Source organism: Sorghum bicolor, chromosome 4 (assembly GCF_000003195.3).
Source record: "Sorghum bicolor cultivar BTx623 chromosome 4, Sorghum_bicolor_NCBIv3, whole genome shotgun sequence".
Taxonomy (NCBI): Eukaryota; Viridiplantae; Streptophyta; class Magnoliopsida; order Poales; family Poaceae; genus Sorghum; species Sorghum bicolor.
In genome coordinates this window covers 56010491-56128484 of record NC_012873.2, presented here as the reverse complement: position 1 = coordinate 56128484, position 117994 = coordinate 56010491, and the positions used below count along the sequence as shown (strand labels likewise).

Genomic DNA, 117994 nt, shown 5'->3' with positions numbered 1-117994 from the left:
GAAAACGAACTTCAAAATAAAGGTACAGAATCTGAGCATGAAACTCAGGATCAAAAAATGAAACAAAGAAAAATCATGAGAACTAAACAAAGCCTTCTAGACATTGGTTTAATTAACTTGGGTTGATATTTGTTTCTAGCTCCTAGCTTAGCTAGAGCTAATTCTTTTCTGAAGCTAAATTTGCAAGAGCTTAGAGAGTGTTGGATGCCTCCGAAGATACTCTCATTCCTAGCGGGCCAGAAGCCCAACACATGCACACAATAATTTCCCTGAAGAAAGGCTACTAGAGATGATTCCTAAAAGCTGAAAGAGTTTCCAGTATGTAAATCATCTTGAATTAGGGGTGCTACGTCCATAGTTTTTCAGCAAGCTGAAAGAGTTTCCAGTATGTAAATCATCTTGAATTAGGGGTGCTACGTCCATAGTTTTTCAGCAACACATGGCAAAAGGACAATGGAAGAAAAGATGCAGCAGAGTTTCTTCAGTATCTAAATAGCAACGCACACAGTTGTAGTTATCCAATTCCATGTTTCTTCGTTTGAGGAGGCTGTGGTACTGAGACTATCTTTGAGTAAAAACCAGAAAAAGAATTTTTTTTGGTTGACAACAAGAATTCCATAACCACTTAAATGTCAAGTGAATTTGTCTTGTTCATGTGAGACATAAGTAAGCTTTACTTGAAGCAAACAAGTTAGAACCCCCAATGTATGACCAAGTAGCATTCCCTTCATGTAGAGGATTGTCAGCCGAGATGGAAGCCAACTGCTTAAATTGAGTATAGGCTTGGGTTGAAAGAGGCAAATGAAATAAATCTACCATTCCTGCCATGTCAACCATAGAGATGAATAATTGAACTGAAAAATGTTGATCCTTTGCAAAGGAGAACAACTCTAGGTATTGAGAACTAAGCAATCTAGCATTCCAAATGTCAACCCAAAATAGCAAGTAGATCCATCTTTAATTGTTGCTAAAGCCATACCTTTGAAAGATGTAAGGGATCTGAGAACATCCTTCCACCAACCATTCTAATAATGACAGTTCCAAACCAACTGTTCCCAAGGGACATCCAAATTATTGAAAAATTTATGAAGATGCTTCAAAAGCAAACTCTCATTTTGTGTGCAAATTCAAAGTTGCAAGGCCACCACATTCTTTTGGAACACATACTCGAGACCAGGTAGTGTTTGAAGGTTTCTTACAATTCAAATCAGATCCCCTCCATAAGTAGTGTTTCCTAAACTTATCAATCTGTTTGATTGTAGTTTTTGGTAGGAGGTATGTATGTGTAGGTTGGCAAAGCAGTAAGAACTACATTTGTAATTTGTAACCTACTAGCTTGGCTTAGATTGGATGAAATGCTTGAAAGTCTTCACATTTATTGACTAATGGCCAGATATCTGCCACCGTTGGCCTAAGCTTAGAGGTAAGCCAAGGTATGTGAAGGGCAGAGTACCTTTTGAACAGCCAAAGGTTTGAGCTAGTATATTGAATTATATCCTCATAGATATGCTATGTTTCTTCATCCGCATATAGAAAACAAATCCGTTGTTTGTTTTTGTTGTTTTATTTGAGTAGAACTCTTTGTTCTAGTATATATGGTATTGTAATCATAATAGTTCACACATTAAAAAATAACTACATAGAAACTTCTTTACTGGTGTTGTATAATTTCAAACCTCTCAAGAATGGATTTGATTGTTTTCTTGTAACTATCTTTTACTATGATAAAGATAAATACTCCATCTAGTCAACATTATTTGATGTTTAGTAAGCAAAAGCAAAAGGTTGATTCCTTTTTTTTGTATTATATAAATTTCAACTAATGTTGATTGGTTGAGGCCAAAAGGGCCATTCATGTCCTTTTACATTTTTCTTGTGGACTTGTGCATTATACTATTGATTTAGTCGATCTCACACTATTCACGTGCTCCGCCACAGGCAGGGGTATCTAGTTAGAGCATATCTTCTTAAACTTACTCTCTAAATCCTTATTTGTCATTTGAATAAAAAAACATTGTCTATTTCTTTTTATACCTTAGGACAGCCTCTTGTGTGCACTTTGGAGAGTCATCCTTACTTATTATTTTTGGCTAGTAAGAAATAAAAAACAATTCATAATAAATTTGAAGATCTAATTAAATAATTTGTTGAAGGATTTTTTTACTAATATCTCTATTCTTGTGAATACTGCTCCTCGAGCTTCAATGGGTAGCTTAATCAGATCTAAAACACCACCTGACTTCACAAAAAGTAAGTACTAAGATCAGTCTCAGTGTGAGTTTCATGTAAGTTTCATTCATATTAAATAGGTTGCCACATAAGTATTTTTATGACATGGTAGTGTATTTAAGAAGAAAGAGAAGAGATGGATTTCATCTAGTTAAAACTCTCTTGGCACGATTACCAACTCTTTACGAGTCTTGGAATTAAATGACTATAAAACCATAGAATGAAACTCTCTATTGAGAGCGGATGTTTTTCATTCAAGTTTTATTTCAATTTGCATGACATAGCCGTTTTAAAAACAACGCTATAAAACACTCCCTACTAAGACTGTCCTAAGAGCATCTCCAACCGTTTTGCATAATTGGTTTGGCAAATGAGGTAGTTTGCCAAGTCTCAAAAAAAATATGGCAAAGGTGAAAAGAGGCAGATCTCCAATGGTTTGGCATTAATCACTTGGCAAAAAAGAAAAGTATGGACCCACACAATTTTTTTGTCGAGCTTTTCTCCTCCCAGCGCGTCGGGTGAATGTTCGCGGCAAATTTATTTCCGCCGAGGCACTGAGGTCGCGTCATTTGTGCATGGCCGCTCAGAATTTGGCGGCTGGAGTCTTTGCTGGCAAAAACGATCCGAAGGGCATCGATGGAGCACGTGGCGTTGATGGAAGACCGATAGGCAAAAACACAAACAATTAGGATGGCATCGATGGAGTACCTGACGTTGATGGAAGACCGATGGGCAGTTCGCAGGAAAGTCTAGCGGCGAAATGTCGCCAAACTCGCGCAACCTCAACCCGTAGCCGCACACGGACTTCGCGCTAGTTTTCCAATGCCAAGTGCGAACAGGCTTAGTATATATGTCAATCCTTCCTTTTTTTAAGTTAACAAAATTGCAAAGTCCAAATGCCAGCGTCACACCTCACACGGCAGCAGCGCACGCTCCGTGAAATAAATTAGGGACGACAATGCTCTGGGCCTTTCCTTAAAAAACAAACAATACACTGGGCCGCCACGCCGCTTGGCTGGACGGGCTGGCCTGCGACGGAGGAAGGCGGCCGCCTACAGCTCGGGCCGATGGTACCATTGGGTCATCAGTGGAACCAAAAAATAAAAGAGAAAAAAAAACAAAGCGTTGCGACCTGCAAGGCTGTCCAAACATTTCCTTTTTGGCTTTTTATACTTTCCTCTCTGAATTTCTGTATACTGATTTCCCAAAAATAATTTACTATCAGCACTAGACGTCGATGCTACAGTGATTTTTTCAAGACGAAATCCATGACAGAAATAAACTAGCGCCTGGATAGATCATCCATCATACAGGCGGCGGGGGCAGGTCCAGCAGGAGCCAGAACCCCACGCAGCCGTCGGAGTTGAGGTTCTCCTGGATGGCCAGGAAGTGGAGGCCGCCGCTGGCCTTCTTGGCCGCCTCCCAGGCCTCCGCCTCCTGCGTCGCCGCGGGGGTCTTCTGGTACCCGGAGTAGATGTACCGCGTCGAGACCCCCGCCGACAGGATCAGGCTCGCCCTGCCGGTGTCCACCTCCATCGCGCTGATCTCCAGACCATTCATCCACGCTGAAATGGAGATAGAAAACACAAAGATCGATGATACCGTTGGTTTCTGATGATGAGTCATTACTCAACGAACATGCAACCTAAGCAGCGACAAAGCAAACTAGCTAACGCAGGAGGTGTAGTTGTTCGACATATATTGTCCCTCTTCAGCTTTACAGTATCCAGTTCAAGTGCTGTAACTTGTCCAACACCAAATGCATATCCGGTTATCATTTATTCTTATCGGGGTTGTCATTTCTTCTAGTCCATAATCAACTAGATGGTTGTTATTTGGCTGTCATTCCTTCTACATTCTCAAAGTACTAGTGATAAAATTCTGGAACGATAAACATGTGAGATCATCTCATATGACATGCCAGAACTTGCCTCAGTGAATGACGTTCACTCTATATTAAGTTGTATGCACCGATCGTTTTGCACAAAAAACTTAAGTTGATGGAGAGAGGCAATAGTTAATTACACTATTGCATTGCCTACTTCGATAAGATCATAGTTCATAGAGATCAAACTATCAAAGTAATAACTGATATGCAAGTACTATTCAATAACTTAGTGGTTCTTTTACCAACAAAAAAAGCATTTTGCACGGCTTGCGCCCCATAATCAGAACATATAGATAGATGCATTTGCAATCAAGCAAAATCTTTGTCAGTTTGCTACACACATTTTGAATGGCTTGGGTTCATATTGCTTTTTTTTAGAGTTTTGGCTGCTTGTTAATTTCAGTTATTCAGTACACCGAGACAGCACATTACTGTCATTCTTCTAGTATTTGGTACAAACTTACCGGCTAGAGGCTTGGCGCGAGATGATTCCACGGCGACGCCAGGGACTAGCGTGCTGTCATCAAGCTCGAACCCCAGCAGATCCAAGTCCAGCCCCGCACCGAACGCGTACCTCCTTCCCAGTGACTCCACCTCCTCTCTCACAGCTGCACACCAAAATGCCTCATCAATGGCTTAATAATCAAGGCTAATCGCTGAGAAAAAGGCAAATCTTACTGACCGGAGAACGGGAGCTGCACGAACGCCCACTTGTCGCCGAAGAGGTTCTCGGGGAGCGTGGTGGGGAACGGGTTGTCGAGCGCGAGCAGCGGGCGGGTGCCGGCCTGGAACCCCGGGTGGCGGCTGTACACCACCTCGTACCGCTCCTCCAGCCACAGCAGCAGCGAGACGCACCGCCGGCTCGGCACGGCCTTCACGCCCAGCTCGCCGCAGGCGCGGGTGATGATGGTCTGCATCTGGGACCGGAAGAAGCGGACGCGGTCGGGCATGGGCACCCCCAGCGCCTCCGACACGGAGGACAGCGCGTCGCGGAGCGTCACGCTGTTGATGGCGTTGTTGGGGAAGTAGCGCGTGAACTGGAGCGACAGCGTCGCGTCGCACACCACGAGCTCCCACACCTTCTTGCCACGCGCGTCCAGGATCGGCCGCGAGCAGAAGTCCAGCTCCCACTCCCGGATCGACTCCGGGTCCGCGTCGGGGTCCAGGTAGCACACCTCCGCCTGCGGGTCCACCACCTCCTCCTCCTCCTCCTCCTCCTCCTCGTCCACGGGATCCGCTTCTTCGTTGGCGATGTCAGCCGCGGCGGATGCGGCGGTGGAGCTCTCGGACGAGATGGACCGGCACCGGCGCGACCGCGGCGACGGGCTAGTAGGCGGAACAATCATGCAGCGGGCGGGAGTGACAGGGCGCGCGGAGAGGGAGACAGAGGTGGTGGCTCGCCCTGGAGGGTTAGGGAGGGGGAGGCTGCGGCGCAGGGCAAGGCCATGCCCGGCGACGATGGCGGTGGCGGTCGTCATGCCGCGACGCAAGCAGGCAGGCGCCCACGGCCACACGCAGAAGCTAACGCTAGTGATGGCGGTCGCGGGTGAACCAGTTCATCCACCACACCAAGCAGTGTGGTGATCTGAGTCTTATGCTTGGGCCGTGGGCCGGCCCAGGATCATGAAGAAGCCCACCTAACGGTGGTGAGGGAAGAGGATAAAGACGACCTGCTTTGGGAAAGAAAGAAAGAAAGAAAGAAAAACGAAAAACTAGAGGGTGGTAGACGACGGTGTCCAGCGTCCGTAGAAAAAGAGGAGAGGGGGGTAGGAGGCGGGGAGCAGCAAGAATGGCGTGCTCCACCGGTCTCTGCTTCTCGGCGTCGATTCTTCCTCTTCCAGCCTCTTGTGCTTCTGGCTCCTCCCGCTTCCTCACGATCGAGCGTGTGTCCTCTGCTCCGTCCTTGTCCAGGTATGTTCTTCTTGTTTCCTGTTGCCCTGCCTCCATCGATGCAGTATTGTTCTTGGCCGATTCAATAAAGCTTTGTGGAAATCCCAAATTAAGTTGCTCGATGATGTTAAATATTTTTTTTGTTAGACGAGAATTTTGCATTGTTTTTTTTTTCGCTGAAGCTAGCCAACACGAAAACCGTTTGGTGCTAGTAGTTTTTATTCTCTGCAATCTTGTGAATTTACCTTTAACTGCTATAAGTATTGAAGAATGTTTGGTGGAACTCCACGTTCTGGTGTATCCTGTTTCCATTCCTACCATATGTAGAGTAGTTACTAGTTACAAGTTCAAAACCTGTTATTCAGTTACAAACCTTTGGGAAAATTCACTTCGACTTTTTGTACAACTGTGAAACGGTTCAACTTCCTCATTTGGGTTGGCAAGCAGCCAGGAGACCAGTACATTTGAACTAATATCAGTTGATTTTACTTGGTTTACTAATAATAGCTAATTCTGGTTGTGGTTAGTGACATCGATAGTACTCGCATTACAACTTAACTGACCTCTGAGTTATATGTCTTTTCTCTCATAGATGGACAATTCAATACAAGCAATTGGGACATACCTTATACCGGAGAAGCCGCGTTCTGGCCTTTGCTAGTGCAGATGTATGCATCAGGCTTTTTGAGTAGGCCATCCTGTTTTTTAGGGTTGGTAGGACTATGGCATTAATAATGTTTGTTGAACATAACTTTCTGTGATTTTGTTTTTTTAGAAGTTGCTCAATTTCATTGGCCTATATCCCAAACAGGATACCATAATTCCTTAGTACTCTTTACTTTATGCGTTATACTAACCCAGGTCCTGGATAAAGTTATTCAACTTTCTTTGGTGCCAGTTGTTGCATTCTTATTCTAGATAATACATTCTCTCTTGGTAGCTAAACTGTTTTTTTTTTCAAATGGATCAGGCACCACAAGGCAAAAGAAGCTCAGGTGAGAATGTTGTGATGGTTGATCCACTGGAAGCTAAGCGCCTAGCTGCTAAACAAATGCAAGAAATTAGGGCCAAAGAAAAGCTGAAGGTGCATTGTTGCTGGGAGTATATCATTCCTTAGATTAAATCAATCATATATACTAAAGGAAGGAATCTTCATAATAAAGAAAAGTGGAAGACATCTTTGTTTGGACCAATAGTTGGTGATGAATCATTGTTTCAGATAACTGGAAACAGAACTAGGCTTTTCCCTGTTCATGTTGTCCTGCAAGGTTCCCATTTCTAATTTTTTTCCTGTGGGTGAAAAATTTATTGCATGTTCTTCAGTTGAGGCATCTAACCTAACTGCAAATGGACATTCTACTTAATATTACCTAGTCGATTGTACATTGCAGTAATGTTCACATGGACATGTATCATTAATTTTTTTAAAAAAAATCTACCTGAAGGGGGGATTATAACTTATAAGAGAGATGCTGAAATTCCTTTGGTGATTCAAGAAACATATATGTTTATTATTTTACTAATATATTACTTCCACTTTCTGTTAACAAATAGTTATTTCATCATCCATTAATTGGTGTCTGTTTGTCTTGGAAAACTCATCTGCTGCACTCACCTCTGAATCCCAACATCAGTCTATATTCTATATTGATGCTTCATTTTTTTTTCTTACTCTTCAAATTTGATCCAAATCACTATGGTCTGTTTTCCAGAGGCGCCGTCAAGCAGAAGCGATCAACGGGGCATTGGCAATGATAGGACTGACTGCTGGATTGGTAGTGGAAGCTCAGACAGGAAAGGGCATCTTAGGGCAGGTACGTAAACTGAATGTAGAAGAAATTCGGTTTTTAGTATATATAAACTTTCTTTTGACAGAGATATACAAACTTTTATCATAACCAAGACTCGGGAAATGTTATAACGGACACAGTGATTTCTGTTGCTAGACAATTATTTACTTAGAAACCAGAATGTTAATTACAGTTTTTTTATGGTGTTAATTACAGTTTTGCGCTTCTAATATGTGATCGTGTGCTCATCCATTTCTGCAGCTAGCTGGATATCTCACGGCTATTTCTAGTTTATTTGGGCAATAATACTGGACCATGATTGGAGATTTCTTTTTCACGTTCCTTGGTCAGGATAACTCTTATCTGAATCTTATTTGTTGAATCCACACAATTTTTTTGGGAGTTAAATCCCAGATGGCTGTGCAATAGCGCACCCAGACTTTTATGTTTATCAAGCACGATAGCATGGGCTGAACATTAATATACATGTAACAGAGTCGTCCCAACAATTTCTGATGATAGCACCTGCTAAAGATCAGTTCTTCATACTTAAATGTGAAATGTTGAAGTCTTTGAGAACTCTTTTCTTTCTTTTACGAAACCCTTTGTAATAGTTGTGTTTGTAACTGCAAGCTAAAAAACAATCTGTTGAGCATGTACTACATGTCACTAGCGTGGATCCATTTAGGGTCCATGCACAACTTCAAGCTCAACTTGGAAAACTTCAGGAGCATATCATTAGGAATTTGTTGAAGGATCTATATTTATGGCAAAGGAGCTGAGCATAGCATGCGTGGTATAGATTCACAACATTGGGTGCTTTAGAAGGCTTAGCTGAGCATGTACAGTCTGAATTCCTATTTCCTAACGTTGTGCTCGCTCTTTCACTCCGCAACGAGCATGCTAGTTTTTGCCTGTTTGGACCAAGATGATTTCATTAGAATTTCAGAAGCGCTACGTTAATAAAAAAAAAACAATTTCAGAAGCGCAAGTCATCCTGACTTAGGAAAAAAAATGGTCATGAGGTTTTTATCATCGGTAAGGTTTCCACCATCTCAGGAAAGTTCGATAATGTATGACTGGATAGCAGTACGTACACGGTTCGTTGTTCTAGAGCCACTACAAAAACTTTGATTCCCTCTTTTTTCCCCCTCATATAAAGAAAAACCCAATTCTGGTTTGAAGCTCTGACGAAACATCGTCCACATGAATTTTGGATTTTAAGAGCAACCTCAAACCATTCACACCCACAAATCCCGTGAAACATCAAGTCCTTGTGAGCCTTTTGTTTTCAACGAAGGGGGCTGGAGTCCTAAATTATATAGTTTTTTTAAAAAAAAATAAAGGCACTCAAAAGAGTGCATCATATCTGATATTCATCAAGAAAAATGATTGATAATGCAAAAGATAGACCGCTTGACACAAAGGGAAAATAAATCAAAGGTAGTAGGACTTTTTTCTTCGTTTCTTTTGCCTTAAACCATCGTTAGATCAATGCTGCTAGAATCATAGATCGTATGTAGAAGGCTCCAAGACGTGCTAACCCGCGAGGCAGCAACCTATCTATATCTGACTACAATGGCACGAGCTGAGCTTGCCACAGGAGATGTGAGCACACAGGCACGGCCAACAAACAATTGTTTGGACCCACACAGAAGTATGTGAGTGCAAAATGCAATTGTCTACACCATTATGAAAGGCAAATAGAAATGCATAGTTGTTTGCAACCATCCAAACAACAACCTAAATTAGAGACTGGTTGCTTCTATTTCTGCTAGGTGCTACAATATCGTCGTGAGCTATTAATCACCCTTGGAATCCTAGCTCAAGTGGAAAGTAGCTCGAGGATGTCCAAGACGCCCCCCTCCTTAGCCACCACTTAGGGCACTCACAATGCAAGACTCTATCATAGAGTCCAAAACAATTAATTACATATTATTTATGGTATTTTTCTGATGTGGCAGCATATTTATTGAAGAAATAGGTAGAAAAAACAAGACTCCAAGTCTTATTTAGACTCTAAGTCCACATTGTTCGAGGTAATAAATAACTTTAGACTCTATGATAGAGTCTGTATTGTGAGTGCCATAAGGCCAGTGTGGGCGCCAAAGCTAAGATGGAGGTCCAATCAAATGTCAGTTTCAAGACCATCTTGAATTGTCGGAGCAACTGACCCTAAAAATGATGTCAAGGTCACATATGTGTGTCACTCTCTGCCCATACATCCACCTAATGGAACCATGCAACAGCATATAGACCTAGATGTGGCAATAGGTACACAAAACGCAAAACCCGACAAGTTTTGCCTTATTCAGGTAAGGACATGGATCAATTTCTCTACTCATTGTTAATGTCAACAAACAAGACCTAACAGGCTTTATGGGCATGGGTCGGGGTGGGGTGGGGGGTATAAATACCCAAATCCAAAATCCATGGGTTTTATAAAACCATCCATCATAGAAGAGTAGCTAATATCAACTCACAATACCTCAATTTTCTCAACTAGATTTGTCCATTTAGAGACATATATAAGACAAACTTTCTATCCTTGACCCTAGCCTAGCTCACTCCTTCCCTCATCACGCACATGGCATGTTACGGCTACGATGGCACGCATGTGGATTGCGCATTCACACTCAAGCTTTGTGAGCACAATGCATTTGAGAGCTAAGATACTGGTTTATATATGTATATTATTGGTATTGTTAGTTATCCATTGAGTATTGTAGCGCCATTGTAGTGGTGAAGCTAGTGAAAACCAATTCCACCATCTCCTCCATTCAATAGTTTATTTTTGGGTTCACGATGAAAGAGCAACTCCTTTGCTAGTGTTAAATAGTGGCAAAATATCAATACGGATGGAGCGAAAAGCCCATAGGAGCAGGAGCAACACAAAGGGAACCTATATAGTGCAGCCGCTTATTCTTGTAGCCCATGAGCACCGTACGAAAGGGCCATAAGGGCACGTACAATGGTCACCGGAGTGCCGTCTACATAGATATATATTTGCAAAAAAATCCGTTCCGATGGTATTGAATGAAGTGAGAGAGGGAAGCCGACGTCTCATGAGTCGACAGCAGCAGCACGTGCTCCAAAAGACGTCTTCAACCAGGCGGCGTGAGTGGGGATTAGCTGTGGCCAACGCCCTCCAGTGTTACCTTGTCATTTTTCTATATAGAAGAATAAAAGAAGAAATACATCTAAAATACAATTATACCAAGGCAACGAGCATGAACCGCACATCTCTTGATGCTTTGATAGTGCTAGTTCTCTAAGTAATTTTGCTTGTGACCTAAACCAATTAAACATGCCATATATGTAACCTGCAATTCTAGTTATTGAATATTTTCGGTTAATGATATCTGATTCAATATTTGATTTATGAGAAAGAAGATTTATGTTATATTTGATTTATGAAATATATATTACATATACTTTGAAGAAATTGTTTTGTATGAATTAGCAACATAATGGTATATAAAAATAATATTCATAATTGATCATGGCTACATGTAAGTGTTAATCAATTTATGGAGAACCAAATAGACAGCAATTGTCTATGGATTGTACGAGCTGTCTGTTAAGCCGTTTATGTTATAAATTTCAAAAACTTATAGACAATAGTTGTCTCTTTGTAGTACATGCCCTAAGTGGTTGCAACGCACTCTCTCTGTCCACAAAAGAATGTAATTCTTGTTTTTTGAGAAGTCAAATAGTTTAAATTTTTACTAAATTTATATTAAAACTAGTAATATTAATGTTACAAAATAAGTCTCATTCGATTAGTTATATGATATATTAGCATAATATATTTATTTAGAGACATATATGATAATACTATTCATTAACTAAAAACTTGATCAAAATTGAGCTATTTGACTTAATACGAATCTTATAATTACATTTTTTTTATTTATGGATGGAGGTAGCCGAATAGGCCTATAGGCCTTTCCCACCTAACATGGATTTCCGAAAATACCCATGACAGTCGGGACAGTCAATGCTAGACTCGTCAACTCCTTTACGCCCAAAACACTTCCCTGCCCTCCACCCGCTCCCTCCCTCTTCTACTCTGGCCGCGGCTCGAACTTAAACCCTAGAGCCGCAGCCCAGGTCGCTCCAGCGACCCCAAATCTCAAATCACCCGGAGCTCGCTCGCTCGTGAAGGCAAGTAAGCTTTAGATCCCCCATTGCTTCTGGTTCCTAGGCCAGCGCGCCTCGATTTTCTTCTCCGTTTTGGTCTAATTCGTGAGGAATTTGGGTTTCCTCGGTGGAGCTTGGTTCCCCTCCGCCTTGGAGTGGATTTCAGTGATTTTTTTTTTGTTCAGATTGTTGTGCTGTTGCAGGCTGAACTTATGGCTCGCGTCTACGTTGGGAATCTGGATCCGCGTGTGACGGCGCGGGAGATCGAGGACGAGTTCCGCACGTTTGGGGTTCTGAGGAGGTGAGATGCGGTGCCTTTGCTCGAAAGTGCTAAGCTTCGTTTTTTTTTTGTTTACTGATAGCGGAAGCGCTAAGGTAGTCTTTTTGCGGGTATGATTTCCCCCGACTTGCCTCTATCGTACTGTTTATAGCATATATACGACTTTACGCTGTTGCTTGCTACTTCATATACATGCATGCTAAACAATTTATGTTTCGAGTATGATAGTTTCGTGTTGAGCATAGTGCGTACCAATTGTAAAACAGCAATACAGAAGCCTTTGCTCCACTTAGTGGTCATGTGATATGATATGTATAAAAATCAATAAGGAAACTGTGGCACAGTGACTCAATGCCAATGCATTTGTGTATGCTTTGTTTGTTTGTTGAGTAGAGCAAGTTTTAGTAGAGTTGTGCCTATTTCTTGACAATATCAGAGTTTTTTGGTGATGCATATGCTGCTTGAGAAATAGAAGGGAAAACAGCAGTACTACGCTCATGTTAAATTACAAGTACCTGAGGCCTAGTTCGGTAGGGCTTGGGCTTCTTCATGATAAGTTGGCAAGTGCGTTTTGCACTTACTAGTACATATGATGCTCAATCTTATCTAGTTATCCTCACTAATAGACAATCACATCTTGTTAGTAGTATCAAGCTCAAGACAACTAACGTGTCTAGCTTTTAAATTTTCACTTTATGTGTTGGCTGCTTCCTTAGTTTCTTGCAGACTAATTTGAGCTTCTTTGTTTTAAAGGCTTGTGAGTTGTTATTATCCTTTGTTTTTTTAGAAGAAAGGTAGGAACTCTTTCTAAAGATTAGAGGGTGTCTTTCTGAACACTTGTGATTTAATCCAGACATCTAGCACACTTGCAATTGTGCAATTATTTTTATGCTTCATGTTGATGATGAATTGACGATAACACAGTAAAAAAATACTGGGTGAACATGATGACGAATAAGAAACAACCAGTGAGATATGTAGAGTAGATTGAAGTTGAAGTTACTCTGATAGATTGAAAGATGGATCATGCCAGTAATTCTGAAATGCATCGAACATAATAATGCTACCTTCTGACATGGAATTTTTATTGTTTGAGTATAAGTGAATTGCCCACCTCTCCCCATCAGCTTAAGCTTTTGGGTTGAACTGGTCAAGTGCATGCAACTCAATATGGTATCATTCGCCTAGTTTATATTCTAACCCTAGCTGTCGCTGCTTCCGCACTGCGTGTCCCCGGGAAGAGGTCGATCTCCGTCGAGGGCAGCGCCCCTCTTTAGGCGCCCGATCCTATTGATCTGGCTGCCATCGTCGTCGTCGCACAGCAGATCGGGATCTCCCCTACATCATCGCCAGGTTGCCGTCGCCGCCTCATCCCCGGGCTCGCCGCCGGCTGTCGCCATCAACACCTGATCTTCATCGCATGGAGGCAGATGGATCTCGCCCTGTCCCGTGCTGCCGTGGTGGCGGCCAGGGCCGGCCACACGCCTCGACCCTACGCTGCCATGGAGGCAGCCAGATCTAGCGTGTCGCTGTTGTCGGGTGGATCTGCCCATCTCCACTTCGTCAATCTGCGTCGGCACCTTCGACCCCGCGTGTTTGTGACCCGCCGTGCGCCTTGCGCCGCCCGATTGGGACGCACCGCCGCCGTCGTGTCGTCTTGCTGGGTACACCCGATCTGCTGCTGCTGTATTTTTTTTGGTTTGCCCGATCGCTGAAGGATTGAGTCGCCCACCGCCCGTCGACCTCGCGTGTTCTACTCCAACATCGGCATCGACTTCATCGACACCGTCTCCGAGTATTACGTGCATTTTCTCTGAGCAACAGGGCTGCTGTTGTGTCGCCTCATCAGGCCACAACACCGCTGTCCGTGTGTACGCGTCGCTGTTGCATCTCCATCGCCGTCATCCGTGCATCGACGACTGTGCTGTCCAATCCCTGCTGCGCCATCCGTCTGCACAAGGTCTTCGTCCTGCTGATTGGGTCTTCGTCATCGAGCTGCCACTACCCGTGTCGTTGCTGTTGCTTGCCGACGCGTCTTCTCCTGCACTGCTTCTTCTTCGTCCAGCACAACCACACGGTCGGGGCCCTCGCTCTTGTACGCTTGGTATTGGCAACACCAACGCATGCTTTCGTCCCCGACGCGTTGCTGGATCTGGCAAATCCAGCTGCGCCTCGGTGCCCTGTCTGCCTCGATTGCGTCGTCGCCCTTCTACAACGGTCCTGATTGCATCGACTTCGGCATCGCCCCCTCCCACGACGCTGCCTCGACGCGTCTCCGTCATTACCATGGTGCCCCTTGTGTGCCTGCAGCTCCATCGACACGCAACCCAACCACAACTACGTTGACCTTGGCCATTTTCAGCACGACTTCTTCGACCACGGCTATTGTGCCCTTGCGCTCGGCTACCTCGACATTGGCAGAAAGGGCTACCGTCTTGCATTAGGACTCATCGGCTTCTTCTCCAGCCACAGCATACGTGGCACATCGACTGTTATGACTGCGGGGGGATGTTACTTATCAGCTTCTTCTCCATTCTTACCGTCTGTAGCGCTCCCGCTATGACTGCGGGGGGATGTTAGAGTAAATAGGAATAGTACCACATTGTGTATCTACATAAGGTGTTAGTCCTATGTACCCTATATAATCAGCCCATGAGGCCCAATGCAATACATCAAATATTCCACCAATTATATTCTCCTTCATTTATGTCTATGATCTATAAATAAAGGTTCTTGTCTGGTGATGTCAGAATTGAGAAAATTAACTCGGAATCATATTTCCTCAATACTATGGATATATTAAGACTGGATGAAATACTTCAACCTTTTTCTTTAGTTGGTTGATGCCAATATATTTAGCTGTTAACCTGTACAAAAGTGCCATCTTTTTTACTTTGGTTTCTCAAAAAAGTATCCTAGCCATCCTTCTATGTAGGTTTGATTGAATTTGTTTCTGTATTTGCATGCTGAGTTGTTTATCACTTTATCTTCTGTTAGCTGTTGATTAAGATGATACTAAGTTAAACATGTTCATAACAAAATTGCGCTCAAGGCCGTATTAAAATGTTTACAATAGATTATTATAGTTTATATGCATTCACTTGGACTGATTTGTTCTTTCCATGCAGTGTATGGGTTGCTAGGAAACCACCAGGGTTTGCCTTCATTGACTTTGATGACCGCAGGGATGCACAAGATGCCATTCGTGAATTGGATGGTACTTAATAACTATGGATGCCTATTTATTACTTTGTAGTGTAGAGGCCTTTTCCTGTAAGACTTTGTACAAGTAATTTATGCAGGTTTCTGATATTAGGTTGTTCCTTTGTAAAGAATGTAGATGTGGTCCTATTAAATTACTATATGTAAAAAAACTATCTTTTTTTTTCTTTTTAGTTACTTATTTGTAGATTTGAAAAGGCTTATAAACTTCAGATAATAGAATAAAAGCTTTTGATTCACAGCAATTATCACCCTGCAGCAGGAAGTTGTGCCTCAAATGAAGTGGTAGCTTATGTGATGTCAAGATGTGAAAGATTTTTGTGCTGCCTGATTTCTAAGTTTTCATTGTTGTTCACTTCCCAATAAGTTTGCTTGTCTAAACTTTATTATATCCATCAGTGAGTTTTGAGTTCTTTGTCTTACAGCTGGCAAGTAATAGCCATATAGTTTAGTAAGGTATCAAATGTCTCTGTGCTTTTATTGTGTTCTGTGAGTTGAGTTCATGAAATGGGTGAAAACTGAAAAGCTGTCTTTGGATACATAGCAGTTGCCCTTTTACCAGGAATAGAAATTAGTATCCATTATATCAACTGACATATGAATACTAAGTCATGTCTATAGTTATAGCAATGCTGGGGTGCTGGATATCTTGGCACTGCTGTACATTGTCAAATGCATAAGCAATATCTTACTGGCAATGGAGCAGGTACTCAAGTCCTTGTCCTACAATTGCATACAACCCCAATACATTAATACAAGGCTTGTTTTGCAAGAAAGGCAATGATTTTGTTTCAAACTGCTAACATGATCCGACCTTGCTTGATAATGAATCTTTCACTGATTTTTTTTATCTTTTTATTTTTATTTTGCACTAGTAATTGAATGAAGTTTTGCACTTAGCTATTGTGAATACATATATTTCAGCAATTTGTGAATGTATGCTTATGCTTATCTTGTTGATTTGTGTTTGATAGGTAAGAATGGTTGGAAGGTTGAGCTGTCAACCAAAGCTGGTGGTGGCCGTGGCCGAGACCGTAACGGTTCTGATATGAAGTGCTATGAGTGTGGTGAATCTGGCCACTTTGCACGTGAGTGTCGCTTACGGATTGGTTCGGGAGGCCTGGGTAGTGGAAGGCGTCGCAGCCGAAGTCCTAGATATCGTAGCCGAAGTCGCAGCCGCAGTCCAAGATATCGAAGGAGCCCAAGCTATGGCAGAAGGTAATTTGCTAATGACACCAATCCACCACATGCATTCATCCAGTAGTTTTAGTAAGGGTTGGGAAACACCACCTAGAAATCCTAAAACTTCTAAGAACGAAACAAAATTTCGAAGACAACTCATTCTTTATAACCAAGGGAGTATCCAGTAATGGTCTCAAAAGCACTGTTTACAGATAAAAACAAAGATTTTCTGAACATCTCCAGCTTTGTGTTTGAGCCTAGTCATTGCCACATTTCCCCTTTTTCAGTTTTGCTTTCTGATTAAAAGTAGCCCCTTTACACTAATATAAATACATGCAGCAAAAATTAAGATGGCATGTTGAAAAAAGAAGAGTGATGGCAAGAAGTCACACCTAGAGATGTTATTTGTAGTTAATGTCTACATGACTAGATGTGTTCCTTATTTGATGGATAGTATTTAATCAAACATTCAACTATGCTATGCATTCTAACTTCGAGTGTAGTTGTTTATCTTGCATTGGTATGATCCAATGCATTCTTTATCCCCCTCTCCCACCCACCTGGCTTCGTTAGCATTGTGAATCCAAACCTGATATTTGAGGGGAACATTTTGAGAGACTGCATAAAATACAGATCCATGTATTCTTTCCTTGCTAGCAGCCTTTTCAATGGATTATTTTTGTGTTAAACCTGAAAACAAATGTTGGGTTTTTTCAGGAGCTACAGCCCACGAGATCGTTCTCCTAGGAGGCGAAGTTACAGCAGGTCACCACCAGGATCTCGTGCACGGAGTCTCAGCAGGTCACCGCCGCTGCCGCCGCCTCCTCCCAGAAATAACAGCAGGTCACCACGGGGAGCCCGAGAAATGAGCAGGTCACCACCACCACCTCCTCCCAGAAATAACAGCAGGTCACCACCGGGAGCCCGAGACGTGAGCAGGTCGCCGCCACCACCTCCTGATGCTAGAAGAAGCTATAGCAGATCCCCAGGACAGCAGCCCCAGCGCGATGAGTCCCCATATGCCAATGACGCCTGAGATTCTTATCTGCCCCAAGATGCTGGAAAACGCAAGGGGGCCCAGCATGTTTTGCCTGAGTGCATCGATACAACTGTAATTCTATAGGATGATCCAGTCTGAGATTTTGTTCCAGTGTTTTGGGTTTCCCTTGGACACACCGCTGCTGATACAATTGTGGAGGCAAACGTTTCTGTTTTTATGTATTGACTGGATGACTTTGGGCGCTTGTAGTTGTCAAGACAAGACCTGGTTCGTGTTACACTTGTATTACTGGTTTGTATTCGAATTTGGACAATGTATTTGTCGTGTGCTATGGGCCTGTTTAGATCTTAAATCTTTACATCCCAAAACTTTTGGCTGTAAACTTTACATTCAAATAGGTATTTAGATGCTTCTCAAATTTTTTGGTCAACAAGACACATGACACAGGTCCCTAAGTAAGTTTACACAGTTTTGGGGCTCTAAGGTCCTAAATTCCAAATCTTTACAGCTAAGTTTTACAAGCTCTTGTTTAGATTCATTCTTCTAAAAAGTGCTTATTTCTCTAAAAGTTTTGGCTGCATCTAAACAGGCCCCTCCCTAGGTTTTCATAGGATGTTTCCGAAGAGACATCTTCCTACTCGCTTTTGGTCGGTGATGCATTCAGGGGGTGTGATAGCAATATCAGGCCTTAATTAGTTCCTTGGAGAAAAGTTTTTGGGCACTTTTGTTTTACAATTATTGTTTAATTATAGACTAATTAAACTTAAAAATTCGTCTTGTTAATTACAGTCAAACTATATAATTAATTATTTTTTATTTATATTTAATGTTATATGCATGTGTCATAAAATTCGATGCAATGGAGAATCTTGAAAAGTTTTTGGATTTCAGATCTAACTGAACAAGGCCTGAATCTGCGAGAGGGGATGGAGGTTGCCGCTGACAGTAGAGCATCACCTCCCATTAAGCTGTAGCCACTCGCAACTATTTCATATAGGTAAACCAATGTTTCATCGTTTCAAACAGGGTGGGAGATGGAACTCCAATATACCATCTGCCGCGTCTAGCAGGGCACTTCAAAAGGAGAGAAAAATTCCTAGTTGACATTACAAACTTTTTTGCTTTTCTATTTGACACTAACATTACTTTAGAGTGGTGGTAACAGAAGCAAAAAAAAAAACGGAAACATAACCGTTGAAAATAAAAACGCTAAAAAATGATAGCAATAGAGAGCAAAAGGAAACGTCACGATTTAAACAAAACAAAGGGCGAAATGGTCTTTTCGTTTGGGACCTAATACTGTTAATAAATAGATAAAAAAAGGTGACAAATAGAAAAGAATTTAAATTTGGGTGCTAAATAAGAGATTTTTAAACTTGGTTGTCATCTCCTACATACAACTAAAAAGACTAAAAGATGGACACCGTTTTGGTGCAACATTTAACCTATCGTTTTTCGTCCTGCCTACTGCGACGCCTCCCTCCGCATCCCGCCCGACTCTCTCTCTTGCAACGAAAAAAAGGAAACAAACTCGCTCAAGGAAAGAAACCACCGTCGTGGTCACCTGCCACCCCTCCCAGATCCGCCTGCGTCTTCCTCCTGATCCGCCTCCTGATCCGCATCCCGCTCGGCACCTGCTGGGATCGCCGTCGTGCGGATCGCCGCCCCGCCTGCGCCTGCGTCTTGCTCCTGATCCGCATCCCGCTCGGCACCTTCGCCTGCGCCTGCGCCTGCGTCTTGCTGGGATCGCCGCCGTGTGGATCGCCGTCGTGCGCCGTCGGTTCGCTCCCCCGGCTGCGCTCAGCCGGCAGCTGGCTTGCGGGCGTGCGCACGACCTTGCGGTAGGTCCCGTGGCTCCCGGCCTCGGCGAACGACGTGGAGGGCGCGCGCGGCCCGCCCAGTGGAGGCACACGGTGTCGTCGCAACGCGGAGGCCTGGCCCCGACGTGCGAGAGGCTCGGCCCCGATTGGAGCTTCGCGGGCTCGCAGTCCGTGCGCGCAGAGGAGCAGCGAGCGGGTGAATCGCGCGACCGCGAGGACGCGCCCGGCTTGGAGCATTCCGACCCCGCGCAGATCCTGGTGCGGCTCGGCTCCGAGTCCTCTGGTGGCGACCCGGCCAAGGTCCGATACGAGCTGCTCTCTCCTGGATCTAATTGGATTTGGAGAAATTTTTTGGGCACAGTTTGCATTTGGGGAATTTGGGGAATTATTGAAGAACAGGAACTTATAAATCAATTTGGGTCGCTGCAGGTCCCTAAGGCGCCTCCTGGGCCACCAAGCCAGCCCCACCGGCAACTCACGCCGCCACGCATGGCCACTGTCGTCGGTCGTCCGTGCCACCGTAGGCCTGCCCTTGTGGAGGAGTACGGCCTTCGGCGACGATGAGGCAAAGAACGGGTTGCAGCAGAGCGATGCCGACGAGCCCGAGGCCAAGCGCTGGTACGTAAGCCTCAGATTTGCTACTCATTCGATCACAAGTTGAGCCGTATTTTCTTGTTTCTAGAACTCATATACATGTATTTGCCTGATCTGGAAGGAGGATGTTGCATCTGTGCCCAGATGGATAGCGATGCACGCTCTCCTTCGATTTGGCGCCTGTGCAGAACTGCAGATGAGATACTGCTATTTGTCTCTTTACGAGTTGATTGTCAATATATGTTTGCACTTACGTCTGCACTAACTACTTAAAAATGCTCAATCTCTGTTAATTGACATCAATGTGTTTTTAACTGAAGTAATTTTTTATTAATTTGATGAATTTGGGTTTAAATTTACACTGCATGATAATTGAGTTTATGCAAAGTTAACATATTCTCTTTAGCATGTTTCAGAGTAAAACGATGACCATAAGACATGATATTCATTGATTGGCCATGAAATTTGACATGACTGGAAAATTAAAAAATCTAGCTGGTCCATAGATTTGAGAAAATGATATAAATAGATACTTTCCTGCAACATATATAGATGATCTCTTTGTGTTCATCTTCATGCCCTGGGCATTGAGATATGGAAGGTATGACTGGCAGCTTGCTTATTCTCCCTATGAATACATACATCAGTTTTTTTTCAACTATGTCAATAAGGGTGTCATTCTGCTTTTAATTTTCCATGAGTGTCATTCAGCTTCTAATTTTCCATGAAATTAGCTTTTAGCGCTATGCCGCTATGGTCGTTTTAATTCATGCTATATATATATATATATATATATATATCTTATACGTCTATATCTTTAGCATGTTTTTATGCATGGTTATGAGATGAACTTGTCCTGATTTCACATTGGACATGGGGTGCTCAATTATGTTAGTGCCAATGCCAGCTTTGTCTTAGAAGCATTCATTTTTTTTCTAATTACTGTTCAGTATTCTTCCTAGCTTACGTGTTCCAAATAGATCACCTATTCTGCTGTGAATTTATCCTTTTTAAATTTTGCACCAAAAATTAGAGGATGATGGCTTAGAGAAAAATGATTGCCTTCTGTTTAAATGATGCACAGCTTGACCAGTATTGTTGAGTCCATAGTATGGCCACACGACAGATTGATGGCGATGGAGGGACCTGTTTCATTTTGCCATGGACGCCTGCAATTGCCTTCCAAACTCTATCCTGCTGGCTTTTGGAAGAGCAGAGATCTTGGAGTTGTTTTGCAGAAGTATGAATCCTCACTATGCAGCAAAGTGTCGTGTTGCAGCCGCAGCCTACTCGATCCACTCTCTCGGGTGAGTCCCAAACCATTAATGCTTATGGGTTGGATTTGAGATATTATTATGTGCCTGAACTATTATTCAAACTCAGAGATTCCCAAACCATCGATGCTTATGGGTTGAGAGTTGGGATATTAGGCGTCTGGACTATTGTTCGATGCATGTTGTCTATTACCTGATCATATAGCTTTTAGATTTTCAATCACGCCAGATATAAAAATATTGAAGATTCAGCAAATATCCAAGTTGTGTTTAGGTATAACTTGAGCTCTCCAAATATATAAATATTCAAGTTTCAACAAATTTTATGCCATGAATTGAGAATCATGTGTGATCTTCTTTCTGGAAATTCACTTATTAGCAGTGGATTTAGAACTTCAATTGGTGTAGGTGTAATAATAATAGATACTATGTACTGAGGTCACCAATCAAAACCAACATTTTGCATCAAGCTTCAGATTCACACATGTACAGTCATGTTTTATTTTCTTTCTTCCTTAGCTGAAATTGAACCCTACTTTTGATAGGCATATGAGAAGAGCCAGCAAACTTGTGTGCTACTGCATTATATGTGGTCATTACTTCGATGGTGGTATGATCCCACATTTTGCAAGTGATATATTAATTTATATTGCTTCTAAATTTTAATTTCAGGAAAACAAAAATTTATCACATTTAAAGAATTAACCGGAATTCGAGTAGAAGCCTGGCAATAACGGCAAGCAGGAGATGGTCACACTCTAGACCAAGCCAGTGTTGAAGATGCAATCCTTCCTCTTCCAAATCTCCAAACACATGAAAATAAAAGGAAACATGGTACAGCACACTCAATGGTGTCATTGACCTTGCGATTCATAGGGACCTCACCACTATAAGGCTATTAATAAAAGAGGTGAAATAATATGTCAGCAGTTCATTGTTCATTTTTCGTATTGTATAAGTAATGAAACACAATAACTTGTGTTTGTGGGTATGCCTTACATAAGCAGTTGTTTTCCAATAATTTCCAATAAGTAATAGAAAACTAGAAGATGACAAGATTGACAACACATGCATCAAAGATATGATGAGAAATCTTCTCTGCAAACATGAAAACAACTTAAGTATGAAGTAAAATATATTTTTATATGTGTTTCATCGTATGTCAACTAAAGGTCAAATAATAATTTATCATTAGTTGCTGATAAGCTTTTAACACTCTGACCATTCGGGATCTATTAGCATTTTTAATAAACTATTTCACTTTCGATACTTTATTTGGCTCTTTTCAGATGGTGCTCCGCATGAATTTTTGAAGCTCCATGGTCATCATGGCTTATTTCAGATTGAATGAGGATGGCGACAACTTGGTAATCTTGTTAAAAACTAGCTCTGATTCTGAAAGCAAACATATGAAATTATGTTGGCTCATATTGTAGAGTGGCCAGTTTTCAAAATCAGAATTAGTAATGACACTCCAATTTGACATTTGCACTGCATTCTGTTTTCAGTCTGGTGTAAGGCCTGCTGGACAAACTTCTTTTCATGCTAGAAGAGCGGTTGCTAAGGGACTACCATTCCTAGAACTGCAATTATCACGTTTGTTTTTTTGTTGTTTCCGTTTCAACGGACGGGTATAATCCTAGGCAGTGCTGATGGAGTTGATTGTATTGTCAAAATAGAGCTAAGAGAGTGTGTGCATCTGACAAACCACTTTGGGCTATTTATTGTTGCTCTATCTTAATTTGTAAGTTTGGTTAACCGTGAGAATTTAATTATTTTTTACAATATCAGCCATGAGCCTAAAGTTTTAGAGATATTTTCAATGACTACTTGATGATTCTTTTTCTTTTCCTATTCATGGTTTCATTTTTTTTATTTCTGTATATTTAGATTGCAATATGAACAAGGGAATTATGTCATATATGGAGGAACTCGAATTATGAACTTATGTCATGTGATTCCTGTTCATTGTTCCAGAGTAGAGAGCTAGGATCAGCACCCTTGTAGTTGTATATGTTTATGCCTTTCTTCTATTCTTTTCCTCACATTTACTAAATACTATTGTTCTTCCCACATTTTCTTGACCTTTTAGGATTATTTATTTATTTATTTATTTATTTATTAGTATTCAGTAACATGACCCCCTTGCAATTTAGCTGTGATAATGAACCTTTAACTTTTATTGGATTACATGTTCAAGAAATTGAAAAATATTACAAAATTATCAAGTTAATTTCATGTTCACCCGTCACCACCTATCCAGTTCATGCCTTCTATTTAGATCTTTTATTAGGTTTGTTGTTATTTTTTTGTTATGTCATGTATGCAATGGAATTGCTGAAAATTCCTTGACATAGCACTGTTCTACAGGATGCCCTTGCTATATAATCTCATGTTTGTTTCTTTGTGATTGTTGATGGCAGAAGATAAGAAGCACTCAGATCATGCTTTTTATTTTCCTATACAATAGTTGAAACTAATTTTGTTTAATATTTCTCTATTATATGTTATGGAGCTATCATTTGTATTTAAGAAAACAAAAATACCAGTATATTGGTGTATATTCTCTCTTATGTTCCTGTTAGTTGTATAGAATGTGAACTGTAAAATAGAGACAAGGAATCCTCAACATACTCAGGTAAAAATCTATTTATGGGATGATAGTATGTGTGAAGTCATTTGTATTCAAACAACATTGGAATTCGAATTTATAGTCATCAGAGCTTTGAATTTGATTTTACGAACTTTGTCTTTTGGATTAAATGTCACTTTAACATCGATATTTAATTTCGTAGTATTGTTATTTTATCGTGTGATCCGTGTGTCTTTTGCTTAAAATTTTAGTTATCCCGTAGCAACGTACGGGCATACTACCCAGTCATCAAATAGAAAAGCAAAAGTTTATGTCAAATAAGAAATTTTCTTATGAGAGGCGGCCATCGACGAACCCCACAGTCTGCTTGACGGTGCACCCTTGAGATCTGTTGGTATCAAATTGACCCCACCAAAATCTATCGGAGATGGCTCAAGTTCGCTTCTGTACTATTTTAATAAATAAATAATACTTTTTTAACAATAAATTAATAAATAATACTTTTAATTATGACTTTTCAACCAAGCGCTTACCTGACCTGTTAGAGTTTCGCTGCCCTTGTCTCTTCCACCGTTGAGAAAGAAATCCAGCACCCCAGGCAAGGGATACGGGAGAAACTAGGAAATATAGAAAACTAAATAAATTTTGTTGACCTATAATTATTATATAGAGAGGGGAGATTAACAGATCAGTAGATCACCCGATCTGTTAAAATCTGTACAGTCGTTCATGGGTGTCGCGCCATCATCGTTCGTGCTGTTGAGCGAGCGGGGGCCTCCCTCTTGCAGGAAAAGATCGCCGCATTTAGGAATTTTTTCGATGTGCGCCGGCGTCGTGCGTTGCGTGCCACTTGTCGGGAAAAAGTCGTGCACAGTGGGGGCACTGTGGGTACACTTGAGTCACGTGGTGGTGGTACGTACTGTACTAGCCCGGTTCGGCGTCTAGCTGCAACTTCACCAGCAGCCACCAACTGCTGAAAAGGCTTCATTGATTCAACCCAATTCCATGGCTCAAATCAGAAATTTACCTGCAACCCCGTTTCGGTAACTGCTGAGCAGCTCACAGTTTTCATTTCGCTTTCACGTGCTCTGGTGTTCGAATCGATGCTCTACCAACCACAAGGCCTTGTTTAGTTCCAAAAGATTTCGGATTTCGGTACTGTAGCACTTTCGTTTGTTTGTGACAAATATTATTCAATTATGGACTAACTAGGATCAAAAGATTCGTCTTATGATTTCCAGCTAAACTGTGTAATTAGTTTTTGCTTTCATTTATATTTAATGCTTCATGCATGTGCTGCAAAATTCGATATGACGGGGAATCTTGAAAACTTTTTGCTTTTTGGGGTGAACTAAACAAACCACCTTCTTGTTGTTCGCAAGTAGGAAAAGAGGCCTTGTTTAGTTCCGAAAAAATTTCGGATTTCGCTACTATAACACTTTCGTTTTTATTTGACAAATATTATCCAATCATGAACTAACTAGGATGAAAAGATTCGTCTCGCGATTTACAGACAAACTATGTAATTAGTTTTTGTTTTCGTTTATATTTAATGCTTCATGCATATGCCGTAAGATTCGATGTGACAAGGAATCTTGAAAACTTTTTGGATTTCGGGGTGAACTAAGGCCTTGTTTAGATTGGATATGGAAAATTTTTTGTCGTCACATCGGATATGTCGGAAGAATGTCGGGAGGAGTTTTTAAAAACTAATAAAGAAACAAATTACATAGCTCATCTGGAAACTACAAGACAAATCTATTAAGCATAATTAATCTGTCATTAGCACATGTGTGTTACTGTAGCACTTAAGGCTAATCATAGACTAACTAGGCTTAAAAGATTCATCTCGCGATTTTCAACCAAACTGTGTAATTAGTTTAATTTTTTTATCTATATTTAATATGTCATGCATGTGTCTAAAGATCCGATTGGATGGATGAAAATTTTTTTGGATGGGGAACTAAACAGAGCCTAAACAAGGTATTAACAGATCAGTAGTTGGATATGAACAGCGAGTGCTGCACTGTGGCAGTGATGATGCACATGAACAGCAAATTTTTCAGGTAGCAGATGCATCCATGGAAAAGAAACAACTCTAGATGGTCATATACAAGGGTGGATTACAGTGACGGTGAGGACCGAGAGGATTACAAGAGGAGAATTCCATGCGAACGCCATTGATTCGTCCATCGAACAACTACACAGTTATTCATGCTACACGGAGCTCGCGTCCCATGCATTCGGAGTTTCAGATCCAGAGCTAGCAACCCCTCGATCAAAAGAGAGAGGGAGGAGAGACCAAAAAAAAAAAGGTTCAGAGTCGACAGAGTTGGCAAAACTAAGGAGCCGTCGTCGCCGCCGGGCAGGCAGGCGGGGAAGGCCGCCGTCTGCCGGGGTTCGCCGTCTTCTTTCCTCCTCAACAGAAGGACGGGACGACGCCGTCCGACGCCGCGTGCGCCGACCCCGCGGGCGAGAAGCACGCGCCTTCGTCGTGCTCCAGCGCGTCGTCGTCGGCCTCCGCGGAGCAGCGCTTGGCGAAGCGGCCCTTGATGCGCGGCCGCGTCTCGGCGTACGCCTTGCGGGACGCGTAGCGGATGGTCTTGTCGAACCGGCGGTTCTTGCGCTTCTCACGGTACCGCATCAGCCGCGCCTCCCGCTCCTTCCCCCTGCTCACCACCGCCGGCACGCCGGCCGCCTGCGCGTCCGGCACCACCGCCACCTCCGACGACGACAACTGTAATAATAAAGGCGTCTACATTATCACCACCGTCCACAAAATTAAAAAGGGAGCATATTTTTTTTTGAGAAATCTGAAAGAAACCATGGGTGTGAGGATCCAGGTTGTGTAGAAGTGTGAGGCTTACACTGTGGTTCATGGAGTGTTCGGGGTAGAAAAAGCTGCCGGCAGCGATGTCCAGCTCGGGCGGCGCGACCGGCACGCCGATGGCCTTGACGCCGTCCATGCACCGGGCGAAGTCCAGGTCGACGCCGAGGTACGCGTCCGATTCCGCGAACAACGTGTCGGCGGCGGTGGCGGCGGCGCTGTCCTCGTGGCTGTTGTCGGGCTCGGCGAGCAGCCACGACGCCGCCTCGGCCTCGTTGCTCCCGTCGTCGTCGTCGTTGTCCGCCGCCGCGGCTTCCCCCTGAGCCTGGCCCCCCGCTGCGGCAGCGGCGGCGAAGGCCGGGGACGGGAAGGGCTGGGGCGCGTCAGCGAGCGCGCCGAAGAAGGGCGCGACGGGGAGGCGCTCGTGGCGGCGCGCGAGCGGGTTGGCCGAGTGGATGTCGGCGTCGCAGGCGGCGCAGAGCGCGGCGGCGTCGGCGCGGCAGGTGACGGCGGCGGGGGCGTGCTCGCAGACCTCGCACAGCCAGACGCGCGCGTGGCGGGACCCGGCGCCGTGCGCCCGGGCGTCGCAGCCGGGGCACAGGAACGCGCCGTCCTCGCGGCAGTGCAGCCGCGCCGGCTCCGCGGCGCACGCGTCGCAGGGCCGGGCGCCCACCACGCTCCAGTAACCCACCGCCGGCTTCTGCTCCAGCTCCAGCTCCACCGCGGTGTCCATGCCTCTGCTGTCTGCTCCGGGCGTCACGAGACGAGAGAGATGCTGCTGCCTGCTGGATGCTGGTGTCACGGACGGGCTCTGGAAATGGCTGCTCTCGGGGTGTTTGTTGGTGCGTGCCCGCCGCAGCGGGCGTTTTGAGGGGTCGGCCAGCACGTGGAGGGGCTGGCGGCCACGAGACGGGCGGCCAGTGGACCGGCGTCCCGTCGCTGTCTCGGGGTTGCTCCTTTGTTCGCTTGTCCGACGATGCTAGATGCCAACTTTGCTAGCAACTAGAGTTGCTAATCGTCACTGGAAAAAGGACTTTGAGACTCGATGCCAACGTAAGATGTCTTTGATCAAAGGGGAAACAACGGAACCTAGTAAAGATTTTCTCTTAAAGTCTGTTGTTTTTGCGTTGGTTAAACAGTATCACCTTGCATCGTCAATGCATAGTAAAAGCATAATCCAAAAGGTCTTGGAGGCTCTGAGTTACTCTTGCAATATGCAACTTTTGCATGTTACATATGTATATACTTTCACCTCTCCTATATTTCATGTGCCTAGTTTTTTTGTTGTTATATTCAAGCAACATGTGATTTCGTCATTGATTAATTATAAAAAATCCGAATGATATCTTATTATGCTGGCGTTTGGATATAGGCAACAGGATAGGGAAATGGACAAACGGCTAGGATTAAATTAGACGTAAAGAATAGATAGATAGGATACAACACTGCTAACTGAAATTACTCTTGGCTGATTTATAGTGATAGAAAAACACTGTTAACTGGCAGAAAAAAATATGGCTGAAAAGAAAAACGAACAGGCTATGCTCTTTGGAGGGTGGGATATCTCTGTCCCTATCCCTATTCTAATCTCCATCCAAACGCCACAAGAGTTATCTTTTTAATTATCGTAGTTGGTTGTCTAAAAATTCAAGCAAACTACCATGTACTTTGATTAATTATTTGTCAAAAGTTACAAATTTGATTTTTTCTTTTCAAAAGTTACAATTTTGATTTTGGTCATGTTTAGTTTCGGGAGGAAAAAATTTCACGACACTGTAGCACTTTTGTTTGTTTGTGGTAATTATTGTCCAACAATAGATTAACTAGGCTCAAAAGATTCATCTTGTAAATTTCGACCAAACTATGCAATTAGTTTTTATTTTCGTCTATATTTAACATTCCATGCATGTGTCTAAAGATTCGATGTGACGGGGAATCTTGAAAAATTTTGTGTTTAGGGGTGTAAGTAAACAAGGCCTTTTTTTCGAAAGTTACAAATTTGATTTTTTTTCAAGATAAAAATGTGTGCCACCTTTATGGACCATAACTTACTTGACTATTTTAAGGAACTCCTAGGGTTCATCTATGGGCGCTTGAGTGTGTTTTCTTGGGTGCCTAGTGCTCAAAATTCCTTGGTACACCCCATGCCAACTTGTTGGGGTGGGCATTTGGCCAGACTAAAAAAATCGGTTTAGTCTTTTGTCCATTGAAGAACTTGGTAAACTAAAAGTAAGATGAACTTTCCCTACATAATTCTCAGTACTGGTAGATTCAGTCTCGATTTAGATTGGTCTTGGATTTTGAATGATCTTACATAGCTAAAGATCATAAATGCAGGGCATGTAATTGTCCATAGAGTTTAAGGAAAAGTAGGGGTCAAGACGAAGAGCTCTTGACTACGGTTGAATAGTACGTTGAGTGTCCTTTGGAGGTGTGAGCCATTGGCGGTGCAAATATGATCAATGGAGAGGGGGCATCGACGACAAAGTCAAGCATGTTCGCAAGGCGTGTGACATGGTGGACAATAGAAAATTCCAGACAACAATGCTATAGGCGTAGAGCCATGAGGCCAGTCTCAATGGAAGTTTCATATGAGTTTCATTTGCATTAAATAGGTTGCCACATAGGCTTTTTTGATGACATGACAGTGTATTTAAGAAGAGAGAAAAGAAATGAGTTTCATCTAGATGAAACTCTCCTAAGGTTTAGGGGTAGGGCTAATTAATCTTAACTCCAATGAATTTTGTGCCTTCGTTACATCCTTCCTTAGACCCATGAGTCTATGACTTCACCTTTGAACCTTTGTTGTTTGTTTCTTCAGCCATGGCAATATCTCCTTGACACCCTCATGCTTCATGTTATCATTCTTCCCTGCCTCTATCATCTTCTCACTCTTAGATCTATTGCCACCCTAACCCATCCATAATGTAGTTAATTAAATGGTCATAAATGAAAATGATGAACACATAATGTAGTTAACACATGCCAAGTGATCCACATAGGGTATTTAAAGGCCATTTGATCGGTAGAACATGCCACCTAGTGTTACTGTTGTGGAAGCTATGAAATTTACTCATATGTCCTAAGAACTATTTCAACACTCAAGTTTAATGTGAGAGCTCTATCAATTAGTTAAGCGAGGAAACGAGATTACATATGTCTTTCATTTGTTATGCATGTACTCCCTCTAATCAAAATTATAAGTTATTCTAATTTTTTTGGGAGTCAAAGCATTTTGAATCTGAAACCATATGGCTACGCCTATTTGCTCTTAGTATTTAGGTTGACACAACTTCCAACAAATCAATAGTTGAGCACCTTAAAAATTTAGAAGTAACAGAATGGGTCCGATGTGTTTTTAGTAATTTAACGTCATTTCTCAGACTAATTTACGTTTCTAGAATGAAGTCTGTAATTTCCCCCATCTATATACTTCCTCCTTCATGTAATACACAACATTCTAGTATTTAAAAATTATCCTCAAATATAATGCATTCTAGAGGATAAAAACTAATTTTACATTAAATATTTTCTATTTATCAACCAATCATTATTGATCATGTTGATGATAACGTCTGATTAGAAAATAAAATGAGAATACATACGTCTTTTATGTTCTCTTAATTTGTTTCAAAATTCTTAGAATGCACTGTACTACAAAACAAAGGGAATACACATTAGTGCTACCGCATTTGCTCTAAAAAAATGGATGAAAACCCACGGGAGAATGGTTCCCGTAAGAACAGTGACTCCCACATGTAAAAGAACCAGTAAACTTGAAGAAACAGCAGCGCGATACAAGTTTTGCTCCGTTGGATGTTGACAATTTCTGCGCCTACACGCTGCAAGCGCGCGCAGATACCCTTCACACTTTGACGCCCTTTTCCTCTCTGATTTTTTTTTTAAAAAAAGCCTTTTCGTGTTATTTGCACGGGAAAAAGCCGCGGTTGGTATCGCTCGTCGTTACTGTACGCCGCTGTGCCGTGCCTGTGCGACACGAGACGGAGGTCGGATCGGATCGGATCGGCGGGACGCGCCGGATGCTGCGACCGGTGACAGCGTCCGGGGCCCAAAGCGTCTCTGCTTACCCCCAATCACCCGTGGGGCGGTCGCGCCCGCGCCAGCTGCCGCGTCCCGGTTGGTCGCCCGGGCGATCGCGCTTATCCCCTGCGGATACGGGGGTGACAGGTCAGCCGGTGGCCCCCGCCCGGCGAATCACAGGCGAGATCTGGATCCTTCGGCTCCCTGCTTGGGGGTGTGGTGGCCCGCTGCGCCTGTGTGCGCGCTCGCGACGCTGCCGGGAGCGACTGCCGACTAGCGATCCATCACTGTCTGTCCGTCTCTATCTCTTTTGTTTTTCTTTTACGACGATACAAAAAGGTGCTTTAAAAATGGTCGCATGAACCGCAATTATGCGTGCGTCTGTGTGCCACTAGCACAAATGCAAACACGTAAAATAAGTTTGCACGAGACCGACGCAAAGCGTGCCATTAATAGCAACTTGTACAAGCATGCCTTTTGTGCTCTAGGAGCACACGAGGCCAATCTTGGCAAGTATAGAAAACTAAGCTACTGCAAATTCTGGTATCATGTCAACAAAAGGGACAGTTAGGCAGCCGATAACGACCGTTGAGTGATGATAGAGAATCGAGTGACTAATCCCGGAAGCCAATAAACAAAAGCTGAAATCAACGGAGCATGCATGACAGCTCCTCGGCTCCGGTCGAGCACGCAGCAGGCTGCATGGACCAGTCTCAATGAGGCCCTATTTAGTTCTCAAAGAATGTCTTTTTATCTCATCATATCGAATCTTTAGATGCATATATTAAGTATTAATTAGTTTATATGTAATTTACGAGATAATTTTTTAACCTAATTAGTCTATTATTGAATATTAATTGTTAAATAAAATAAAAAATACTATGGTAGACAAATCTAAGTTTTTATACGAACTAAACAAGGCCTGAGAGATGGGGACTATGGCCTTGTTTAGTTCACCCAAAAACAAAAAAAATTTCAAGATTTCTCGTCACATCGAATGTTGCAACACATGTATAGAATATTAAATATAGATAAAAATAAAAACTAATTACATAGTTTGTCTATAAATTATAAGACGAATATTTTAAGTCTGGTTACTTTATAATTAGATAATATTTATTAAATAAAAATAAATATGTTATAGTGTTAAAATCCAAAAACTTTTCGATATAAACAAGAAGCAGAGAGAACATGCTTGCTTATCTCGAAAGGCGAAAGCTATCCGGTTTCTGTCTGAGCGCCCCCACACACGGTTCCTATCAGAAATCAAGATAACTGGGGATGAGATAGGACTACTACTGGTACTGGCTGTGGCTGGGATAGAGAGGCAGAGCGAGCATGCATGCGTGCGCAGTTTTCGGTTTTGTAGCACTTTCGTTTTTATTTGATAAATATTATGCGATTATGGAGTAACTAGACTTAAACGATTCATCTCGTGATTTACAGGTAAACTGTGCAATTAGTTTTTATTTTCGTCTATATTTAATACTTCATGCATGTGCCGCAAGATTCGATGTGATGGGGAATCTTGAAAAGATTTTGGTTTTTGGGGTGAACTAAACAAGGTCCCAGTGTCTGGACGGACCCTTGGTCAGAATCGCACGGATACGCGGGCAGGATAAAACGCACACGGGTCAGGCCGATTTGGCACGTCCACGTCGGCGAATGCGACTGCTTCAGTTGTTCAATGCAGGCACGGCTCTGCTCTGCTGACTTGATTTGAAAACAAAAAGACATTATTATTTGCGTGAAGGCCTCTCGCAGCCCAAGTGCCTCCGAGACCGGCCCCATAGAAAACGGGCCGTTCTGGAAGGAAGCTATCGTGTTGGAGTTATGGGCCGGGCCGGTAGAGGCTTACATGGAGAGAACATCCGCCGCCGCAAGCTACTCGCCGGACGCTCCACCCGCGCCGGCGCTGCTCCTAAAACCGCCCGGATTAAACCCTAGCAGCGATTCCTCTCCAGTCTCGTCTCCAGCAGTCCAGCTCGATCGCGATCGGCGACCAGCAGTAATCCATGGCCGCCCCCACTGCCGCGCCGCTCGACGAGGGCAAGGCGAAGAAAGTCCTTCGCCAGGTTCGCGACCCCGCCTTGTTTCCCCAGCTGCACAACTTTTTTTTTTCTTCCTCGTTTTCCCGTGCGATTCTTCTGAAAAGTACTGTGTCTGATATCGGATGCTCCAGGTGGAGTTCTACTTCAGCGACAGCAACCTCCCCCGCGACAAGTTCCTGCGGGAGACGGTCGAGCAGAGCGACGACGGATGTAACGCCCGCTTGCTCCATGTCCCTACTGTTTGGTTTTGTGGGCGAGCTGAGGCTGAATTTTCTGTTTTTTTTTGGCCAACTGTGCAGTGGTGAGCTTGCCCTTGATATGCTCCTTCTCGCGGATGAAGTCCCACCTGGGGCTGGATGCAGATGTGAAGGCCGAGACTCTCCCAGAGGAGACCGTGCTTGCGGTTGCTGAGGTGCTCCGCCGTTCTCCGGTCCTCCGTGTATCGGAGGATGGTAAGCCAATTCCTGCCCTTCCCTCACTTTCTTTCAGGAACTTTGGTTTAGTTCTGTCACATGCTAAACACCTGAGCTTTGTAGCAGAGATTTAATGTAAATCTTGCATTTCTCAATTTAGTTGATATTTTAGATTCCATTAAAAATTAAAAATATCGACAAATGTAGATCCCTTGAGCTTGAATTATGAACAAGTTGTGGCTAGCACTTGTATACATGGCTAACAGCCTTAAGATGATGCCTTGCCTTTGCTTGCACTTGATTGTGATCTCTGCTTTACGGATATTTTACGGGAAAGTGGATCTTAGTATGAGCTTTTATTATTGTAAGTCAAGGGACATGACGAATAGTTGATTTTAGAGGTGGATTGGAATGAATCTGAGTCGGTTCATTTCTACTGTACTTTAATTGCAGGAAAGAAGATTGGTAGAGCTAGTGAACTCTTGAAGCCAGATGAGATCATAGAACAAGTAGACTCTAGGACCATTGCTGTATCTCCACTTCCTTACAATGTAAAGCTGGAAGACGTCCAATCTTTTTTCACAAATTATGCAAAGGTGTGTTTTATCTATTTTCGTTCAAGTACTGCAGTTAATGTGCTACTGGTTGGTTAGGAAATGGATTGAATTAAATAGAAATACGATGTATAATAACCAACTGCATATGTTTCATTCAATTTGTTCAATATGGCAGATCAAGATTTTGAACTTGTAATAAAAAAGCAGCATGGTGAACTGCCTAAGCATAGGTCAATATAATTATCTGTTTTGCTTTGCCATGTCCCCTGTTCAGGTCCTTGACTGCATATTTCTGTTCTATTAGTATTCTTTTGCAGTATGGTTTGCTTCTGATGTGAAAGATATCTGGAGACTTTAAGAGTTATGATGCCCTTTTCAAGTTATATACTGTTAATCTGCAATGGAAGTAGAGGAATTGTGCATTTGTGTTGTGTAAATAACATAACATTTTTATGTGCCTCTGTATAAATTCATAGGTAAACAGCGTGAGACTTCCACGCAATATTGTCAACAAAAAACACTTCTGCGGGACAGCTTTGGTTGAGTTTTCTGAAGAAGAGGAAGCAAAAAGTATTATGGACAGTTCTTTAGTATTTGCAGGGGCAAATCTGGAAATAAGGCCAAAGTAAGGCACTTCTCTATTTGTACAAATAAAACATATGCTCATTAATGCCTTCATAAAATGATCTAGCTTCCTGCCTTTGGGAACTTCCTTTCCTTTCTCTTCATTGCCATTGGAATGTATTATGATAGGCTAACCATTTTCTAACTATTTTGAATCTAAGTGAACATTTTTATTCACACAGATTTTCTGTCCTGACTTCTTACGTTGTTGGTATTCTAACTCAGTGACATCTTTGATATTTTGACTGTTACTTGCCTGAATTATGAAGGAAGGAGTTTGATGCCGAACAGGAGTCCAAAAAAGAAGCATATGAAAAGGAACGCCCTAGAAAGGACAACCAGGATGAAGGGTGAGTATCTGTATCTTACAGCCTATTTGGTCAATTGTTATTATTTTTTTGTCTCTTATAGTCCTTGAAATTTGGTTGCAGCTATCCAAAAGGTCTAATTGTGGCCTTCAAATTGAAGAAGACCACGGTTGATTCTGTGGTGCAGCAAGATAACATAGATGAACGGAATGACTCTGCCACGAAATTAGAAGATTCCAGTTCCATGGAAAAACTCTCTGGCCAGGTGCCAGAGTCCACCCTTGAGAGCGATGGTACTAAGCAAGGGAAGTCCTCAGATGAAATTACCAAAGAGAAAGAACTAAACACTGCAGAAGCTACAGAATCTGAGAAGTGTATTGGTGATGCCCCGGTAGAAAGTGAGAAACATGGTGATAGTGAATCATTGAGCAGGGATGGCAAAAGCATTTCTGGCAATGTGAATGCGAAGAACCAAATATCAAGGGAGGATCTAAAAGAAGCATTCAAAAAATTTGGAACTGTTCGGGTAATGATAATTCATGCCACTTTCTGGATTTTGCTTCTGTTGGTTTAACAGTAATACTTCCATGTTATTGTCTTGAAGTGAAATGGTATGGGTTTCTTTTCACTTTTCTGGCCTATCAAAGTATACCGCTTTTTATAAATTCACCTATGCTCAACAAGTGTCGCTGAGGACTCAAATTTCAGTTCATGGAATACATGGATAAATTATGTGTTTGCCTTATCTTTTCTTTCCGTCTCGAATATGCAGGATAGCTGCATATCATTATATAAGGAATGAAAAGGTGTCTAGACGACTTATACAACCCCTAGTGGGTGAAATTTATTGTTTGCCAGAATAACTTGCACTTATGTGCTCTGCCTCTAATTAAGGCCTTGTTTAGTTCCCAAAAATTTTCAAGATTCCCTGTCACATTGAATCTTTGTACGCATGCATGGAGTATTAAATATAGACGAAAACAAAAAGTAATTACACAGTTTGCCTGTAATTTGAGAGACGGATCTTTTGAGCCTAGTTACTCCATAATTGGACAATAATTGTCACATACAAACGAAAGTGCTACAGTAGCCAAAAACAAAATTTTTCGCGCACTGAACAAGGCCTACTCCCTCCGTCCCAAAAAGAGTGTCGTTTTAGGTTTTCGTGCCACAAGTTTGACTCGATTTGTAGAAAATATGTGCAATATTTGTGTCTCTAAATAAATTTGTTAAAAAACTAGACTTAAAGATCTTTCCAATGATATTAATTATGTACTATAAATATTAATATTTTTTACTATATATTTAGTTAAAGTTATTTCTTGGGAAGCGCAAACGACACTTATTTTGGGACGGAGGGAGTAAGTGTTTTCTCCTATGCCATACATTTTCAAAACATTTTTAACCATGTGCCATCGAAGTCAGCCACCTTGCCAATAGCTTGCCTTTAAGTATATACAAAGACCATTTTTCTACCCTGCAAGTCTTGGGGCTTAACTGCGGTGCCCCTACTTGCCATTCTTTCATTTCTGTTCTCTCTATGCCTTTGGGTATTCTGCAAGTAACAATTATATAGACAGACTACCTGGCTGTATTTGTCCTGTCTTCTAGTTTGGTGCTGCTTGAAACTCCTCCCTCTCTCTTTTGTCCTTCCTGAATTCCTTCTCTTCTGTGTCTGACATCCTCAGGCTGCTAGATGGTAGCTCCTGATGATTAGCACGAGATGTGCTACCTGCTGCGGTGCTGTCTCACTGTTGCCCTTGCTGCTATAGTGCTATGCTTTACTGATCATGGTAGTGGCTGGAGGCCATTTAGGGAGTTGGATGCTTGTTTTTCTCGAAAATTCTGACATGCTTAATGGCTGTGCGGATGCAAAATTATGACTCTTCTGGCATGGAGAACATGTTTGAAAGAAAGATGGGGTGGTAGTAGTAGGCACGTTTTCACTGGCAGGCATGTCAGGGAACTGAGTTATTTGGTGCTAGTTGATGATGAATCACCTCCCTGCCACACCAGTTACCAAAACTCTCCTGGTTGTTCCAGAAAAAAGTATTGGTGCCGGTTAAGAACTTTCTTTAATGATACATATACTTTCCTTTGCCTTTCAAAATGCTGTAACTTTAGGATCAATTGGTTATTTACTGGCAAATGTTCTGAAATTTCGTTAACGGAAACCTCACAATTTACGGCCACGATTCTACTCAATGGAACTTCATATTTGAATACCAATTACCGAGTAATGACTTGTATTCTTCGTCTTCTTTATCTTCAGCACTTGTTGATATGATATATTTTGTTTAAATATGTTTCTTCGTGAAGTATGTGGACTTCAGCATCGGGGATGATTCAGGATACCTTCGCTTTGAAGATTCTAAGGCAGCTGAAAAGGCCCGCATGTCTGCTGTACTTGCTGATGAAGGTGGCTTCATAATTAAAGACCACATTGTTACTTTGGAGCCCGTGACTGGTAAGAGCAGCAGCTGTTCTTTATAGGCTTTGACTTTTTGAATCTTGAATTTAATTTATTCTGTTACAAGTTGTTGATCTAGTAACATATTAGGGTCCTTGTAGTCATTTAGGAGCTCAAAGAGCAAAATTTTGTCCACCAGTTTCTGTTCTGTTGTTTTTGTAAGTCGAATAAAATTTTGATGCTATGGAATTATTTTTTTTTTCAGACAAATCAGAATCATTTTCTTGCCTTCATATTTATAAAGATATTATTGACAGAGTTAATTTGGCTTTATCCATTCTAGGAACACACTTTTATTTTACCAGAAGGGGGGGGATAGTTACTAGCACAGATAAAGTTTTTCTTTTCTTTGCATGTGGTTTTCTTCTCATAGCTTATTAATAAATATATTGAATAACATCCTGGCTGTAGAAGTTGTTATCCTCTTTATGCTGGTATACTTGGTGGGATCAGTTTTCATCGATGTTTGGCAATGATAACTGAATGCACCGGATATGAATTATATTTTCAGATCTTAGGTAGTACCTTTCTGTTTTGGCAGGTGAAGCTGAGAAGGATTATTGGAACAGAATTCGCGGTATTCAAGGAAAGTACAAGGATAGTAGAAGCTACAAGGGAAGGTATTAGTGTGTTCTCGGTCAACTCTGTTTGGTTTTATCTCTGTCTTGTTTGCGCTGTATTATGTCAGGAAGTTCACAAAAGAACCTTCCATGGGCTTCATGATATGTTTAACCAATTCTCCTCATGGAAGCTGACACCTTGTTTACTTAATATAATTACCTGGGATAACTGTTGAAGTTGACACCACAGACACCTTATTTACTCAGTATAATCGATTTAGAGTACATTGCAGTTTTTGTCCCTTTATTACACTCTTAAACTAGACCTTTGAGGAACTAGGTGGCTTTATGTTAAAAAGATGCACCCAAATTTGCCTCGATGAGGACTTGTAATTGAACATTGTTTTGGTGTACATCTATACACCTTCAGTCCTCAGCCAGCTGAGGCTCAACTTCCTTAAAATTACAGTTTTGTTTGTTAAAATTACAGGTATGTTCATATAAAACTAGGGGCACCACTTTCAAGTGAAAGCCCTTGGGTTTCTGCTCTTAAATTTTGCAGACCCAACAAGGTCTTCAAAATCCAAACTTCACTTCCGTTTCTATACTAGAAAGTGTTGTGATCTGGCAGTTTTGCACAAGGGGCCTTGCTGCAATTTCTTATTTAGTTGTGTGAATAGTCTTACTTATATAGGGCCGACACCATCTTCAACAAGAGCTGTCTTTACCTTTCTTTGGAAGATAACGGGGCTTAAATATTCTTTTTCTTGGTAATTTCTAGGGCTTTAAAGAACCAGAGAGGAGGAAAGCATTTCAATGGGAAGCGAGATAGAAACCCCGATTCGGAGAAGAATTCTAACAAGGCCCAGAAGGTTGAAGCTGCTGCGTGAAGTTAACTTAGGTACCTTAGCTCGACTTGAGAAGTAACATGTTATGCCAGCATGATCGACTTCACTAGTCTCTAAGTTTGGCTATCATTTTTATTTTGGTCGTTTTGCCACCTTACTCGATGTTTATCTCTATGCTATAATCCTTTTGTAATGGCTTTACTGTGTTATGGGGTCACCCAATGGCGTGTAAATTGAACGCACCAAGTTTAGGCTTCCCTTACGAAACTGTATAGCCTTTCTATTCTTCCACTAGCAAATTTGCCCACTTGTCTCGATTATGTGATGTCTCTTGATCAGAGGGTCTCTACCTGTGTTTTCATATCTATAGATAAGTATGACTCCGAGTCAGCTTTGAAGACCATATCGCGAATGATGCACATAGAAGTAGTATAGAACAGGAGGTCTAGGCCTGACACCCACATGTGGATCACGTATTTTCGTATTGAGCACTCGAGCAATTCTCACAAATGAATACATTCTTGAAGATTCTTTTGAAATAGTATCATCTTATATAGATGATTGTGCAAATGTAGGTGCTAGTTACAGAAAATTGCAAAAATAACATATTACCAGCTCTTACGAAGCCGGTATTGGATTAATCGGCAAATGGGGAGCCGATATGTACTCAGGCAGCCTAAGAGCCGATAAGTTATGCCACGTAAGTCAATTGTTGTTCACATATGACTACTTTGCGACATACCTATTGGTTTTCCAATTGCCGACATGCCTATTAACAATCAATTGTAAAACTAATAGTCCTATCGGTATTCCAATTGGCGATAAATCTATTAGGTTATGAATCGCATATCAGTCTTCCAATATGAATCGCCCATCGGTCTTTCAATTGGTGATAAGCCTTATTTGGTTATGAATCTCCCTCCACTAAGGTGTGATTCCCTCCTTTATAAAAAAAATTGTGATTAATACATAGCCCACTTGTCTCTCTCACAAACTTTTCTGGTTCTTGTGTCTGAGCCGGTTGTAAGCTTAGAGTCTGCTTCTACAACTCTGGTCGGCAGCTCCCTTTAAGACTAAACTGGTTTTAGACTTGTGCTTTGGCGTGAGGTAGACGAGAGGATTTTTTTAATGCTTTGGCGTGAGGCAGACGAGAGGATTTTTTTCAACGCTTAGACAAACTGCACCTCCTCGGGTCAACAAATCCGCCCCTCGTGCGGGTTTGAACTTGCACTATGTAAAACCAAAGATAATCTGCATTGCTCATCAGTGTTGCAACAACCGGCAATAGAATCAAGAACCAGAACAAAGCCTGTAACAAAAGCTTTTGTATATGTACAGTAAGGTAAACAAAGCCTGCAACAATACAGTATATACAAAAGCTTGTAACAGTATATGGTCACTGCATTATGATTTAGGCCTACATATGTAGATATCTGGAGGACTCGCAGGTGCAGCGACTGTTCGTACCAGACTACCAGCTGACGCGAGCGGTGAGAGGAGCAGAAGCATTAGGAGGCGAGTGAAACCAGTCGTCCTCCGCGGTGGCGTGAAGCAGCCTGCCCGCCGGCCGGCCGGCGGCGTGCGGTGGCGAATCGATGCGCCTCCCGCCCGGCGTCTGCGACTGCGAGTGACTCTGGACCATACAAGTCAACAGGCTCCCAATGGGCCGGACGCACGTGACTGGAAGCCCATTAGTAGAACACGGCCTAGTTCCGCTTTCTTGGCTACGGCTCAAGTTGCCCGCCCCCAACCGCAGCCGTTTAGTTGCGTTTGCTGCAGTCTTTGTCTTGCTGAGGCGCGTTTTGTACCACATCACCTAGCCAGGGCGGAGCGTGGAGGGACGGAGCTATAGAAGATGGGTCAGGGCGCCCTTTGAACTCATACCTTTCTCGGCCTTTTGGCTAAGGCCTTGTTTAGTTTGGGAAAAGTTTTGGATTTTGCCACTGTAGCATTTTCGTTTGTTTGTGGCAAATATTATCCAATCATAGACTAATTAGGATCAAAAGATTCGTCTCGTAATTTACAGGTAAACTGTGTAATTAGTTTTTGTTTTCGTCTATATTTAATGCTTCATGCATGTGCCGAAAGATTCGATGTGATGGGGAATCTTGAAAAATTTCGGGAACTAAACAAGGCCTAAGATCAAGTGTAGTATTTGTTCTTATCAGTTTGATATCTGATATGTGGGTCATGTGCCTACTTTGATATTAAATTTATTTTTTGTGGGGGAGGGCCCAACACAGTGGCTCCCTCGCGCGTCGCGCACCCCAACCAAAGCCAAAAATGCAAAATTTTAGCTGGACCCGCCCCTGTTGTTTGGCCTGACTGTTGCCCCTCCTTTTGGGCCATCGTCTACGGCGAAACTGTGCCTTTTGACCCGTCCATTGTTTTGAGCGGTTTTCTTCATCAATACAAAAAGAACCGATGATGAAGAAAGCATTTCCCCTCCAGGATCAACTCATGATGAATCTTGAACAGCGCACACTCGTGTTCTGTGACCCGCTGTCGACCGGAGTCAGCTTTCCGTGTGCGTGTTAAAATTAAAAACCACAGCTGAGCTAGCTGGCTCGGCACGTTAGTGTCACGTTCACTAACAAACAGCAATTTAAAGCGGCAAGTGGGACGACTTCGAGTCGTTGTCGCCCCCGGTGAACGGCCGCACCAATCGTTTGACCACTTCAGCCTTCATGTAACTTTTTGATCAACGGGGCGTGCAGCATTTGACCTGCTACATGCACACTAGCTAAGCTAGCATCGAACTCCAACTCTCCAAGCAAGAAGAGACACAGCGACGACGCAAGGATGAGCTCGGTGGCAATGGCAATACTCATCGGCACGCACCTCCTGCTACGGCTAACGTGCTTACTGGGAAGCAGTGTGCCGCGAGTGTCCGGGAGGGATTCTGGATTCGCCGGCGCCGGCGCCGGCGGCGCCCCCGGAGGCGGAGGGATCTTGTCTGTCCCTTCAGCTGATTCCCTTGCTCACTGCCCCACCCGCTGCGGCGACGCCGAGTTCCTCTACCCGTTCGGCACCGAGCCCGGCTGCTTCCGCCAGGGCTTCGAGCTCACCTGCGACAACACCACGCAGCCTCCCAAGCTCTTCTGGGCCAACAGCAGCAGCACCCAGATGCTTGGCACGGACAGGACAGACCACTACTTCGCCTACGCCTCGATCGGCTTCAGTATCGCCGTCACGCCAGGTACGACGAGCACCTACACCAGGTCCTGGGAGTCGCCGGCCAAGGGCTTCGCCATAGACTCTGACACCCGCATGTACCTCGTTGGTTGCGACGTCGAGGTCGTCCTGTTCGACGCCGGGACGAACCTGACCATTGGTTCTTGCTCGAGTTCCTGCCCGGCCGACAGGGCGACCATGGCCATGGGTATGGCCCCTATGGAGCCCGAGAACAATTGCAATGGGTTCGGCTGCTGCAGCATCGCCTTGCCAGAGTACCTCCAAGGCTTTCGGTTCACGCTGTCGAGTAGGGATGCTGCTGGTTCTTCGTCTTCCTCCAGTACTGCAAAGGTTTTCTTGACTGAAGATTATGGATTCAACACGAGCGACCTTTACTCGAGCTGGATAGACCAAAGCAGCAGTGTGCAAACAAGCTTGGAGATTTTCGCAACGGACCAACCAAGTTGTGAAATCGCGTCTGCGAATAAGGAAACCTTTGCATGTAGCGCCGGCAGCTTATGCCAGACGGGAGAGTGGGGCGGTTACTTCTGTTACTGCAATCCTCGTGTAAGTGGCAATCCCTACATTTTGGATGGCTGCATCGAAGGTTCGTGACACTGCCCAAATCTTAATTAATTACTTCAATGAAACAACTAGAACCTCGTAATAATATTATAGTTGCACATAATAATTTGGAAAATCTTAGGTCCCAGTTGGTACAGCTTCAAGCGGCTTCAGCTCTAGCTTCAAGCCACTATTTTTATCTTCAATAGTTTTGGCTCCTCCACGCACTATGCAGCAAGGAGTGAGTCACAACCATTTGAAGCTATGCCGAACAGGGCCTTAATGTTTGAAACATGTCTCCTCTCGTTTATCCCCAATAACCATCTATCTATGGTGTATAACTTCTTTCTTCTTTATTTTTGGAGCAGGTTATGATCCCATTCCTAAAGAAAACTGTAAGAGGTCATGTGGAAACATGTCCATCCCTTTCCCTTTTGGATTAGAAGAACGTTGCACTGCACAACAGAAATTTCGACTTAGCTGTGTGTCGAATAAGTTTGTTGTTCTTGACCGAGGAGACGGGACAAATTATATGGTGACCAAATTGTCAGTCAATGATGGATACCTGAGTGTAACCAGCATGCTGAATGATTCAAGCAGCAACAATGACCAGGTGGTGGTAGTTCATACCTCCGATGGCGACTTCGATTACAGGTTACCAAACGAAGCCATGAGGGGTTTTATTGAATTCTCCCAAGAATTTGATATCAGGATGAGCTGGGCTGTTTCCAACTTAACCTGTGCAACAGCCTCACAGAGGAATAACACTTATGCTTGTGTCAGCGCCCACAGCGAATGTGTTAATGTCACCCATGGGACGCTATACCTAGGGTATCGTTGCAAGTGCTCGCGAGGCTTTGATGGGAATCCATATGTCAAGGGCCTAGATGGTTGTACAGGTATGGTCTCTCTCTCTCTCTCTCTAAAAAAAAGAATACTTTGGAACACTTGAACTTCATAGGAATTTCAAACAAGAGTCATGATGAACAACGTTTCACCAGGGTGTGAACCTTAGTATATATATTCACTCATAAATTAAGATGCAGGGAAGAATAAAATTGACTTCACTATTTAAAATTTTAAATTGACAATGACTTAAGGCTAAATATTATGCTACTAATAAACAGTGCTCCACTAGCAATGATAATTACCTCTGATAAGGAGTGAATTTATAGATTTTGAGCCTATGAAAGGGTTTTTTTTGTTATTGTTTTGTTTTCATACAAATAAAGATCAATTTAACTAGAATTCTGAACCTTCCTGACAGATTGAGTTCCTAGCTTTTTTCATACATACACACTCCATAAGTAAATGCTAGATCCTGGAGCAATCAGAAAAATCAAAATAAAAAAACGTTCCTCGAGCATATACACATGCATCTCTAAACAAAGATTTGTGCAGCCCCAGCACATTGATGTCAAAGAACCTGATGATGGCTCACTTGATTCCAATTTATTTGCAGACATTGATGAGTGCTTAGAGCCAAATGATTGCAATGGGGTGTGCCATAATACTCTTGGAGGATATTATTGCACTAGTTGTCCTCATGGTAAAGTGTTTGAACCAACAAAAAGGAACTGTGTCACGACAGCTAAGCAGCACAGTCTTCTTTTAGGTGAGTTCCATATATCAACATCTCAATTACCAAAATGCATTTGTTCAAAGAAGTTGGTAAATATAGGATGGTCTTGTTGTGGAATTAATGGCATTGGATATATGCAACAAAATCTTGTATGTAGGTGTTACAATTGGAATTGGTTCTGGTCTTGGCTCCATAATTTTTGTACTCTGTGCAATTGTAATTGCTAGAAAATGGAAGCAAGGCTTGCAGAAGAGAATCCGAAGAGCATACTTCAAGAAAAATCAAGGTCTATTGTTGGAGCAACTAGTATCTGACAAAAGCACCACAAACAAAACAAAGATATTCTCCTTAGAGGAACTAGAGAAAGCCACCAATAACTTTGATGCTACTCGTGTCCTTGGCCGTGGAGGACATGGAACTGTCTATAAAGGTATTCTGTCTGATCAGAATGTGGTAGCCATTAAAAGGTCCAAAATTATGGAGCAAACCGAGATAGATCAATTTATCAATGAGGTTGCCATCTTGTCTCAAATCATCCATCGGAATGTGGTGAAACTTTTTGGTTGCTGCTTGGAAACTGAGGTGCCCTTGCTCGTATATGAGTTCATATCTAATGGCACATTATACAGCCTTCTTCACACTAATGTTGGTGATAAATGCTTGCTGTCATGGGATGATCGCACTAGGATTGCGGTTGAATCATCAGGGGCTCTTGCTTATTTGCACTCTGCTGCTACAATCCCAATTTTCCATAGAGATGTGAAATCATCCAATATTCTCTTGGATGCCGCCTTAACCACAAAGGTTTCTGATTTTGGTGCTTCAAGATCTATCTCACTCGACGAGACTCATGTGGTAACAATTGTCCAAGGCACATTCGGTTACCTAGATCCAGAATATTACAATACTGGCCGGCTAACTGAGAAGAGTGACGTATATAGTTTCGGAGTGATTATTGTGGAGCTCCTAACAAGGAAGAAACCAGTTTTTATTGACGACGCCGGTATGAAACAAAGCTTGGCTCATTACTTCATCGAAGGACTTCAAGAAGGAGCCCTTATGGAAATAATAGATCAACAGATTTTGGAAGAGGCTGACCAAGGAGAAATCGATGATATCGCCTTACTCGCACAAGCATGCTTGAGGACGAAAGGAGTAGAGAGGCCAACTATGAAAGAAGTAGAGATGAAATTGCAGCTCCTAAGGACAGGGAGGCTAAAAAAAAGATACCATTCACTGGTAAATAATGGTGAGCCTGAGCATTTGCTGTGCCCATCACATGCTAGAAACTCCCATGCACGGCTCGATCTTGCCAATGCTACTCGTTTGCCTTATGAAGAGACCTCTCGCGGCTACAGCCTAGAGAAAGAGTTTGCATCCTCAATCAGTTTGCCACGCTAGCTATGAGATACATGTATATATATATGTATGGTCAAAACAATAGAATCCAAACAAGTACTTGCTATGCACCCGAGCTGTTTCACATTTTCAGTCTGCTCCCATTAGATAAGATCGAGTATGCAGTATACCATCTGGTTGTAATATAGTGTACTTTTGGCCCAAGTTTAGAATTGGTGATGAATATATTTGCATGGCAGAGCATCTCAGTTGTGTTTGTGTGTGCTTGATTAATGATTATATATCTTTGTGATGGGTGTGCACAGTATCTTTTCATCTCATGAGCATTCAGCCTCCGGTTCCGGTTGCGTGATGCATGGGAGCATGAGAGCTATATATCTTTCTGTTAGAGGATCATTAGAATATACTTATATCATAATGTCATCTTAGCTGCTACTCTGAGTACTTGCAAGCCCAGGTCCCTGGAAAATGTACACGGACCGCACGCTGCCGCCAAAATGTTGATCAGACTAGGGCCTCAGCTGGTTTGCCAGGCCGACAACCCAAAGCGCTCGGCCCGAGCCTAGTGGATCACGCCAGACGCAGCCCAAATGGAACCGTCGCTCTCGGGCACAGGTGATGTTTCCGGTGGCCGGGTGGGCTAGTTGGTTCTTCCCCCCGATCCGTCGCGTCGCTCTCGGGCTGTCACTCGTGACACGCCGGCGGTCTCAGACTCTCAGGCAGCCAAGCCACCTAACCACCTTTGTATTTGCAGGTAACAAGCTTGATTGGGCAGCCATGGCGGCTAAGTTAGCAAAGAAAGCGACAATGTCAAAAGTAGTATTAATGTGAGTTGATCTAGGTGGAAGGTTTCTTATCCCCTCCATCCAAATTTCTCAACCCCTGGAGGTCTTGTTTGTTTCATCCTTAGACCAAGAGAATCAGGGGGGATTGAGAGGATTAAATTCACTGCAAATCAAAATCCTTCTCAATCATATGTCATTTTTTGAGCCTTAATCTCCATGGTTTAGGGATCAAACAAAAAAGGTGTTCTGGGTAGAATATCCCAAAGTTATTGCATTAATAAAAATACACTATGGGTCAAAAAGAATATTCCGGACTGTGGGTCCTTTTTTATGAGCTAGAATTCAAGCCTTGAATTTTGAACAATAGTTAAATTCTCCTTGCATTTGAACGGGTAAGGCTGTGCTCGTTGTTATGGATTAGTGCCCTAGAATCATACTAACCAAAATTGCTAGTGTAAATTCGAGCCTTGAATTTTTAGTAGTTAAATTTTCCCTGCATTTGAACTGGTTCGGTTATGAATTGGTGCCCTGAAATCATTCGAACCAAAATTCTTAGTGTAATTTATATAGCCAGTGTTTATTATGAACAATTCCTACCTAGATTTACCTCTAACCAAACAAGCTCTATTCAATTCATAGTCTATTTATTTAAGTTTATCTCCTAAATCTTTAAAAACATTTAATAATATTTTTCTTTTATAATAAATCAACAAACAAAGCGAGACAAACCACCTGTCAATTTGCGCTCCCCAACTCTAAGATCCAAGATCCAACCGTCGCCAAATCATGTTGGCAAAGTAACATGGCATCACCGATCTGGTCCTGATCAAGACCACATGCGGATGCTGTTGTCCCCATCAGAGCCCTCGAATTCACGTGCCTTCGAGAGGAAAATAAAAAAAATCGTCAGACCACATCACACACCTCTCTGCCTGGGCCCCTTCCTGTTGGGCCCCATGCCCTTGTCTCGATCTCGACAAGTTTATCACAATGCCACGCGGAAACGCCAAGTCTCTTCTGTAAATCTGGATTCCTTTCACGCCGCCACTCTCCCCTCTTCTGTGAATTCCTTCTCTCTTCGCCGTTGTCGCTCCTGCCTGCCTCGGCGCATCGCGTCGCTGGAGAGGGATAGCACAGCGCCTCCCCCCATCCCTCCTGAGCCTCCTCCATTCCCAGATGTAAGTATTGCCGTGAATCTTGCAAAGGGTTGGTTCCGTTGCGGCCATCTTTTTGCTGTTTCTGATTTTCTTCCTGATCGGTTGCCTGAATCTTCGCCAAGACCTGAAATTCGAGAGTTGTAGGAAGTTTAGAACACGAGTCGAGTATCAAGCACTACTTTGCAAGATCCGCGCTGCATAATACAATTTCGTAGTTTTTCCTCCGTTGCTGAATCTTCCCCATTGATTTGCTATGCAGAAATATCATCCTTTTGCATCTGATTGAGCTGTTTCTGTGGCTGTGCAAGAGAACATTATTTAGTTGTACACACAAACAAAAAGTGGGAGTATTTTCCAGAGTTTAGAAGAGGGCTGTTTGTGAGCACTGAAGGCAGAGAAAGGCAAAAAGCTTTAGCAGCGGCAATGCTCTGGTCAATGGACCCGCAGGTGACCGTCCATGGGGACTGGGTGTCAGCCGTGGTGCCGCTGATGAAGCTGCTGTGCCTGGCGGTCATCGGCCTGCTCCTCGCCAACCCTCGGGTTCAGGTCGTGCCCAGGGCCACCTTCAAGCTGCTGAGCAAGCTCGTCTTCGCGCTCTTCCTCCCCTGCCTCATCTTCGTCCACCTCGGCAAGTCGGTCACCATAGACAACGTCCTGCACTGGTGGTTCATCCCTGTCAACGTGCTCATCAGCACTGCCATCGGGTGCGTTCTTGGGTACATCGTGGCCCTGATCTGCCGCCCGCCGCCGCACCTGTTCCGGTTCACGGTGATCATGACCGGTTTTGGCAACACGGGGAACCTCCCGATTGCGATCATCGGGTCGGTCTGCCATACCAATGATCATCCCTTCGGTCCTGGATGTGACACCATGGGTATCGCTTATGTCTCGTTCGCACAGTGGGTTGCAGTTATTCTTGTGTACACTTTGGTCTACCACATGATGGAGCCACCGATGCAGTTCTATGAGATTGTTGGTGAGGGGAATGAGATACAGCAAGAACCTGAACAGATCAGCAGCAACTACAGTAGATCTCTGCTTCATGAGGCGGAGTGGCCAGGGATGGTTGACAAAGTAACTGAGCATTCAAAGACACCATTCATTGCAAGAGTTTTCATGAGCATTTCAGGTTCCTCACAGAATACATTTCCTGAAATTGATTTTACTGAAGAAGGAACTTCTGGTGCTGGACCTAGCAGCCCTAAGTCGCTCAGATGTTTGGCAGAGCCAAGAGTGGTCAGGAGGATCAGGGTTGTAGCTGAGAAGACTCCAATTCAGCACGTCCTTCAGCCACCGACAATCGCCTCTTTACTTGCCATTATCATTGGCATGGTTCCTGTCTTGAAAGATTTTGTGTTTGGGGCTGATGCACCGCTCTCATTCTTCACTGACAGTTTGGAAATCCTAGCTGCTGCTGTGGTTCCATCAGTGATGTTAATTCTAGGAGGCATGCTTGCGGAAGGCCCAAAAGATAATGCCTTGGGCATGAGGACTATCATCGGTATAATTGTGGCCAGGCTTTTGGTTCTCCCATGCATTGGCATTGGTGTTGTGACCCTAGCAGACAAGTTGCATCTACTCGTTGAGCAAAACCATATGTACCGCTTTGTGCTTTCCCTCCAGTACTCCACACCAAGTGCTATCCTGCTTGGAGCAATTGCCAGTCTCAGAGGCTATGGTGTTAAGGAAGCATCCGCCCTTCTATTCTGGCAGCATATTTGTGCAGTGTTCTCTCTTTCCCTCTACCTGATTGTATACTTCAAGTTGTTTTCTTTCATTTGAAGACAGCGCCCATCCATCCAATTCTGGCATATATACATAGCAATCATTTCGGGACGGCGGTGGCTCAGAAATAGGATACTAGAAGAATGGGTTTTTGGTCATGTCCCCTATCAGTCAGAAGTGTTTATAATTTGGTAGTTATTTAAATTTCAGTTGCCTATATTGTTTGCGAACAAGAGATACAGTTATTTTTTCTGTTCATTTCAGTCAATATATTGATGTGCATTTCATGATACTATTGTTGTATGCAAATCATTACCTGGATAAAATTAGTAGAACAAGATAGTAGTGAATAACATTGTTGTCTGATGCTTAATACTATATCAAGATGATTACTGTTCAGTCTTCTCGTGGAGGACCCAAACCAGCAGGCGACCTTGCTATCTGACATCAAGGATGTGATTCATTTGTGTGTCAATTGACTTTGCATTCCTCATTCTTTCTCATGGTACATTGTCCAGAAAAGCAGTCATGTTCTCTGGACAAAATACTCTTTCCTTTTCTTTTTTTTTTCCTTTTTTGAATCGTGCATTCAGGTAATAAGCTTGAAATTTCCATCCATCCATAAGATCAAGTGTCAAACAATAATTTCTGGTGAGCCATCCTCCTAAACTGTACCCCTTTTGCCCCCCAAGGAGCAAACAGCCCTTTGTTGTGGCATGTGAAATTTCTCTATATGTTCTTTTGATTAAAGCAAAATCAGCCGAATCTAGCAGTTATTCAGCAGTGTTTTTCTCTCACAACAAATCAGTCAGCAGTACTTTGTACCATGACTTATTAGCCAAACGAACAAGGCTGTGCTTTGGAGCATTTACAGTGCTCCACGTTCCCTGCCGCACTCCTTTTATTTTCTCTGTGAATAGTATTTCTTTTTTTTTCGCGAACGGGATTTTGGTCCGTGTTTCATTAAGACGAAATGAGGTTTTTTGTTACAACCGGCTGTTGGGCATGCCGCATGCTACATTAACTCGGTTGCGAGAGGCAAGCGAGTATTTTAGCAATACTAACAACCAACTGAAAAAAGGAATCAGAACTGGAACTTAAAAGAAACTAAACAGCGATAGAATGCGCGAAAACTGCGTTGGCGAAGAATGCCTGCACTGAAGCTAGCGGGGTGAAGCCGGCATCAATCCACAAACCCCCTTTGTCGTGGATTTGCTTTGCGACGGCCGCCGCATTGGAAACCTCATTTTTGAAAACCCTTGTACGCTCCTTCCAAACCTCCCAAAAGACTAGCAAAACTAGAAAAAGTAGTATTTCTCAGTCCTTACCATCGTGGACCTCCGCTAGTTGCTCAGGTCTTAGACCACTTCCAACAATTGAGACGGCTGCAAAGCTCAAACATTGAGGCCGGAGAGAGTGTTTGAGGAAAGGTTGTTCCCTAAGCGAAGTCAGTACTCAGGTTGCCAATGGAGGCGGAGATGGAGCCTGACAAGCCGTGTCCGCCAAGGTCTAGCGCCGTGACACGCCACGGCACAATAGAAACCGTAGTAACAGGAAAAACGGTAATATCGCAAGCATGCCGAGTTTCATTGACTTGGGCACGCTTTGGGAGCTCGATAACTGCAAGACGCAGCCATGGCACGAAGTACTTTTGACTGATTTGCTGTGATAGAAAAACACTTGTTGAATGGCTTTAAGACAATATTTTTGGGCGAGTAAATTTTGCTCCATGAAAACATAGAAGGAAGACAGGAGAGAGATATTTGTCAGATACAAAAAGTTGGCATGGTGAAAGACGGTCGATCTGTGTGGATGAGCACACGAACGGTTAATCTTTGCATTGCACGAATACAAGCTCTTTTATCCCGTTGAATCATTCTGTGCTAATATGATCTTGTAAAGCTGCCTCTAATTCTATAGCTTTTTTCTTACATTTGGTACATACAGCTGATTTTAACACATTTGATTTACCATGACAGTTGTTCTTGCTTCTATTGTCTTGTACATGCCTTATCCCATCGGAACATCTGATACTTGATACTTCCCACTACTGCCTCGAGTGATTTAGCCGGACAAAAGTACCATTAAAGTTAAAGCTGAGGTTGGCCTTGTTTAGTTCCAAAAAAATTTGCAAAATTTTTCAAATTCCCCGTCACATCGAATCTTTAGACACATACATGGAGAATTAAATATAGACGAAAATAAAAACTAATTGCACAGTTTGGTCGAAATTGACGAGACGAATCTTTTAAGCCTAGTTAGTCTATGATTGAACAATATTTGTCAAATACAAACGAAAGTGCTACAGTATCGATTTCCCAAAAAATTTTGGAACTAAACAAGGCCTTCTAGCACTCCCAAGTCGAGAAAATGGGCATATGATAATCACCGAATTCTCGAACTAGCATACAACCGCCAAGCTGTTTCAAACTTTCAAGGGCCTGAGTATACGCCACGTCATTAACTGATACAACAAGCTGCTTTGCAGCTAATAAGGCCAGGGGTAACAATGGTACAATTGTACAAATGCTGATTCCAGATGAAACCCGAGCAGTTGCAGGTCAGACAAAAGCCTTTTGGCGCATCATCCGTGTAATGAAATAACATACATAGACCTGGCGAATAGCCTGCCTTCCATAAATTAGTAATAACCCATAATGATGCAGATGCTGACTTCAATTAGTTCCAGGTGTCGACAGGCGATGCAACTTCGGTATGAGCGTCCAGTGCACGGCGCAACTCTTCAAGGAAGTTCATCTATAATCCCAGTAAGACTCAGAAAGCAATTAGGATACAGCAATTAGCAAAACGAGACGTAGGAGGAAATCACAGCAACAATTTTACTCCAAGTCATACCTGATGAGGAAGCTTCAGGTGACCCCATGATGAGCTGCTAGATCCAGAATACATTACTGGTTTCTCTGGGAAAACATCAAGATAACAGCATATCAAGATAGCAAACATCCAGAATACATTACATGCTTCCCTTTTTTCATGTTTCACACTGGCACCACTGAGAGATATCTATCTGAGGTGTCAGGTGATACAATAAGTTCACCAGAATATAATATTTATAACATGCTATTGAAATTCCCATTTGATCAAGAGACACCTTTGCAAGTAGCATGCCCTAAGAAAACCCATTCCCAACTTTGTTTGTCTACTGTTATTTAATGTTGCAGAGCATGATATTATATATAACACTGCAGCATCTCTAGTTCTCTACCCAATACTATGAACATATTAGTTCATAAGTTGCAGCAGAGTATATGCACATAACCCTCTACCCAGTATGAGTGTATGACATTCTCAATTCTTAAGAGCTGCTGCAATAGATGGAGCAAAGCACAAGAATATAATGTCAGCTTTCAAGTTGTCATGCATGTAATACCATACAAGAAAGTAACTAGTAAGGTCCAGTTTTTCTCCTCACTGCCAGAGTGGTTCTCACTTCTCCATTAAAGACTGGAATATTTGTTTTATCAGTAACTATGGAGAAATGTAGAGTTTAGACTTTAGAGTACTATGTGGACTCACCGGATGGGTCAATTGTTTGGTCATTGTACAAGTTCATTGCAGCAGTCCAACCTACATTGTCAGAATAAAGGCTTATTATAAGTGAACAATAACTAAGTTAATGAAAGAAATAGTAATGGACTAAATGAGCACTCAACTTGATATTCTAAAATGTAGAACACACAACCAGAAAACCACGAATGAAATGAAAGGTTACAGGTGTTCCATAAGTTGCCTTGCATATCGCAAATTTGAGTATGTGGACACTGGGAAGGCAACCCCCTAAGGTTATCACAGAAGTGACTCTCCAACCCTATTACAATGTAAGAGTACTACACAGTAGTACCATGCAACACCTCTGAGTGTTCAAAAAGTTAGAACTTCTGGCACATACATTTTAAAATAAGAGTGTGCAGTTTTGCAGAGATACATACGGTCACTGAGAAGCTGTGAGGCCTCACTGGCAGAACATCCCTCCAAAGGCACTAATCCTGTTTGATTGTAGTCATTCTGAACATTGCTGAAGAATGTTTCATGATGAACAATTGGAGGAAGGTTCTTTAATGAAGGAACATGACTCTTCTCCCCATCATTGTTGTAGGAGTAATTAGCCCTATCGGCCCTATCTGTTTGGTGGAATAACAATTACAAGTGTCATAAGCAAGATGAACAGGAATGCCTAACAACTTAATATATAGCAGTGGCATATTATGGGACGTGGTAACCATTAAAAAATACAGTAAACAGAAAATTCTAAAAAGCCACCAGTGATGATCATTCAAGTACAGCACAAATAACAACTTTTCCTCTTAAAATGGTTAATTATAGATATTGTGGTTGCGAGTGTCTTCAGTTTTACATATATTTTTTTTACAGTTGTAATTAAATGTATTGAGTAACTTTTTTTTGTTGTGTGTGGGTTCACACAAGAATGTGTCATGGGCATAAAGAGGGGTGCCGTAGGGCGCAAGTGTCCTAGTTGGGCCTTAAGCCCATTAGTGTTAATTAGTGTCTCTCTTAGTTATTTGTCTATAGGAATAGTACCATATTGTCTAGGCATAAGAGGTGTTAGTCCTATGTACCTTTTATATTCAGCCCATGGGGCACAATGGAAAGCAAGCAATGAATTATGAAGAAACAATTCTAGTCTCCCTCAATCTCTCAAGCTCTTGGCAAAGCATAAGGCTTAGTTATCCCAAAGCTCTTGGAAAAGCATAAGGCCTAGTTATCTCCCAAATACACCTCGTCCATAACATATGGTATCTAGAGTCCAGCGATCCTCTCCATCCAAAAAAAACATCGATTCAGATCCCGATCCCCACCACCATCCGCCGCCGCCGCCGCCACAACTCCAACACCGGCAGCCGCCACCACAACCACCAGGCCGCCGTCCGCCTCCCCCTGCACCAACGACCTCGAAGCTTCCCTGGCGACCATCACAGCCGCCATGAGGGCCAACGCCGCCGCCATCAAGGCCCTGTCCGCTGAGTGCTCGGCGTCCAGCAACAGCTCGGCTGCCGGGAAACACCACAACAATCGTCCGCCGCGGTTCCAGAAGCTGGGTTTTCCACGTTACGACGGTAATTCCGACCCCCTCATCTTCATCAACAGCTGCGACACATACTTTCGTCGAGAGCGCATCATGGAGGAAGAAAAGGTATGGATGGCTTCCTGTCATCTGGACGATGGCGCTTGTACGTGGTTCCTCCAAGTCCAGGAGGAGGGCACCCCGACATGGCGTCGCTTCACCGAGCTCCTGCAGCGGCGCTTCAAACCAACTCCGCGCCCCAATCCGCTCCACCGGCTGTCCCTTGGTATCGACAACTGCCTGTGTAGCCTTGCGGAGATGACCGCACAGCTGGATCGCCTCCGGGTGCGTCTCGAGAAGGAGGATCGTGAACGCCGGGCAGTTGTACGCCTCCAGGCAGCAGCACAGGGACTCCTGGCACGTCGCCGAGCGCAGGCTCTTCGTGCCACAAAAGCATCGAAGGAGCAAGCAACGGTGCGCCTCCAGGCAGCAGTGCGAGGAATGCTTGTCCGTCGCATGGTGCGGCAGATACGCATGCTCCTCAGCTCGACGTTGTCGTACGTGTTCATCCACTCGGACTCGCCGATACGGCCTGCGGCTCCAATTGCAGTGGAGGTCCAAGTATGGGCGTTTTCAGTGCAGCGACCTCGCATCAGCATCCAGCATCAGGCATCAAAGGCTATCTCATTCATCCTTGTGCCTGCCGTGGTGCTAGACACTTTCAGCATAAGAGCCAGCTGCTTCACACTCCACCCTTCAGCCTACATGAAGCCAGCAGAGGCGCTCTTCCCATGGGATCCAGGTGGATATCTTTGTATTTTAGTATTCAATAAAAAGGGAAAGCCGAGATGTAAAAGGCTTAACCCTATTTCGCGTCAGCTCTCCAGCTCGAGGACGAGCTGGGTCTCCAAGGGCGGGGGAGATGTCATGGGCATAAAGAGGGGCGCCGTAGGGCGCAAGTGTCCTAGTTGGGCCTTAAGCCCATTAGTGTTAATTAGTGTCTCTCTTAGTTATTTGTCTATAGGAATAGTACCATATTGTCTAGGCATAAGAGGTGTTAGTCCTATGTACCTTTTATATTCAGCCCATGGGGCACAATGGAAAGCAAGCAATGAATTATGAAGAAACAATTCTAGTCTCCCTCAATCTCTCAAGCTCTTGGCAAAGCATAAGGCCTAGTTATCCCAAAGCTCTTGGCAAAGCATAAGGCCTAGTTATCTCCCAAATACACCTCGTCCATAACAGAATGTTAGTTTGTTATTAAAGGATCCTTCTGTTCCTACGAATTTGGAAGCTGAAACTAATCGTCTGTCCATTAGAGCAACCACAATGATTGAACTAAGGAGATTTCTAAACATATTCACAGACTAATTTAGAAAAACAGTATTTGACATCAGAACACCCAGATACTGGATCAGATCATCTTGACCAAATTGGTGAACAGTAGGACCCCTTACGCGTCAACCCAACAAACCACAAAGGAAAAAAAATAGCATGTAACTAAAAGCATAATGAAATACATTTTGTTGCCTCTAAAGAAATGCATAATAAAATCCAGTAAATGAATGAGACCATATCAACTACAAAATCAGTGGGACATTATGCTTTATATGAACTCCACAAACAAGCTGAAGGAAAACATATCAAGTGCCTAAAAAGCCTATCCAAACGTATCTAATTCATTGCAAGAGATGTACCTCCAGACTTGCGCCGATTGTTTGCACGATTCCTGAACAATATTGAGAATATAAAGAAAGATATAAGCAAATGATCATAAGCAGATACATGTAGCAAGATACAAAGCTAACAAAATGTCAACCTATACAACAAGACAAGGGAGGCATTAATTAATGGTTTAACATTCAAACAACTCTAAATGGTGAGAAGCAATACAGAAATTGCAGTATTAGATCAGAAATCCTCCGAAAAGAAGCGGCTTATCAACTGATGAGATCAACAGAGCGACCAGCAAACGCACAAGAATGCTACAGAGAATCGATTTACTGTTCACACTGAACTCCACATTTCTAACTGTGACTACGAGAGATCACATGGACCCAATTGACATGGGTGCTAAAACAAAATTCGAAGATAGTAGGCATAATACATGTACACACTTGTTATTGGATCAGATCCGAATACAAATAGCCAAATAGCTCATGTTAGGGTTCAGGTGCTCAAATATGCACAGCAGGAAGGGAAGAGAAGGGGCGGGCCGCGGCATACCTGGTGTGGTGGGTTCCCGCCGCCGGCAAAGGGCCCGAAGAAGACATGGGCAGCTGGGCGTAGGGCGGCGGCGGTCGCCCTAGCCGTCGCTCAAGCCAAGCGAACGGGAGGAGGAAAAACAGCAAACAAGTGTGAACGCCGGAGAGTAGTTCTTCGGAAGCAGATCCCAGTGACTTTCTTTCGTCTTCAGTGTCGTACAGCGTGTAGGGCGTACTTGATCCATTAGCACTAAATGAAGCTAAGCTATTTTGAAAAAAATATTTAGTAAAATTAACTTCACCAACTACTTTTTGCACGGATGGGAAAAAAATAAGAGAGAGAACTACAATAAGCTACTTTTTTCAGTTTTATCTCACTCATATTTTTGTGAGAGAAAAAAACAGCATCACCCATAAAGCTATTTTGGAAACAAGTGTTTGGCAAAAAAAAACTTACAACAGCTCATGAGCTATACCAAACAGGGCCTTAATACAGTGTTAAGCTAACTATTAGCTAGAGGACGGCACAATGTTAGGAGTGTCTTGGTATTTGAAAACTCTTCTCTTAGTCTCCAACAGTTCCGATCCAAAAAGAAGAGGCATTTCATGTTATAGGTCGCCCACAGTTAAAGGGTCACGGATCCAAAACAGCACTTCTCCAACAAGGGACGCAAATGAGCAGCCGAGCGTCGTCCACCTCGCCGGACGTGGTGGGCCCGACGTCTCTGCGTGGAGACGCAAAAGGACCGAGCGAAGACGCATTTTTAGGTTCTACCTCAGCCTAGACGCAAAATGGGTTGCAGATTTGCCTCCTCCGTTGGAGCACGTTTTGACTGATAAAAACACTATGTGCAGCGCATTTTGAGTTTGGGTCACGTTATGCGTCCGCCGTTGGAGTCAGTCTTATGCCAAATAAAAGAGAATAGAGGGAGTATTATCTGATTTGGTCTAACTAGTGATATAGTTATTATTCCAGCTAACAATTAGTTATTTTATTAGTTATACCTATTTGAATCCAAAAGAGATTAGTATTAGCAGATAGCTATTACTTTAGGGATGTAAACATGGCCTTAGCTAATATAGTTGATGTTTTTTAGCTAGGAAATTTTTAGTAAGGGGCGATTGGATCCACCTGCTAATAGCTTCTAATAGGTGAGTGATTGGACAGTGAGTTGAAGGTACATATAAACTATTAGCATTTACTAGGTTAATATCCGTGCGTTGTTATGGGTTTTAAAATTCATATACTCTATATTTTTTTTATTGTTATTTTATTTTTTCTATATATATTCTTCCTTTTTCATTTCTTTTCAGTTTTTATTTTTCGATTTTATTTTATTTTCTGTCCTTTCCTTATTCTTTTCTTGTTTTAATTTTACTTTTTATTTTCTTTTTCTTTTGGTTTTAGTTTTATTGTTCTTCCTTACTTCTATTTGTTTTTCTTTTTTCTTTTCAGGTTTTCTATGTTTCTTCATTCTTATTTTATATTTTAATTTCTTTTAATCTTCTTTTTATCCTTATTTAAATTATCCATTTATTTTATTTGCTCTATGCACTTTTTATCATTTGTTAATCATGTTTGTTTTTATATTTTTCTTCTTAGTAATTTTATTTTTTTATTTTTATTTTCTATATATATGCGATGTTTATGTAGTATATATTTAGTGTTTTGTGTTGTGTTATGTCATGTTTACGTAGTATACATGTGATGTTCTATGATGTTTTTTATGATGTTCACTTAGTATACATGTAATCTATAATAGATGTGATGTTCTATAATATATTTAATGATGTTTTATGAAGTATTTAGTGATGTTAATGTTCTATAAATATATTTACGATATTTGAAAAGTAACCATTTGACATTATTTGAATTTTTTCTCTATTTTGTGTTTTTATTTTTTTTCTTATGCTTTTACTCTAGATTTTATTATTATTTTTATCTATGTCATGTATTTATGTATTTTTATGTATATTGTAATATCAGTTTCATAAACCTAAAATCAAAATACTATTCTTTTAAATTAATAATATTTTTTTACAAAGACAGAACATTGTCTGTTGAACCTAGAATATTGTCTCTACTTAATAAAAGAAAATATTTTATCTTTATAAGATAAGTATTCATTAATAAAATTTTATCTAAATATATCCATATGTGATCTTGTTTTGAAGGATTTGTTATAAGAAATTTAATGGTGCAATCAGAATTTAATTTATATCTTTGGTTTATGAGTTATGACTTTTTTGTTTTGCTAAAATAATTTTGTATGCATAGGTGATTGGGGTCTAGGTTCATGGGATAGCGTGTCATCGCAGTAAAAAAGACCACCAGAGGGATGGAAGTTGTGGACATGTCCTCTCCATAATTTTTAGTTATATTGATAAATATTTATTAATAAAATTTTATCTAAATATATCCATGTGTGTTCTTGTTTTAAAGGATTTGTTATAAGAAATTTAATGGTGCAATCAAAATTTAATTTATATCTTCGGTTCAAGAGTTATGACTTTTTTAATTCGCTAAAATAATTTTGTATGCATGGGTGAGTGGGGCCTCAGTTGATGGGATAGTCTATCATGACACAGTAAAAGGAGAGTTGTGGCTTCACTATGGATGTGGTAGATGAGTCATCTCCATAATTTTTAGTTGTAGAGATATGTAAAGTTGTTCGCTTGTTTTTTAAGTCGTACATTTTTTGCCATCCCACAATATTTTTCTCTCACAATAAATCAACGAACAATACTTTCAGCTATGACTTTTTAGACAGACAAACAAACCCGGAAATAATAGTTAGCTTTGCGAGACCCTCCTGCTAATAATTAGCAGGCTTATTAGGAGATCTGTTTAGATCCACTAGTACTAATTTTAGTTGTTAATTTTTAGTGCTAATAGATCCAACTAGGCTCTAATTACGATCCAACAGTTCCCACCAATTTAAAGGTAAACTTGCAAGAATCAACAATTCAACATAGTTGGAAATGGCCCTCTAAGTTTAAATCAGATAAAGTTGAGTTCTGAGTAGATCTACATGCATCTCAATCAAAAGTTAGTGAAGATCCTTTAGACAAGTCGAATGTATTCTCTATAGTAGTGCAGAGGAATTAAGAGGCTGGTAGATGTAGATCAGCTTATGCCACGATTTTGTCGTCCACTGTGGTACGATTTTAGAGAAGGGTCTTGGGCTTAGCAGCTAGAAACGTGAAACATAGCCATATTCCTCATTCCATGGACGATGTTATGAGAATGTCCATATTCCAAAGTTGAAAAGAAATGTATAGATACTACTATTCGGTGGTATCTGATATGTTTTATGTTGAATAATAGGTAGATATTAGCTTACAAAACAATAATAACAACTCAATAACAAAACAAAGTGATCCAATCCATTTGACTCCGTACCAAACAAAGCTAAGGAATTCGATGGATCCCTCCTATTGACAGAATTGAATCGCCCCTTTCGACATTCTGACCTCTTTCTCAAAATAGCACACAGGCGAATGACTGAATGAGCAAAGCCGTATTGAGTTTTTATGGAATTCACTTGTCTTATAAATTATACTTTTTTAGTTAGCTAACAGTGTTTTTCTCTTATAGTAAATTAATGAAAAATATTTTCAACCATAACTTTTCAGCGAACACGTTCAATATTCGGAACAGAATCCGTATCGCATGGATATTGGCTAGCATCGTCACACAACTGCGTGTAGTGTGAGTACCTAAAAACACAAAACCTGCGTGGTCATAAAATACATTCTGTTTTGAATCGGAGCAAGACGAGATGCAGATCGACAGGTAGCACGCGCGCAGTTCATTCAGACGACTTGACGATGAAGTTGTGGCGCCTGATGGGGTTCATGGCGACGGGCGGTCCGGCGGTGCGAGGCCACGCCTGGAACTTCCTGTCCGTCTCCTGCCACCACTCGTTCGTCGCCACCGTCCGTGGTGTCGTGCCTGCAGACAACGCAAACGCAGCAGTGAGGTCTGGAGATCCACTGATGGGAAAGAGATTGATGGCAATGGCACCTCACCTCCGAGCACCTTCCTGTCGGCGACGTAGACGCCGCAGACGTAGGCGAAGGCGAAAGACGCCGCCACCGACCCGACGATGTACTTGGTGGCCATGAATGATTGAATGCTACTAGTAATAAGGTGCTGACGAGCTGCCAAATTAAATGCATCGCGTTTTCAATTTTCATGACACGAGAAAAGTATCAGAAAACTAATGACAGTATTGCGAAAAACAAAATTAGAAGTAGGTACTGTGCATGGTAACTTGCATATGGTGCACACACAAAAAGGTTGAATCAAAATGACCGGTAATTAATAACTAATTAAGCAGTTGAGAATTCACCGTGTGGGCAACCAAGTGCGGAGTGCAGAGATGCTTTGCCTTGGTAGCAATAGCTGTAGAGCAAGTAGATGTAGTAGGTCTGCAACCTTGCTTCCAGCTTCTGACGGGCAGACGTCTTTTATAGCTAGCTAGCAAGACAAGTTGCCGTTATCATATTTTGGTTCTGAATTTTTGACATTTTGGTTCTGATTGAAAGCGATTTGCTGGATCGCCTCAGTATAATAGCACAGTATATACTACCTGGTATGAATATGCAATTGATGGCAATCTGTCGACAATGTTGCTTTTGAACTGTCTTATGAACGAAACCGGGGGGCGCCCGCTGTATCGAGGATAAACAAAGTATTTACCAGCGTCCATCGATTGCTTATTAGTTGTCAATCATCCTCGGTCGACCACTCTTTTGTAGTTTTGTTACGGCGCACAGTTGTTCGTACGTTACACGCGGCTCCTCAGCTCGGTGAAAATCATGCGCTTAGCTACCTCTGCCGGTTCCTGCTCGGCTATGATCCGCCCTTTGACTCTCTCTCCATAATGGTTATGGCTTACGACTATGGATCGGACGACGAGTGCACGTGCACTGTGCACGGATCGAGGTGTACGCAGTTATACGCACCCGGACCAGGCGTGACCCAGACCCAATTTTTTATAATTTAGTTTTTTTTTTGAAAAAATTATACATTTGGCCTCCTAGGAAATTTAAATTGATTTATGGACCCAGGGGGTCGGCGCCAAGAGTCCTGGCTCCGAGGGCAGACGTCTCGACGCCACAGATCCGGGCGCTGACCTCGGCGCCATAGATCTTGGCGCCGAGCTCGGCGCCACAGATCTGGACGCCGAGCTTCACCTAAAACCGGCGCGGACGCGACTTCCTCCACCGGCGGCTTCTCCTCTCTGTCTCCAGGCGCCTCCGAGACCGCGCGGACGCGGCTTGCTCCACCGGCGGCCGCTACTTCCTCCACCGGCGGCCGCGACCTTCTCCACCAGCGGCCGCGACTTCGTCCACCGGCCGGTGGGCGCCCTTGCCCACGCGCGGGCCTGCTCCACGACGCGGCCAAGCACGAGCCCGCGTGCCCGCACGCGCCGTGCCTCTGCTCGGAGCCGGCTGCGGGTTGGCGGGCACCCCGGCGCCGCTCCCCGACCACCTCTGCGCTCGGCCACCTCTCCGCGGTCGGCTACCTCTGCTCGGCTGCGTGCTCGGCCACGTGCTCAGGTAATTTTTCTTTAATAGTTTACTTATTTTAGATCCAGATAATATATGTAATATGTTTTGCTAGTTTAGTTGTATAGCTGATTTAGTTCTAGTTATTTAATTCTACCATTATCTTGGATTAGTAGTTAATTAGATAGGCAATGTAGTTAGCAAATGTAGTTTATATAGGTAGTTAGCAAATTTAGATGGTTATTTAGTTATGTTATTATTTAGTTATGTTTGTAGGTTATTTAGCTAGGTAGACAAGCCCAATTATTCGGCCCGTCAACTTATAAATGTTGCTATATTAGACATCATAGTTGTTTAATTAGATAGTTATGCTTTAGTAAATTATATCTTAGTGTATTATACCCGTAATAACTTTGGTGTTTTGCATACCACCTAGATGGACAACGTAGTCAATATTTTTTACGGCGGTAGTGTGGAGGAAGATGAGTTTTGGAACGTTAGTTTTGTTGGAATGCAAAGAGTGGCTCTCATGTTTGATGATCGGCCGTTGTTTTCTGAGTTGGTTGGAAGTGCTCGTAACGAGCTTCAGTGCAATCAGGATGACATCTCAGTGGATGGGGTACTGCACTATGGTAAACCAGGCCGTATTTTTAGACGGTTGGTACCAATTTCATCAGAGGCTGATTGAGAAAAATATATGAGAATTGTAATGAAGAATGAGTTTCAATGTTTGGATTTGGTTGTTCGGAACTTGTCCAATAATCCGGCCCCTCATGTGCATCCACCCCACTAAGCCACATTTAGCCCCACATGGGTTTCTTCCTCTTCCTTGTGCTCCTTCTGTAGAGCCTTCTCTTTGCGTCTGATCTCGAATATCTTTGCACGCTTGAAAGGTCCTAATATGGCTAGAGGGAGGGTGAATAGCCTATTTAAAAATTCTACAAAAACACTAGAGCAAGAGGTTAGTAAATAACAAAGCTAAGCTTTTTGCTCTAGCTCTAAAGGGGTGTTTATAAGCCACCTATCCAACAATTCTAGTTGCTATGATCACTATGCACACAAGAACTAAGTCTCTACTTACACTAGAGAGCTACCTAAAGTTTTTATACAAGAAGTAAGCTACTCTAGTTTGCAAGAAAGTAAGAGAGAGTGTTTGATCTTTATACCACCACGTAGAGGGATGAACCAATCACAATATTATGAAGTCCAATCACCGGAAGAAATCCAATCAATAAACACAATGGAGACACAATATTTTTCTCTCGAGGTTCACGTGCTTGCCGACACGCTACGTCCCCGTTGTGTCGACCAACACTTGGTGGTTCGGTGGCTAAGAGGTGTAGCACGAACCTCGTCCTCACTAGGACACCACAAGAACCCACCCACAAGTGAGGTAGCTCAATGACACGAGCAATCCACTAATGTTGCCTTTGGCTCTCCGCCGAGGTAGGCACAAACCTCTCACAATCATCGGGAGATGGCCACGAACAATCACCAACTCGTGCCAATCCTCCTCCGCTGCTCCAAGCCGTCTAGGTGGCGGCAACCACCAAGAGTAACAAGAAAACCGTAGCTAGAACGATCCCCAAGTGTCACTAGATGCAATCACTCAAGCAAATGCACTTGGAATCACTCCCAATCTCACAAAGATGTATAATCTATGAAGGAGACAAGTGGGAGGTGTTTGCTTAGGCTCACAAGGATGTCAAGTATGTTAGAATGCCAAGAGGGTGAGCCCTAAGCCGGCCAACACGTATTTATAAGCCCCTTAAACAAATAGAGCCATTGGCTCTTTCAATGGGCAAAACTCGGGGTCACCGGACGCTACCAAGTGATCACCGGACGCTCGACCCCCAGCGTCCGGTGCTCAGGGGTTGGCCACGTGTCCTTCCTCGATTTCGCGTGTCAGTCTCTAATGGCTACCTGCAACACACCGGACGCTCTGCAAGTCCACACCGGACGCGTCCGGTGCTCACCGGACTCATGCGCAGAGAGGGTTGCAAAACCTCCTCACACCAGACGCAACCCACCGGACGCACTCAGAGAGCGTCCGGTGCTCAGCCCTAGCAGGGTCAAGCACACCGGACTCTGAGGCCAGCGTCCGGTGCCTCCGCACTTAGCGTCCGGTGAGTGTTTCTCAGTGAGAAAACACTCCCGCGACTTCTCCAAATTTCCCACCGGCGCAATAGAAAATATGCACTTCATTTTCTCGAAAACCGCCGAATCCCAGGAACCCATCCTCTCTCTACTCTTCAAACTCCACCTCCTTCTCAAAGTGTGCCAACACCACAACGTGTAAACCAACATGTGCACGTGTGTTAGCATTTTCACAATCATTTTCTTCGAAGGAGTTAAGTTAGCTCACTAGGTTCTAAATGCATGCACATGAACAATAACACCTAGTGGAACTCGATAACCGCTTAGCCAAAGAATTCCCCTCTTTATAGTACGACTATCTATCCTAAATGTGATTACACCCTCTATGGTGTCTTGATCACCAAAACCAAAACCCTAAGCAATACATTTGCCTTGATCTCCATAGGGTTTTGTTTTTCTCTTTCTTCTTTTTCAAGTTCAGCACTTGATCATCTTGTGGTCATCACCATCATCACCATGATCATCTATTGCTCCATCACTTGGCTTGTACCAACCTCATTAAGTCTACACACACTTGGTATAGAGGTTAGTACTAGGGTTTCATCAATTATCCAAAACCAAACTAGGGTTTTCAACGCTATGCATCCCACTCCTTCAGGTTTTCTAGAAGCCGCTTGTCTGACTCCTTGATCTCAGTGTCGATCCACTGCTCAAAATCACACAACGGTGGAGGGTTCTGCAACAAAAAAATTGTTAAAAAAAATAATGCTTCATATGACATAAACTAAGCAATGCACAATATAATTTTCTCACAATAAATTTGCTGCGGCGTTGTTGCGGCGTAGGCTCCCATGCAAAATTGGAACACATCCAATATCTCTGCTTGTAGGTTTCCTCATCTTCAGAAATATCTACCTTATAAGGATCACCACAAAAATACATAGGTCTTGGAACACCACTAGGGAGAGGCTTAAGGTCGTACGGACTACCAGTCGTTCGTCCATAACTACAATTTCAACATTTTACGTTGTAATAAGCAAAAAATAAAAATTATAAACCCTAAACTTAGGTTATTCATCTGTTGGAAAATAATGATAACTTAATCTAAAATTGGTGATTTAGAGATTACCTAGGCTTACTAGCTTTACCACGCCTTGGCATCCTACCATTATACAAAAAATAAATTAATAATTACTTCCAACATTAAGTAAAAAATAGATGTAATATATACCAAATCACAACATAAAAAATGAGGTGGGGCGAGAGATTACCTTGCTAGTGAAAATCTACAGATCAAATCCAAATTTTAACGGTCAAAATGAAATATTTTAAGAGATTGAGAGGATAGGGGAGAGTAACCCGAGAATGAAGAAATGAGAGCACTCTCTCTCGAGCAGGGAAGACTCGGGCAGGGAAGATGGCGTGTGAGCTTTAAATGAAAGCTCGGCGCCAAGATCTGTGGCTCCGAGCTCGGTGCCAAGGCTCACGGCGCCGAGGTCAGTGTCTAGATCTGTGGCGCCGAGACGTCTGCCTTCGGAGCCAGGACGCTTGACGCCGACCCCTTGGGTCCATAAATCGATTTAAACTTCCTATGGAGCCAAATATATAATCTCTACAACTAAAAAGACCCGAAGGTCATCGTCTCCAGCGGTTATCGCCCCCCCCCCCCCCCCCCCCCCCGGCCCCCTCCCTTGGTTTCGCCTACGACCCCCGCACACCTCGGTCGCGCCCCCCTCCCCCTCTACCGCGGTTATCGCACTCCCATGAGCGCCGGATTCCTCTTGCTACCGCAATCCTTTTGTCGACAAACGCAATCCGCGAAGCCTCCGCCAAGCACGCCCGCCGCACTTCCCCTCGAACTCCCCGTAGCCGCCGCCAGCCCTCTCCGCCGGACGTCCTCCCTCTCCACGGCGGGATGCGCTGCCTGTAGCCTAGGCGAGGTCACGATGGGGCGCGCGGTGTGCGTGGCGCCGCCGCCTATCCGCCACCAAGGGTGCTTCGTCTCATGGGTACAACTTCGAGGGCCGAGCTCCTCACGTTGGTGCGGGGCGGATGGCGGATGCACGGGGATGGCGAGAAGCGTCACGGCACCACGCGGCCCGCTGATCTGGAACCCCGACCTGGCCTACGACGCTCGCTAGGACTACCGCGGCGTCTTCTACCACGGTAAGCTCCGCATCCTGCTTATGTGCTTGCGCCTGCAATCGAATTTTGAGCCGCTGCCATGTGTTGTATGCAGGTCAGTATCTGGGATGATGGCGATGAGGGCGGCCGTTGAGAACAGAAGTCCGATGGCGTGGAAGCCCACGGGCGTCCGAGGTGGGTGCGAGCGGCCTGACTGATTTCCTCTTGGATGATTTAGATGTTTGCTGCTGCGTCGAAAATCCGTGGCTTAGGCGGCGCGCGAGAAGCTGGCCTGCCTCTGCACGACGATCATGACGAGGATGTACGCGGCGAGCGCGACGGAGATATAGAGCAAGCAGAGGAACACGTCGCCGTCACCGTCGCCGCCTCCGCTCCGCCACGGCTGCCCGTGCTCCTCTTCGGCTGCCGGTCGTTATCCCCCCGAGGCATGACGTGGACGGTGCCAAGGAACACGACGGAGACGGCGGTGTGGAGCCAGGCGATGAGGAGGACGAGCGAGCGGGCGTCGCCGCCGCCGTAGAGGGCGAGGTAGATCTGCGCGAGGATGGCGCTGCTAAGGCCGACGTAGCCCTTGAGCAGGCCGAGCACGGCGCCACGGGCGTCGGGGAAGTTCCGGACGCACGTGACCATCGTGCCGGTGCCGGCGAACGCCTGCGAGTTGGCGCCCGCGCAGACGTAGGCGGACATGAGCCAGAGCGGCGGCGGAGCAGGGACCCGGCCAGCAAGGGGAGAGGTAGACCATGAGGTAGCCCGCGAGGTTCATGGCGGCGTCGACGGCGAGCACGGCCCCTGAGCAGCCCTGCCGGGACGCCGACGTTGCTGCCCAGGTCCTTGAAGAAGGCGAGCGTGGCGACGGCGCGCTGGTCGTAGCCGAGCGACGACTTGAGCGCCCGCGAGTAGATGCAGAATGCGTACGTCGCGCTCGACGCTGACAGGATCAGCAGGCACGCCAGCAGCCCCGGTGAGCACCTGATGGGCAAACCGCGCCGTCGTCCGCCGCCGCCACACTGCCGCTGCCGGCCACAAACGCCAACACATGCCGGCTGGTCGGTGGGCGTGAACGAAGGAAGTGCAAAGCTGCTGCAGAATGTTGTGTCAAGTCTCAAGTGCATAGAAAGAGTAATTTGACTGTCAGTTGCTGTTATTGGCCGTATCATTCCATATTATGCATGCATGGTGGTGTCTATATATATATGGTATATTATATTCATGATGGGCCGTATTATTCCATATTCTAATCTCCTCATTTATGTAGACATGGAGAGCCAGCATCACACGTTCTTTTCTTCTCTTCAGGAAAGATGTTTGCTGTTGTGTTGCAAGATCCTTTCTTTCTTCAGGGAAGAATTGAAGGGACGAAAAGAAGACAACATTGCCAAGTAGCTGGCCCATGACAAGTTTAGGACGTGTGCTGCTAGCTGTTCTTGCGCTCTGGCATTTCTTGGAAACTTTGATTGAATCTAGGCATTGCTTTTGGTTGTTCAGGAAATTTGCCACTTCCATGGTGAGCAAAGGGCAACCTGATTGTTAGCCAATTATAACTGATCCAGCACTCGGAGTTGATAAGTAGAATGAATCAATTGGCAATGGCACCGTTGATATTGATGCCGGTCCATGGCAGTGATAATGACATTGACACAGTATTTGCACTTGTGATTTGTGCATTTACTCAGAAAGGGATGGGTTTCGGGCATCTTTGTGTCATGGCTCTGGCTTACTGTTATGTTTGGCATTACAGGGTGTGGTAGACAACAAGGACATTATGAGCCTAGATGAATCGCTCGTGGATATTGATAGTGCAGACTCGGAGAACCTGTTTCCAGCAGAGAATTTGTTGAAGAGTTTTACAAGTTTTAAGAGAAAATGAGGTGGTTTACTATCAGACGATACTTATCTTGTTTCTTTTTTTTTTGATAGATATATTGATATAATTTAAATCAAGAATTTTGATTTTTTGCATGAATATCTTGAATACACAGATGTTTTATCTTAAACATATTACACAAAAACATGCTAGAATAGATGGTCTTAACGATTGTGTTCCTACCGTATCAATTAATATTATTTCAAATTCACGTTAAAGATTGAATTATTATGTCAATAGGCTTACAACTTAGCTTACATCATATGTGTTGATCTTAGTATTTCAATCATTGGCTTACAAGGGGTTACTCAGCTAAATTAAACTACAAACTTTGTTTGCGATATATTTGATCATACAAGGTGTTTTGATGTTTGAACTTAAATCAAAACCATGGTTCTGCGCTCTCTGTAACTAGGTTACTTTCACAAACTTTGTCTTTTGAATTAAATATTATTTTAACAGTTGGTATTTAATTTCATAATATTATTATTTTATCTATGTGTTTTTAGTAAAAAAAATAGCTATCCCGTAGCAACGCACGGGCATACTACCTAGTTTTTTTAAAAAAAAACTAAATTATAAAAAATTGGGTGACCGAGAGTCCGAGACCAGTCACCCAGCACATATGTGCGGCAGCGGCACGCCCAGATCCATTTTGTACTGGGCGAACGATACAACATGCGAGGACAAGCCTGGCAAGTGTGCCGCTAGACGTCATTCTGAAAAAATCAAGCTATTTATTTTCAAATGTTACAACTTCTAAATAGTATATTTATTTTAAATTTTATTTGTATCATTTTCTACACGACGAGATGAATAAAGCTAAAATCCACTTACATATATTTTGAACGTCTTTACCGAGGTGGTGCAGTGGCAACGATGAAAACCGATAGAGGCGGCTTCCCGTCACTTAGCTGCGCCCCTACTTAAGATCAGGTTTAGGATTGTGTTAGTAGGTCTGGTGGCTCATGGTAAACCTCATACTAAGAGTCGTCAGCCACCACCACTATTTATAACGTAGGGTGACAGGGCCTGCAGCCATAGATGGGTTGGGTGTTCTGATCAGGACGTGAGTCAAAGCCTAAGAAGACCGTTGGGCCTTCTATGGTTATGAGATCAATTAACACTTTAGTTCTATTGAGCTAAAATTTCAAAGATAAATTTTAGCCGGCTAAAAATCACTACAATTTTAAAGAGGCATTTTAAAACGGGAGTTGGAGGTGGTTGGGTCGGCAGCCCGCCTCAGTTAATTGAGGCTGGACCGTCGGCTCAGCAACTGCCTTCGTTAATAGATTAACCAAGGTGGACCACATAAGATAGATTAACTATGATCTTTCGTCTGAGGCGGTTAAAAATAGTATAGTAGTGAATTCTTCCAACTAAACCTTAGCTTCGATGTTTGGATCCTCCAACTAATAATAAACTGTGGGTTGAAGTAGCTAACTTAGGCCTCGTTTAGTTCGTAAAAATTTTCAAGATTCCCCGTCACATCGAATCTTTGGTCGTATGCATGAAGCATTAAATATAGACAAAAATAAAAACTAACTGCACAGTTTACCTGTAATTTGTGAGATGAATCTTTTGAGCCTAGTTACTCTGTGATTGGACAATGTTTGTCAAATAAAAACGAAATGCTACAGTACCAAAAACAAAAAAATTTGCGAACTAAACAAGGCCTTAACTAAAGTTTAGTTGGTCTTTAGTTGGACCGTTTGAATTCCTAGCATAGACGGACCAACGGTTGTGCCCGGGTATTCCCGGGCATACCCTACATTTTTGGAAAAAAATTAATAGGTATTTGAGGTATATACATGTATAATATACATAAGGTGTTAAAACTACGTTTCTCTGCGTTTCTGGGTCATTTTATTTAGCAATTCACCTCTAACTCGAAAGCAGCCCATACGCCACGCAAATCCAGACGGCCCATGGCGCATCTAACCTTCTGAAAGGTCCTAATATGGCTAGAGGGGGGTGAATAGCCTATTTAAAAATTCTACAAACTTACTAGAGCAAAAGGTTAGTAAATAACAAAGCGAAGCTTTTTGCTCTAGCTCTAAAGGGTGTTTGCAAGCCACCTACCCAACAATTCTAGTTGCTAATATCTCTATGCACACAAGAACTAAGTCTCTACAAGTTACACTAGAGAACTAAGCTACACAAGTCAAAGTAAGCAACTAAAGTAATTACACTAGTTTGCAGTAAGTAAAGATAAGATAAGATATTTATACCGCCGTGTAGGGATGAACCAATCACCAATATAAACAATCAAGCACCGGGAGAATGCCAATCAAACACAATTGAGACACCGATTTTTCTCTCGAGGTTCACGTGCTTGCCGGCACGCTACGTCCCCGTTGTGTCGACCAACACTTGGTGGTTCGGTGGCTAAGAGGTGTAGCACGAACCTCGTCCTCACTAGGACACCACAAGAACCTACCCACAAGTGAGGTAGCTCAATGACACGAGCAATCCACTAGAGTTACCTTTCGGCTCTCCGCCGGGGAAGGTACAAGACCCCTCACAATCACCGGGAGATGGCCACGAACAATCACCAACTCGTGCCAAAGCTCCTCCGCTGCTCCAAGCCGTCTAGGTGGCGGCAACCACCAAGAGTAACAAGAAAACCGCAGCCAAATCGATCCCCAAGTGCCACTAGATGCAATCACTTAAGCAAATGCACTTGGAATCACTCCCAATCTCACAAAGATGTATAATCTATGAAGGAGATGAGTGGGAGGTGTTTGCTTAGGCTCACAAAGATGTCAAGTATGTTAGAATGCCAAGAGTGTAAGCCCCAAGCCGGCCAAACACGTATTTATAGACCCCTCAAACAAATAGAGCCGTTGGCTCTTTCACTGGGTCTAACTCGGGGTCACCGGACGCTCTTAAAGGGGCACCGGACGCTCAACACCAGCGTCCGGTGCTCCAACGTCAGCCGCGTGTCAGAGTCTAACGGTAACCTGCAGAGCACCGGACGCTTGAGCAAGTTAGCACCGGACGCGTCTGGTGCACACCGGACTCATGCGCAGAGAGTTCCGCAAACTCGCAGGATCACCGGACGCAAGCCACCGGACGCACCCTCAGCGTCCGGTGCTCACCGGACCCATGCGCAGAGAGGGTCGCAAAACACACGCACACCGGACGCTAACCACCGGACGCTCAAGCCAGCGTCCGGTGCCTATCGTCCGGTGCCTTACCCTAGCTGGGCCAGGCACTGTCTGCACCGGACGCTCAGACATAGCGTCCGGTGCCTCAGTGGCCAGCGTCCGGTGAGTGTTTTCTCAGCGAGAAACACTCCCACGACTTCTCCAAAACTCCCACCGGCGCAATAGAAAATATGCACTTTATTTTATCGAAAAGCGCCGAATCCGAGAGAGGAACCCATCCTCTCTCTACCTTTCAAACTCCACCTCCTTCTCAAAGTGTGCCAACACCACAATGTGTAAACCAACATGTGCACGTGTGTTAGCATTTTCAAAAACATTTTCTTCGAAGGAGTTAAGTTAGCTCACTAGGTTCTAAATGTATGCACATGAACAATGACACCTAGTGGCACTTGATAACCGCTTAGCCAAAGAATTCCCCTCTTTATAGTACGGCTATCTATCCTAAATGTGATCACACCCTCTATGGTGTCTTGATCACCAAAACCAAAAACCTAAGCAATACCTTTGCCTTGATCTCCATAGGGTTTTTGTTTTTCTCTTTCTTCTTTTCCAAGTTGAGCATTTGATCATCTTGTGGTCATCACCATCATCACCATGATCATCACTCGCTCCAACACATGGCATGTACCAACCTCATTAAGGCTACACACACTTAGTATAGAGGTTAGTACTATAGGGTTTCATCAACTATCCAAAACCAAACTAGGGCTTTCACCTTCCCACTCACTTCTCCACTCCCCCAAAATCTCAAACCCATCAAGCCTGGTCCGTAGGGGTAGGGCAGCCGCACACTGACGCGCAGGCAGGCGCTTCCGCGACTCTCGACCGCTCGCCGCCGCTTCACCGCGCGCCGCCGCTCGTGACTCGCCACTAAGGCAGGCGCTGCGGCCTGTGTGGACGCTCGCGTCGCCAGCGTCCCCGCGCTGCCGCTTCCGCGGCTCCGCTCCTCGGCGTCCGCTTCGCTCCCCGGCATCGGGCGTCCCCACGCCGCCGCACGGCCAGTCGGCCACGACGCCCCCTTTGCTTGGACTTAGAGGTAATAAAACTCAAATCCCTTTCCTTTTTTCTTTGTTGGTTCTATTAAATGTCATTTTCAATTGCAAAATAAAATTTATAGATGTGCAATGCATTTGAGCTATATGTATCTTTTATCTAAGCAGATCTGAACATTTTGTGTTGTTTATCCAAATTTTTTATACCATGGGCATACTCTACTCCCAATTCCTGGGTCCGCCACTAATCCCTAGCAACCATGGAAAAAAATAGCCCGCTATTTTTGCCGCTATAGCTCGAAATAGCTTGAAAAAATCATACCGCTATTTGCGTTCATGCACAATTTTACCGCTATTTTAAAAAAAATCATACTCTAATTATGGTTTATAAAACGCTAAACAACTTGGCCTTAGCTCGCTATTTAAAACATGGTAGCAACTAAATTTATAGCTAAGGCCTTGTTTAGATGCGAAAAGATTTTGGATTTCGCTACTGTAGCACTTTTGTTTGTTTGTGGTAAATATTGTCTAATTATGGACTAACTAGGATCAAAAGATTCGTCTCATGATTTACAGGTAAACTGTGCAATTAGTTTTTATTTTCGTCGATATTTAATGCTTCATGCATGTGCCGAAAGATTCGATGTGACGGAGAATCTTGAAAACTTTTTGATTTTCGGGGTAAACTAAACAAGGCCTAACTAAAATTTAGTTAGTGGATCTAATAAGCTCATAGGTGCAAGCATGTATGCTGAGGCAAGTGCGGTGAGATACGGTGTCCAAACGACCCTAAATGACCATTAATTTGAACATTATTAGATACTTTAAGGACTACAATGCCATATTTTATATTTAAGGAGTTATGTAGCCAATCCTTGATATATTACGAGGTTAAATAGATTTTTTAATATACCGCATCATCGAAACTATTTTCAAAACCGTTTATAATAATTATTTAGTCAGTTCTCAATAGTTTTAAAGTTAGAATATCTTGTTTTATAGATGAAAGGGTGAAGTATATTACCATTAATAGTTGATAATAGTTGAAGGGGTTAAGTATACTTTTTGTTTATTCACAAGGTGCAACTAGCACACGTCATGAAGGGCCATACGGTAATTTACTTATAGTGTAGCAAGCAGTGCACTAGCCGGAATAAGCAATAGATCCGGGTCCTAAATAAAAAAACTACCGGACGCAGGATTCCTAGGCCTCCCGAATCCCACGCAGGTATTTTTCCCACTTCCCTTCCCTCGTCCTCCATTTGATTCTTCCGACTCCGCCGCTTCGCCTCGCTTCCTCCGCCGCCACCATGGCGTCCGCCGCCGCCACGACCACCTCCGCAGCTGCCCAGAACCCCAATCCCCTTAATCTCAACATCAAGCTTCCCCCATGGCTCAGCGAGCTGCGCTCCCCCTTCACCTTCCTCTCCCCGCCCCCGCCGCCACCGCCTCCTCCTCCCCCGCTGCCACCTCCGGAGCCTGTGGTCCCACGGTCGCGGAGGCTGCCGAGCCTGCGCGTGACCACGGAGTACGATAGCGAGGAGGGCGTGTTCGTGAACAAGGTGTCGTGCAAGCTCGCGGGGGACCTCGCCAAGCTGCGGCTCTCCTTCCAGAGCGACCCGCAGGGGCAGTGGCAAGGGGACGGGGAGGAAGGGGACCCGCTTCAGCAGCTCTTCGCCGCGCCGTTGGTGGGGCTCATCACCAAGCACTTCTCCGTGTTCTACGACGTCGAGGCACGCAACGCGCTGCTCCGCGGAGACTGCTCGCTTCCCGGAGGCGCCGTCCAGCTCCGTGCCTCGCACGATGTCAAGGTATTGCGCCGTAAATTTGAGTCAAGGAATGGCTTTACAAGTGGTCAACAAATAAAATTTGCATATTAGTTGCACTTAAACTTCATACATTACTCTGTTTAGGGAGTATTTTTTTTCTTTCATTCACTAGGTCATTTTATATTCAGGGGGTGTTTAGTTTTCCTCCTGTTCCAAAAAATTTTGGGTTTGGTTCATTATTTTACAAAATGGAACTAAAACAAAAATTTTGGCAAAAAGGTGGTTATTCTCCATTTTGGATTTTAGAGGCCAAAAAAAAAAAACCCCAAAAGAACCGGCCTCATGAGGGCAATAAATTCTGTATTTTGAATGGAACTAAACATGACCCTCAAAATTTTGGCATTTTGCATTCCATCGTTCCAAAGTAATTGGTATTTTGTATTTTGCATTTTTTTTGGAACTAAACACCCTGTCAAATTTGCTAAGTTGAAGTGCCAATGTAATATTGGGTTGCTCTAAAAAAATATATATTTTGGGTTTAATGCGCCTTTCCTTGGTTTCTCAGGCACAACAAGGAGAAGTTTCGGTGATCACTAGTTTGGGTGATCCGTTATATAAACTGGAGTTATCATCTTTGGTGCCTTACAGTGGTTTGGTGAGTATCTAGGTTCCTTTACTGGTGAAATTTTTTAATCCTTTATCAAATAGTTTAGGTATTCTAACAAGGTTCAGATGTCCTATTAGGCTGTGATCATTGTTATGCGTTCAGATAAATCTTGATTTTTCATTGTCATGGAATTAAACTAGGGAGTTAATCCATGCTCTGGTATCACTTTTACCCTTGGGAAGTACTAGAAACACTACTCCTAATAGAATAAAGAGGTTTGTAATATTAAAATACTGACCATTTGAATACTATTTTGACTGTGTTATACTGTTATCTGAAATATTCTTGTACATTTTGACCTCTATATTTTCTATTTTTAGTTGCATCATGAAATGAACCATATATCTTAAAGTTGCATTTCAGAGATTTTGCGAATACTATACACATTTATGTTAAAAGGACATTTCATCGGTTTCTCTTTTGGCTAATAGTATATGCGATCTAAACACTGTTAATAAATGTAAAAGGTTTCTCCTTTTTAATTTTATTTGGCAGCCAAGGGCAACGTTCCACTTTCCTATTGGTCAAGTTTCAGTAGAAGAGAGGAGAAATGAAGATGATGAGAAGGTGCTGTCTGTATATGGGATTGGAAAATCTGATTTCTTGGACGGTGTTCTTACTGCTCAGTACGATGAAAATGATCTTAATCTAAGATATTGTTATAAGGTGAGCTATCTAATGCTTTTCTTTGTTATGTTTTTTGGACTTCCTGTTAAGTTTGATTCTGTTGATACGTTTTCTGTGGCAGGACAAAGAATTAACTTTAGTTCCAAGTGTCTCATTGCCTTCTAATGCAGTATCCATAGGCTTCAAAAGGCGTATTGGTCCTTCTGATAAGTTGAGGTGAGTCTATGATCATTGTTCTGTGAACATTATCTTGTGCCCATTTATAAATGCATCCACAAACTTTTTTTTTCGTCACAAGGTCTCTGCACTGTTAATGCTTCAGGTCTTTAATTTCTCAAGTTACTTCCAGTAACTATTATGTGAATTGCACTTGTGTTCTATCTGTTTTGCTACAAATTAGCAAAGCTTTCTTGATGATGTGTTCATTAGAGAAAAAACAAGCCACCTTCAGCAATGAAAAGAATATTCAAAGAACTCCATTTTAGTCCCCCTGAAGTATCATTGGAGTCCACTTAACCTGCTAAAGTGCGATTTAGTTAACACCCTCTTTTTCTTAATCCAGATCACTATTCGTCTTTTGCTTTTTTTGATCCTGATTTCGTCTGCATGGAGAGAGGGTTGAGCTGTTTTGCCGGTCAAGAATGCTAGCTTGGCCGGCTTTTGACATGGAGACTGGTTTTTGACATACATATTGCCGCCTGAAACTCTTTGTTTCTCCTTGGCATTTTCTCCTTTCTCTCGTCTCTCTGTTTCTCTCCTACAGAGTACAGACATCAGAACTAGTTTCACGAAGCTTGTCTTGTTACCTTCATTAGTTGACGTGCCCAGCCCTGAATATTCTTGCTTCAAACAACACATCGATCACACAAACTCATGTAACAGATTCAAACCAGATACAAGTTTACTACCTTCTTCCTGTATTGGAATAGTTGCAGTACCATCTTGCTGAATTGCAATGGAGAGGGGGACTTGTACGCGAAGATTCTCTATCTCCACGGTGCTTGTAACTGTGACGCCCCTATAGAGATTGTGCAGATCAAGTACCAAACTGATCTCACTCAAACAAACCCAGACTCTCTAACTAGCCGCCAGCCCGCCACTATAGTGCTATTGGGGCTTTTGTTTTTTACTGGTTCCACAATGGTTGCTACCCAGCAGTAGGAGTGCATTTATTGTCTATTGCCTGCTTTTGGAGCACATTGTGACTGCCGTAAGAGCAAAAGGTGAATAATGAATCGTTTTAAGAAAGAGAGGGGGTTAAGCAAGCCAAATCATAGTTTAGCGGTGTAAATGGACTTGGGCTGTACTTAAGGGGAGTAAAATGGACTTCTTACAATATTTAATTACTTTATCTGCACAAGAAGTTTGCTTCACAAAATCTGAAGGGTTTAAACTATTGATAAAAGCACTCTTACATTTTGCAACTTTTGATCATACTATATTCTTAATTAATGTTCGCTCAAGATTTTGCCATACATTGTAAGTTTATCTTCAGATTCTAAAAAGTCAGCAACATGCTCTGCCTGTATGTTGGTGGTATTCAGGATCTTAACACTGTACTGCAGTGTTCTGCCTGCTAAATATTTTGTTACAAAGCATAATTAAATAACTACAAACGAAAATTGGCTTATCTTTAGCAGTTCAATGTCTTTCCTCCTATTTTGTTGGTTATTTTCGTATGATCTTTTATCGAACACTACTATCTATGCAGTTGCTACTTGCTAGAACTTATGGTCACCATATTCCCATGATTAAAGTTGAAAGAAGTTACTTGCAATTGTTTTGAAGGATTACTGCATGTTTCATGCATCATCCTCTTTCTGCAGTAGATTCGTTTTTCTGGTGGTAACATTGACTTCCCCTCCTTTCAGCTATCATTACAGCTTCGACACTGATGACTGGAATGCTGTTTATAAGCATACAGTGGGTAAAAATTTCAAAGTGAAAGCTGGTTATGATTCTGAGGTGCGAGTTGGATGGGCTTCTCTTTGGGTATGGTACAGCAGCATCTCTTACTTTGGTTATAAGATATAGAGCAGATGAGTTTGAAAATAAGCAAAACTTGCATTTCACACTTCTTATTGCTGGTGTTTGCAACCTTGCAATGTATTCAAGGCGACACTATGTTGGGAAAAATGAATAAAACCAAAATACAATGTCCATAAGGAGGTGCAGTAATTGTGGTTTGGTTTTGCTATATAAAGATTGTATTTGTTGGGGGGTGGGGATTCCATAGGTTATCAGGTTTCAGTTATGCATGTCCTTTATTGTATTTATAGAGAACCTTATACTAGTAGAGTAGGGACCAAGTTATTTTCTTGTTTGAACCCTGAAATAAGGATACTTGCTAAGGTATTAGATTGCTGTTCAGTAGTCCAAAGCCCTGAGGCCTTAAGTATGATATTGTTGTTTCTCAATTTATTGTGGAATGCACTTATAATAATGAGTACATTGAACATAAGATATGGGCCATATTTTGCACTGAATATTTAAATCTTAGGGACTATAATTGTTCTTATTGGCGCCTTTGGTAAAATGGTTGTTTGAGGATACCAAAGCAACGATTGTCATGGATCAACCTTTATATCCTACGTCACATTGACAATTACCATTATTGAGATTGAAACTAGCATGGCCTTCTGATGGTTTCAAACTTTGAATTGCATATGACATGAGTAGAGTAATATATTAATTTTATGGAATGCTTTTTTATGTTAGGTTGGAGAAGAAGGGGGCAAAGCGAAGACTGCGCCAATGAAAACAAAACTTCAGCTTATGCTTCAAGTACCCCAGGATAATCTCAGAAATCCTGTCTTCCTCTTCAATGTGAAGAAACGATGGGATCTGTAACCTGATGTAAGTTATCCATTTATGTGGAGACTCCAAAGGCTTGGGCGAAGTTGCAGTCTGCGTAGGTCAACAACGAACACAATTCATGAGCTCTTCCTATTTATCATGTACTTTCAACTATTGTACATAGTATGCAGCTCCAGAAGCAATCCAAAATTTATGTGAAGCCTACTGAAGATCAGGGTTAACCCAAGTTCGCTGCTTGTGTACTATCTTTTCATGTGGGAACATAGAGGCTTGCCCTTAGGGCGATTGTACTTATTCTTTAATGGCTTAATGGGTAGAGCTTAGAGTACGGGGCTCCTTTCAGATTTTAGACTAGGGATTTGGGATTTATGTAAGAGACACCGGGTGATTATTGATTTATTCATATATCCAACAAATATCACATGATCGTACATTAAACATAATTCAATGTCCAATTGCCAAGAACCCATTGGAGTGCAAGAATTTCAAAAGAATTTGGAGGAAAATGAGCATGTAGTTTTATTTCTTAATAAAATGACATGCAGATTTCCTTCCAACAAAAAAGAGGAGCATAGCATGCCCTCTCCCTAATGATGAAAACGTTCGAAAACAGTAAAAAACACTTAAATTGTTTTCTACTTATATATTTGAAATATGAAAATAAAAAAACCGGTAAAGTCACACGGAAATATGAACAACTTACAAAATATTAAGAATTTTAAAAACAAACTAATTCGAGTAGATTTATACCGAACACAGTGATTAAGTACATGCATAATAATCAAGTTCAAGTGTATATAATAATTAAAAAGTGCATTATCCTTCGTTTTAGGTATTTAACACAATAACCCACATAAGTCTAGAATAAGCAATTAATAGCGAGATATGATTAGGTGTCGTCCATATAAGAGAGGGCACCTCACTACCAATAGAAAAAACATAGCTTTGTGGTGAGTAGCCTATACTGTGTGACCTGTGCGGCTGTGCAGTTGTCAAATTCGATTTAAACCGAATTTTGAAGTTGGAATATTTTAAACTAAAAGTAGAAAAAGATCGAAAAAAATGTCTAAACCGTTTTCTACTACGAAACGAAAACGGTAAAGTCGGATAAGAAAATACGAATTCGATCAGATTAAATATAAAAAACGATGTGGTTCAGGCCTTGTTTAGTTCCTTTTTTTTGCAAATGAATACTGTAACATTTTCGTTTATATTTGATAAATATTGTCCAGTTATGAACTAACTAGGCTCAAAAGATTCGTCTCATAAATTACAGATAGACTATATAATTAGTTATTTTTTATTTATATTTAATGTTCTATGTGTGTACATAAAATTTAATATGACAGAGAATGTGAAAAAAATTTGTAAAATTTTTTAGAACTAAACCAAGCGTCAGTTTGGAATATTTCTGTTCCGTCGTTGCCTCTACCATGTTCTGTCGTCCTCCGCAAACGAGCTTAATGAACTAAAAAATGTTTAAACATTTTCTTATCATAACTCATACGAGGAGCATAGCATATCATGCTCTCTCCCATGTCCCTACTAATGCAATTCCGCTCATTTACGGGCTGATTAAGTATTTCTTCCTCAGGGCACAAGATTGACGTAATTTACATAGTAATAGTAATACTTCTCGTAAGTTTCAAAAAAAAAACTTCTCGTAGGTTTTTATTTTTAAGGCGCGGCAGCTGCGTATTGTCCAAATAATCAGATAAATAAATAAATTAGGGTCCAAGAAGTCCGCCTTCCTGCCGCGGATTCCCTGGAGTAATCGCCAGCTTCGATTATATATACAGGAAAAAATTACCAAGCTCATCCCGTTTTTGTTTTTCTTGCAGATCTCGGAGATGGCCCAAGACAATGCAAGTCCAATAGGTGATGGCAAAATTATAGAAATTTTTTATGCCCCTCCCGTGCTCTTCCCCCTCCCCCTCGGCTCCCGACCTTTTTTTAACGACCGTTTTTTGGTTGTTTAATTTAATTCCTTAGATGCACTCTGGAGCAATGCTTTTTTTGGGGATCTAAAAGGCGATTCGGATATGGAGGCTGAAGAGGATGATCCTAGCGATCCAGAGGGTTTCACCCAAGAAGCCCTGAATGCAAAGCAAGTGGTGTTATGCCTGTCCAAATCCATCGTCTCACTTGTCTCTCCTGTTGGTACTTTCACTGCTCTCCACCTGTACCGCATCCGCATTGGCTCTGTGTTTTCCATCATCAAGTTTTACAGATGTTTCTCGTTCATCAAGCTAAGCTTGTGAGTGAAACTTCGATCCTGTTCTGCTACACAATTGTGCAGATGGGAAGCCTCTGTTTGGTTGCACAGGCACAGTGGTCAATCATGTGGGTTCGGAGACATGGATACTCACCTCAGCTACGCTGGTTAGGAAACCTGACACCGACCATGATGCTTACAAAGCGGATGAAGTTAAGGTCAGCGTAACAGCAGATTTGATGGATGTACTCACTTCCTTCTTCATTGATGTGGGGAATCCTGGATAAATAGGCTTTGATTTAATGATCACAGATTGAAGTGCTTCTGCACGACAAAAGGACTATCAATGGGTGCATCTCAATGTGCAATTTGCACTATAATATTGCTGTTGTCGCTGTTGAGATACAGTTTGATCTTCCCATGGTGGCGCTTAATGACCTTCCTGAATGTTACTCCTTGCTGGGTCGGCCTGTGATAGCTGTAGCTCGGGACTCCAAGTCACGAGCTTTACTGGTGAGACAGGGGAACATGATTCGTAAAAGAAGCAAGTTGGACTGCAGTGAGCTTTTGCTCTGTACCTGTCCTGTTAATAAGGTAAGAAATAATACAATATTTAAATATTAATTGTGAGTCGAGGCGGGAGCGCGCCACCTAGGAGAATTAGTCCGCAAGTAATCGCCATGTGTAATCAGGCTAGGGAGGCTGCCTTTTGTATACTTTATCATCCCTAGCGCGCCCGTGTGCGTTGTAAAAACATCTTCTTCTTAAATACAAAGACATGCAAATCTTTGCATATTCGAGAAAAAAATTAATTGTGAGTAAAAGAGATGTGAATATGAATGAATATTCATTATAGGAATTAAAGAAAGGCTGCATGTCAAATTAGTTTTGCAAGCTGGTAAGGCACCATATATAGTTTGCTGAATATTTTAGTTACTCTTGAATGGTTACAAGGCTTGTGAAAGAACATATAACTTCAATTAGAAGTCATACTCTTTTTATTATGGTGCGCATATCGTGTAACCTTAGTTACTCATTATAGATCATGATGATATAAATTTAACCTCTTCTTTTATGCACTAATCATTCCAATGATTTCTGAAATTCAAATGCTTCATGGGAGATGTTTTCAATAATTTGAAACGGTATATGCATATCCTGCCAATATTCAGGATGATGTGAAGACTTACATTAGTATTATTTTTGGGTTTGTCGTATTGTACCAGATTTTTATCGGGGGGCTAGTCGTAGACTTTGAAAGAAGAATCATTGGCATCACTTTTTTTGGCAAGGACACCACTCATATCGTGCCAACCGAGATTATGGCAAGATGTGTGAAACACTTCAAGGAGTTCAGGTGCTATTTATTCTCTTTGGGCCTTGGTTATGTCATATACATTGTATTGTTTAGCTTTGTGTGTGTACCCTTGCACAGATGTATTTTAACATGTGCATGCCTAAGTAAGTTGGATGCATGTGAAGTAGTTTTTAATAGTTTAACTTTGTATAGAGGTCCTTTAGCAGCAAGGATATGGTTTCTTTTGGTTTGAAACGATATTACTGTTGTTTTTTATGCAAGGGTTATGCAAGAAGCTATTTCTATTAGCTTACTTGTTAGCTTAGAATCCTTAAATCTATTCTGCGATAACAGCGCTCATTGAGTTTTAGTTGCTCTTTTTCTTTCTTAACTGTCATATCTTCATTGTTTGTAGCATCACTTGCTCTCGATATTATTCCATGGTGACTACTTTGTATTTCTTATTCTTCTTCATGTTATGATTTTGAATCACCATCTATAATCTACATTCACCATGCTAGTTTAAGCATTAAAAAATGGTCGGCACCTCTGTGGTTTATAAATTACTGGAGCTAGTCCCTAGTAATGTGAACCGGAACAAAGTAGGGTAGGCATTATTGTAGTAATGTAATAAGGACTCACTGCAAGCATTTGTCTACCACTGCACTTATCGTTTACTATTGAGAAGGTTGCAAATCTTATGCTGAATGCAGGACACTCAAGCAGCCTTGTGTCTGCATAAGGGGACATGCTCTTCACAGTTTGGAACTAAGCAATCTGGAAATTTTATGCCTCAAGTTCCCCAACCTATCTTGTGGAGTTGGAGTTGTGGTAGACCAGGTAGTCATAAATGTAGATCCCCCCCACAGGACAGGACGGAATAAATAAATCTGATGAGCCATCCCTATTCTCGCTCGCAAAAAGAAAACTATTCTCACTCGCAAATACATTTAGTAACTGCATTAGCGATTATTTGTTTAGTACCATGGTGATCCTTCAGCATTATAGTTATATATCTATTTATTATGAATCGCATAAGTTTATTTTCTCATATCTGGAATTCTGGATACGAAGGGATATCAAATTCAGTATGAAGAAGTATGGTTCAGTTGTGCACCGTTCTTGATATTAAGTTCAGTTCACTGTTTTCGAAACTGAATCAGACTGAATGTGATATTCATTAGTCAAAACCCAAAACAAGTGGGGACAAATCTGGGTGCAATACCTTTTCATTTCCTTAAACTTTCTTTACGGGGTGGACTGATTGGAAACTTCCTTTTGTTGCTAGTTTGTTACTGAAAAAGTAATTTGCCTGATTGCACTGACCTTTAGAGTTACATTAGCCCTAAAATGCAAAAACTAAACTAGAGCAATAGCATACTGTATATTTTCTTTATACTCGTATTATTCTAGACATTCATTCTTTTGAACTCGTTGAGTGCAACTTGAGCTTCAACGATTTACTGATATGTCGATCCTTTTTGCTATAGGAACAGGGGTAAAAAAAATAGTTGCCATTACTTTTTCTTTTTTTTTGGGGGGGGGGGGGGGGGAGGGGGAGGGAGCTGTAGTCCTAGTTGGCTGGAAGCATGTATGAAGGATTGGGATTCTGAGTTAGGGAGTTAATAGAGGAAGGATAAGAAAATCCTGGCCAATAGGAAAGAGTTCCACTATCAGCTGAGTGGTGATGCTATTGATGGGAGGACTGAAGCAGATATGGTGGAGGTGGAAGATGATGAAGGACTGGTAACGATTTTGCAAGATGGATCAGATGCGAAAGATTGAAAGATGTAACATTAGGTCCACTATATGGTGAATGTTAACAGAGTTATGTATTTAAAGTTAAAAAAAATGTTAACAGAGAGAGGGAGGAGGAGGAATATACTTTCAAAATTATAAACTTAGCGATTAGCAATTAAATGATATATATATATATATATACACAATGGCGTCGAGGCCTGATGGGACAAACCAAGTATGGCCTAAATTAATATCCTGTTACTATCGTACCCATAACTTCTAAACCATTAACTTTATGATTTGTATATATGCGTAATTGTTGGCAACACTATGTATTGTGTGCAGTTACAGATAACCTCTCTTTTAACACAAAATCCCCTAGATAGTTATTTACATTTTTTGAGAAGTACAACAAATATAAAATTAAGGTAGGGATTGCAGTTTGTGGAAATTGTCGCTGAGTGTACTTTTCTTCTTTAGAACATTATTAGCTAATAGTAGCATGTTTTGTTTACATGATTTTCTTTTAACTTTTCCATTTTCATTGGCTGAATCACATATAATTTGTGTAGATATCTGGAATATCATCAGCAAATTTTGGAGGCATCGAGGCTGGTGATATCATCTGCAGTATCGATGGGGTTGTTCTGTATTCTGTAGCTCAGGTTTGTCATTTTGTGGGTGCAAATCCTTAATACTGTCTACATGACAACTTGCAAATTTAGATCGCTTGTTTTACATTATAACACCATGAATGTTTGTTTCAAAAGATATGGTTGTTATCATTGAAGTTGCGGAATTGTCTGTTTAAGCATATGCATATCGAAATGTTTTGAGTTCCAGACAATGTTAGTTAACAAAAATACCTTCATTTTCCTGACACTGCACTTTCTAGTATTTCATAACATGGTGAAAATTACTCTTTCCATAGTGAAAATTGGTTATAATTCACGTCATTAATAGCAATCTACTAATTCGCAACAACTCACTTCACATCTATCTTCACCCTACTTTGGATGGAGAATTTAGACACTCCTGTCATACTATTTGAAAGCCTTATCATACTTTGTGTAGTTCATGCAATGTTTTCTTTCCTATTCACAGCTTACTGCGATTCTTCTTGATACGGTGGTTGCTATGAAATCCCAGAAGGCAACGATCCTCCAGGTTAGTTTGGATAACTATATTAATTTCCACAGTTTCTTCCTGTTGATACTTCTCCTCTGTATGGGAAATCAGGCAGTGATACAAAGACCAAGAGATAACACCAAATTTATTGCGATGCTGAATATATGGGAAAATGGTTCTGTCGAATATGGCAATTCCTTTTGTAACAGGTTATTTCTCGAACACAATAGAAGTTTTCGTGTCTCACTGTTGATTAATGTTATGATGTAGTTTTTATTACAATTTAAAATTTTGAGAGCCTTTGTTTATTTCAATTGCAGATGGCCATTGCTGTGAAAGAAACGAGATTGTGGTGTTCAAATATGAAGTTATTGCACTTGAATGATTGAAGTAATTCTTAGGCACTGGATACGCTCCTCATGACCTAGGTGCGGCGTTTGGTTCACTGTCCACATTTTGCCAGCCAAAATCAGATTACAAGTGCTCTAGCTTTCTCACGAGAATCTGTGCTCTCATTCAGTTCCTTGCTCAAATCTTCAAGAATGGAATGAGGGAGGAAGAGAGAGTAGCTTTGGAGCACTTGTTAGGGTTCCTGGCGCATAACCAGCCCCCAAAACTGGTCGTTATTCTGTGAAGTTAGTGAAAGTTCTTATTTTTGGAACTTCCGACATCCAAGGTACTTCCGATATATGCTCGCGAAACCCTGTGGAGTTGGAGCTTCTGATCCAAGTTGGAACTTTCCGACCCTACAGAGCCTGAGAAGGTGACGTGGCTTGCGCTGTGCTCTCAGAGCAAGTCAAACTTCCGACCTCCAGAGTGCAGAAAAACCTTCTACAAGCTCAGCATGATCCATTATATCACCTAGATTGATTTTAGTTTATTATTATTGAGCATCTGGGTTCATCCAAGTGTCAGATTCACATCCCTCTTGATAGAACAACATGCCTAAACTCAAATTTCAAAATAAAACGAATTTAAACCTTGAAAATTATCCATGAGCCGTCATTTGCCTTGAATGTCATTGAGGGCTCTCTAAACCCATTTATAAACATCTTTCAACTAAACTCATTAGTTTCTTAATTGTTTTGTCGTCAATACACCAAGACCTACTTAGTGGGCCAAATGCACTTTCAGGGAAATCATGATATGCATGACATTTGATTCGTAATTATGTTTCACATGTTGCGTAATACCTTTACAAGGTTGGTCAAGCCTAACTACATAAAGACCGCAACAATTCCTTGATGTTCTTATAAAGTCTATACATTAACTAAAAACAACGACATATCTATCATGATTCCCAAATTATCTTCTTTATAATCTACACAGAATCAACATTGAGTTTTTCCTAGCACTTCTGTTACATGCAGTAAATGATACCATGTAGCCCAGGGCACTCGCCATCTACTTACGACAAACGACACATTCCTTTCGCAGCCAATGGTATGTAAGGTAATGGTTTTGGTTTTTCCACGGTTCTATAACGGTAGGTTTCGGCTCGTTGTTATACACATCCTTGATCCTACTAAGGACGCTGCTGATCCGACAGGAGATTTGCTGAGCAAACACGATTGCCTGTGTGACACTGTGCTGTCACACATCACCATTTATCAAACAAAGCGATCAGACTGTTGCCATTAAGGCAATGAAATTGATGAGGAAGAGTAAGGAGTTTGGAATGACAACTAGTCACTTTCGCTAAAGATCTGTTAGGATAATTAACTGAATTAATCGCAAAATATGCTGATACATTCGAATAATTAAATGTTTCACGAGTATTATACTATATTTCTTGTTGTTACAACAAAAAAATTCCACAGGTTCAAAACTATTTAATCCATAATCATGAGCAAATGCATAAATATATTAGAAAAATGGGTAGACGAAGTAGTTTTTTTGACGAGATTTTTATTTTTCTGAATACCCTTCAATTTTTTTCCATTTGTATTTCTACTTGAATCAGAGAAAAAGAAAGCATTTTTCAGTTTATCAAATAATGATATATAGTGTAATATGGTCCGAACAAGGTGTTGCATAATACGAACCTAAAAAAAAGAAGTGTATCCATAGAAGTTTTTCTGCTCCTTTTCTATCATAAACATTAATGTTTGTTCTAACTACAAAACAAACAAGAATAAATCTTTTACTTTTGCAGGCCAATCGCTCTTTACAGTCTCCCATGATGGACGACATGACACCACGCATCGAGAGCAAAGCAGAGGGCGGCGATCAGGCGTCCCGCGTTCGATGGCCTCCGTCGCGCATTGGAACGCTGCGCGGGAAAAGCACCTCTCCTCTACCTCTACTCCCACTTTGCTTTCCCATGATCGGAACGTTGTCCTTGTTCGGAGTTCAATAAAACGCTAGGCACACCGCGCTCCCCAACAGCGACGCCGGTCGGGCGATCCCCTTCTCCACCAAGGCCACACCGGGGCGTGCAACCAGGCAAAGATCAATGGTCCTAATCAGGGGTTTGGTAAAGGAACCCTAATTTGACGAGAGATTTGCATACTTAGGAATCAAACTCTAACTTGATGAGAGATTTTACTAGAAATATTGCATGATTCTCTTTTCGCCTGGGTTTGATTGAACAGTCAAGTTCACATCTTGGATTGTTGTGTTGCATGTTAGGTCACTTGTTTCAGTTAGTGGCGGAGCCAAAAGTTTTATGAAGCCTGGGTGTAATGTCATACTAATATTAACTAGCAAACGTGCCCGTGCGTTGCTACGGGAGAAAAAAGTCATTAAGAATGTTATATATCTATTTATGTTTTACACTTCCTAAAGAGAAGCTATAATTTATTTTGTAACGACCAAAGCATCTATAATATATATTGGCAATATATTGTACAAATTATTAAAACAGAAGAAAAATATCGTTGAATGGCTAGTATATTCGGCAGATAAGCTCAAACGATCAGGCTGAAGAAGTCCAGGTACTACAACATGAGCACACCTCGTCAATATGTAGTTCTCCCTACCGTTGACGACGAATTCACCGATGCAATACATGTACGAGGAGGCACGGGCCCTGTCTGAGCGTGGATGATGTTGAACTCCTCAATGTAATCACCTCGGTGAAAGGTCCAAATGGCTAGAGGGGGGTGAATAGCCTATTTAGAATTTCTGCAAACTTCAACTAGACAAGTTGATTAGTAAAACAAAAGGCGAAGCTATTCTAGCACTAGCACAACTAAGCTATGCAAGCCACCTACACAAGTCTAGCAAGAAAGCTAAACACAAGTTACAACAAGAAAGCACAGCTACAAACTTGCTACACTCCTAAACAAGAAGACTAAACTAAACAAGCTAAACAACTAGCAAGATAAACAAGTAAGTAAAGGAGTGGAGAGTGATTGTTATACCAACGTTGTAGAGTAGAGATATATCCAACCAATCACTCACAATCATAAGAAAGACCTCGGCAAGAGATGACACAAGATTTTTGCCGAGGTTCACTTGCTTCCCGGCAAGCTACTCCTCGTTGTGGCGATACACCCACTTGATGGATCACGAGCTAATTGGCAATCCAAAGCCAAACCCTTAGCGGGTGCCGCACATCCACTCACAAGATGGGGATCCTCCAAGCCACGAGCAATCCACTAGAGTAACCAATTTGCGATCTCCCGCGGGGAAGGCTCAAGAACCCCTCACAAATCACTTGGTGAGGCTCGAAACAATCTCCAATCACGAGCTCAACACCACCGCTGCTCCAAGCCGTCTAGGGCGTCGGGAAACACCCAAGAGTAACAAGAAATCCGCAGCAAACTCAAGAATCAAGTGCCACTAAATGCAATTCTCAAAGCAATGCACTTGAATCTCACTCAATCTCACTAGGATTAGCAATCAAGCAAGGAGATGAGTGGAAGGAGTGTTCTCTAGCTCAATATATGCCTCAAGTATTCAAATGTGCAAGAGAGAACCTCCCAAAGCCGGCCACCAACTATTTATAAGCCCCTCAAAGAAACTAGTCGTTGGCCACTTTTACTGGGCTGAAAACGGAGGCACCAGACGCTACTAAGTGAGCACCGGACGCTCGACCTCCTGCGTCCGGTGCACTAGAGTTGGCCACGTGTCGATCTTGAATCTCGCACGTCAGTTTCTAACGGCTACCTGCAACACACCGGACGCTCTGCAAGTCCACACCGGACGTGTCCGGTGCACACCGGACTCATGCGCAGAGAGTTTGTCAAACTCGCGACCTCACCTGACGCTGGGCACCGGACGGTCCGGTGCTCACCGGACTCGTGCGCAGAGAGGGTTGCAAAAACCCCTCACACCGGACGCTAACCACCGGATGCTACCAGAGTGCGTCCGGTGCTCAACCCTAGCAGAGTCAAGCTCTGACAGCACACCGGACTCTGAGGCCAGCGTCCGGTGCCTCCGCACCCAGCGTCCGGTGAGTGTTTCTCAGTGAGAAAACACTCCCGCGACTTCACCAAATTTCCCATCGGCGCAATAGAAAATATACTCTTATTTTTCTCAAAAGCGCCGAATCCCGCCTCGCAAGCTCGGTGGGAGGGAGGGAGGAACCCACACCCCTCTCAACCCTAGGAACTCCACCTCCTTTGCAAATGTGCTAACACCAACAAGTGTCCACCACCAAAGTGCAAGTGTGTTAGCTTTTCTCAAACATTTTCACCAAAGAAGTTAAGTTAGCACTTTACTAGATCCTAAAGCATATGCTCAAGATATGGACCTAGTAGCACTTGATTCGAGAGATGACCGTGATTTCCCCTCTTGATAGTCGGCTATCTATTCTAAACCCGGTCAATCACTTCTCTACTCATCTTAGACCGGCAAAAGTAAAACCCTATGTTTATACCTTTGCCTTGATAACTTTGCTCCTCGTCTATCACCATGATCTCCACTTCATGCTTCATCCCTTTGTGATCGTGTGGCCACCTTTCCATGCCACCATGCACCTTCATCACATGTGTTGCTATGCCTAACTCAAATCACTTAAACACAAGGCATTAGCAACTTGGTGTCATTAATTACCAAAACCAAACTTGGGCTTTCACTCGGCCTGTGCGGTGTCCGTGTTCACGAAGGCCGTGGACGTGCTCTTCTTGAACGTACCTTGCATAGCAAGCCGACGTAGTGCGACACCTACTTGCCCCCAGCCATAACACTCGTCGTCGTTGGTGAGCAGAAGCAGCTTGTGCTCGCCGGACGGCCGATGGACGTACAGGGCGCAAGGCTGTGTCATCCTTTTGTTGTGCAGCGACACGATGACCAAGTGCCGGCTCACCGGCCGGGTTAATTGCACACCAGCAGGTAGAGTGAAATATCGGCATCTTGAATAGCAGTAGCCCCAACAGTAGTAGCCCGCCGTCGACGTATGCAAGCTATAGCCGCTCTTAAAAAGACCAGGCACAATCTTGCACTTGAGACTGGGGTTGGTACCCTAGGTGGAGGCACTGGCGGGCCTTCTCGTCGCCCAACGCCAACGGGATGGTGTCCAACACGTCGTTGGCACATGATGAGCTCCATGGGCCACCATCGGGCATATATAGGCCGCCACGAACACCGGAGCACGGATGTCGATGGTAGGGGGAGCAGGACGATCTCGGCCACCACGTCATCGTTCAGGGGTGCTGCAGGGCCTGCAGGGACTTCATCGTCGCTTTAGCCATGCCGGCGCCTTGATCCATTGTCGTTTGCATTGTTTTCTTCCGATCGATCGATCCCTTCCTCTCTTTATTTTCTTCAGATCAGTTTGAGACATACTGGTTTTGGTTGGAGAGGACACCTTGTTTATTTCTGTTGTACGTAATAGGATTAAATTCGTAATGTGCACGTTTATTATACGGAATGAAATAAAAATATTTTTTATATAAATACTGTAGATCTTGATGAGGCCAAGGCCGAGTCAATTTATGATTATAGGTTTGACGAAAATATAAGGTGAAGTGAAATTTATCTCTTTATTATATTATATTAATTATTATTGGGTATAGATTGTCAAAACATGTAAAGGATTAAAGCTCATTACCAGTGGTGTTAGTTGCATACTTTGCACATGTGGGGCCATTGCCCCACACGCTGGACCCATCCACAGTTGTGTTTCAGCAGGACCAAACAACCTTTTCAGAGCATGTGGGGTCATTTATTTCCTCTCGCTCTCACTTCCATGTGGGGCCTATTGGTCTATGGCCTTATCTAACCAAAAGTTCACAACAATCCTCATCCTCATCCTCATCCACTCCTACCTTCTCTTCATCTAGTTCTCCTCCAAGTCTCTCTCTCTTGGCCGCACGCCCTGGGCCGTCGCTCGCGCAGACACCGCCCGGCCAGTCCCTCGCTTCAGCCCTCGCCACCCATCCTTTTCTATCGCTCCGAGGCCTGAGTCGACTCCTCCCCTCTTCTCCCTCACTCCTCGCAGCCACCACTTCTAGAAGCTTCAAAGCTGCTGCTACGCCCATGGCCGTTGAGGTACGCAGCACCCGGACCCATCATCGTCGGGTGCTCACACCTCCCGATCTAGACTTCACGACACCGTTGGGACAGATCTAGCGGGTGCTCCCCAGATATGCGCTTCTCTGATGGCACCATGCGGGATCGGGTTATGCTAGGCGTTCGGATTGGCTTAACGGCCATTGAAAATAAATCCTCGTCGAGGACTCCGTCGATTTGTTGTACTCGATCTGAAAAAAAGTTATATATAGAAATTTATGAATCCGTATTGTTTGTGTGCCTCTAATTTTAGATGTATGTTTGGAACTTGTTCTGACTTTGGTTTTGGAATTTGTTTTGGATGCGAATTCTATGTTTGGAATTGATTTCGAACGTGACGATCCGAGCTGTGATTAGTGTGGAGGGCAGAGATATCTATATTTACAGAGGAAATTTAATATCTTGTGACCTTGGAGATTTTGGAGAGATCGTGTCTGAGTTCATCACGAAGGCAGACGTCACCGGAAAAGAAGTGGATCAGAGACGGATAAAAAGCCAATAAATAGCCAGACCAAAAAACACCCGGACCAAAAAAAAGAGACTGAAATTTTACCTCTTTATTATTAGGTATAGACAAGATAAATATAATGCAAGATTATAAGAGGGATTAAGTGCTAAGAGCAACTCCAACCCACCTCCTAAACAAGTCCCTATTCTAAATCTAGGGACTTGATCTAAAAAAATCAACTCCAACCCACCTCCTACTTGGGCTCCCATTTTCCATGCCCTCCTAAATTATAGTTTTAGTCCCTCACATCCAGAACCCCATATCCTACTTAGAGGTGGGTTGGAGTTGGGTCTTAATTTGAGCCCCTACTTTTTTTATCATAGCATGTAAATAAAAATTTAAGGACTTAATTTAGGAACTTGGGCTGGAGTTGCTCTAAGCGAGCAGTGATTCGCTGGCTAAGTTTAGGCATGCTTAAGCGTTCCTAATCCTGAAGAGTTTTGTGATGTAGTAAACATTAAAATTTTGATCTTAAACCGGATAAAGAGAGAAGAAAATGGAGAACAATTGAGAAAGAGCAAATGAGTATATAAGTCCTGGTCTATCTCCCCTCTTTCCTTTTTATAGGAAATGTGTTAGAGAAAATTTTCATAATTTCCTCTAATAAAGTTTGTATTTTTTAAAAAATATTTTGAAAGAAATCATTATGTCACAATGTTACGTGATTGGGCCCTGGAGGCACTATTACTGTTCCTAACATATATTATTCTAAATATATAGGTGCTAATTTGTCAAAAGATGGCCTGCGATAGCCTGCGATACCCCTACTTTTGTGGAACACTAGGGCCACAAAACCAGCCACCTTTTTTCCTAGAATAATGTGGGTTGAAAATACAGAATGCATGGTTCAAATGATAAATCCAAACATGGTATTTGCTTGGATTGTCCATAAGCACCATATCATTCCATACCTTATATCCACATCAGATTTGAGATAAGATGTAAAAGGGTGGAGTTTTGTGAAACTCTAGTATAGTAAAACCTGGGTGCAAGTGGCACGTGCCATATAACCTAAGGTTCTTGACACCCCCAAAAAAGCCTGGGTTTATTAAGTTTACCCTTGTTTTATACTTTCTCAAAAAAAATGATGGCTCATCTTAACTCTCAAGTGTAGAGAACCTTTTTTTCTTTGAACCTTGTCCGGTCATACAAGCATATACCCTTTCCTAACGAATAAGCATATACTCAGAACTCAAAATTGTGGGACATACGCAGTAAAAAATAATATTTCAACCTGTAATTATTGTTCATTGTTTTGCAAGTTAATTATTCAGTGATAAGCTCCTATCCCACCATCAGAATGAAAAGATATATGTCCCCATTAAAAAATCCAGCTGCCCTTACGCATTATTTCTATAACACGAAAAGGTATGTGTTCCTACACGTGAAAGCATGTGCAAACACGATAACTTTGAAAATAACAGAGGTCAGCATTAGATCCTTTGCCTGGATGAAATATTGAAATGTCATGGTAGAGCTCCAATCGAAATGAGTGCTTGATTTTGCAGGATAAACATGAGAAAACTAAATTTCTTTGAAAACAAACTTCATAAAATATATAGAACCTCTTGTGCATTGGACAAAGCAACTCCATCAAGCGTTGAAATAAGATCACCACCTTTGATTCCAGAAAGTGCCGCTGGGGATCCATCAAGAACCTATCAAAACATTATCAGGATAAGTGCGAACACAAACAATAGTTACTTAGTGTTTAAACTTAAAACGATCACTCATTTTTCACAAATAGCTACAACTATCCTTTTTGTGTTTGCACTCAAGAAATAATAACATATTTTCTGGCTATGTATCAAACCTAACATGAATACCTGGTTTTGTTGTCCAAAAAAATCTAGAAGTTAAAATGAACTTATCTAAACTTTAAATGATTCATTAAGTATAATTGGGCAATTAAAATACAAAGGATTTGGGAAAAAACCGCCATGCTTTACATGGAAACCAAAATAAGGTTAAATGCTTCTCCACTGTCATACTCAGATGTAACAAATGATACCAGTGCATTTTACCACAAATTATTTTTCAACAAATGGGGGTAGTATGCCCTCCCCCTCCCCAACACACAGTCATGAAAGCTATGAAATCGAATAAAAGCAACCCTAACAAAATACCAAGGCTATTTATCTGAAATAAAATGAAATTTTCGATTTGATAATCATAACAATTCAGTTTCTACCAAGTTTATTGCCAAATTCATGGTGATTGCCTGGTTACTCCTGACGCATTGTCTCGTCACTTTCTCTAAAGCTCTCATGTAATAGAAACATAAGTATGATCCTACTCTCCCAATGCATAGTGTATTGGTGTTTGTTTCTTAATATTCCCAAAGCAGTGAACTATTGTATGATGTTGTGGTTGACCCAAAACAAGTATCGTGTGAAATAATACCATCCCAATGCTATTGTGTATTTTTCATTGGTCAGATGTCATAGGCAAGCTATATCTCCATGAAGATGCAGCTTTCCTCTCATTAGTTTACTGCTAACTCAGGAAAAAAATTATGTGGTACCTAATCAATGTACATGATACTTCCCACTGGGAGAAACCATATAAATCCATATCAGACCAATTACAAACCTTCTATATCTATGATGGTAAGAGCTGATGATGGGCAATAAAAGTCCAAGCATTCACAAGACTGGTTCATCTAATGCTACACATGCATTACCGGATGGCGGTTAACACCAGAATAAGAAAGCCATGAACAGCTGCCCCGAGAATATAGTTTCTTAATTACTTCTCCCCTATTTATTTATTTCAGTTGAGAGATACTTAGCAACCATGGCAAAAACTATATTTTCCTTTATCTCTAACACCAGCACAAAATAAATTGCAACAGAAATTGAGAATCAGTGATCTAAAAATAAATAAGGGTGCAAATCAGCCTTCCTCAGGCCTGAATGCAGGTGTGCCTACTCTGCTTCCCAAAGTCATGGTCATCAAGATTTGGATAATGAAAGAAGAAACAATGTGAAATGCAGTAACTTAGACATGTTATGTTTAGATAAACCTATTGTTCCAAATTTCTGATGGTAATTTAGCAGTTCTAGTTTCACCCATAATGTTTTACCTAGCGAGATGAGTTTAGATTTAAGAACTATAAAAAAACAAAACAGTACCCAACCAATTTGGTTGAGCACTAGGGTAACCTGTAACCGTTCCTGCCTCAGAATTTGCTCAACAATCATCATATATTCACAAAACAATCACATCTAAATAGAAGAAGAATAGCAACAGAAATACAGAGAACACTGGGGGGGGGGGGGGGGACAAATCTATTGCAACAAAATTCACCATCTCCACATAAATGCCATGTGCATGTGGAAAGCTCCTATGTATTTCTTCACAGATACTCAATTTTTGAGCGCCAAGTGATCCAACCCTCAGGCCTAGGGATGGTTTTACAACTCTCCTGCATATAACACACAAATTTGACATACGATTAAAATGCGAGCTACATTTATTAATAAGTAGTAACAAAACTACTAAGCCAAATAAAACAATGGAAAATTGTACTTGGGCCAGCTTGCTACTTGATGGAATTGAACCCAGAAAAAAAGGCTAACCAAGCCTCAGAAAGTACCTCCCAAAGAGCAGTGAACCAGCTTAGGACAAAATGGGGAACTGAAGCTATGCTTGCTGGCAGCTTAGTTCAAGGGGGATCATAAAAATAGGATGTCACTAAAGTCATTGTGCCTACTGCCAGCCCTATTGCTGATAGTTGGAAGCTTGATGAACCCAATTGTGCCACCATTGTGGTTGTTGTTTTGCTGAACAGCTTGGGAGGTGGAAACTTGCCACATTGCTTCTTCTTACGGACATATATATGACCATAGATTTGCAGGGAGAACAAACTATAGCAGGTATTTTTTTTTTATATATGCACAGCAGCTCAGGTTGGGCATCATGAATCCATCCCAATCTAGATTGAAAGTGATCGGTTAATTTAAGAACTTACTATGTGTTTTCACTCCTTTTGCCTTGTTTTGCACTAATTACTGTAGTGTTCAGTTACATGATAACACTAAGAAGTTTGGTAGTTCGAAATTTTTTGTTCGTATATATCCAATCCAATAGGTGGGCCTGGCGGTAGAGTCTCCACCTGTGTTCGAACATGCCTCCTTGCAGAATTTTTCAAAGGTAGAAAATCCCCTCCCCAGACCCTAACTTGTGTGGGAACTTTCAGCATTATTTTGAATCTAATAATTCATCCTCAAGTAAATTTAATATTTAGTGATCCATCTTGTGGAATCAGAATGCATATATGTTACGGCGTCGGGTCTTGCTGCGAAGGGCGTACGGTGGTGAGTGCAGAAGGAGCTGGCAATTACGGCAAGTGGGCGCCGTGATCAATCTGATCTGGGCGTGAGGAACAGGAAAGCAATGTAAACGACGCTGGGCGCCCTAGGGTGTCTATCTGACACAAATCCTAGGCTGCCTGTTTCATTAACTTGACCGGACTTATATAGTCCTTTACAATCGAGGTAACAAACTCCGACTCTAACTCTAACTCTTAGCCAATCTGACTCTAACTCAAACTCTATCAAATCTTACAGACCTCAAACTCTAACCAACTAACCAACGTTCCTGGAACTAAGTCCTGGGCGCTGGGGATCAGCCACCTTGCTGATGCCGGCGTTGATAGGTTTTGCCCACCATAACATCTCTCCCCCCCACGGGAAACAGCTCGTCTGTGAGCTGGAAGGAGGGGTAGGCTTCTCTGAAAACTGGAACAGGCTCCCAAGTAGCTTCTGATGCTGGCATACCAGTCCACTCAACAAGCACATGCCAAACACCACGACGAAGCTCTGCGCGCAGCACCCGTTCCGGATGAAGAAGAGGCCGACCATGTCGAAGCGGAGGTAAAGCCGGCTGCGACGTCGGTGGTGCGCCCCGAAACGGTTTCAGGACCCCGACATGGAAGACATCATGTATACTCTTCCAGCAGTTGCAGGCGGTAGGCAACCTCGCCAATGCGTTCAAGCACCTGAAAAGGCCGGCATACTTAGGCCCCAATTTGCTGCGCCCGCCGGGCACCAGGGACTGCGTGTGGCGATGGAGCAAACGCAGCAGAACCCAGTCCCCAATGGCGAACTCCAGAGCACGGTGATGAGCATCATAGAAGCGCCGAGCGTATTGCTGTGCTTGAAGGAGCCGACCGCGGACCTCCTCCAAAAACTCGTCGCGGCTGACCAGAAGTGCGTCGACCACATCTGTGCGGGCCTGCCCAGGGGCGTAGGGCAACAAGTCTGGTGGTGGCCGCCCATAAACCACCTGGAACGGCGATGTCTGCAGCGTCGTGTGGTACGCCGAGTTGTAGCAGAATTCAGCCCACGGCAGCAAGTCAAGCCAATCACGGGGACGGTCACCAGTCAAACAACGGAGATACATGGTGATCGTCTTGTTCACGGCCTCCAACTGCCCATCCGTCTGAGGGTGGAAGGCGATACTCATGCGCGTTTCACGCCTACGTGGCGAAACAAGTCGCGCCACACGTGGCCGTAAACACCGGGCCGCAGTCGCTGACGATGGACTCCGGAATGCCATGGAGACGCACAATCTCCTGGAAGAAGGCGCGCGCCACCGAGGAAGCCGTGTAGGGGTGGCCCAAAGGGATAAAATGGGCGAACTTGGAGAACCTGTCAACCACAGTGAGCAGAACACTTTTGCCATGTACCTTCGGCAGCGCTTCAATAAAATCAAGAGAGATATATGCCCAAATGCGCGACGGCACCTGAAGAGGTTGCAGCAGTTCGACCGGATGGAATGTCTCGGTTTTGTTCCGCTGGCACACTGAGCAGGACCGCACATAGTCCCCAACGACGTTGCGGTCATGCTCAATGAAGAACTCCGAGCGAAGCCGGAGCAGAGTCTTCTGGATGCCCTCATGGCCTCCTGTGTGGGCGAGCTGGAGGACGTCGTCGAGCAGGGCCGAAGAGCGGGGCACGAAGACGCGCCCTTTGTGGGGCATGAGCCTGTCTCGGACGGTCCAGGCATCACCATGCGCCCCGGACGCCACCGCATCGCGACAGGCTCGTAGTGTAGCATCGGCCTCCACCTCCCAACGGAGCTCGTCGAACAGTCGGAATGTAGGGACCGAGACGGCCGCGTAGCAGACAACCTCCATGTCTGCGAACACCGCTAGCAGCGGCTCCTCACCATCCCTCCTGGAGAGAGCGTCGGCAACTACGTTAGACCGGCCTGGACGAAATTAGACGCTGAAATCATAGCCAAATAGTTTGCTAATCCAATGATGTTGAGGGCATACCGCACATTGACATTCCAATTCGTCTTTGTGCAGGACTGGGTAGCGATACGGTCGGACGGCCACCGGGGGTAGCCCCTGAGGCTCGTCGAAGACGTCGGAGAACGCGCCGAGAAGCTCCTCCAGCAGTGAGCTGCTAGCTGTGGTGACACTGACCGCAGCTACTGCGGGTCCCGCGATTCCCTGCCAGCGCAGCGGCCGGCTCAGGTGGGTGAAGGACAGGGTCCTGGTGCCGAAGTCCCACGTTATCGGCCCTAGCGCCGCGAGCCACTAAGTGCCCAAGACGATGTCGTAGACCGCGAGCGGCATGACGAAGAGGTTGGCCGGAAACGAGTCGCCGCCCACGGACAGCGGCGCGCCGCGGATGACGCCAACGCACGCGACGCGCTCGTCGTTGGCGACCATGGCGGTGAAGCAGGGCTAGCGCTGGACGGGCAGCCCGGATCGGTGTGTGGTCGCCTCCGAGATGAAACTGTGGGTGCTGCCGGAGTCCAGCAAGGCGACCAGGGAGGTGGTGCCCAGCGTGACGGGGATCTGCATCGTGTCGGCGAAGGTGACATCAGCAAGGGCCTGCAGCGAGAACACGGGCGACTCCTCGGCCTCCCCGTCCTCCGGCACCTCGGCAGCGGACACGCTGTCGTCCTCCTCAATGCCCTCCGGAAGGAAGAGCCGCTTGCAGATGCGGTTGTGGCCTTGAGTGAACTTCTCGTCACAGTTGTAGCACAATCCGAGACGACGGCGCTCCTCCTGTTCGGCCTGGGTGAGGCGCTTGATGGTGCGGCCTTCCACCGTGATGGTGGTCGGCGCGGTCGCCTTGGGGGGTGCTGCTACTTCCTCTGCAGCCTTCAAGCACGCGGCCCGGCCGAAGGAGTCGCCCAGCTCTCCATCGCCGGTTCCCTTGGCCTTGAGCCTGGCAACGCGCTCAGCAGAGGTCGACATGGGGTGGAGGAGGTGAGGAGTTGGCCTCGTGGCTCTGTGGTGTCTAACCTAGCTCTGATACCAAATGTTAGAGGTAACACAGACTTTTGATTAGCCTTCAGGCAACTAACCCCAGGCGTCTCCTTCATTATATATAGAGAAAGACATTGCATTGATTACAAATAGCTCACTAGAGCATAGCTAATCAGATAGGTGCCTTGGCAGCCGTACACACCTTTGGGCTGCCCAAGGTCTTTAATGACTGTAATTAACTAGCATAGTTATCTAGGAAATGCTTAGGAAGCAGGGCTTATTAACTACACTTTTTGCAAAAAAAAAAAGAAGATGACATTAGAAAGCAGGATTTGGAGGGTGAACTGCTACAGGTTTTGGTGAACCTATTGATATTTCAAATAATTATGTGGACATGGATAAGCACAGCGAAGTGGAGCATATAATCTCCAAGATCTGGGGCTGCTGGATCAAATTGAGGAACAGAGGAAGACCCAAGAAAAAGAAATGGTACAAAACAAGAGGCATTTGGCCAAGAAACTATATCCATATCTGAGTTTAAAACTTAAAAGGAGAATATGGCAGCTCCAAACAACACAGTAAAAATCAAGGAAGAGAATATTCAATAGCAAAATGCTTAGAAGTGTTATGTGCAAAGGATGATGCTTCAGGTGAAATCCTCATCCAATGTTTTCAAGGATGCAATGAATCAAGAGATGTTTCTGCTCTGACAGGACTTGGTGGTGTGTGACTGACACATTTGTTTTCAGACTTCAAAGTTATATGCAACTCTTGAAATTTCAAACAGCCCAACCCATTTCTGATTTTGTTCCCACTACTGAAATCATGTTCAGTATATACACTACTTAAGTGGTGCACTACAATGTCATGTGTACCTACCTATCATATCACATTCATCTCGGGGGAAGTCTATACACAAAGAATTTCTTGTTCCGAAAAATCACAGGCCTCAAATGGATGTCCATATAGGAGGAGGAAATTAATAAATTATACATATCTTCCAAGGCACCAAAACCGCATGGGAACTGAATATTCCCCCCCCCCCCCCCCTCTCCCTCTCTCTCTCTCTCTCTCTCGGGTGAAGTTTGGGAGGTAGGTTATGGGAAAGATAAGCCTGTTGGTTTCGTAACCAATCAGATGCACAAAAACAGATGTTCCAAGCAAACTGCAGCCCAGTAGATTCTGGACAGTCAAAAGGACACTAAGGAGCTCCCATCATGAAAACATAACTGGCAAGAAAAAAGATATTGCACGACAATTCATGATCCTAATGGAGAAATAGGCAGAACCGTACTGAAATTGGACAGGTCATGAACCGTGCTAAATCATCTAGTTCATTCACAAGTTTAATGGTCCAATCGCTGCTCCTCAATACAAGTGTTTGATTCTAAGAAGATAATAGTTTAGTGTAACACATGTGAACATTCTTGCACAAATAGCATTAGTAGATTATTCACATAAGAAACCTCAGTGGAACAGAACAGTCAGATGGGTCATCATCCACCATGGCACCAAGTGGAGGCTTTGCAGTCTGCATACCACATTGACCTGACCACTCGAAAAGGAAGAGCCCTCAGTTTTTTTGGCATCAAGCCAGCCAACCATCATAACACCATTTAGCTAGTCCAGAGCATCCTAATTCTTGACAGAATGTGTCATCCCTCAGATAGGAACTGAACTGGACCATCATTCTACCAGTCAGGTTAGTAAGAGCAAAACTGGTCCTTAAAATATCAGCATCACAAACTACATAAACGTGCCAACAAAACCAATTGTGAATTCTGATTTATTTGACATTTATCTACAAAAAATGAGCACTCAGCCTCACAGGAACTCTGCAGTTAGGGTTCTTCCAATTTTAAGAGTTGTTAAGAAGAAAAAGGAAAAGGTACTACATGTTTCTTTACTTAGATCATGACAAACCACCTAAGCATGCTAGTTTTAGCTTCTTTGTCATGGGCAGCCAACGGGCTGCCTGGGCCGACGGGCTGATAGTTCGGCCCAATTATCTTTATAAGTTTAGTTATCTTTGTATTTGCAATTTATTTAGTCCCAAATAGGTTATTTAGCAAAAGAGGTGAAGTAGAAGGGACATAAATATCTGTAGACTCTATTGATATAATCAAGCAATGAATTATGAAAAAAACAATTCTAGTCTCCCTCAATCTCTCAAACTCTTGGCAAAGCATAAGGCTTAGTTATCCCAAAATACCCAAGCTCTTGGCAAAGCATAAGGCCTAGTTATCTCCCAAATATCCATCCCCATAACATTTGGTATCTAGAGTCCAGCGATCCTCTTCATCCCAAAAAAAAATACATCGATTCAGATCCCGATCCCCATCACCACCGCCGCTGCCACACCACATCCCGCCGATCCCCACCACCATCCACTACCGCTGCCCACCACCAGCCGTCCGCAAGCCCCCATCGCCGCGTCGTTCCTGTGCGCCGTCCGCGACTCCTCGGCGCCCGCCGCCACAACTCCAACACCGGCAGCCGCCAACACAACCACCAGGCCGCCCTCCGCCTCCCCCTGCACCAACGACCTCAAAGCTTCCCTCGCGACCATCACAGCCGCCATGATGGCCAACACCGACGCCTTGAAGGACCTCCAGGCCTCCGTGAAGGCCAACTCCGCCGCCATCAAGGCCCTGTCCGCTGAGCGCTCGGCGTCCAGCAACAGCTCGGCTGCCGGGAAACACCTCAACAATCGTCCGCCGCGGTTCCAGAAGCTGGGTTTTCCGCGTTACGACGGTAATTCCGACCCTCTCATCTTCATCAACAGCTGCGACACATACTTCCGTCGAGAGCGCATCATGGAGGAAGAAAAGGTATGGATGGCTTCCTGTCATCTGGACGATGGCGCTCATACGTGGTTCCTCCAGGTCCAGGAGGAGGGCACCCCGATGTGGCGTCGCTTCACCAAGCTCCTGCACCTGGGCTTCACATCGCCCCCGTGCCCCGACCTGCTCCACCATGTGTCCCCTGCTGCCAACGACACTTCCCACATCTTTGCTGATATATTCACGCAGCTGGATCGGATCAAGGAGTTGCTCAACGCGAAGGAGAAGAAGGACCGTGAACGTCGAGCGGCTGTACGCCTCCAGGCAGCAGCACGGGGATTTCTGGCACGCCGCCGAGCGCAGGCTCTTCATGCAGCAAAAGCATCGGAGGAGCAAGCAGCGGTGCGACTACAAGCTGCAGGGCGAGGTTTCCTTGCCCGACATGTGGTGCGGAATATGCGCATGCTCCTCAGCTCCTCGCTGCCATGCGTGTTCATCCCCTCGGCCTCACCCATACGTCCTGCTGCTCCTATTGAAGGGGAGGTCCAAGTGTGGGCCCTTCCAGTGCAGTGCACGCGCAGCACCGGCCAGCATCAGGCATCAATGGCTATGGCCGTCTCACTCATGCTAGGACCTGCGGTGGTGCTAGACGCATCCAACGTGAGAGCGCGCTGGATCACGCTCCACCCTTCCGCCCCAATGAGGCCGGCGGAAGCGCTCTTCCCATGGGATCTAGGAGGACATAGTTATCTTCATATTTTAGTCGCAAATAAAAATAGTAAGCCGAGATGTAAAAGGCTTAACCCTCGGTCGCGTCTAATAGGTCTGCGGCAACTATCCAGCTCGAGGACGAGCTGGGTCTCCAAGGGCCGGGGAGATGTCATGGACAGCCAACGGGCTGCCTGGGCCGACAGGCTGATAGTTCGGCCCAGTTATCTTTATAAATTTAGTTATCTTTGTATTTGCAATTTATTTAGTCCCAAATAGGTTATTAGCAAAAGAGGTGAAGTAGAAGGGACATAAATATCTGTAGACTCTATTGATATAATCAAGCAATGAATTATGAAAGAAACAATTGTAGTCTCCCTCAATCTCTCAAGCTCTTGGCAAAGCATAAGGCCTAGTTATCCCAAAATACCCAAGCTCTTGGCAAAGCATATAGGCCTAGTTATCTCCCAAATATCCATCCCCATAACATTCTTCCAATCATTTGAAAAAGAGTTAGCAATTTAATAACCCACTAAACATTTCAAAAACACATCATCCTTTCAATTAATAGTCCTGACCTAATCTGTAAGTCTCCTGTTAAAATAATGGAGCATACAAGACACATTCCAATAACATTACGCGGACAACATGCAACTGCAAGTGACATATACCACAAATTTATAAAGAAGAACATGAGCACGTACCCAGATATCTCAAAGTGCTTGAAACATTTCAAAAGTATACTGACTGGTAAGAATGGTGTTTCATCCTTAGAATAAAAGTTCATGCCAACAAAGTTTCCACTAGAATCAATTAGGGGACCACCAATCCCAGCCTAGCACAAAAATGAGGTGTTAGTGAAAAGTATTGTTATAAACAATGCATAATATGAATAAAGTTTTTACATGAATATGAGATCCATTGTTTTAATTCAAACTAACCTAGTATAGTCATATTGCCAATTGTACATTATTAATGCTTCCACCTAAGGGTTGAAAGTTGAGACAAGGAAAGTACCTTTGTGATCTTACACGTAGCGACCATAAGTTCTTGGCAATCAAGTATGCTATTTTTATGTAGCAGCATTCCACTTGAAGCCATTAATTGACCAGATTCATAGCAACGTCCAATAGCTACCAGATTAGTTTGAAACAGTTCAGAATTAAATTGGACTCCATGAATATGAGCTCCATGAAATTCCAGGAAAGACTTGGTCTTAACAATAGCAATATTATAGTTACAATCATATTTCCATAACTTCCCTACAGCTAACTTGCCATTGGGCAGGCACACCTTAATCTGCAACAAAGTGACAATTATATCACCTCATCCTGAAAATTTCCTTGAGAAACAGCAGAATAATACAAATGACAAGCAGAACTAACCTTCAACTTATTAACAAACTTAGCTTCATCTCCAAGGCATCTAACCAAGCTAGCCGAAGTTAGAATAGTCATTTCGTAAGGCATGTGTCTGAAAATAGTACCCGTGCATGTGAAACGCCTCACATTCCCTGCATAACACAAGGCTTTAAAATTTGATTAGTGGTCAACTCAAAAAGTATGGAATTCCCTTAAAAGATATTGTATTATTAGTTCATTACTCTCAAAAGAAGCAAGGGAGACAACTGAATTAGACATGCTTGAAGCAAGTAATTTAACCAGAGCATGTTCTTCACTGTAGCCATCCAAGTCATCAAAACGCTCTTCAAATGTATTCACCAAGTGCATGCCCGCTGCTCGAAAGAAGAGGATAGCAGTATGACATACCAATGTGATAGAATAAGTGATCTTAGCATGTGTCAAAATAAAGAGGGAGGCAGTATTTATCAGGTCAGAAAATGGAAGATAGAAACTTGCCACCACGTTGAGATTCAGATGGCATAGGATAGCCACGGAGCATGTAAAGCCTGCGTAATCTACTCTTGAAATCTGGTGCAATAGGGTGAAAAACAGGAACCGTTAAATGACTTGTATAGATGTCAGATGCAGGTATAATGATGACAAATGTGCCATGACAATGAATGATCAAAATGTGAATGACTAGTATCAGCATAATATTGTAAAACACTCTGCAGAGCCTTGGAAAGTGATTGCGCTATGTTAACCTTCTAGCTTGAAGTTAAGCAGAGATGAAGTCTTCTGCCTCTTATGCATGCTTGCTTTTTCCCTTCCTCCTCCTTTGCTTCCACAGCCTTGATCCTCTCTTGGGATCTTCTTAATCTGGAGTGGATGTTTGCAACTGCTTGTCTGAGACTTGCTTTTTTCTGAGAAGCAGGTTTTTCTAAGAACCTTCTCCCAGAAGTTGGGTTTTTGACAAACCTGACTTCTTTTCTAGTAGCTTGTTTGTTCTGAGTGTAAAATGACCCATATGCCCTTGAGGCTAATGATAACTCATTTGTTATACAAGTACAGGCAAACATGGAACTATTTTTTTTAAGTTCGTTTTAATAGAAATCTGGTTCCAACTATGTGTAATGTACACAAAGTAATGAACCTCTCTGGATATACCACACTGTGCCATAGCAATCATGAATATTCATGGGGCAAAAAGAAACGTAAAATACATCTATGTCTTCAGGTATCGTATTGGTAGACCACTAGTCCATGCAACTACAATCAGGTCTATCCATTTTCATGAATACAACATTAGCGTCAGCCACCGGCGGAGCCAAGGCCCGGCCACCCTGGGCAGCTGGCCGGGCTCCCACGGTGCAGCAGAGGCGGGAGGGGAGAGGGAGGTGCGTACGCAGGGTCGCCGGCCGGTGCGCGGAGGATGGAGGCGAGGGCGCCAGGCGACTGGCGAGAGGCGGGAGGGGGAGCCGCCGACGCCGAGCCTGGGACTGCCCCTCCGTCTCTGGACGCCGCCGAGGGGAGTCGCTCCGATCTCTGGGACCGAGCCTAAGCGCGAGTGGGAAAGCCCATACAATTTTTTTTTTCTTTTTTCTTTTTCATTTCTTTTTTTAGCAACTTCTTTTTTTTCTTTCTAAATCTTTTGACAAATTAGCACCTACATAATTAATATTTAGAATAATATATGTTACGAACAATACTAGTGTCTCCAGAGCCCAATCACATAACATTGTGACATAATGATTTCTTTAAAAATACTTTTTAAAAATACAAATCCTATTAGGAAAAATTATAAAAAATTTCTCTCACATCTTTCCTATAACTAGATAGCGTGCCCGTACGTTGTTATGGGATAGCTAACATTTTATACTTAAATATACGGATCATATGATAAGATAACAAATACTGTAAAAATTAAATACTAACGTTAAAGTAACAGTTAATCCGAAAAACAAAGTGAGAACGCAGCGTTGCAGACTCACAAACTCTATTGTATAGACCTTTTCGTGATATGGCTAAAATAATATTTTATATCGACAAAAAAAACCTCTGATATCTTTTTTTATAATATTATAACAATATAACACATATTCAATTTTGATTATACCATTACACTTAGTTTATTAATTTAATAATTTCATAATGTCATACATAGTTTACTAATTTATTAATCTCACACATAATTATTAACCATCAAGCGTTCACACCATACAAAAGCATCCGTATATAGAAACTTAAATATAATATTTGAGTAAATAAAAGCACGTTACATGAATATTGTTTTGAAAATATGAATCTAACATATACGGATGATTTTCTAGTTGGCATGTATTGTGTATACAACATCTCCGTATAAAGTCTAATAAACCATTTAAAAATAACTTGGAACAACGACAAATATGGTGTTAGTGAAATAATATTTTTATAATATCAATTGAATGAAAAAATACATTATATGCGTTAGTAATGATCTATTACGTCGCTTATGACATTAGAACATCCTTAAATAAGAAAGTTTCATGAACTTCTTATTCTAACCTTTTTTATTTGACGTATTCTATTTTTTTTCTCAAAAATTTTTCTCTCTGTATATTTTTTAGCATTTTTCTTCTCCATCTTTTTGGGCTCCTCATGAGCATCCACATTAGGTGGGAGGGAAGGATCTTAATATTCACTCTTAACGTGGCTCTAGACATCGCAACGTACAATTGCTCGTGAAAGCACATTTTGGTGTGGGCAAGTACGCACTCAGGTTCATCTCACCGCCCTCGATTTGCCTGCTTCTTCTTAGGCTCAGGCGTTATGGCAACCTCGTCCGCGTAGCATTAAATATGATCTTAAAGTACTAGATAAGTAATTTGGTGGTAAGAAAGTATTATAACAACCGGTTTACTAAATTAGAGTATCACAACACTTTCATTGTTTAATTTCAAAGTCTCAATACAATATAGCTTCCCTTCTACACAAACGAAGTGATTTCGTCTATAGCACATGAATTATATTTACAATGACCAAATAAACATCATGGTATGACGACCAACTTTGCTTCAAAACCACAAAGCAAGAAAAATAATAAATCTATATGGTCTAGCCTGGTGTCGTTGAAAAATCTGAAAATACATGAGATTTGAGGATTTTTCTTGATGTTCTTGAATTTCTCTCTCAGCTCTGTTATCTTGGGCACATCTAGGCTTCAAAATGACTGCATAGTTGGTTCACCGCCTGGAACAGAGTTAGAAATTGGTTAGAAATCATGTGCAAAATCAAGCAAAACAATCAGTGCACATGTTACAATATTTCAGACATTGAAATCAATTCTAGAACTTCTACAGGTTCATCAGCTGATTAAATCATTCTTGCCTCCATTTGTGTAGCTGCTTCTTTATACTACCGTTTTGACGCCATAACCTAAAGTTGCTCAACAGTCGAAACTGTAGATAAGTTAACACGACTTAGATGAAAGTCCAGCTGTCATAACCTGAAGTCCCGTTGCACACCTACTTCTAGAGGTCAAGTAACTGCAAAGGAACAAATAAGGTGTTGTTTGTTATCTTGCCTAATGCAGTGCGCTCTGCTTTCTGAGTTGCCATAATTTGCCCTCTTTATTTAACAGCTAGCAACTTGCAAAACCAATCTGAGGAAGATGCGATCACCAACGATTGGTTATTTTTTTACCAGCAACGATTAGCAGCGCCACATTAGCTCAGGAAAAACTAGGCAAGCCCACACACCACTACAAAGAAGGATCTTACAATTCATCAACATATTATAATTACCATATTCATTAATTCTCTCAAAATTAACTAAAATTATAAAGACAGCCCCCCTAGTATCTTAATATCTCCATGCTAAATAAAATCATACACTATTGTATGTTAAAAAAATTAATGGACTTCACAAATAAGAAACTGAAAAAATAAAATAAGAAAAGTGAACACTTCAGAAAGGATCTGGAAGGTACAACTAGGTACATTTTGATAATTTTATTTTGTGACAAAAGAAAGGTTAAGTAGAATTTCTCATAAAGCTATAACGATATTGTTTGGAGACAATGTAGACGTTCATACCAATCTTGAATCCCTATTTGCAAATTGAAAAGAAAAAACTTCAATGATATTTGTTGGTATAAATTAACTGCACTCCGTTAAATAGATTTAAGTAGGATTATCCGCAAGACCGCAAGCGCATAGATATCATACCATACCAGTGTCACATTTTACTCGGAGGTTTTAAATATCGTATCCATAGGGAACAGTTATGATGATGACAAAGTATACAGACTTAACCCTACAATTAGGCTAGATCATATAAAAAAAGGAAATAGCTAATGCACTCTGGTTCTGACTCCGGTAAACTTTGTATAATATCGTACAAGTAACCCGAATAGGAGAAGAAACAGAGTAATCTCCTACCAGGCACCTATAAGCCTATCAGTTCTATCAACGGAATGTGGACTACAGAGGATTCAACGCAGCTATAAAGTCACCTGCGCGAGCTACCACAGTCCGGCTAATCAGGGAACATTCACAAGTAAACCTAGCGTAGGCACCACGCCTACACTACGAAATAATACTTCAACCAAGTAATGACCAAGATCAAAGCACTCAATATAAGATGTGAACCAAAGAACGAATAAGAACAGGTTGCTTACCTAATCGGAATGGTAAGTACAAAAGTACCTCAGAATGTAGCTCCGGGCGAGATAACTGAATCCAGACGAATACAGCCACGAAGAAGCGCCGACAGGCCGGAACTCCTCCAGAATCTCTACTCCTCTACTCAATCTCTCTAATCTCTAAACAAGACTAGATCTAGAAGAACTAGTCTCTCCTAATTGCTACATCTAGATGAACTAGAACTAGATGAACTAAAACTAGATGAACTAGAACTAGATGAACTAGAACTAGATCAACTAGAAGGACCCTAACCCTAATCATGTAGAGAATATGAAGCACCGGGGTATAGAATGCCTCTTGGAGGGAGCTTTGGGCATCATTATATAGGCCGAGGTGGAGTAGGGGACAAGGAACCACCACGTCATCAATCCACGTCTTCATCTTATGTGCACCATCAAATCAAACCGACTTAAAATCAACGTAGGGATACTTTGCTTGGCTTCCAAGGAGGCGTAGGAGGAAGACTCCAGAAGGCAGCGCCCAGATGCCCTAGCGGGGTGCCGGCAGATGCCAGGATGGGGCCGGTCTCCTCTATGGGTCCCGCTCCTTCGAGTGTCTTCTAGACTCTTCCGGAGTCTTCTCGTGAAGTTTTCCGTCGCAGATGAGTTTCGTGGGAATTATACACTATAATCCCCTCTTTTATGCTTTTCTGGAATAATCCCTAGAAAAATATAGAATCACCAAAACTCATGGAAATTGTCAGATAAAACCCTAGACTAGTGTGTATTCTTGTGTTCCCTTGTGTCTAAAGTTCTAATAAATATTGACGTTATCGACCGTCAACATTATTGTTTTCACTGAACTTAACTTAACCCTCAGTTCGTCACCAAATCAACCCTCAGTTTCACATTGTAGGGTAGAAGGAGAAGGGATTGACACACTTGAACTTAACACTCAGTTCATCATGAAATCAACCCTCAGTTTCACATTGCAGGGCAAGAGAAAGGATTGGCACACCCGGTGGTGCTCCTCGCAGGATCAGGGGAGGGACGTGCGGGCGCCCTCCTAGCTTCTGCTGCCGCAGGTCTTCGTCAAAAAGAGAAAGGATTGGCACACCTGGTGGTGCTCCTTGCAGGATCAGGGGGAGGGACGTGCGGGCGCCCTCCTAGCTTCTGCTGCCACAAGTCTTTGTCGCCGGTGAAGGGATTCGGATGCAGGCGAGCCGGATCAGGGATGTAGATACAGACACCGATGTGGTGGGGGTCACAGGGCGATCGGCAAAGGAGTGCTGCGGGGAGGATTGAAGGAGTACAGGGAGGAGATCACATGCATAGGGGCAGGCGGCGGCGGGCAAGGGTGCGTGGGAGCCAAGCGGGCGACGACGCGGTGAGGGTGACGATGGGAGTGCGGTCAATCCCTCGCTCCTGTGATTTGATTCCTGCCTTTTTAGGATGGGACACGGTGAGAGATTTTTTCGTAGGGGTCGCACGTAGGAGCGAGTGGTGTGGGATCGCAGCAGCCAAAACCATGGACCCACATTACAATGTCGCACCAAAATAGTGTCCACTCTTTAGTTTTTTTAGTTGTATAAGAGAAAAGGAAAGAGGGGAGATAGACCAGGACTTATGTACTTATTTGTTCTTTCTCAATTGTTCTCGACTTTCTTCTCTATTTATTCGGTTTAAAATCAAAATTGTAAAGTTTACTACATCATAAAACTGTTAAGGATTAGGAAGCTTAAGCATGCTTAAACTTAGTCAGTGAACCACTGCTCGCTTAGCACTTAGTCCCTCTCTTATAATCTCATGTTATATTTATCTTGTTAGTATTAGTATGACATTACGTCTAGACTTTATAAAACTTTTGGCTCCACCACTGGCATCATCAGTTATTCACTTATGAAGATGACGATAGCTTGTTTCTCTCTAAACAATCCAAAATAACTGAAATTGAACATCGAGAACACGCAAAGTAGCATCTCAAGGCTCAAGCATAGAAAGATATTAGATAGGAAATTTTGCGTGCAGATTGCATACTAGGAGAACAAAATTGAGTGTTTGGTGGCTAGTGAAGCAACGGGTGGTGTCACGCCGGTGAGGAATCCCGCTAGGAAGAGCAAAGGAAAGGAGGCGTCGTTGATGCGGCCGCCGGTGCAGGAGAGGCCGAAGCCGGACTACCGATCCTCCCCTTCCATAGTGTCTCTAAAACAGAGGTTGTAACCATTTTATGACCGACCTAAAGGGCAGGTCTCTAGAAACCGTCTCTACAATGCATATTTTATAAAAAGCACCCCATCGATACGAGAAGACACGGCGGGGCCGGCGTCGTCTTGTGAGACGACGGAGAAGTCCTGTTGCCCGAGGCCAAGGCGACTTGCAGCGTTGTACAGGCGCTGGCGTCTCCAAACCCTGAGTGCGCACGGTTCAGGGAAATCTCACTCAAGAGATCCGAGTTCGTTGCAGGCCGCTGGAGAGGCCATCGCGGTAGCTGGCATCTCGTTGCAGGCCATTAGCCAAAGGAGAGGAAGCAGCGGTTCGAGCCATCGGGGTCGTTCGGCAGGTGGTGTCGTGCGCCGCCGCCGCTGCCGAAGAGGGCAGCCTCTCCGCAGGATTCGGCAAATGTATGACGGCTGTTAGTCGACGAGCACAATCCTGCCAAGCTATGGCATGCGCATCGACGAGCACGACCTGTGCATGCTCGTGTAGCTCTGTTCAGGTAGCATTCTTGATAATCATTTAATCTTATAAATTGGAACTAGGCTATTCGGACCATGGAACTTGATGCCTGATGAAATGTGTTTAATAGAATCAGGGCCGGCCTAGCATTATGGTGCTCTGCTCTGTTCAAGAAGAGAATATGATCGGTGTGCATGAGGGTAGGAAGAAGCCAAACATGCTTTTCAATAAAAAAAAAGAATAAACTAATTTTGATACTAACTCCAGCCGGTAATCTAAATGCTATCTACCTGAATGCTACCTGATTGTTATCAACCTGAATGTTAGTATGGACTAGTAAGGTAACCGAATGCCTAGTCATTTTGTTTGAATATGTGAGAGTTATCTGAATGTCTGTTCACCCAATAAGGTGTCATTTGTATAACAGTTTTTAGCAAAAGGTTGTGATACAAGAAATTGGAAGATGCACATGTAGAGCTGTTCTTATCGACAGGTTATTCAGTAATGCATATGTATAGTCATTGTGGTCGTAACTATATATAATGTAAAAAATATTGTAATCACGTTGTTCTTATTTATCCTTGATATATTTTCTATTAAACAGCCACATGATGGTATACAAATATTTATTTATGAGTGATTCTAACAATATGTAGAGCATTAAGCAGTTTAGAGGCACAACTATGTCTATGGGTTGTATGATCGGTCTTTATATGATAAATTCGAGACATTTAGAGAAGGACTCCTATATGTGAGTTGTACATGCCCTAAGAGCAGCCTAGCAAAACTCCACTGCAAAGACTATCTAATCTTAGAGTGATCCACGTCATCAGCTAATAGAAACCATCCGATTTATTAGACAAGTATAATATATCGTTTTGATCATCTCAAAGAGCTTTTTAGTGCACTTCATTTTTAAGAAAATAGGCAGGTTAGCCCCGTTAATATATATTAATTAATAGCAAAAAGATGCGTCCAAGCAACAAATTCAAGAAACAAAAAAAAGAACAAAAAGAATATTAAAAAGATCACAATTGGTGCTCTAGACATTTTTTTATAAGAAGGAAATATTTTTTCTTCGCTCTATGGATAACTAGAGAGGACTCTTTTTTTGAAAAATGCCCAGCAATTTGATATAGATGGTTGAATCCTTTGGAATATATGGTCATTCCTTAAGACCCAAATGCTCTAGTTCATTAGTACGAGGATTTCCATGTAGAAGTTGACTTATCGACAGGTTATTCAGTAATACATATGCATTACTGAATAACCTGTCGATAAGAACAGCTTCAAATGGTCGTAACTATATATAATGTAAAAAATATTGTAATCACGTTGTAATAAAGAGTTCACCATAGGTGTCAATGCTAAGATTAAAACTAAACTAGCAAGTTCCTGCGAAGTCACACTTGAGGAATAGGTGTTCCAGGGTTTCCTCCGTAAATTGGGTGCACAAGACATAATCATAAGAGGGGAGATCCATGTTCTTCCTTTGGAGAAGTTCTCTTGTGCAAGTCGGCCCTTTAGAAGTAACCAGAAGAATACTATAGGTTTGTATTGACAAGACAACCCCCAAATCCATTTGAATGTCAGGTGTACCTCCGTATGATTAATTAGAACTTTATAAGCCTTTGTTGATTTATACATATGAGAGTTCCGAATACACCATTTGATATTGTAAATATTTAAATTACTATTCAAGTCTTTTTTTGCACCAAATTTGTAAGTTATCTATTTTTTATCTTTTCATGCTTATTTTTTACATATCTTGTAAACAACTCTATAGTTGGTCATATAACTATTTTATCATCTTATTTGTATATGTGATCAACTATATTGCTAATTATTTATTGTATATTATTATATTGCACTAGTTTAAAGTATTTGTGGGTGGTTCGATTGGCTTTTAATGCTAGTGAACTTATGCCCTCGTCGATTCCTAATAACTAATTCTTCCATTCCAAATTATAAGTCATTCTAAGAATTTTGGAGAGTCAAAGCATCTCAAGTTTGACCAAAATTACAGAAAAAATATAAAGATTTATGATATTGTTGATGCAAAAGCGGATCTGCAACCACAAAGGGCTAATACCCGATTTAAACGTTAAGGCGTGCCAGCCGATTTGACCTTACTATCGGCAAAGGTGGTAACTCGAATACTTTGGTCCCGACAACACCGATGCGCCCGGATGCCACGGCCAAGAGGTATTCACGCGGAACTTGAGAACACGTCGAGCTTAAGTCGACGAATTCCTAAGAACTCGTAATAAAAGGAAAAAGGTATGACGAAGTCGTCGAAAATAGATGCTAGAATATGAGTAAAAACTGGTGTTTGATTGATTGATTGATTTCTTGATTACAAAGCCCTAGGGTCTACATTTATACCCTGCTCAAAGAGCTACAACCAGACACGACTAGAACTCAAATTCTAAATTAAACAGAATCCGTATGCAAAACGATCTAAATAACTAAGGAAAACGTAAAACTATCCTCACGTGACAAACTAGAACACCCCTACAAGCCGATCGGCAACTTCCAGGCTCTCCCTTCGTATCATCGGCAGACTTTCTTGTCATAGCCATCGGCACAAACGCATCACCACCTATGGACTTGGTCACGTTCAACCATCCTTCCATCGGCAATCATCCTCATCGGCAACTCTGAAGATCAAACATTGCCGTCTTACCTTGCCAACCTACATTTTACCAATCATGGACACGTGCCCAAAAACGGTGTCAACACATGCCCCCCAATTTCGGAGTATGAAATCATTAATGCTCCGAAATTCTCTGCAGTAATAATACCTTTCCGCAATTAACGCTCCCAATCTGGTAACCGACAGCCTTAATCTGAACAACTCTGATCCTATTCCTTTGCAGATTCTTCGAAATCCTCAACCTCCCAAACGGACATTTCCACTTTAGTCGCGCATCGGCAATACGACCGTTACAAGGCGCTACCGCTGGACCGACCAGGAGATCTCGCACAGTAAAATATCTCTGGATAATGACCGCTTCCTGTCAAATCGCCTGCACAATCCCTTGATTACCGTGCGAACAGTTACCACATCTACCTGAGTACCCTCGGATTTCACGGATACGGCGAAGAGATAAGTCAGATTTGCCCTTGCCCGTTTTGTCCTATAAATAGTTCCTTCTCGGGTACTCCTTCTCCATCACATCATTCCACAGCTCCAACTTCACTTTCCCGGCGGCGACGCTGTTTGAGAGCTCCAAGATCTCCAACGAAGCCCCTCCTTCACCAACTCCGAAGCCTTCGACCATCCTCTTCGTGACAAGATGGCCATCAACTTCACCGTTCCTGAGGTCAGTTCTTCACTCCACCTTTTGTGCTTTTTCTTGCATCCCTGTTCATCCGCAATCCATTTTACTGAACATTTTCTTTTTCTTTCTTTGTTTTTCCTTTACCATCAAAACCATTAGGATCTGTCCAATAAAATTGTCATCCCCACCGATCAACCACACCTCCAATGTCTTGGTCCGTTAGGGAATCCAGATCCAACTGACCTCATTAACGCAGAAACCAACAGGATCCCTTTTAGAGCCAAGAACTTCTCTTTGGATCTATGGAAGGATACTTTCTGTTCTTGGCCCAGTCCTACCGTGGGATGGAAAGACTGGTTCTTGAGGGTTAGTCACTCGAATGAAGTCAAATGGGGCGAGAGAAAACTGGACCAATGCATCAGATTGTCCATCGCCGATATGCATAGGAATGAGTCATTGTTGATAGCTGCATCGTACTTCTGGTCAGACACACTCAATGCTTTTGTCTTCGGCCACGGCCCTGCTTCCCCTACTCTTGCCGATGTGGTTATGCTTACCGGCCTAGACGTATCTTCTGCCGATAGCACCCACTTCTTTGACACTACGCCTAGTGCCAAGGTAGAAACCCGCTCCATCGGCGGCTGGTCCGGGTACATTCAGAAGTACCGCAAAACAGGATCCGTTGATATAAAGGAACAAACCACCTTTCTGAACATGTGGCTGGACAAGTTCGTATTCTGCGGCCGATCGGCAGGCCCGACCTCCGTCTATCTATCGGCACCAGAGAGACTGGCTAACGGTGGCCGATTCCCTCTCGGTCGATACTTGCTTGGTGCTGCCTACCATCTTCTCCACCAGGTAGCTAAGAAACTCCTGCTCGGCCAGTTTATCGGCAACTTGGGGATCTCTAGTGGTTTGTCAACATGTGGCTCAGCCTCCACATGCACAGGCGCCTTGAGTTTGATCTCTTCGCGCATCGTTTCCCTAACCGAGGACCATGAATTGGATGAAGAAGAATCGGCAACACGCCCTCCCCTAAACTTTGGCGAGGTTGTCATAGTTCTGCCCGGCACAGGAGGCAATGCAGACCAAATTAGCCGATTCTTCCAAACCTTGTATGACGGCTTGACCAGAGAGCAGCGAGCATGGTTGCCTTATGATGATCCAGACTCCATGTTTCCTCTGGTTTTCGACCCGTTCAATGATGCTCTCAACAAGGATCATGAAGTAATGATGGCACTGATCACTCCCAGAGCTATACCATTGAATTTCTTTGGTAGTGGGAAAACCTCCATCCAGACCTATGAGTTCTACAATCCATCGGCACTAGCTCTTCAATTAGCTTTCGGCCAGCTGCCGATTGCACTCTGTTTTGCCGATGTGATAAAACCCAGGGAAACCATCACTAGCCTCTTTGAATGGATTCGAGTAGCCCAACTGCCATCAAGTGCCGATACAGATGCAAACTTGTCGGAGTGGGTTCCAGCCGCCTTCATCACTCAGGCGTACAAGCAATGGTGGGCAGAATGGAAGGAGCATCTGTTCTGCAGATCGGCTCTTACGTACCGTGGCATGATCGATCCCGAGTACGAAGTCTCCGATAACACTGTAAGTATCTTCAAACCGATGTTTCAATTTTCTCAATTTTAATTCTATCGGTGATTCACCTTTGTGTCATCTTGCAGGTTGACAACACCCCTCCATCGGTCAGCAGGAGTGGCAAGCCGATTGACCTATTCCCACCAGGTCCAATCTCTTCAATCGGCAACAACGCTCCCACTCTAGCTGCCATCATGCATCGAGGCGTATGCCTTAAGAAAGTGACCACCAAGAGGACCAAGACATCTCCATCGGTAGCCGCCTCCACCTTAGCACAGGCCTTCAAGGTAATTGTTAAACCTTTTCATTTATACCAATTCCATTTTTACATCTACCACACTTGTGCTTACGAATTCTTATTCCTGACACAGCATACCGGCGCATCGGCAAGGACCAAAAGCAAAGGTGCCGATGCCCCCCAGTCTAGCCAGCAGAAGAGAAAAGGTGCCAAGAGTACCAGAGCACAAACAAAGCGCCAGAGAGTGGCAACTCCCCCTCCTCCTCCGGTATCTCCAATTCCGGTGGAATCCTCTCCTTATTCTCCAGAAACACAGACTCAGCAAGTACCATCTCCTCCTCAACCGCAAGAAGCGCCACAAGCGGAAGATCCTCATCCAGAGGAGTCTCAACCAGAAGTACCTCAGCCAGAAGACATATTGGCTGACGTACATGAACAAACTACCGATCTAGCAGGTTCCATTATAGCATCGGTGGTTTCTTCCATCGAGACAAGTACTGCTCTTCCTCAAGGTAACATATTTTCATGAGATTACTGCCGATGAACTTATTTTCTCTGTCTTACAATTATCTTTGTTACCTCCCCAGCTGACATAGTTCAATCGGCAGTCTCCGCCGATCAACCTGTGATTCCATCGGCATCTTCTAGTCAAAGGCGAGAGATCGCCTTGAAGCAAGTAAGCCATCCAGTTTCCATCAGTATTACTTATCAGTATATGATCATGGAATGACTCACTTTATTTTCCTTGCAGGAACAAGACTCTCCCGACATTCTCTTCTCCTTTGCCATTGACGTCTCTGAGGATGAAGGTGAGGAAGCAAGCTCTTCCCGAGCAGTTGGAGTTACATCGGCAGAGATCAGGGCAAGGCTGGAAGAACTGTCAGCTCTCCTTCATCAAGACACAGCTCAACAGTTGATGACTCCGATCCAGCCAAAGCTTTATTCAAGACCTTGAGAGGCCAAATCCCCGCCGATGTCGAAGAAATCCTTTTCCAAGCAGCACATCTAGAGAGTCGTCAACTACAATACTAGAGGGTTGCCCAGCGCCTTGCCGATAGAGCCGCTCAGGCTCGGCTTTCTGAGGAGATGACGAAAGAAAAGCTCCTTACCGATGAGAAGCACAAGAACATCGGCACCTTGAAGTCTTCGGGAGACGCTCTGAAGCAAAAGATTTCTGTCCTATCGGCAAGAAGAGAAACTCTATTGGCAGAACTTAAACAAGTAGAGGACGCCCTGTCCCAAGCCCGACAGGAAGAAAGCCAACTGCCGGAGACAATCAAGCTTCTTGAGCAGGAGCGAAACGTCCATGGTCGCAAGGCACTACTGATGAAGAAGAAGTTAAAGCCGATAGAAGGTTCTGCTAATGACGATTTGAAGGAGATAGAGGACGCCAACCAGATCCGTCTGCGCGCCATATCGGCGATCCAGGCACTGCTGGACCTGTGAGCTCCTCATCGGCAAAACATCTCCGCTTCTCTGTTTTCCTGACATTTAGTCTAGCCGATAAGACTGTTATCGGCATCTTTTGAAACATTAAGTCCAGCCCCAGGTATACTTTGATCCAGCTGATAGGAGTGTTATCGGCATTTAAACTTCTTATGCATCGACCCATATACTGGGGTAGTACTTCTTCAGATATTTACCATTTAGCGCTCTGGGAAATTCGACTCCTTCGAGAGTTTCTAGAATATAGGCATTACCAGGAGCTGATTGACTTATCCGATAGGGACCCTCCCAATTGGGAGACCACTTCCCAAATTTCGAACTTTTAGTCCCGATCGGTAAGATTAATTTCCATACCAAGTCTCCATCGACAAACTCCTTAGCCTTTACTTTCTTGTCATACCATCTGGCGACTCTCTTCTTATTCTCTTCTATACTCATCAAGGCCTTCAGCCGATGTCCTGCCAAATCATCCAACTCATCTGTCATTAAAATAGCATAATCATCGGCGGCCAATTGATCTTGAAAATATATTCGCCTAGACCCAGCCTTAATTTCCCAAGGTAGCACTGCATCATGCCCATACACCAATTGATAAGGTGAAACCTTGGTCGATCCATGACAAGCTATCCGGTATGACCACAAAGCTTCATTTAATAATGTATGCCACCTCCTAGGGTTTTCTTCAATTTTTCGCTTAATAAGCTTGATGATCCCTTTGTTAGATGCCTCTGCCTGCCCATTAGCTTGAGCATAGTAAGAAGAAGAATTCAATACTTTAATTCCCATACCGATTGCGAATTTATCAAACTCCCCCGATGTAAACATGGTACCCTGATCGGTAGTAATTGTTTG

At 43.0% G+C, this 117994-nt stretch overlaps 13 protein-coding genes and 3 long non-coding RNA genes across 26 annotated transcripts; 10 read left to right on the top strand and 6 right to left on the bottom strand.

Moving 5' to 3' along the window:
• Positions 3343 to 5698, bottom strand: LOC8072448 (protein TAB2 homolog, chloroplastic). Its single transcript, XM_002452386.2, has 3 exons — positions 4800 to 5698; positions 4582 to 4725; positions 3343 to 3794 (listed from the first exon to the last, which is right to left on the bottom strand). The coding sequence occupies exons 1-3, from the start codon at positions 5593 to 5595 to the stop codon at positions 3535 to 3537; spliced, it is 1200 nt and encodes a 399-aa protein (XP_002452431.1). The 5' UTR covers positions 5596 to 5698; the 3' UTR covers positions 3343 to 3534.
• On the top strand, positions 5798 to 8378 carry LOC110434669. The gene is made up of 5 exons (XM_021459248.1): positions 5798 to 6028; positions 6600 to 6675; positions 6978 to 7091; positions 7720 to 7821; positions 8059 to 8378. The coding sequence occupies exons 1-5, from the start codon at positions 5907 to 5909 to the stop codon at positions 8101 to 8103; spliced, it is 459 nt and encodes a 152-aa protein (XP_021314923.1). The 5' UTR covers positions 5798 to 5906; the 3' UTR covers positions 8104 to 8378.
• LOC110434668 (serine/arginine-rich splicing factor RSZ23-like) lies at positions 11814 to 18038 on the top strand. 3 transcript variants are annotated; one of them, XM_021459246.1, is made up of 5 exons: positions 11814 to 11964; positions 12144 to 12241; positions 15349 to 15437; positions 16417 to 16660; positions 17342 to 18038. In XM_021459246.1, the coding sequence occupies exons 2-5, from the start codon at positions 12153 to 12155 to the stop codon at positions 17658 to 17660; spliced, it is 741 nt and encodes a 246-aa protein (XP_021314921.1). In that variant the 5' UTR covers positions 11814 to 11964; positions 12144 to 12152; the 3' UTR covers positions 17661 to 18038. The 3 variants fall into 3 exon arrangements, with proteins under 3 accessions (XP_021314921.1, XP_021314920.1, XP_021314922.1); XM_021459245.1 differs by having other exon boundaries at positions 11820 to 11964; positions 12126 to 12241; XM_021459247.1 differs by having other exon boundaries at positions 11828 to 11968.
• On the top strand, positions 12248 to 14908 carry LOC110434671. The gene is made up of 2 exons (XR_002452290.1): positions 12248 to 14509; positions 14583 to 14908. It is a non-coding gene; the product is annotated as an uncharacterized LOC110434671 (long non-coding RNA).
• LOC110434670 lies at positions 19883 to 23141 on the top strand. 4 transcript variants are annotated; one of them, XR_002452288.1, is made up of 5 exons: positions 19883 to 20062; positions 21123 to 21345; positions 21985 to 22222; positions 22602 to 22679; positions 22821 to 23141. It is a non-coding gene; the product is annotated as an uncharacterized LOC110434670 (long non-coding RNA). The 4 variants fall into 4 exon arrangements; XR_002452287.1 differs by lacking the exon at positions 19883 to 20062 and adding an exon at positions 20411 to 20639; XR_002452289.1 differs by lacking the exon at positions 19883 to 20062 and adding an exon at positions 21858 to 21922 and having other exon boundaries at positions 21024 to 21345.
• LOC8059668 (zinc finger protein CONSTANS-LIKE 3) lies at positions 25955 to 27676 on the bottom strand. Its single transcript, XM_002452385.2, has 2 exons — positions 26773 to 27676; positions 25955 to 26642 (listed from the first exon to the last, which is right to left on the bottom strand). Exons 1-2 carry the CDS (start codon positions 27463 to 27465, stop codon positions 26325 to 26327), a joined length of 1011 nt encoding a protein of 336 aa, XP_002452430.1. The 5' UTR covers positions 27466 to 27676; the 3' UTR covers positions 25955 to 26324.
• On the top strand, positions 32670 to 38939 carry LOC8059667 (la protein 1). The gene is made up of 10 exons (XM_002454112.2): positions 32670 to 32848; positions 32956 to 33034; positions 33124 to 33276; positions 33691 to 33833; positions 34271 to 34419; positions 34688 to 34768; positions 34850 to 35252; positions 37046 to 37193; positions 37738 to 37816; positions 38538 to 38939. Exons 1-10 carry the CDS (start codon positions 32789 to 32791, stop codon positions 38644 to 38646), a joined length of 1404 nt encoding a protein of 467 aa, XP_002454157.1. The 5' UTR covers positions 32670 to 32788; the 3' UTR covers positions 38647 to 38939.
• Positions 40636 to 45519, top strand: LOC8059666 (wall-associated receptor kinase 5). The gene is made up of 4 exons (XM_002454111.2): positions 40636 to 42385; positions 42711 to 43241; positions 43805 to 43957; positions 44082 to 45519. The coding sequence occupies exons 1-4, from the start codon at positions 41407 to 41409 to the stop codon at positions 45323 to 45325; spliced, it is 2907 nt and encodes a 968-aa protein (XP_002454156.2). The 5' UTR covers positions 40636 to 41406; the 3' UTR covers positions 45326 to 45519.
• On the top strand, positions 47062 to 49299 carry LOC8072447 (protein PIN-LIKES 2). Its single transcript, XM_002454110.2, has 2 exons — positions 47062 to 47246; positions 47485 to 49299. Exon 2 carries the CDS (start codon positions 47649 to 47651, stop codon positions 49005 to 49007), a length of 1359 nt encoding a protein of 452 aa, XP_002454155.1. The 5' UTR covers positions 47062 to 47246; positions 47485 to 47648; the 3' UTR covers positions 49008 to 49299.
• LOC8072446 lies at positions 51328 to 56436 on the bottom strand. Of its 2 annotated transcripts, XM_002452384.2 has the most exons (6): positions 56221 to 56436; positions 55692 to 55723; positions 52901 to 53092; positions 52488 to 52538; positions 51807 to 51871; positions 51328 to 51707 (listed from the first exon to the last, which is right to left on the bottom strand). In XM_002452384.2, exons 1-6 carry the CDS (start codon positions 56265 to 56267, stop codon positions 51630 to 51632), a joined length of 465 nt encoding a protein of 154 aa, XP_002452429.1. In that variant the 5' UTR covers positions 56268 to 56436; the 3' UTR covers positions 51328 to 51629. The 2 variants fall into 2 exon arrangements, with proteins under 2 accessions (XP_002452429.1, XP_021314477.1); XM_021458802.1 differs by lacking the exon at positions 52901 to 53092 and having other exon boundaries at positions 56221 to 56423.
• LOC8072445 lies at positions 59773 to 60629 on the bottom strand. The gene is made up of 3 exons (XM_002452383.2): positions 60554 to 60629; positions 60231 to 60362; positions 59773 to 60153 (listed from the first exon to the last, which is right to left on the bottom strand). Exons 2-3 carry the CDS (start codon positions 60322 to 60324, stop codon positions 60011 to 60013), a joined length of 237 nt encoding a protein of 78 aa, XP_002452428.1. The 5' UTR covers positions 60325 to 60362; positions 60554 to 60629; the 3' UTR covers positions 59773 to 60010.
• Positions 65534 to 67951, top strand: LOC110435075. Of its 3 annotated transcripts, none has more exons than XM_021460418.1 (3): positions 65534 to 65978; positions 66052 to 66131; positions 67696 to 67951. In XM_021460418.1, the coding sequence occupies exons 1-3, from the start codon at positions 65818 to 65820 to the stop codon at positions 67731 to 67733; spliced, it is 279 nt and encodes a 92-aa protein (XP_021316093.1). In that variant the 5' UTR covers positions 65534 to 65817; the 3' UTR covers positions 67734 to 67951. The 3 variants fall into 3 exon arrangements, with proteins under 3 accessions (XP_021316093.1, XP_021316092.1, XP_021316091.1); XM_021460417.1 differs by lacking the exon at positions 67696 to 67951 and adding an exon at positions 67254 to 67650 and having other exon boundaries at positions 65550 to 65978; XM_021460416.1 differs by lacking the exon at positions 67696 to 67951 and adding an exon at positions 67213 to 67650 and having other exon boundaries at positions 65555 to 65978.
• On the top strand, positions 73202 to 78306 carry LOC8056939 (outer envelope pore protein 37, chloroplastic). Its single transcript, XM_002454109.2, has 6 exons — positions 73202 to 73794; positions 74318 to 74407; positions 74915 to 75085; positions 75168 to 75262; positions 76918 to 77038; positions 77765 to 78306. Exons 1-6 carry the CDS (start codon positions 73294 to 73296, stop codon positions 77894 to 77896), a joined length of 1110 nt encoding a protein of 369 aa, XP_002454154.1. The 5' UTR covers positions 73202 to 73293; the 3' UTR covers positions 77897 to 78306.
• On the top strand, positions 79518 to 85148 carry LOC8072443. 3 transcript variants are annotated; one of them, XM_021458819.1, is made up of 11 exons: positions 79518 to 79633; positions 79705 to 79741; positions 79856 to 80023; positions 80163 to 80296; positions 80391 to 80672; positions 81305 to 81435; positions 82089 to 82215; positions 83688 to 83780; positions 84220 to 84282; positions 84355 to 84452; positions 84564 to 85146. In XM_021458819.1, the coding sequence occupies exons 2-11, from the start codon at positions 79714 to 79716 to the stop codon at positions 84577 to 84579; spliced, it is 1140 nt and encodes a 379-aa protein (XP_021314494.1). In that variant the 5' UTR covers positions 79518 to 79633; positions 79705 to 79713; the 3' UTR covers positions 84580 to 85146. The 3 variants fall into 3 exon arrangements, 2 of the variants coding, with proteins under 2 accessions (XP_021314494.1, XP_021314493.1); XR_002452075.1 differs by having other exon boundaries at positions 79607 to 79741; positions 84564 to 84671; positions 84764 to 85148; XM_021458818.1 differs by having other exon boundaries at positions 79607 to 79741.
• Positions 92524 to 104860, bottom strand: LOC8056511 (putative serine protease HtrA). The gene is made up of 9 exons (XM_002452380.2): positions 104681 to 104860; positions 104040 to 104154; positions 103792 to 103863; positions 103536 to 103667; positions 103318 to 103445; positions 102950 to 103231; positions 102637 to 102767; positions 94520 to 94637; positions 92524 to 92868 (listed from the first exon to the last, which is right to left on the bottom strand). The coding sequence occupies exons 2-9, from the start codon at positions 104086 to 104088 to the stop codon at positions 92758 to 92760; spliced, it is 1023 nt and encodes a 340-aa protein (XP_002452425.2). The 5' UTR covers positions 104089 to 104154; positions 104681 to 104860; the 3' UTR covers positions 92524 to 92757.
• On the bottom strand, positions 106158 to 106673 carry LOC110434396. The gene is made up of 2 exons (XR_002451892.1): positions 106615 to 106673; positions 106158 to 106506 (listed from the first exon to the last, which is right to left on the bottom strand). It is a non-coding gene; the product is annotated as an uncharacterized LOC110434396 (long non-coding RNA).

Excerpts from the sequence above, each read along its gene's own strand:
- LOC110434669 (XM_021459248.1), top strand. The coding sequence starts at position 5,907 with ATGGCGTGCTCCACCGGTCTCTGCTTCTCGGCGTCGATTCTTCCTCTT. Across the intron at positions 7,092-7,719 it reads GGGCCAAAGAAAAGCTGAAG|AGGCGCCGTCAAGCAGAAGC; the intron begins GTGCATTGTTGC and ends TCTGTTTTCCAG. Across the intron at positions 7,822-8,058 it reads GAAAGGGCATCTTAGGGCAG|CTAGCTGGATATCTCACGGC; the intron begins GTACGTAAACTG and ends CCATTTCTGCAG.
- LOC8072446 (XM_002452384.2), bottom strand. The coding sequence starts at position 56,267 with ATGTCTTCTTCGGGCCCTTTGCCGGCGGCGGGAACCCACCACACCAG. Across the intron at positions 53,093-55,691 it reads CAATCGGCGCAAGTCTGGAG|ATAGGGCCGATAGGGCTAAT; the intron begins GTACATCTCTTG and ends TCCACCAAACAG. Across the intron at positions 52,539-52,900 it reads CTCACAGCTTCTCAGTGACC|GTTGGACTGCTGCAATGAAC; the intron begins GTATGTATCTCT and ends CTGACAATGTAG.
- LOC8056511 (XM_002452380.2), bottom strand. The coding sequence starts at position 104,088 with ATGCATAAGAGGCAGAAGACTTCATCTCTGCTTAACTTCAAGCTAGAA. Across the intron at positions 103,864-104,039 it reads GCTTAACTTCAAGCTAGAAG|ATTTCAAGAGTAGATTACGC; the intron begins GTTAACATAGCG and ends CTATTGCACCAG. Across the intron at positions 102,768-102,949 it reads CTACGTGTAAGATCACAAAG|GCTGGGATTGGTGGTCCCCT; the intron begins GTACTTTCCTTG and ends TTTTTGTGCTAG.
- LOC8072443 (XM_021458819.1), top strand. The coding sequence starts at position 79,714 with ATGGCCCAAGACAATGCAAGTCCAATAG. Across the intron at positions 81,436-82,088 it reads AAACACTTCAAGGAGTTCAG|GACACTCAAGCAGCCTTGTG; the intron begins GTGCTATTTATT and ends TGCTGAATGCAG. Across the intron at positions 84,283-84,354 it reads AGAAGGCAACGATCCTCCAG|GCAGTGATACAAAGACCAAG; the intron begins GTTAGTTTGGAT and ends ATGGGAAATCAG.
- LOC8072448 (XM_002452386.2), bottom strand. The coding sequence starts at position 5,595 with ATGACGACCGCCACCGCCATCGTCGCCGGGCATGGCCTTGCCCTGCGC. Across the intron at positions 4,726-4,799 it reads CGTGCAGCTCCCGTTCTCCG|CTGTGAGAGAGGAGGTGGAG; the intron begins GTCAGTAAGATT and ends TTTGGTGTGCAG. Across the intron at positions 3,795-4,581 it reads TCGCGCCAAGCCTCTAGCCG|CGTGGATGAATGGTCTGGAG; the intron begins GTAAGTTTGTAC and ends TCTCCATTTCAG.
- LOC110435075 (XM_021460416.1), top strand. The coding sequence starts at position 65,818 with ATGGGTACAACTTCGAGGGCCGAGCTCCTCACGTTGGTGCGGGGCGGA. Across the intron at positions 65,979-66,051 it reads CCGCGGCGTCTTCTACCACG|GTCAGTATCTGGGATGATGG; the intron begins GTAAGCTCCGCA and ends TGTTGTATGCAG. Across the intron at positions 66,132-67,212 it reads GAAGCCCACGGGCGTCCGAG|ACATGGAGAGCCAGCATCAC; the intron begins GTGGGTGCGAGC and ends TCATTTATGTAG.
- LOC8072447 (XM_002454110.2), top strand. The coding sequence starts at position 47,649 with ATGCTCTGGTCAATGGACCCGCAGGTGACCGTCCATGGGGACTGGGTG.
- LOC8056939 (XM_002454109.2), top strand. The coding sequence starts at position 73,294 with ATGGCGTCCGCCGCCGCCACGACCACCTCCGCAGCTGCCCAGAACCCC. Across the intron at positions 75,086-75,167 it reads ATCTAAGATATTGTTATAAG|GACAAAGAATTAACTTTAGT; the intron begins GTGAGCTATCTA and ends TTTCTGTGGCAG. Across the intron at positions 75,263-76,917 it reads GGTCCTTCTGATAAGTTGAG|CTATCATTACAGCTTCGACA; the intron begins GTGAGTCTATGA and ends CCCTCCTTTCAG.
- LOC8059668 (XM_002452385.2), bottom strand. The coding sequence starts at position 27,465 with ATGGACACCGCGGTGGAGCTGGAGCTGGAGCAGAAGCCGGCGGTGGGT. Across the intron at positions 26,643-26,772 it reads AACACTCCATGAACCACAGT|TTGTCGTCGTCGGAGGTGGC; the intron begins GTAAGCCTCACA and ends TTATTATTACAG.
- LOC8072445 (XM_002452383.2), bottom strand. The coding sequence starts at position 60,324 with ATGGCCACCAAGTACATCGTCGGGTCGGTGGCGGCGTCTTTCGCCTTC. Across the intron at positions 60,154-60,230 it reads CGACAGGAAGGTGCTCGGAG|GCACGACACCACGGACGGTG; the intron begins GTGAGGTGCCAT and ends CGTTGTCTGCAG.
- LOC8059667 (XM_002454112.2), top strand. The coding sequence starts at position 32,789 with ATGGCCGCCCCCACTGCCGCGCCGCTCGACGAGGGCAAGGCGAAGAAA. Across the intron at positions 32,849-32,955 it reads CGAAGAAAGTCCTTCGCCAG|GTGGAGTTCTACTTCAGCGA; the intron begins GTTCGCGACCCC and ends CGGATGCTCCAG. Across the intron at positions 33,277-33,690 it reads CCTCCGTGTATCGGAGGATG|GAAAGAAGATTGGTAGAGCT; the intron begins GTAAGCCAATTC and ends CTTTAATTGCAG.
- LOC110434668 (XM_021459246.1), top strand. The coding sequence starts at position 12,153 with ATGGCTCGCGTCTACGTTGGGAATCTGGATCCGCGTGTGACGGCGCGG. Across the intron at positions 15,438-16,416 it reads TGCCATTCGTGAATTGGATG|GTAAGAATGGTTGGAAGGTT; the intron begins GTACTTAATAAC and ends TGTGTTTGATAG. Across the intron at positions 16,661-17,341 it reads AGCCCAAGCTATGGCAGAAG|GAGCTACAGCCCACGAGATC; the intron begins GTAATTTGCTAA and ends GGGTTTTTTCAG.
- LOC8059666 (XM_002454111.2), top strand. The coding sequence starts at position 41,407 with ATGAGCTCGGTGGCAATGGCAATACTCATCGGCACGCACCTCCTGCTA. Across the intron at positions 42,386-42,710 it reads TTTGGATGGCTGCATCGAAG|GTTATGATCCCATTCCTAAA; the intron begins GTTCGTGACACT and ends TTTTTGGAGCAG. Across the intron at positions 43,958-44,081 it reads GCAGCACAGTCTTCTTTTAG|GTGTTACAATTGGAATTGGT; the intron begins GTGAGTTCCATA and ends TCTTGTATGTAG.